At 34.0% G+C, this 122,974-nt stretch overlaps 2 protein-coding genes across 6 annotated transcripts; one reads left to right on the top strand and one right to left on the bottom strand.

The window, feature by feature from the left end:
* Positions 1-1,586: 1,586 nt before the first annotated feature.
* LOC148623302 (endoplasmic reticulum aminopeptidase 1-like) lies at positions 1,587-55,422 on the bottom strand. The gene is made up of 19 exons (XM_088565061.1): positions 55,262-55,422; positions 43,076-43,706; positions 39,428-39,701; positions 38,427-38,547; positions 33,355-33,509; positions 32,514-32,627; positions 29,525-29,659; positions 29,037-29,168; positions 27,506-27,663; positions 25,217-25,305; positions 22,465-22,592; positions 20,466-20,521; positions 16,553-16,700; positions 15,107-15,180; positions 12,970-13,074; positions 12,245-12,412; positions 11,512-11,652; positions 8,075-8,156; positions 1,587-6,507 (listed from the first exon to the last, which is right to left on the bottom strand). The coding sequence occupies exons 1-19, from the start codon at positions 55,296-55,298 to the stop codon at positions 6,367-6,369; spliced, it is 2,889 nt and encodes a 962-aa protein (XP_088421187.1). The 5' UTR covers positions 55,299-55,422; the 3' UTR covers positions 1,587-6,366.
* A 15,762-nt stretch (positions 55,423-71,184) lies between these two features.
* Positions 71,185-106,045, top strand: LOC148623301 (WD repeat-containing protein 20-like). 5 transcript variants are annotated; one of them, XR_015919410.1, is made up of 6 exons: positions 71,185-71,451; positions 80,613-80,795; positions 82,797-84,011; positions 85,627-85,803; positions 92,815-92,854; positions 102,793-106,045. XR_015919410.1 is itself a non-coding variant. In XM_088565058.1 (5 exons), exons 1-5 carry the CDS (start codon positions 71,203-71,205, stop codon positions 102,813-102,815), a joined length of 1,710 nt encoding a protein of 569 aa, XP_088421184.1. In that variant the 5' UTR covers positions 71,185-71,202; the 3' UTR covers positions 102,816-106,045. The 5 variants fall into 5 exon arrangements, 3 of the variants coding, with proteins under 3 accessions (XP_088421184.1, XP_088421186.1, XP_088421185.1); XR_015919411.1 differs by having other exon boundaries at positions 82,797-84,015; XM_088565058.1 differs by lacking the exon at positions 85,627-85,803.
* Positions 106,046-122,974: the final 16,929 nt, after the last annotated feature.

Genomic DNA, 122,974 nt, shown 5'->3' with positions numbered 1-122,974 from the left:
TATTGCTCTGTATTATAATTCAACAGATCATGAAGAATCATCAATATAGCCTTAGGCCAATTTTCTTGGACTGTACTGTAATCATAATTGAAGATTCAAGATTGAAGAAGTCTTGGACAATGCTACTGCCTTGTAATGTCAATTCTATGTACTTGTAAGCTGATCTGCCGTAGAATTTTCCCACAGTAATATTAAGCTAGTCTTGTTTTTGTCAGTGCATCTGCTCATTCAAACCTTATTGATGTTTTGAGAATCTTTAGTACAAGGGATATAGGTACATATTATGTAACTGCATTAAATAGTCTGAATCGCTCACCTGGAGAGTTTGAAATCATGTGGTCATATCATTTGATCATTAAATAAAAGGTTTAGATTTGGATCAAATTTTTTTTAAAATAGGGTACATATTTGGAATATGTCATAAAAATTCGGTGTGAGGTTTTGATTAAACTGCAATCAGTGGAATGATAAGGCCCCTCTATAAGGGCATGATTAAACTCCAATCAGTGGAATGATAAGGGCCCCTATATAAGGGCATGATTAAACTCCAATCAGTGGAATGATAAGGGCCCCTATATAAAGGGCATGATTAACTCCATGTTTTGCAAATGTGAGATCTCAAAAATATTAAGATCAAAATCTGACAGAAAAGGTTCACATTTTCAATACTTGATAAAGATTCTGTGAAAGTTTTTTTAAATTTCATTCATAAGTTCAGGAGTAAGGGATAAGAGATGGATACCCCATATTCTGGTATTCATTGATGACAAAGTCTGTGTTTTGATTTGTGATACTTTCAAAAAGATTAAGATCATAATCTAAAACTAGAAATACTGTGAGTAAAACTCACAAAGGATACCCACCGCCACCCACGCTTTTTTATGCACTTAAACTTCAACATTTTAATGTCATGGTGAAAAGCCATTTAAGGACAGAAGTGTGATAACTAAACAAGAGAAAATCCTCGCACTCTGCATTAATGTGTTATAAATGGATTATATTAAGGACGGACTGTCTTAGAAATGGCATTTCCTTTCGAAAAACACAGATGTAAGAATAAAGTAAAGGGTAATACACCATGTAAGAATAAGGCAGCAGATGATACACCATGGAAGAACCAGGTAGGTGATACACCATTGTAGAAACAGGTAGAGGGTGATACACCACGGTAGAATCAGGTAGAGGGTGATACTCCATGGAAGAACCAGGTAGAGGGTGATACACCATGGTAGAACCAGGCAAAGGTGATACACCAGTGTAGAATCAGATAGAGGGTGATACACCAAAACATTTTTTAAAATTGTTAATCATTGAAATAAGCAAGTTTCCAAAAGAAAAGATTTTGGTATTAAAAAATTCTGGAAGGGAACTTATACCTTCTTGAGGGCCTCCTTCTAACCCCTTAATTGGATTTCAAAGAAAGTTTGCACAAAGTAGTACACAACATGTAGAATTGCATGTTGTAATACTGTTCTGTAGGATTTGCTCAGTGACTATGTCAAGGTAAAGGGTATTTGAGCATGCTCGCAAAGGTTCTCTAATTCCATCTAGCTACTATAAAACAGGTATCAATGATTTAACAACAGTTTTCATTTATATTCTATATATTACATGATAACAAATATATAAAGCTCTGCTAACAATGGCACAACAAAACATATAAGATAGTCTGAGTATTACTGAATGTAAGAAGCATCATCAGTCTAGTATATTTTTCAATAAAAATGATACAATAATACTATCTTTTTATGTGTTTAAAGTCATATTGCTTGAAGAAAAAAGCTAGAAAAGTTTAAAAAGCAAAAAAAAAACTGTTTCCTTCCATGAAGACAAACAATGTTGTTAGAGTTAATATTTGTATGGAGGAACAAAAGATTGAAGTGAATAGAAAAAGTTGGTCTATTCACTACTTCCACAAAATTCATCAGATTTTCCATTTACATTTTATGAGGAATACCATGTATTTATTGTTATGCACCAGGCACTAGATCACAAGATGCTTAAAATAGAGAGATTCAAACTCCAAATAAACCAAACTTTCAATAGAGATTCATTTCAATGTATAATTCAATGATTCTTAAAATTGAGTTCATGCTGTTTTTACATCAAAATACAGGTATAAAATTCATCAATACATCATTAATCAAGTAAAACTAAACATAAATAGTGTAAAAAAACTACAACATAAATTCATTGATAATGGTATCATATTCTAAATAAACTTAAAATGATACAAAAGACTTTAATAAAATACATGTATTTGTAAAGTTAAAATGAATAACTAGCTACATTTTTACTGATGATGAAAAAAGTAAATTCAGAAAAACCTACTGAGCAACCAATATATCACAAAAAACTCAGGACAGATTTATTAAAATAACCCATAATTTAGGAATGTCTTCATGAGCATTTTATATACTAGAAGATAACATGAATATCTGTATATCACAGTAAATAATATGGCAAAACAATAAGCTTCTAATTCATCAATATTTCATGTAAGACTTTAGTATGTTACCTGTGCTGCTTCCCTTACCTGTAAACCAAAATTAGTTAATAGGTCAACATCCTGGGATTTTATGTTGAGTTAGAATTTTTTTCACACAAACGTGAAAATATTTTTTTTTCAGTAGCAGCCAGATTTAAATCAAAGTGCGATTAGCACTGGAAGTGTTTTTTTGGTTCTTTTTTAGATTCTTGTGAAAATTCTAACATGAATAAAATTACAAAGATTATATGATGTAAAATAAAACTGTAATCATACACTTGTGTTTCCCATATTATTTAGAACTGCTATTTTTCTAATGTGTAGGAAGGAATATCAATCTTTACTTCTGATTTCTGAAGTACGAACTGTAATTAATAGTACAACAGCATCCAACGTCACACTTGTTTACAAATTTTGTTCCATTTCACCTTTCCCCAAAATGTTTTAACCTGTTCAAAAGTTATTTTTTTTAAATTTACATTCAAAAAGTATTATAACTGAGTATTTATCCAACACTAATTATATATAAAAAAAAAAAACCAATGTCACCTTAAGAAAATAATTTCCATGATGAACATAAGTTTTCCCAAAACAAGACACTTTTTATCAATTTGAATTTTCCCGTGTATTTTACTTGGTTAAAATCACAACTTTTCATTTCCTGTTTATCAATCATAAAAACATCAATGATAGGATGAACATTTTGACTGATAAATGTGTTAAATGGAACATGCTTAACACATTTAATGTTTCTTGACTCATTACTGCAAGAACTAAATTCCCTAAATGAATTTTATAACTAAATATCCTTAAAGGGCAAAAAGTCGTCCCTCCAATCTTCATTTGATTTTGAAGACTAGATCTTGATTTTGTAGAAATAGTAGAATAATAACTGAGCTGAACAAATGGCAGAAACATATTTACTCAGTATTTCATGCCACATTTCATCTTATAATGTGTCATAAATGTACAGAATCACTAGCCTTAATCAGCTGATACAATGCCGCATATCTCTCTGAACAATAATCAAGTTTGTCTACATGTCATTCTTTATAAATGAGGATTGTGTATGATCACAATTATTTCATGGAGGAAAACTTTGAGCTTTAGTAATTTAATTCTGGCTGAAATATTTCACAAATATATATTTTCACAAGGCATTAGGTCAATTAAGAAAGGTTTTATAATACAATAAGGGTGTCATGCATATATCAATGCAGTAAACCTTATTCAGTTTACAAAATATGATGCAATACTGTCCATTCACACATTGTCCCACCTTCATTTTCATAAGTGGGCAGGTATGTAATAAGAATACAAACATACAAGAAAAGAAAAAATGAAGGAAGAAATTTCTGACTTAATGCAAACATAAATCTTAAAAAAACTAAGATCAATGTCCCTTTTGGTTTAAAAAAAACAAAACATGCTACCCGTTATAGTGCCCTGTTCCCCTTTACTTTCAAATCCTAGCTAGAACACTGTATTGGTTGTAAAAGAGATCTTGATTGGTATAAAAGGAATTATTGCCAGAAACCAATTTACTGGTAATAAAGAGATAATGAATGATGTAAAAGGAATTACATTTGGACTATATATTTGTGGAGAGTTCAGAAATAGTAGGGAAGTTCCAGGCATGGACACGTGACATAAAGTACTTTGATCCTGAGATATCAAAAACCTTAAAATTGTATTTGAAAATCTACATTGTTAATTGGGGAAATATTGAATCATATTTTTTTTCTGTCCATGGCTGAATAAAACGATTTGTTTTGCTCAAATTCGGAATAATTCTGTTTTTTTTCCGAAATAATCCCAAGCCCCGGCCCCTTCAGTATAAAAATGGTCTGTGACTCTTTATGTTGTCAAAAGCAGTAAAGTAAAAAAAAAATGTCAATTTAATCATGTTAAATAGTTACCAAACAAAATTTCAACTTAATCATGTTTACTGTTTTACTTAGATATATTCTTCCACTAGCTGAATTTTGTAGCTCTATTTGGGGCAATTATACAAAAGAAAATTTACAAGGTGTACTCAGACTACAATTGAGTTATTGTAGTGAGGTGTTACTGTAGCTTCATAGTGATCCTTGTATGACTGCTATGCAAGTTATATAATAAAAAAAACATCATTACACAATACTCCCTAAAGCACAAGTTATATAATAAAAAAAAACATCAATACACAATAAAGCATGTCTCACAACATGGAATTGTATTAACTTACATGACTTATAAATAAAACAGTCAGGAAAGTTATGTCATATAGGACATCAAAAAGTCAATACTAAATGCTGTAATCTGATTGGTTAAAATAATTTTGTTATATCTCAATGGATAAAAAATATTGATATGCCCATATTCAGTTAAATTCAGAGGTACTTCTCTCATGTTTAAAGATAAAAATATGTTTTAAAATTAATTTATAAGAATTGGCTATGATAAAAATTTTGTCTATTGAAAAATAACATAAATGTTCCATGTGCTTCTTGTTTATTATGCAAAGTGCAATAAACAAAATATGTACATGGAAAATTTATGTTATTTTTAAATAGACAAAATTTTTACCATTGCCAATTCTTAACAATTCATTCTATTTTTGAAAAGTTTTAACAGTATCCTGATTTATTTAAAAGAAAATATATCTGACCATTTTATCAACCTGCTATTAGATGATTGAAGCTTGACAAAATCACTACTTATTATTTCATCATAAATTTCAAACTAAATTGTATTTGATTTTAGTTTTTGTTGCGTGAAAAGTAGTATTTTAGTAAAACTTCATTACCATGGACAATTTCTCTTACAAACAAAAACATCTTATGGTAAATGAGCTTCCCAAGGGCAGAATGTTAAATGAACTCTGTTCACTAGTGGGAAGTGTGGACAATACAGTATATTATGGATGCAACAACTGGCTAGGACACAACAAAGGGTTTAAGGTGCTCATCAAAGACCTTTGCCTTTGGTCCCTATAAATCGAAAACCATAAGAACTGTAATCAGGTTAGAAAACAGGCAGGAATTTTCATGAGGGACTCAAATGGAAAAAAATATAAGAAATTGGACCTTTAATAACAAAGATGATTTTTTGGGGGCATGGCCCAATATCATACCCTATAACTCCAAATAGTTATATAGTCTTTTCTGTAAAAAAAACTTTTGACCGGTAAATCAGAATTTGAAAAAAAAAACAACAAAAAAAAAAAACAATGGAACCATCAACATCTGATTAACAATAAACTATTTATATCAATTATAATTACAATACCTAATTACCCCTTTTTGCACCTCATGTTCAAAAGTGGTGGCAGCAAATTACTTACAAAACTATCGAGCCCTCAGCTACAGCTTGGGGAACAATGCGTTATGATTTCAAGAATAGCCCTCAAATCTATGTCAAGTTATCGTAAATAAACGAAAGTGAACCAAGACCAATGCTGACACCATAGACCAGAGCATGGTATCGCAATATGTCCACAAATTTTTTGGCCGACATATAAATTGTAAAAACTGTTGTGAGATAGACAGAGTGACAAACATAATATAATAAACTTTCTGTATATTAAATGCTTAGTGAGTTCTAAAGTATATAGTATTCAAATCACAAACAATTACACAACCATTAGTAGAAAGGGTATAGTTCTTAATCAATTAGTTTCTTCCAAATACTCTACAGCAATAATGGAATAAAAAATTAACAATAAGAGAAACATTTCATGTTTAAATGTAAAATAGTGCATCACTAAAATTATGTTTTGCTTACAATATAATTTTTCCCATTTGTAAGTAATTGCAACCCATATTATCCCAGTACTATCCATAAAAAATAAGCCATAAGCAAAACACCTCTTTGGCCCCAAACAAACCCAAGATATGTTAAATATTATTTTGTAACCATGTTGTTACTTCTCCTTCATGTGACTTCAACCAGTTGATATTTGTCCTTATATTTTCCAGTGCTGTAGATACTGCTCTCTTTGCTGGGCCAGTATTGACCGACTTGAAAAATTTGTCCACCTGAAACAATAAAAACAGGTTCGAATTGTGGGAAAAGGACAGAAATCTTAATACAATATATGTGATATATCAGTAAAAGTTTTTTTCGGCAAACAGGAGGTAGATGCGAGTACATAAATGCATCCCACTAAACAATACCCCAATAGAAAGCATAGTACAACATATCAGCAATTGTTATTTAAATAGTAGGCAGGAAAAATGTGACAAAAATTTAGTATATTACCACTGTATTAGGAAAATTGAAGGGTTTGTCAAAGTAGATGTTCTATGAAGCTAAGTATAATACATTTAACAGACTGTTATTGTACACAAGTTGAGAATTTTGTTACGAAAAAAATGTGATAAGGAATGACAGAAAGAAAAAAAGACGGATACAGGTAAAAAATAGTACAACTCACTCTCCAATGGTGTTGAGGTATAAAAAATATAAATATTCATAACATATAAAGGTAAATTGGTAAATTATCACATCATATAGGTAAATGGTTAAATCATCATAAGATAACGGTTAATGGATAAATTATCATAAGATACAGGTCAATGGTTAAATCATCGTAAGATATAGGTTAATGGTTAAATTATCATAAGATATAGGTATAGGTTAGTGGTGAAATCATCATAAGATATAGGTAAATGGTGAAATCATCATAAGATATAGGTCAATGGTGAAATCATCATAAGATATAGGTATAGGTTAGTGGTGAAATCATCATAATATATAGGTAAATGGTGAAATCATCATGAGATATAGGTTAATGGTGAAATCATCATAAGATATAGGTCAATGGTGAAATCATCATTAGATATAGGTCAATGGTGAAATCATCATAAGATATAGGTTAATGGTGAAATCATCATAAGATATAGGTATAGGTTAGTGGTGAAATCATCATAATATATAGGTAAATGGTGAAATCATCATAAGATACAGGTCAATGGTGAAATCATCATAAGATATAGGTCAATGGTGAAATCATCATTAGATATAGGTCAATGGTGAAATCATCATTAGATACAGGTTAATGGTTAAATTAGCATAAGATATAGGTTAATGGTTAAATTATCGTAAGATATAAGTGATGATTAACTCATTATCAGATATAGGTTAATGGTTAAATCATCATTAGATATAGGTTAATGGTTAAATCATCATAAGATACAGGTTAATGGTTAAATCATCATAAGATACAGGTCAATGGTTAAATCATCATTAGATACAGGTCAATGGTTAAATCATCATTAGATATAGGTTAATTCTTAATTCAAGTACGCCAGAGAATCTTATTGTATAATCTAGTTAATGTATGAATTGCCATTGATTTGATATAACCTAAAAAATCTTTTCCCTTCCAGACTGTAGATTGGCAAGCCATCATATAAGGATATGACACCTTTCCAACGACTAAATTTGTTCAAATTTGACCTTAAGTGTTGTTAAGTAGGGGACACTGGTACTATGTAGGCATCAGTCAACAGCTGTTTAAATAACTGTATAGCTATCAATGAATCATAAGTGTAATGTAAAATAGTAATCAAGGGAAAGATGCCACTAAAATATATAACAAACCTCTTGGTAATCAAACTCAGTAGAGAAAGATGATGTTGTACTTTTTACAAATTCTGGTAATGTGAAAGACACATCTTTAAACCTGAAAAATATGATTATTGTGATAAATCTTTCTTGAATCATCTTCTTATCTGGTGCCTATTTGTCCGATTTTTTTCCCTGAGATTTAGGTGCAGTGTATCAAATTTCCCCCCGTTTACTCCAATCAGCTTACTTTCACGCAGTCCTAAACTTGAAATCATCTATCAAACTGTATCAAAATTTGTTTTTGAAATGTATCTTACAATCTATTTCCATTAAAGATTAATAAAAGCGCTTGGTTGAACAAATGAATATTTTGGGCATGTATGAGCACTCAATTCAAGGTTGTGATTTAACCTTTCACATAGAATATTAAAGAATTTGACAGATTTGAAGTGGCCCCTTTTTGGCATGTAATTCCTCCACAATTTTAAGTCACTACCTCACAAAATTAATCCCAGCCTGCCTTTTGTAATATGACACTTTGTACAATTTTGAGGTTGGGACATCAGGAAAATGCTTGTTATTGGCCCTTAATTCTTAAAAGGCTCATATCACAACCCCCAAAATCAATCCCAACTTTTCTTTATGGTGTGGCACCTTGTTGTGCTATAAAATAAAGATCTATATACTCAATTTATTGTCCAGACAAAAAATGTCCATGGGTGAAAATGCAGACTATAATGATGATATTATAATACCACAATAGGACTAAACAATATTTTTGCAGTGGCATGAAAAACATTAATCTTTTAAAAGTTCCTTACTATATTGCATAAAAAAATGCTTTGTGGGTGCAGCTTGATAAGGCAATTTTGAACCCTAAACAATTGGAGCAACAGAAGATACTGCACCCACACTTGACACTATCTCTTTATTTGGATTTTGATTAAATATTTGACACAGAATGAATGTGGTCGTATATCTTTTAACATGAATGTGGTCGTATATCTTTTAACATGAATGTGGTCGTATATCTTTTAACATGAATGTGGTCGTATATCTTTTAACATGAATGTGGTCGTATATCTTTTAACATGAATGTGGTCGTATATCTTTTAACATGAATGTGGTCGTATATCTTTTAACTGATACTCAGGTTACTGACTAGAAATCAACTATAAACTCAATGTGGGTTCTTGCAAAGACCTGTACCTCCAGGCTAATTAGAGTAAGGAAACACTCTCAGACCTATGTGGGTTCTGGGAAGGACCTTGAACCTCCAGACTAGTCAGAGTAGGGAAACACTCTCAGAACCATGTGGTACCTGGGAAGGACCTGTACCTCCAGGTTAGTGAGCACAAGGAAACACTCTCAGACCCATGTGGTACCTGGAAAGAACCTGTACCTCCAGACTAGTGAGTAGGGAAACACTAAGACCCATGTGGTACCTGGAAAGGAACCATACCTCCATGCTAGTTAGAGTAAGGAAACACTCTCAGATCCATGTGGCATCTGGGAAGAACCTGTACCTCCAGGCTAGCTAAAGTAGAGAAACACTCTTGGACCCATACCAGTTCTGGGAAGGATCTGTACCTCAGGCTAGTAAAAGTAGGGAAACACTCTCAGACCCATGTGGGTTCTGAGAAGGACCTGTACCTCCAGGCTTGTTAGAGTAGGGAAACACTCTCAGACCCATGTGGGTTCTGGTAGTGAAATGAAAGTCATAAGTCCAGCTGCTAGAAAGAAATAATCTCAATAACTTCTTCAGTCAGGTATCCAAAAGGCTAATAAAATGCTTTGAAGAATGCAGCTCAATACAACCACAGAGGTCAAACCCTGAACATTTGGGTAACATGGACACACTATAGATATTTGACACAGGATAAGAATTTCACCAAAATTGAAGCGTTAAAATTGAATGGTTAAATAAAAAATCTCCAAAATCAAACCAAACCTTTCTTAGGGGGTATGGTACTTGTGGAAATTCAAAGTGATTCAAAGTGATTCATTCCCTCTTACTCAATTATCCAGAAATATGGCCCCAAAAGAACTTGAGAAAAAGGATACTACAGACACTGTGAAGTCAGCCTCATATCTAGACCTACACTTAGAAATCGATGGTAAAGGAAAACTATTGACCAAACTTTACAACAAACGTGATGACTTTCATTCAGAATTGTCAACTTTCCTTTCATATGTGGCAACATCCCTTTGGCACCTGCGTATGGAGTGTTCAAATCACAACTCATATGTTATGCCAGAGCTTGCCGAAACTACACAGACTTTTTGTATCACGCTAGAACTCTAACAAATAGGCTTCTGGAACAGGGTTATGTTGCTACAAGATTGAAGTCATCACTACAGAAGTTTTATGGTCGTCATCATGAACTCGTGGATCGTTATGTTGTATCCATCTGCACCATGAAAACTGATTTATTCAATGGGTCATAGTTTTCTTTTCCTCGTTTGTCTACCCCGGACTTGACTTTTTATGAGCAACTCGGTGGGTGTTTCTAGAAAAGCAGAGGACGCTTACCCTACCAGTGCACCTGGTCCATGCTCCCAGTTTTTAGTGGAGTCTGAGTTGCTCATTTGCTTTTGTTACTTTGTATGTATGATTTTAGTTACTTTATGTTCTTTGTTGTGTATGTACGTTTTCCATGTCTGGTCTTTGTCCCTGGATTACATTCTTTTGATTACCGCTATAACCTTGGTTCCCTTGATTACTCTTACTTGGCATAAGTCACAACCCTTAAAATTGATCCCAGGCTTCCTTTGGTGATATGACACCTTGCAGTAAAATTTATATGAGATCCATTCATTTTTACTAAAGTTATTATCCATTACAAAAGAAAAATGCTCATTTCAGGCCCCTTTTCAGCCCCTTATTCCCAAAAAATTTCAAGTCTTAACCCAAAAACTCAATCCCAGCCTTCCTTGGTGGTAAGGCATCTTGTTATACAATGTCAAAGAGATTCATTCACCAATAGTCAAGTTATTGTCTGGACATCAGGAAAACACATGTTTCTGGTCACTCTTTTAGGTCCCTTATTTCTGAAATGTTCAAATTTTAACCCCAAAAATCAATATCAGTCTGACCATTGTATCATACAATATTAAGGAACAACATCATAAGCATTCTTAGCTTTCACTGGAGTTAAATAGTTAAATTCTATGAAATGCTTGTTTTTGGCCCCTTTTTGGTCCCTTATTCTAATACAGTTTGGGTCAAAACCCAAAAAATCAATACTGACCTTCCTTTTGTGATTTAGAACCTTGATATAGGTCTCACTAACCACTTCCTATGTTCTACTATATAGGGGGTGGCCATTTGTCCCAGAAGTGGTATGCGAGATCATCACACGAGTAACCATGGTAACATACATCGTTTTATATTATGGAAATTATCATGAGTTGTAAATTGATAAAATTACTGATATCTAATTTATAATTAAATTTCTACTTGCAATTACCATGATAAGAATTTGTTCCAGTTTTGTTGTAGAAATCTCCATGATAGAAGCTGGCCTGATGGATTCTTGGTGATGGTTCTCATTACTTTATACAGGTCTTGGTGCTTTATCAGATCTCCTGTCAATGTCATGTGTAACAACCTATAACAATATAATTCATGTGTACATCCAACTGCAGGTGACTTTTATATCAGCATAGAATCAAAATTGTGTTAAACATTTTAGAACACTGCTGCCATGTTAAATACTGGTATTCAAAATTCAAAAATATATCTTTCATCTTATTAGACAAAAAACTGTCACATGACATGTGTTCCTTTGTTGGAGAAACCACTAAATTGTAACGTTACATGGCAAGATTACAAAAACTGAGAGGAAATTCAGGAAATTCACTTGTAAACATTGTATATGATGCCTACCCTATTCATCAAAGTTTGTCACACAGTTCAGATGGAGATCTATGGATAGATAGATAAACAGGCAGGGTGATTCCTATATACTCCCAAACTTAGCAGGAGATATCAAAAGATTTTTAGTAACGAAGGCCTTAATTACATAAGTGTCTTTCCATTACCAATATCAAGGCTTAAGTATTTGTATACTTATCGTCATCATTCAGTTTTTGAGGTAAAACTGTAATATATTTTACTTTTAATCATAAAAATTTGGTTTATATTTTAAAGGGAAATTTAAATTGTATGTATAGTGGACCATATTAGCATAGTAAAGGTACCTATTAAGGAGCAAAGCATCCTTGGTTTCTCCCAGCATACTCAGGTATCTATCTTTACTAGATGGCGTTAATGAAAGATTGTATTGTTTCAACATGAACTCCCATTCCTTTAAACCACCATACTTTATTCCAGCAAGATACACAGATGACTTCAAGTTGGGACTTACACTACAGTAAATTATCATGAATTCATCATAAAAAAAATATTCAAGTCAGAACTGGAAAAAATATTGAAAACTATAAAATCAACAATTAAAGTAACACAATAAAATAGAAGTCAATCCATTGCCATGATTTTGCCATTGGTTATATATCAGAAAAGTTTATGTCCTGATGTGAATAAATTTTCTGTTGTCCCCATTTAATAGGTGAAAGTTGATTCATGAACAAAATAACAATAATAAGTTCAAGACTAAGAGGCTCAAGGAAGCTTGAATACCTGTAAACATCTTGACATAATTATTTGACTGTTCAAAGGTAACAATTCTATAAAGATTGATTAGTTGATTGTTGGGGTTTAATGCCAGAGCAATTCTATACAGGGGGACAAATCTAAAAGTTAAAAGAAAGATGCAAACTACATAAAAACCAACATATTTTTGTGTTTACGTTATCATATATTTAAAGGCAGCAATAACGACCTGATTTTATTTTTACTTTACATAATATGTTTAAACTATTCATTGATTTCTATTGATGAAATAGTTTATAACCAAAACACATACGTCTGATTTTTCAGCATCCAATCATCATAGAGTTGTCTCCCTTTCTTTGTAGCATCCTCATCTCCAATGACTATAGCTTCTGTTAAGATGTTGCTTCTGAGATACCTTTAAAAATAGAAACATCTTTTGAACCAGAGGCTCCAGGCAGCCTAGATTACTCCACTGTTTATATCCTACAACCCCTATATACAAGCTTTCATAAAAATTATTACTTTTAAGTCCTATCAAACTTTTTCAGGATTTTTGACTGTGACAGTGATGAATAAATTTTTTATCAAAGTCTTGCAACAAATATTATTTGTAAACATGTGGTACAATGAACTAATGAGCAGTATAGTAATGTCCCCTTTTTACAAGTGGGGGGAGGGGGGTTAATGTATTAACAACCCTACATTAAGTAGACAAACAAGATGATTGCAGTATAGACCTCTCTTACTAGTGGGGTATCATAAACCCCACTATAAATAGAATAACAAGATGTTTGCAGTATAGACCTCTCTTACTAGTGGGGTATCATAAACCCAACTATAAATAGAATAACAAGATGACTGCAGTTTAACCTTTTAACAACATGATTACAGTATAACCCCCCTTGCCCTCCTCATACAGTGGAGGATATAGTTAAACCTTACTGTTGACTGATGAACAAGATGATTACATTATAGCCCCCACACTAACAGGGTGATAACAGCCTAGTTTCCCTTCACAAATAGATTACAGTATATAATAGCCTCCCCCAACTTCCCTCAAAGTAGTTAAAGTATATTGTAAATGTACTTATTTTTTGAGGTTGCTAATTTTCATAGATTCTGTCACAGTGTTATATGTGTTAAACATAAATTAGTTGGGTAATATTTTTCAAACTTTTCTGTACACCATGAAAATAACACAATTTATACAATTACAGTAGCCCCATCTACATGGTGATTACAGTATAGCCCCTTCTTTCTTAACAAGAGGCTCCCAGGAGCCTGAATCACTCACCTGGTTGTATTTTGCCTTTCAAAGGCAATATTAAATTTAACAAGCAGTTGTCAAACAATTCTGACTTAAGAACTTTGGTAGGACTTATCATAAGGATCATTACAGAAATAGTTACAGCAGCCATGTTTTTTGACAGACCAAAAATCCCCATATCAGTTCTATGCAGGATACCCCAAAGAACATTCATACCAAGTTTGGTTCAAATTGGTCAAATTGTATCTGAGGAGAAGATTTTTGAAAAAAATAACATTAATATATAGCAAAAAACGGAAAATAAGAGGCTCCAGGAGGCTGCATCGCTCACCTGGTTGAATTTTGCCTTTCAAGGGCAATTAATTTAACAAGAAGTTGTCCAACAATTTGACTCAAAAAAACTTTTGTAGGACTTATCATAAGGACCATCTCACTAATTGAAAGTTTCTTTCTATCTATCATAGTTTTCAAGATATTGGCTGAAAACTGTAGAAAAACATCATTTTTCATCTTTCAAGAGCAATAAGTCTTACAAGGAGTCGTCATGCAACTTTCATCCCTGGAGAATTTTGTAGGTCTTATAATAAGGATCATTTCAGCAATTAAAAGAATTTGGCTAGACCTAACCATTTTGGAGATACATGCAAAAAACTACTGTCTGACCCCTATTTTCCATTTTCAGTAACAGCTGCCATGTTTTTCGACAAATCAAAAATCCCAACATCAGTTCTATGCAGGATACTCTAAGAAACATTCATATTAAGTTTGGTTCTAATTGGTTAAGTAGTGTCAGAGGAGAAGATTTTTGAAAGAAGTAACATAAAAAAGAGCAAAAAAAACGTTGAAAAAGGCAATAATTTCAACCTGGCTTAACAGATTAAAATGACAATTTGGCCATAGATAGATCTCATCATGCTGAACAGAGGAGAAGAGTTTTAAAAATTTTTTAACGAAGACAAGCGATGACAGACGCCAAGTGATGGTAAGCGTAAGATACATGGAAGGGTGTTCAAGGATGTTAAACACATCAGGTGGTGTCCTAGTATTTATTCCATGTAAATGTTGTGTATTTTGTTAAGCATTTTTAGTTGCTTAAGTCAGTCTTTTTATTTAATTTTGACAGAAAAGTTTGCTGTAATTTTATTTGTAATTCATCATAACAAAATACAACTGGACTCACTTTTGAAGAGGATCTCCTGTATCTTCCCAACCAAGTTTAGTGCTCACAGGCTTGATTAGGGACAGGATATATGTCTGAAAATAATAAATTATAAAATATTTTACAATTCTATACCACATATACATGTATTTAAGGACAAGCTAGTTAACATAATAGATCACCTGTAGGTGGATATCTATAAGCTCCTACCATTAGAAGAATGGCTGATATGTAATAACTTTGTCCTGATAGAATGATCATTCCTCCTCTTATTTTCATTTCAGAACTGCTTCTTATTTTTCCATTCATTCTGCATACATCATCATTAGTTATAGATTTGTTACATATATCTATGAATCCCTTCTCTTGTTTTACCTTAGACCTGCCTGAAGCCAAAATGTATTGTATACATCGAACTAGAGGTGCTGAAGATCCTGAACTACTGAGCCATCTGAGCCACACAAAAATTATATTGTTTGTAGGCAATAGTCCTATCAAGCTGCAAAACATTGTCATCTCAGTGGAGATGATCTTTGAAAATTGGCTTTGGTTAAATCAACAGTAACAGGAGTTTACTTTCTTACCAGCAGTTGTTTGAAGGATACACTATCATTAACAATGACTACAAATGACATCGCAAAGGCTTCTGACACAGAATGAATGTGGCCATAGAACAGAATATTTAACGCTTACTTCTTCAAATCTAAATACATATATTCAGAAGAACTTTGAGTTATGTGGGGTTTACAATTACTAACGGCCATACAGACACATAACCTCATAAGTTCAGACCAATAGCTTCAACATGTCAGAATCATACCCTCACATGTTCGGACCCATAGCTTGAGCAGGTCAAACACATACCGTCACATGTTCAGACCTTTAACTTCAACTGGTCAGACACAAATCCACATAAGTTCAGAATCTTCAGACCCATGGCTTTAGCAGTTCAGAATCATTCCCTCCTAGCTTCAGCAGGTCAGACACATACCCTCACATGTTCAGAGCCTTAACTTCAGGAGGTCAGACACATATCCTTATATGTTCAGACCCATAGCTTCAGCAGGTCAGACATGAATCCTCATAATTTCAGAGTCTTCAGACCTACGGCTTTAGCAGGTCAGACACATACCCTCACAAGTTCAGACCCATAACTCCAGCAAGTATGACACAAATCCTTTTAAGTTAAGACCTAGTACTTTAGCAGGTCAGACATATTCCTTCAAATGTTCAAACCCAAAACTTCAGTAGGTCAGACACAAACCTTCACATGTTCAGACCCATAGCTTCAGCAAGTTAGACTCAAATCTTCATAAGTTCAGACATAACTGTAGTAGGATAGACACAAAGCTTCAGTAAGCCTTACATATTATCTTTAGTCAGACATATACCTATGATTTGTATTAACATACAGCTAACCATAAATATAAATATTCCTACTTTGACATATACTGTTCATACACATACCCGGAGTAGTTGATAAGTGTCACTGTACTGTAGGCTTTTTTCAATGTAGCCCAATCCACCTAGAACTGCATACCAAGGGCAATAATCCATTTCTCTTTTCAGGTATTTGGATAAATCTAGAGCAATCGTATGTTGGACTAAGCCAGCTCTGTAAAGTAAAACAAAGTGCTATAAGTGGTATACAGCTTAATACAAATACAAATGCTGAACCCTAAAAATAGGGGGATCTTCATGGAAGTGTATGATAGCTTGAAAAATCTCTCAATAAAGATGATGATAAAATATTAAACATGTACAGCATAACAGGGTTCATACACCTTTTTTGCTCCAATTTTCCAGGACTTTTCAAGGATTTTTTTTAATATTCCATTCCCAAAACCATGAACAATTGCACATCTTTTTACAAGTTTTTCAATTATTGTAAGCATATTTATGTATGCAAAATGTTTTGAACACATTCAAAAATCTGGTATGTGTTACCATGACTTCAAACAGGAGCAAAATCTAAGCTTCTTAAGTTCCAGATTTACGTGGATTAGACTGCTTTGACCTATAAAAAACTTTGAACTAATTTTGTGAATATTTCAGCCCTTCAATATGTTTTGGCCAACGTAGCTGATGAGAACTTTAGGTTTGAGACATGTGTCCTACATGATGGAATTTTGTTAACCTCGATATCTTTAATGACTGTATGCTCGGAATGTCAATGTCTTTTGCACAGATTGTGCACCTGGCATTTCCTGCACCACCTCCCTTTTGAAGCCAACCCTTGTATTCTTCTTTTTCAACACACTTGGGTTGAAAATTACAGTTTCCTGGCATTTTGCTTTATAAGGTCATGTTTTGACATCGGCTAAATCTGGTTCCCTTCATGACATTCACAAATGGAAACCAGTCCCACAACACTTACAGGTTATTCCCCCTTGACTTACCTTCCTGAACGTGAGATAAAGAAGACTATAGATTGCTTATTTCAACACTTAAAACAATATGTCATTTGAATAAAATTCCATAACTTTTCAAGGACTTTTGGCAAAAATACAGGATTCAATGACTTTAATTTTCAAAATGAAATTATATGACTTCCAGATTCAACCCTACCAGTGCACCTAGTCCATGCTCCCAGTTTTTAGTGGAGTCCGAGTTGCTCATTTGCTTTTGTTACTTTGTATGTATGATTTTAGTTACTTTATGTTCTTTGTTGTGTATGTCTGTTTTCTATGTCTGGACTTTGTCCCTGGATTACATACTTTTGATTACCGCTATAACCTTGGTTCCTTTGATTACTCTTTCAAGTATTCAAGGACCCGTACGAACCCTGGTGTAAGTTTCTGACACAGACTTTAAAATAAAATGATCCACTATTTTATTACAGTTTCAGGGCTTAAAATAAGAAAACAGGATATTACAATTTCAAAGGGCTGTAACTCTCAAACAATTCATTCTATTCATGTCAATATCAAGCCTATCTTCAACAATGTTTGGTAAATGTAGACTGATGCTAGACCTTATGTTCCAATGTTAGCAGCAGCATCAATCTTGATATATAATATAAACTAAAATATCAATGATTTTCATTTTAGACAATAAAAAAAACAAACCAAAGTAAATACATAACCCTTTGTCATTAACAGACTGATTGTATCGGAAATGAGTTCACTGTTTGCAATCTTCCTTTTGTGTAAAGGAACCTTGTGTTGAAACTTCATACAGATCCATACACAATGAATGCACAGAAAGGAAATGTCTAAGGAATGAAGATAAAGACAACTGCATTATATTATTATAAACTTTCAGAAATTGTAAAAAATGTCATTATACACCTTTAGTCAGTTAAACCACACTTAAAATGATAAAATGTCAATTACTACAATTTTTAATTATAGTTCAATGGTTTCCCCCCATGTTAGTAAGTCTGCCTAGATTTTTTCAAATGATTTCTCCTTTATTTTACTGTCAAATTGGCTAAATGGACTTTAAAATGATATACTGTAAAGATATTATTGCTATTTTCACTGACAGAAAAGTGCAAAATATACCTAAGTACCCATAAAATTGACTTATATAAACAAGGAAAAAACAATGTAAAACAATATAATGCTGGTCTTTTTTTTTTTTATAAAACAGTGAAAACTGACACCCATGAATTTGTTCACTTGACAGAATACATGAAAATTGATATGTTTACAGTTATGCAAGCTGAAGGTGGTCATTAAGACAGGTTATTACTGTCTGTAAGTGGTCTCTAAAACAGACTTTGGTCGCAAAGACAGACTATTGCAGACTGTACGGGGTCATTAAGACAGACTATTGCTTACTGTACATTGTTAGTAAGACAGGCTATTGCTGACTGTAGGTGGTCACTAAGACAGGCTATTGCTGACTGTACTTGGTTAGTAAGACAGGCTATTGCAGACTGTAGGTGGTCAATAAGGCAGGCTATTGCTAACTGTAGGTGGTCACCAAGTCAGACTATTGCTGACTGTAGGTGGTCACTAACACAGACTACTGCTGACTGTACTTGGTTAGTAAGACAGGCTATTGTTGCTTGTAAGTGGTCACTATGACAGGCTATTGCAGACTGTATGCAATTAGAAAGGCAGGCTATTTCTGACCGTTGGTGGTCACTAAGACAAGCTATTGCTGACTTTAGGTGGTCACTAAGACAGGCTATTGCTGAATGTGGGTGGTCACTAAGACAGCTTAGTGCAAACTGTAGGTGGTCATAAAGAAAGGATATTGCAGACTAAGAGTTCACTAAGACAGGCTATTGCTAACTATAAGTGGTCACTAAGACAGCTTAGTGCAAACTGTAGGTGGTCACAAAGAAAGGATATTGCAGACTAAAAGTTCACTAAGACAGGCTATTGTAAACTGTAGGTGGTCACTAAGACAGGTTATTGCAAATGGTAGGTGGTCACTAAGAGAGGCTAATGCAGATTGTAAGTGTTTACTAAGACAGGCTATTGTTGACTGTAAGTGGTCACTAAGACAGGCTATTGCTGACTGCAGGTGGTCACTAAGAGAGGCTATTGCAGACTGTAAGTGGTCACTAAGACAGGCTATTGCTGAATGTAGGTGGTCACTAAGACAGGCTATTGCTGACTGTAGGTGGTCACTAAGACAGGCTATTGCAAACAGTAGGTGGAAACTAAAAGAGGCTATTCCAGAGTGAAGGTTGTCACTAAAACGGGTTATTGCAGACTGAAAGTGGTTAATCAGAGGGGCTTTTGAAGACTGTTGGTGGTCACTAAGAGGAGATATCACTTAACAAGGTGATCAATAAGACAGGTTAGTGCTAAAAGAAGTTACTGTATTTAGCAGACTGTGAGTACAGTGAAGGCATGCAGATTATCAGAATATTTAATTTCTATAAACAAGTTTTATTTGTGAAGAATCTTAAAATGTTATAGCTAAAAAGTTTTCAACAATTTTGTATTTTTCTTTTAGTTGTTTACTATACATAGTACCCTCAGTAACTCCTGGAGATACTGACCAGTTTGTAATTAGTGTTGTTTGGTGGTATTGAATAGTTTATAATAAGTGTTGTTTGGTGGTACTGAAGTTTGTAATTAGTGTTGTTTGGAGGTACTGAAGAGTTTATGATGAGTGCTGTTTGGTGGTAATGAAGTTTGTAATTAGTGTTGTTTGGAGGTACTGAAGAGTTTATGATGAGTGCTGTTTGGTGGTACTGAAGTTTGTAATTAGTGTTGTTTGGAGGTACTGAAGAGTTTATGATGAGTGCTGTTTGGTGGTACTGAAGTTTGTAATTAGTGTTGTTTCTTGGTACTGAAGAGTTTATGATGAGTGCTGTTTGGTGGTACTGACGAGTTCATAATTAATGTTATTTATGTCTACTGTGACACTGTATTTCCAATCATTGCCAAATATGAAAAGTTTAGAATGTACTTACCTTGCCAGGGCAAACACATCATCCAAAAGACCAGCCCGATCACCAGCACTAAAAACCTTGAATAATCCAAAATCAAACTTTAATCAATTTGAGAATACATGTATAAATTTGATATCAAACTATCTTATTATCAATTTATTTCTCATGTTTCAAGTACATGTATCTTCATATTGGCGCCCTCTGCGGGTCAGGATGTCAAAAGGATAGGCCTGCAGCAGCGCTAAGATTGTTGTAAAAGGCGTCTAAATAGTGCTCAGAATCTTGGACAGGGGCTAGGGTTGTCTGCCCACAGAGCAACTCAGTTATGTGCCCCAGGTGGTGGAATGGGGTAACCCTGGCATGTTACTTGCTTGGGTCGTCAGGCCATAATACGGAAAACCTGACCAGAAACCATAGTGCTGAATCATGTTGGGAAAATGCCATGTTCCTTGCACGTTAAAGAAGCCTTCTGTAATATTCTATCTGAGTAGGAACCATTGGAGGCTAAATTCCCCGACCCTACCCACTTCTCCCTATTTCCAGTAGCAATCAAAATTTGTCGACCCCATTATCCTTGTGTCCCATCCCATATCTCATTTCATGTTCATTTTATCATCCATTTCATGTTTATCGCCTGAATATAGCTGACATATTACTACATGGGTGTTAAACCACAATAATCAATCAATCAATCAATCATATTGGCTGTCATACAATATTAATTGAATCTAAGAATGGAGGTTATAAAAAAGTCATCTAAAATTATCGTGAAAACATAGAAACAATATGGAATTTCCACCTTTTAAAACTCCAAACTGCCCAAGAAGAACCATGACATGTTTTAATCTCCATAAATGCCATTTATTTCTCAGCATATGAATATCTTTAATATATGCATAACCACTAAGTAAGATCAACAACTAGAGTGTGGGTACAGGTATATTACCTCAACTCTGAGTAAGATCAACAACTAGAGTGTAGGTACAGATATATTACCTCAACTCTAAGTAAGATAAACAACTAGAGTGTAGGTACAGGTATATTACCTCAACTCTGAGTAAGATCAACAACTAGAGTGTGGGTACAGGTATATTACCTCAACTCTGAGTAAGATCAACAACTAGAGTGTAGGTACAGGTATATTACCTCAACTCTGAGTAAGATCAACAACTAGAGTGTGGGTACAGGTATATATACCTTAAGTATGTACTTATGTGAGCATACAAGTCTAAAAGGATGGCTAATTTCTACAATTAAAATTCATAATAAATATTTATCAAATTCATCTGTAATAGGAGGTACACATCTTTTGTATACCAACACAAACATTGTGCAATGTTTGAAAATATTGACTCAATACTTTTGGGTTACAGGTACATTTAGTAGACACTATCTACAGCTGACCGTGACAAAAAAATTGATATGTTCAACATGCTTTATAAAATATAGGACACTAAGAGGTAGATTTCCACTTGTTTTATGCCTGTTATTTTGCAAAACTTTTACTTTTTCAATCCAAATAATATATATGCTTTGCACAACAAAGCCAGAAGTTGTAATGATATAGAAGGCATTTTTGTATAAATATTAATTCAACACATGCAACTATGTTTTCTATAATAAAACGTCTTGTGAAATCAGCTATTTTCATAGAACTTGTCTGATTTTTTTCATTTTTACTTAATTTTCCATCTTCAGTTGAAGTGAAACACATTATGAACAGAAATAATTTTTTTTTCTCTCAATGAAAACATACATCTTACAAGTGAATAACAATATTTTCAAATTTATGAAAAACACTTTTCTTTTGGGGGCTGATTTTTAATATTTTCTAAGCATATCAAATTTCTCAATAATAGGATATGTACATCTTCAATATGACAACAAACACTACAAATATTAAATATCTTCAATACTTAGGTAATGCTAGTAAAAAAATTGATATTAATGGAAAAGAGAATGCTATTAACCAAAAATTATTCTTGATTTGGGATGGACAAACAGAGGTATACAAACGTACAGTGTGATTTGCTTCCAGCTGTTGTATGATTGATCTCCACATATTTTCCATGTAGTTTACACGATAGAATCCATACATCCCATAATTTCCTTTCAAATACTTCACCTCCTTTGAAACCCTTATCTCAGCTGAAAAAAAAAAATACAATGGTCATTTCAAGACAAAGAATGCTCTTCTTGATTAAATATGACTTGTAATGACTTGGTTCATGTTTACTATCTTCTGTACGTAAAGGTATTCCATGTCGTAATTTTATTGTGGGTTTGTTTGTTGTTAAGTTCATTTTTACCTTACACTAAAGAGTGGTTGTTAAGGCCATATAAAATAGTTAACCACCAGAGATTTCATGTCAGCAGATGTTGATCATCATTGTGTCTGTGTTGTTATATTACTGATTATGAATAATTGTCATCATTCTGTCACCATGGATTTATTACTTTATCAGAGCAACAGTGTGTATACATCAGATCTTATGCCAAGGTGACATCTGAAGGTATCAGTGTGTATACATCACACCTTATGCCGAGGTGATATCTGAAGGTATCAGTGTGTATACATCAGATCTTATGCTGAGGTAACATCTGAAGGTATCTGTGTGTATACATCAGACCAAATGCTGAGTGGTGACATCTGAAAGTAACAGTGTGTATACATCACACCTTATGCCGAGGTGACATCTGAAGGTATCAGTGTGTATACATCACACCTTATGCCGAGGTGATATCTGAAGGTATCAGTGTGTATACATCAGATCTTATGCTGAGGTAACATCTGAAGGTATCTGTGTGTATACATCAGACCAAATGCTGAGTGGTGACATCTGAAGGTATCAGTGTGTATACATCACACCTTATGCCGAGGTGACATCTGAAGGTATCAGTTTGTATACATCAGACCTTATGCCTACATCTGAAGGTATTTACTGTTTTGGATTTAGATTATAAGCAATTGTTTCATTCTTTTTTCATTGCTGTATAATGTATAAAAACACAAATTAGTTATAATTATTTTTAGCATCACAACTTCACTAAAGAGGCAATTTTTATTTTAAATTCACCATTTGATAGTGTAGGAAGAAAACTATAAATAAAATATTGAAACTCCATCTTTCTAAAGATATCAGTAATGTACATATGTAGTTGGAATTCAATGCATTTTAAATTTAATAGATAGAAATTTGCTAACAACTTCTAATAAAAACATAATAATTCAAAGGGTTCAATGCTTATTTTAATCCAGTTAGGTAATATCTGTAAATACAACACTTTGCTATTGCTCAGGATAAAATACTAACTAAAAAACTATGAGGAATGCTCCCTAAATTGATACCTCCAACTTCTCCATTTAATAACATGCAGCTTTTCACATCCAAATTGATTTGGATCAAAATTTTAAAAAGTGTGTACAATGGGAATATGTAATAAAGATTCTGAAAGTTTAATTAAATTCCATTCAATGGTATAGGAAGAGTAACAGATAAAAGCAATGATTAAGCCTATGGTTTTTGATGTGAGACCTAAAGAATTTTCAGATCAAAATCTAAAATAGTAGGTGCACATAAATAATACTAAGTAAAGATTCTGTGAAAGTTTCATTAAATTAAATTCAGCAGTGTAACAGGGGTCAAGGATAACAAATGGGTAATCCCGTGTTCCCATATTTATAAGTGACAAAGTCAATGTTTTGCTTTGTGAAACCCCCAAATTGACTTACATCAAAACAAGCATTCGGAGAGTATTACAAAACAATACATAGTCACCTACTGCCTGTTTATATTACTGACCAAAACAATACATAGTCCCCTACCGGCTGTTTATATTACTGACTAAAACAATACATAGTCCCCTACCGGCTGTTTATATTACTGATATTGCAAAACAATACATAGTCCCCTACCAGCTGTTTATATTACTGACCAAAATACTATCTTGCATCATCAAGTATAAATGACAAACTGAGGAAGTGACCTTGATTTTAAAACTTTGGACAAAATCAGCAAAGCTAAACGACATGTATACTTGATCTGTTACTGAAAAGGGTAGACTCACATGCCAAAAATCAGCTCAATACCTGCTAGCATTTAGAAAAAAAGTGTGAAAGACTTAAATTTCTATAATTTTTTCAAAGTTCAAGGGCCATAACTCAGACAAAATAATTGAAGCCGAATGAAATGTCAACTTGATCTATAACTCATCAAGGGAGCCTCACAAACAAGAAATAAAGTGTGGAAAACTTCAATTTTTTCCAGACTGAAAGATGGACTGACGCATGGATGGATGGATGGATGGAGGGATGCAGTGCAAATCTGAAGTCCCCTTGGCTAAAGCCGGTAGGGAACCAATAAAATAGAAGGTGCACAATGGTTATATGTAATAAAGGTTCTGTGAAAGATTTATCATTTAGTTGAGTTGGAGGAGCAATTGATAAGAGATGCTTGTCTCTCTGTATAACAGAAGGAAGAAAGGACAAACAGACACCCCTATCAGTATACACACCCACTTTGCAAGTGGCAGTAAAATAAATACAGTTCTTACTATTGACCGTCCCTATGCCTGGATACAAGTGACCAAGTATATGCCGAGATATATGTTTTTCTGACTTCCTGATTTTCATGAAAATTAGAGAATTCTCATTTTATTCAACATTTGTCAAACAGTTTCCAAGTAATTATATAAATAAAAGGTACAAAATATTACAGACAGACAACAATTGGTGGCAAATTCAGTTGAGCTAAAAAGCAGTTTCATCTTACCTGAGGAAATATTGAGCCAAACTAAACCATCTTGGGTTTCTCCATCTGTATAAACCAGTTTGTATCTAAATGGCACGTACCATTTATACCTGAACAGACAAAAATCATTAGTTAGCAAGTCCAGGCTCAGAAAATAACAAGAGGCTCCCAGGAGCCTGAATTGCTCACCAGGTTAAATTTTGTCTTTCAAGGGCAATTAATTAACAAGGAGTTATCATACAATTTTGGCTCAAGAAGACTTTGGTAGGACTTATAAGGATCATTTCAGCAACTGAAAGTTTTTTTCTATCTATTATAGTTTTCAAGATATTGGCTGAAAACTAAAAAAAAACAACTCATATTTCACCTTTTAAGGGTAATAACTCTTACAAGGAGTAGCCTGACAATTTTGATCTCTGAAGACTTTTGAAGGCCTTGTAATAAGGATCATTGCAGCAACTGAAAGAGTTTGGAGAGATATGTGAAAAACTACTGTCTGACCCCTATGTTCTATTCTTAGTAAAGGCAGCTATGTTTTTCGACGGATCAAAAATCCCACATCAGTTCTATGCACAACACCCCAAGGAACATTCAAAGTAAGTTTGGTTCCAATTGGTCATGTAGCGTCAGAGAAGAATACTTTTGAAAGAAATAACATTAAAAATAGCAAAAAAACATCCTAAAAAGGGCAATAATTACAACATGGCTTGAAAGATTAAAATGAAAAATACACCACATAGAATTTAGCTAAACGGTTTTGGAGATATATGCAAAAAACTTCTGTTGAACCCTTTTTTTCTAATTTTGAAAATGGCAGGCATGTTTTTCGACGAATCAAAAATCTCAATAATAGTTCTATGCAGGATACCACAAGGAATATCCATACCAAGTTTGGTTCCAATTGGTCAAGTAGTGTCAGAGGAGAAGAGTTTTGAAAAATGGTTAATGACGACAACGACGGACCACAACGATGAACGCCAAGTGATGGCAATAGCTCAGTTGGCCTTTCGCCAGACTAGCTAAAAACTTCTGAAAGTAAGGAGGGTATAGAATGATGATTACGAACTTCTTCATCAAACTAGAAGCCCTGTTTGTCACAGAAGCCCTCGCGTCATTTGTTAGTAGTGATTTTTTTTTAGTAAATCAAAGGTGTCTGTAAGACACTAATGATGCCTCCTCTCGCCAGATTTGCCAAATTAAGAACATGTTTATTTTTGTATGCAGACATGTTTGTAGATTCAGAAATCCTTCTGAAACTTGTGATACTCATGGTGTGTTGGTTCAGCTCAATCCTTCCAAGACTTGCAATGACACACTGTACCAATACCATAACTCGAAAAATTTGGGGATCAATTTGGGGATCAGAATTTCCTAAATATATGCATATCTACATATTGTATCCTGGCCATATAGTGTCATGACATTCTGTTCGGTAGTGTCAGACTAGTTGCGATGAGAAAAGGAGGGCTGATGGACGGACTGACGGGCACATAAAAAATGTTAATACTCCTAACAACAAATCCCTAACTGTGTTATCTGGGGTATATTTCTGACAAAAATTACAGTGTGTAGAAATATCCTGCAAAATATTTAGATGTAGTTCAAAAACTGTACAATGAGACAGCCAGACAAGCCATGATCATGTGTAATCTGAACGGACGGACCGGGGTAAATTAATATGCCCCCAACGGTTTGGTGCAGGAGCAAAAAAAAACTTAATACAATGAACACCTTAGAATCTAATTCAAATAGCAAAATTGGATTAAAAGTAACCACAATGTTTAATTTATGTGATTGGTATATCAAAATCAATGTCATTCCTATAATTTTCCTCCCAAATTTTTAAATACATACAATATGAAAATGCCATAATTTTAATAGGTTGAAAGGCAAATAAATAAATGCATTTGTGGTTCAAAACATATATATTTTTTTATACATTTCAGTACAAAAGTAGTATTTTAAATTTTTTTTTATGAAATTTACAAATTTGTCTAGGTTGAATGTTTCAATGTTTTTTATTTTAACTTTCTCTCCACATTGTAACTGAATATAAACCTGAAGCATTGTTTTTTCCTTTTATTGACAATCTTTTGTATCAAGTCAACATGAAAACTTTCTAACCCTTCCCTGAAATAAATACTTGGCTACCAATCATTGTTATAACTTTGTACACAATAATGTAAATTGTCAATATATAATATATTCATGTTGGTTCATGACCTCAAATGAGATGGACTTGTGTATATACAGTAAAACAAGAACTATGGTAAAATTTATAAGAAGGTGTAATGACAAACTATTTCCTACCTATAAGTGGAGGAATCTTCATTAGGAACTGAGCCATCTTCCAAAAATCGTTGTTGAGTTAGAATGAACTTGTTTCCTTTCTTTGTGACATTAATGACAGGGTATCCCATCTGACTAGTCCATGTGTTCATAACAGCATTCACATCTACTGTTGACTTCTATTAAATATAATACCAGTTTTTAGTATGTTAAAGTTAATTGTAATCTTCAAATAGAACAACAAGAAATATAATCAGATAATTACTACACAATAATTCATTCATATCAAATGTTAGAACATAATTTAGAATTTCATAGTTTCTCTATTTTTTGAAAGAAGTTACAAAATAATCAATTGTATAAAGCACAGAAAAATAATTTCCCAGCTTTTATCAATCTATCAAAACCAACAGTGTGCAAATCATGCTGAAACCATCCACGGTGAATGGGAATCAGTGGCCAACTAGATACTGGGCCAAATGATCTAGGGTGAATGGGAGTCAATGTAGCCGACTAGATACTGGACAAAACGACCCAAGGTGAATGGGAAACATCTTAGGTAGCCAACTAGATACTGGGCAAAATGATCCAGGATTAATCGGAATCAAGGTGCCAAACTAGATACTGGGGAAAATTATGTAGAATCATTCGGCAAGCCATGATTTTTTATCATTTTGTCTTGATTTCTTATTTAAAAGAATAGTACTTGATAAGATTGAGAAATGGAAATAATGTACAGACAATAGGTGTTGACATAAGCCATTTCTAAATAAAGGGTAAATAAAGTTTAAATAATAAAATTGAGATTTTTCTTTAAAAGTTCCTACAAGGAAAAACTGGACAGGAGCTAAAAGTGTGATCGTGTTCTTGACTTTTTGTTTTCTAGTGGAAATGTTGCTTGTGCATCTATCCACAAGTATTTGTTTTCAATACTTTTTCTATCCTTGTAAAAAATTGTCAAGGTTTTTCAGAGTGCATTAACATGACATCAAATGAATTACAAAGGGCAAAATAGGTGTTTAACCTGTTCCATACCATCTATATTCATTGCTAACCAATATTTTCATTATAACATAGGTAAACTATGCTGGTTTCATTAACAGAAATCATTGGTCTGTTTTGATGACCAAGCATGATCAATGTGCAAGAATAAACATTAAAATTCTTATGTCAAATCTGAATAAAATGCTTTGCAGGGCCCATCTTAATAAAACTGCAGAAGTGGAACTCTGAACAGTTGGGGCAAGTTTGGACACACCATTCAAGCCTGATACAACCCTGGATTTTGATTGTGATCAAATATTTGATGCAGTCCCCCTTTTTGGCCCCTTATTCCTCAATAAGCACAACCCAAAAAACCTCCTATGGAGATACAACACCTTTGGAACAATATTATATAGACCCATTCACTTTTACTCAAGACTCAAGAAATTATCTGTACATCAGACATTGCTGATGCTATAAGACTGTGTTGACTTCCATGATATATCCCTACATGGTTGCATCACATATTTTACTTATAGAATTAAGCACTATACCAGTAAATTTATACCTTAGATAATGCAGTCCACAAATCTTTTGTTACAGCATTTCCATATTTGTATGTGTTAAGGTAGTCGGTTATACCATCCATAAATTTGTCTTCTCCAAGGAAATCTCTAAGCATTCTTATAATGGATGCTCCCTAAAAAAACCTAGATCTAAGTTAAATGTGTTTGGTACTACATAGAGGGAAAGTACTTTGACATAGAACTGAAACCTGACATTGGATTAGCACCCCTTTGTAAGCAACTAACAATAACATAGATCATTATCATTTTGTAAATGCGATGCCATACCTTCAAAGTTTCTCTTAATTTGACTGTCAACTTAAGGAGGAACAGCAAAATATGTAGATAGTGTATACACATAGACAAGATAGTTCCCAAAACGTTCAGAAGTCAAGCTGCAAATAGACAATTCTATACACATTTTGTTTTTCTCATCAGTCAGTAACTTAAAGACTAAATCTAATAAGACTAATATTACAGAGTCAATTACCTTATCATAGGAAATCGTGTCAAATATTTCATTGACTTCATCAGGATTATGGACAGGGACTTGTATTGGGTGAGAAGTTTTCTGTCCATCACGCTTCAGAGCCCGCTGCAATGTCGCTCCAATAAACTGATCTTCCTTAATATAAAAATATTGTCATATGTTCTGTTAATTAACAATAAAAACTGTAAATTTAAGGCGCTGCAAACAATACACTTTTAAAACTTACTGATACCAAAAATATTTAGATTAACAAAACATATGTACCATGATATGCCTGTCCCAAAAATCAATTCAAGAACAAATAAGGCACAGACCATTTTCTTTTCAAGGGAGGGGGGATTTTATGTTGAGTTCACAAATGTGAAAATAATAAATTTTTTTTCAGCATGAGCCAGATTTAAGTGTGATTAGCACTGAAAGTTTTTGATTCTTGTGAAAATTGTAACATCAACAAACTTTTGAAGATTAACATGATGTAAAATAAAACTATTATCATATGTTTCCCATATCATTTAGAACTGTTTTTCCTTATATGTGTAAACTGAATGTCAATCTTTACTACTGATTTCTTCAGTACAAACTGTAATCAATAGTTCAAAAGTATGCAACTTCAGACACATTTACAAATTTTTTCGACTTCACCTTTTTCCCAAATTATTAACCAGTCCAAAAATTAATTTGCATTTACATTCAGAAACAATTTTAAAAGAGTATTTATCATACACTATAATAATACTCCTATAAAAAACCAGCCTAAGAAGATAGTTTCCTATAACATAAGGTTTTCAAAAACTTAACACTTTTATCAATTTGATTTTTTCTGACAAATATGCTTGGTCAAACTTTATGTTTATTAATGGCGTGACTGAATGTGAATGTGACTGGGTGTGAATGTGACTGGGTGTGTTAAATGGAACATGCTTAGCCCATTTAATGTTTCTTGACACATTACTGCAAGAACTTTATTCACTAAATGCAAATTTATTACTTAACATCTTTAAAAGCCAAAAAGTCCATGAAATATTCATGAAATAACCAAAATAACATGTACCAAGAAACAAAAGTAACTCCGGCACCAGTAGAGAAAACACCCAACAAGTTACTCTTAAAATGTCACATCCAGGTAAACTATAACATGGTAAACAAATAATTACTCATGGTGCAGATCAATACACCATTACGACCCATGGTTCAAAACAAACATGAAGATCCATTGGGTAAGATACAAGTTGTGATATGAAAACTTAAGGGATGTTGCTACAGACAAGAGGCTCTCACCTGGTTGAATAGTTTAAACAGTTGAATACATGCATAACCTAAAAATGGTCAATCCAACTTTGCACAGGTATTTGTCATGAGACTGAACATTTAAACATTACTCATCATTCTACTTATCTTAACTGAATAACATGCTAAAAGTGCAAAAAAATCATTCAAAATGCTATCAACAGATTTTTCTAAAATTTGCACTGATCATAGATCTATATTTTAGGCCAGGTGAGCCAATAAAAAGAAAGTTGACAATATGGAATGAGAAATCATCATGTTTGTCAAATAGTTGGGCCATGAATTTTTACCTTTCCATTGACCTCTAAGAGAAAGTCATGATATAAATCATGATAAGTTGTGACAAGTATGAACATAACATTCAAACTTGATAAGCACTTAATCTGGATTGTGAATAAATGTTTAAGAGGGAGTCCATGCAATAAACAGGTAGTGGGTGGCACATGACAAATTTTGTTTTTTTTTTTTAATTTCACCCATTTCATATCCCAAATGGATCCCTTCTCATAGTTGAAAGTTGGTTTTTGATTAACTTGATTAAAGAGAAATAAATTACATAGAAAGCATTGAAATTCATCGAAAAAGGGGGGATAACTCTTTCATTTGAGCACAATTTGGTTGCATAGTTATGGAATTTTAAAATCAATTTATGAGACATCCATGGTCAATTTGAAACAAACTTTACACTAGACATACACATGATATTTATATACATTGTAACAAAAAATTCAGTGGGATAAAATTTACTCTGTTCCACCTATATCATAGGATCTGCCTGATATTTACATGGACAGCATCTTAACAACATTCTGACCAGTATTAAAGTGATCAAAGAATTTTATAATATGCAGTGAGACGCTTATTTCTGACAACCTTTGTCCCTTAAAAGGTAAGGGCCATAATCCTTTAACATGTAGTAGTCAAATTCAAAGAGATACATACATTTTAATTAACCAGAAAGAATGTTTTTTATTTACCCCTTTTTGGTCCTTAATTGTTCCAGGATGATGCAGTAATTAACTCAAAAATAAAGCCTAGCCTAGCCTGACTATGGTGGCATGGAACGAATGATACAATTCCTTAAGATCCATATACTGAACTTATATAGTAAAATTTTATAAAATGCTTGGTTTATTTCTCTTAAAAATGCCTTTCTTAAACAGCATATGTTATAAACCCAAAATCAATCAAATCTTCCTTTCAGTGATAAAGAACCTTATGATGCAGCTTCATAGGAATCCATACATTTTTATCGGTACTTACACATTGTTTGGGAACAAGAACACTCTTTTCTGGTCTTTTTCAGCCCTTAATACTTAGTTCAGTTCACAATCCCTAAAATCAGTCTAAGTATGACCTTTGAGGTATAGAACATTGTCACAAAATATCATGGAGATCCATATGCTTATGGCTATGTTATATAGTCAAATTTTATTAAATGAAATGCTTGTTTTTGGCCCCTAAATTTCGAAACAGTTGAGCCATAACTCCCAAAGTCAATACCAATCTTCCATTTGTTATTACAAACCTCCAAATGACTTCGGATGATGAACACTTCAATGACATTAACTTCTAAGACAAAAACGACAGTGCCATACCATTATATGCCTTTTTTTTTGTGGTTGTATAAAAAAATAATGCCAATGGCATTTAAGGTTTCACTCTGTGATGGGAAGATATTATTAACTGACTTTAATCTTACCATGTTCAGAGAAGGGTCAATAGTATTAGTTCCTAGATATTCTACATATGAAGCAAATCCTTCATTTAGCCATGTATCATCCCACCACTTCATTGTCACTAGGTTTCCAAACCACTGAAATGTTAAAATAAAACAAGATATACTACTCAACTGTTTATCCAGTTTTCTTCAATTCATTTATTATAATTTACTTATTTCTAAAGAGACGCAACATGATAAAGATAGCTGTGTTTGGAGTTTATACATTGTAACAAATTAAAATCATCAATTATCTGATGAGCTGGTTCATGGGCAATGACAACAGCTGTAAATACCTGGTTAGCTAGTGCACTGACAATGGACAACAGATACAATTATATTGTGAGCTGGTTCATGGGCAATGACAACAGCTACAACAAGATGTTGCACACTATGTTGTGCTAAGAATAGCCCCACCAATCAATTTCAGTCAAAGCTGGAAAAGGGAGACAAAGTACAAGTCATTATGCAAAAGTAATACATTGTATGTCAAATATCTAAGCTTTCCCTGAAATAGAAACTGAGAAATCTGTAAAAAAAATTTCCAACATGCACAACCTAAAAACTTTCCATTACGATCAGTAAACAGGAAGTAGATGAGCATGGAACCTGAAAAGGGGAGACACAGTACAAGTAATCATGCAATTTTAAGCAAAATGCCAAATCCCTAACATTCCGTAAAATAGAAATGGAGAAATCTGGTTATGAAAAGTGTAACAGACAGAAGGAAGGACAAGGTGATTGCAATATTACAGGGCAGTAAAAAGAACCTTCAATTACTTGGTGAACTAGTTCATGCACAGTCAAAAGAACCTTTAATTACCTGATGAGCTAGTTCATGGGCAATGACAACAGCTACCCATTGCTTGTTTCTGTCAGATGATTCACCATCATGATATAAAACTGCTGATTCTCTGTATGTAACAAGTCCCCAGTTCTCCATAGCACCAGCAGAAAAGTCTGGGATAGCTATTAGATCTATAAAGAAGTAAAAATGGGATATTTTTACTTACAATTTCACAGTACAAGTAATCTAATTTTTTGTTGTTGTATTGAACATTTGTAGAGGCTCTTCTATATGTCATTCCTGCCAAGTTTTAGTATAAGTGGAGATACATACCAAAATATGTTTCCCCATGAGCTCGAGTGGCTAGTCAACCACTGTGCCATATGGGCAAAACAAGAAAAGGACTATTTGTATAGGGCAAGAGGTCAACAACCATATAAATTAAAAAAAAAAAACATAAGTTCCTATGTTTTCAGCAAAGTTTATCTTAAAAAATGTGACAATCTGATGCTTAGATAGCCATGGTTGACCATTTTGTTCTATCAAACTGAACCAGAAGTGGATCATTGGTAGAGGCTTTCCCATTCATCATTCCTGTCAAAATACTGTTAAGTCAAAATCACTCATGGGGCTTTACCATGAATTTTTACTTCAAAATTGAAATTATTCTCAGTTTTCAAACATTAAAGCGGTATTATAAGCCAGACAGATGGTACCGAGGAAGATATAAAAGCCAGAATAAGCGAAGCCCATCATGCCTTCACAAATGCTTAAGCCAGTATGGAATTCCAATATGTTTAGTGAGAACACCAGGGACTAATGTTAGATCAGATCTCTTCTCCGGATGTGAAATTAACAACAGGACTAAAACATTAAGCACAAGCATGGCAATGGATAGATCACACATGGAGAAAACCCATAAACAACAGAACTTCAGATGAGCATGGCAATGGATAGGTCACACTTGGAGAAAACCCTTAAACCAGAGAGGTATTAACTGGAATTCACAAGTATATAGAAAATGAGGGCAACCTTTGAACAGCTGAACAGCAAGAATGAAATAGAAAAACTGTGAGTATACTTACAAAGAGAATACCACCTACTTCAATGCAAAAACCTTTAGTTCAATATTACCCCTTTGGAATCCTCCAACAGTAATTATATTCTTTTCTGAACATCAAAAAAGTTTTAAAAATTATGCTTAACATTCCTTTAGAATTACATCAAAATACCTATAGCGGTTAAAGAGGAGAAGCTCATTTGTAGTTTTTACCCCGAGTTGAATGATCTCCCTTTAGAGTCCTCCAACTGTAATTAAACCCCACTGAAATTTGAAAAGATATGAGCTTCAAAGTTAACGAAATTGCTTATTTATCCCTGTTTGACCCTTAATTAATAAACAACATTAAAAGACTTCAGTGAGCATGCTCACAATACCCCAACAGCACACATTTGAACTGGTTTGAAAAACTTTAAAACTTACACCTGAAGAAAAAGTAGTCCCTTTTAATGATTTTTTTGCGAAATAAATCCCATTCATGATTTTATTGCTACTAACCATTCACCAAATGAGGCATTAAATGGATGCAATAATTGACCCCTTCCAAAAAGTGCACCCCCCTTGAAAAACAACCCCATCCAAGTTTGCTACTAACCATTTATCAAATTTTAAAGGAAACTGGTAAAAAATGAAGGCCCTATCCAAGCGACAAGAAGTTGTAAAAGCCAGAAGAACAGACAGACAGGCAGCTGGGTCCAAAACATTATACCACCACAAATTTGTTGCATTTGGTTTAATGAAGTTGTAGCTGATTTCATGAAACAGAAAGTTGATATCAGTAAACCACAAAAATATTACATAAGCCTCATCAATCTGTCAAGTGAAAGCAGAGATTTTTATGACAAAAAATGTCTATTTCATTCCATGTATCATGTATTTTGAAAAATGGCAAAATCGAACAAAACAGCAAGTAGATATCAGATATTCACAATAATCAGTAGTAACATATACCAAATCTATATAAAGCCACATACCAAATTTGAAAAAAATCGATTCATTGGCAGTGGATAATATATCATTGTAATGGGACAGACAGACAATCAAGGTGATTCCAATATACCACCCACTCCTTTAGTGTGTGTGTGTGTGGGGGGGGGGTCAATACATAAAGTTCATAACCCCCAAGATCAAGTTCTACCTTTTTCAAAGTATGGAACCTTTTGGTTCAGTTTCATAAGGATCTATGTATTTCACTTAGGTTACTGTCCTAAAACTAAAAAAATGTTTTTTAGCCCCTTTTTCACTTTATTCCTGAACAAAACAGGTCATTAGCTCCACAATCTTCCCCAGCCAGATTACTTAGGTATGGAATCTTGTGGTAAATTTCATACAGATTCATATACTTATATTCAAGTTGACAAGGGGACACCAAATGTGACAACAACAACAAGGACCACATTAACACTACCACGTCTTCGGACAACAACGATAATAATGACCACATTAACACTACCAAATGTCTTCAGACAACAACGATAACGACCACATTAACAATACCACGTCTTCGGACAGCAACGATAATGACCACATTAACACTATCACATGTCTTCGGACAACAACGATAATGACCACAAAAACACTACCACGTCTTCAGACAACAACGATAATAATGACCACATTAACACTACCAAATGTCTTCAGACAACGACAATGATAACGACCACATTAACACTACCACATGTCTTCAGACAACAACGATAATGACCACATTAACACTACCACATGTCTTCGGACAACAACGATAATGACCACATTAACACTACCAAATGTCTACAGACAACAACAATGATAATGACCACATTAACACTACCACATGTCTTCGGACAGCAACGATAATGACCACATTAACACTACCACATGTCTTCGGACAACAACGATAATGACCACAAAAACACTACCACGTCTTCGGACAACAACGATAATAATGACCACATTAACACTACCAAATGTCTTCAGACAACAACGATAATGACCACATTAACACTACCAAATGTCTACAGACAACAACAATGATAACGACCACATTAACACTACCACATGTCTTCAGACAGCAACGATAATGACCACAAAAACACTACCACGTCTTCGGACAACATGATAATAATGACCATAAAAACACTACCACGTCTTCGGACAACAACGATAATAATGACCACATTAACACTACCAAATGTCTTCAGACAACAACAATGATAATGACCACATTAACACTACCACATGTCTTCGGACAACAACGATAATGACCACAAAAAACACTACCACGTCTTCGGACAACAACGATAATAATGACCACATTAACACTACCAAATGTCTTCAGACAACAACAATGATAACGACCACATTAACACTACCACATGTCTTCGGACAGCAACGATAATGACCACATTAACACTACCACATGTCTTCGGACAGCAAAGTTAATGACCACAAAAACACTACCACGTCTTCGGACAACAACGATAATAATGACCACATTAACACTACCAAATGTCTTCAGACAACAACGATAATGACCACATTAACACTACCAAATGTGACAACAACAAGGACCACATTAACACTACCACATGTCTTCAGACAACAACGATAATGACCACATTAACACTACCAAATGTCTTCAGAAAACAACAATGATAAAGACCACATTAACATCAGACAACTTCAGTCAACAATAATGATAATGACTACATTAATATGTAAAACCATAACACTTGGTAGAAGAGCTGTGCTTTTCATAAAAATTAATAAAACACTTTTTTATACTGCCAATTTTCAGACAACAACGATAATGACCACATTAACACTACCACATGTCTTCTGACAGCAACGATAATGACCACATTAACACTATCACATGTCTTCGGACCGCAACGATAATGACCACAAAAACACTACCACGTCTTCGGACAACATGATAATAATGACCACAAAAACACTACGTCTTCGGACAACAACGATAATAATGACCACATTAACACTACCAAATGTCTTCAGACAACAACAATGATAATGACCACATTAACACTACCACATGTCTTCGGACAACAACGATAATGACCACAAAAACACTACCACGTCTTCGGACAACAACGATAATAATGACCACATTAACACTACCAAATGTCTTCAGACAACAACGATAACAACCACATTAACAATACCACGTCTTCGGACAGCAACGATAATGACCACATTAACACTATCACATGTCTTCGGACAACAACGATAATGACCACAAAAACACTACCACGTCTTCAGACAACAACGATAATAATGACCACATTAACACTACCAAATGTCTTCAGACAACGACAATGATAACGACCACATTAACACTACCACATGTCTTCGGACAGCAACGATAATGACCACATTAACACTACCACATGTCTTCGGACAACAACGATAATGACCACAAAAACACTACCACGTCTTCGGACAACAACGATAATAATGACCACATTAACACTACCAAATGTCTTCAGACAACAACGATAATGACCACATTAACACTACCAAATGTCTACAGACAACAACAATGATAACGACCACATTAACACTACCACATGTCTTCAGACAGCAACGATAATGACCACATTAACACTACCAAATGTCTTCGGACAACAACGATAATGACCACAAAAACACTACCACGTCTTCGGACAACAACGATAATAATGACCACATTAACACTACCAAATGTCTTCAGACAACAACAATAATGACCACATTAACACTACCACATGTCTTCGGACAACAACAATAATGACCACATTAACACTACCAAATGTGACAACAACAAGGACCACATTAACACTACCACATGTCTTCAGACAACAACGATAATGACCACATTAACACTACCAAATGTCTTCAGAAAACAACAATGATAAAGACCACATTAACATCAGACAACTTCAGTCAACAATAATGATAATGACTACATTAATATGTAAAACCATAACACTTGGTAGAAGAGCTGTGCTTTTCATAAAAATTAATAAAACACTTTTTTATACTGCCAATTTTTTATATTAATATAACTAACCTAATTTAGGAAGTGGATATTTGATTTTGTACATATCATTGTAGTAATCTAACACTGTAACAGCTGAACTGACAGCAAAATCTACTTGATCAATCTGGTCCTCAGGTGCATAAACTGTTACCTTAAATGAAAAATCTAACAATGCTTCATCAATACCTGACTAACACACATTCCAGATACTAAAGTTTTTAGTATTTAATACACATATAATTTATCTAAGTGTTATCTGTATCCTAATTATGCTTTGAATAAAGAGATTGAATGACACTTACACTTTCCATTATGATATAAGGAAATTCATGTTTGTTTTTTTTTTTCGGCAGACAGGAAGTCAATGTCATATGATTATGAGAAAGCATTCTATGATTCAGTATACCAATATTAAGCTTAGTAAAAAGTATCAACAAACTGTGATTTACAGAAGTTTGTTGTGACAAAAAATGACAGGTACAGGTAAAACAGTATACCCCTCTTCTACAGAGCAAGGGTACACAGGTAAAACAGTATACCCCACTCTTCTGCAGAGCGAGAGTATGCAGGTAAAACAGTATATCCCCCTCTTCTACAGAGTGAGGGTATAAACATTCAAGAGATCCTGTTACACCATGTGATGCAGTATTATTAAGTTCCTTCAGTTCATGTTATTAGTAAGCTATCTTCAGTTTTCAGTTATTATCAAACAACTGACATACATGAACGTTGTTTTTGGTTTTTTAACCAACCTTGTGAAAATTGTGGGTTTTTTTTTGTTAGTATTTTTTTGTGTGTTATAAGCAAATATGAAGTCTTGGGTTATCTTAATTTGGATCCAAAAAAGTAATGAGTGGAGTCATTCGTAAATGATAAACTGAATGTAAATAATTATGGTGCTGTTATACCAACTTACACTCTTAAAAGATTTTTGCCTACACATTTTATTTCAAATGTTAAGTGAAGTTTCTCATTTGATATTAATGGGCATGATACTGGAGTACTTTGATTTACATTAATTTAATACATACACTGACACCAGATTTGGTTTGATTGGTTTTGTACTTGTAGTCACACACGACAAATGCTACTAAATATGATGACATTTTGACACTTTCCACAAAGACATCCATAACACGTCCATCTTTGTAGTCTACTGTTTTCTCCTTTGGCATGTTAAATAGAGCAAGATAATGTGGATCTCTGACAATTGATAATTTAAACTTGGCTTTGAGACTAGGTTCATCAAAACAAGGGAAGGCTTGTCTTGCCCCTGTAGGCTGAAACTGTGTTGTTCCTATATACCTAGACAGCAAATAAAATATGGATTAAAGTGAAGTATTTTGACTTTGAGGATAGTCTATCTAAACCAGATTAACAAGGTGTTGATAAACAACAATAGGAGAAAATCAATGAGATGATTCCTCAAGAATTAGTTCAAAATCATTGAAATTCCTGAATGGGTTAAATATAAATTTAAGAATTCCCTAAAACATTGAAATATATTACACAAGGAAAAAAAGGTTGTTCAAAGGTTGTTCTAGACAGTTAATAGCTGCGGTTACATCAAATACAAAACTCTTCGTCATATATTAGAGAAATACAAAGGATGATTACATGTCATAAACTAGAGGTTTTTTTTCTATTGGTTAACAGTAATTATTATGAATCTAGAATCTTTGAATCATAGAGAGTCTAATTTCAGTCTGAAAGGAAATGAAAAAGATATCCTGCACACATGCAGAAATGACTAGACTTGGAAATTTAAAAAGCTGTAAGACTAGACTGGTCACCTTTTTGAAATGGCTAGAGTAGTAGAAATCGAAGTTCCAGGACCAGGACACCAAATCCTATGACAATTATAAAAGCCAAGATTTGAAGTGATATCATTGGCTTATTTTAAAAGTACCCCATTCTCTTTGGGAAAAATATTCGCCATTTTTAAAATGTTCAAATTGGGAAATTTGGAATAAGGGCACAAAACTTCAAATCTTTATCTAAAATCATAAATAGGGATAATGAGACAAGTCATAAACAATTGATTGGACAGCCTCATTACAGAGGCATGAGGGGAAACAGCCTTATTTCAGAGGCATGAGGTAAAACAGCCTTATTTCAGAGGTATGAGGGGAAAACAGCCTAATTTCAAAGGCATGAGAGGAAACAGCCTTATTTCAGAGGCATGAGGGAAAACAGCTTTATTTCAGAGGCATGAGTGGAAAACAGCCTTATTACAGAGGCATAACATTAAAAGCTAATGACATCACTGATTTAAGATCTTATATCCAATGTGTCCTACCAAATATGTCAATTGATCCCATCTTCCTGTCCAACTGCAAAATTCAAAAAAGATTTGTATAATATGGACTTAAATCTTTTGTGCCAAGTTTGAAAATATCTACATACATTCTTAACCTGAAGTTTATGATATTTTATAGATAATCAATGGCTTTAATTTTGGAATTTAAAGTCTTGTGATTGCACCCAATTCTTAACTTGAACAACCTGTATGCATTAGTCATAAAGGTGAGTAGCTTAAGTAAAAAATCCTTTTTCCTTAAGTTATTGTTTAGAAATATTGTTTACTGCTTCAAGGCCATACCTCTAGTAGAAAAAAGCCCCACTGTGCAGAGGTCTAACACTAAAAAGTGGGGGCAAGTACTGACACAACATTTAAGCTATAGTATAAATTTCTCATAAAATGAATGTGTTCATAGAATTAAAAAAAAAATGAAATAAGAAATTTACCTATTACAGCAAAAATTCAAAAATCTAAATGCACTGTTAAGATTCAGAAAATTAAAGAACCACAAGGAGTCATTCCTCGTTGAAATAAATAAAAAATATATCATTTTGAACCCTTTGGACCTTGGTGCAGACTTAAAAACATGGCCTTAATATTTAAAATTCAAAAGGCATGATTTGATTCAGCATATCAATGAACTACAAGGTTCAGATGGTCCATGTTTTGTGTACAACACCACCTGACCTCCCTGACCTCCTTTTTTTGTATACAGCATTATCTGACTTCCCCTGGCCTTTGTATGATAAATGACATTACCAGACCTCACTGGTCTCCTTTTTGTTTACAACATTTTCTGACTTCCCCTGGCCTTTGTACGATAAATGACATTACCTGACCTCACTGGTCTCCGTTTTGTTTACAACATTTTCTGACTTCCCCTGGCCTTTGTATGATAAATGACATTACCTGACATCACAGATCCCTGATTTATGTACTGCAGTATTACTGCATTGCCTGACCTCACTGGTCCTTGTTTTCTATACTACACTACCTGACCTCCATTGCCCGTTTTCTATACTACATTACCTGACCTCCATTGTCCCTGTTTTTATACTACATTACCTGACCTCTATTGTCCCTATTATCTATACTACATTACCTGACCTCCATTGTCCCTGTTTTTATACATTACCTGACCTCCATTATTCCTGTTTTTATACTACATTACCTGACCTCCATTATCCGTTATCTATACTACATTATCTGACCTCCCTGACCCTGTTTTCTATACTACACTAACTGACCTCTATTGTCCCTGTTTTCATACTACATTACCTGATCTCCATTGTCCATGTTTTTATCCTGCATTACCTGATCTCCATTATCCATTTTTTATACCACATTACCTGACATCCATTGTCCGTTTTCTATACTACCTTACCTGACCTCCTTTGTCCATGTTCGTTTTTTATACGACATTACCTGACATCCATTGTCCGTTTTCTATACTACATAACCTGACCTCCTTTGTCCATGTTTGTTTTTTATACGACATTACCTGACTCCCATTGTCCATGTTCGTTTTTTATACGACATTACCTGACATCCATTGTCCCTGTTTTCTATAGTAAATTATCTGACCTCCATTGTCCATGTTCATATTTGATACTATATTACCTGACCTCCATTGTCCATGTTCGTTTTTTATACTACATTACATGACCTCCCTGTCCCTGTCATCTTTACTATATCACCTGACCTCCATTGTCCATGTTTTTATACTACATTATCTGACCTCCATTGTCCCTGTTTTCTATACTACATTACCTGACCTCCATTGTCCATGTTCGTTTTTGATATTACATTTGTATATTACCTGACCTCCATTGTCAATGTTTGTTTCTTATACTACATTACCTGATCTCCCTGTCCTTGCTCGTTTTTTATACATTTGTACTACATTACCTGATCTTCATTGTCCCTGTTTTTGTACTACATTACCTGACCTCAATTGTCCATGTTTTACCCTACCGGTGCACCTGGTCCATGCTCTCACTTTTTAGTGGAGTCCAAGTTGCTCATTTGCTTTTGTTAATTTGTATGTATGATTTTAGTTACATTATGTTCTTTGTTGTGTATGTCTGTTTTCCATGTCTGGTCTTTGTCCCTGGATTACATTCTTTTGATTACCGCTATAACCTTGGTTCCCTTGATTACTCTTTTATACTACATTACCTGACCTCAATTGTCCCTGTTTTCTATATTACATTACCTAACCTCCCTGTCCCTGTTTTTTTTTTATACAAATGTACTACATTACCTGATCTCCCTGTCCCTGTGTTTTTTATACTACATTACCTGACCTCCCTGTCTCTGTTTGTTTTTTATACTACATTACCTGACCACCCTGTCCCTCTTTTCTATATTACATTACCTGATTTGCCCTGTTTTGGTTTTGTAAGAGCTTAGGTAGAACCCAGACAATCCTTTCACCAGTTTTGCATTATAGTCTATATTTATTGTAATTATTTCTTCAGGTTTCAGTTTTCTGCTGGTAGAAATAGCCAATTGTTCGTTCCTTAGGAATATCAGATATTTCTCTACATTGATGATGGGTTGTTTTTGTCCTACTGTCTCCACTTGTACTTTGGTAATTGTTAGATTTTTAGAATGCAACACCAGCAGAGAGGTTTGTGTGTTGATCTTGACTTTTATTTTCACAGTACCAGAAAAAGTCCTTTTTAGTAAGTCTGGATTAAGAAATATGTCATAACTGATTGGCTCTACAGTTTCTGGTAATCTAATGTGTTGCCATGGAAATATCTCTCCATTTGTAGCATATTTATCCTCAGTTGTTACATTAGGAATTTTAGTTGTTACAGGTGATTCAAGTTTTGTACAATGTGTTGTTCCTGACCGAGCAAATGATGCTATAAGGGTAACAACCAGAATAAAAAGACCACAAACAACTGCTATGACTGTTGCTCTTCCCTTTGAACATACTAACTGCTTACATCTCTGTTTTGTGGATGGCTCATAGACTGATTTTCTGTTTAAATTTTCACCTTAAAAACAAGAAAAATAGTACCTTTGTGAAATTATTTCATTCATGCAGCTCTTTTCTTTCATCATTCAAACTTTGTGACATTTCATATTAAATACATGTTTTGTGATTTTTTAGTTGCTAAAACATGAATTTGAGTCCATTTCATGCTGTTCCAACTTCAGTGGTAGCATATGAAATTCCCCTCTTAATGCAAGTAAATATGAAATAGAAGTTCAACCATTCTTCATTTACAGATATTTTACAATGTCTTATGCACAGAAATAGAATCATGTTTAAACAAATGAACTGTGTGTTAACATAAACACTAACAGTATTAGGAGTATGTGTCAATACAAGACAAGCAGGCCATTAACACAAAATAAATACTAAACTATATACTAATGCATATATAATACTGGAGGTACCAAAAAAATTAGCTACTGTGAGCAAGCTCACAAAAGAATATCCAAGCTCCAATCAATTCCATTCAATTTATACCCTTATATTGGATAATCATCCCTTGCAGTGACCTGTTATTGATTATCCTCAATGGCCCATTCTTGACCATTTATAAATGGTGCCTTACCTTCCTATTAAATATCATCAAAATCCATGGAGCAGTTCAGGAGGAATTTTGCTTCAGAAATTTAACCATGTTAGGTCTCACTAAGGGAGCAACCATTTGATTTAATGTGTGATTCTTAGTCTGTGCTGTAAGATCATTTGACTAATTTGAATATCCCAAACAGTGTCATTAGGTATTTCAGGTATGACATCAAGTTATGAGTTAGTTTTAATGATAAAAATCTTGTTGCTATGTTGTTTTTCATAATATCTTGCACTATGGACTTCTTAAAATATAGCTAGATTACCAATATAACTACACTGATTTTATAGCTAAATTATGACATGTTTTAGAGAAATGCATATTTTGATGAAAATTGCCTTCCCTGGTTATTTTTTCCATTTTTCCCATTTTTATTAGCCAATTTACCCAATTTCTCTGTTGAAAATAGGGTAACTTTGCAAGTCCCATAACTCCTGTCAAATTTTTGAACCAAAATGGCTGCACAATATGATCAACTTCAAATGGTGACTAACCATCCCACAAAGTTTGAACAAAATCAGCCCAGGCATTTCTGATGAGTTGAATCAGAAATGTGTGGCCAAACAGATGGACGGATGACACCAGTTTTTCTATGTTCCCTCCCACGAAGTGGCAATATAAGTTTGACATGATCATTTCATTATTCTATGTTTTCAAAGAAATGTTTTCAGCAGTTCATATGACTTCAAAATAGCTTCTCATTTGTTATATTTACTTCTTACTAGATCATAATTGATCCCTATTAGATCCAAACACCTTGCTGACAAAAAAAGGGCAACAGATTTATGCACAGTTCCCTGATTTGTATTTCTATATTCCATCCCTTGTAGCTTCAAGTGGCAATATAAGTTAAACATGATAATTTCATTATTTTGAGTTTTCAAAGAAATATTTTTCAGCAGTTCATATGACTCCAAAATAGCTTCTCAAGTTGAACTGAGACATTTGTTCTTCAAACTTGATCACAATCTATCCCTATATAATCCAATTGCCTTGCTGACCAAGAAAGGGCAACTGGTTTATGCACACTTTCCTGGAGTGCTCCTTGTTAGGAGGATTTGACGCTGAGTTACAGGACACACAGTTAAACTTCTACTTTGTGATTTCAACCGGAGAAGACGGTAAGTCTATGGATTGAGGTTTTAAGGGCTACATCCAGAATTTTAACTGGCCCAAAAGACAACAGGAGAAGACATGTTATCTGGTCCATTGGAAATTATCTAGCCCCAGACCACTTTTAGTGTCGAACCCTGATTACATCTATTCATATAGTATGTTGTGGTTACGGTGACACATCACAAAAAATGATGAAAAGTCAATATAATCTATCTCAATTCACATACTGTTGTTATTGACATATCGTGTCAAAAGTTGTTTTAAAAGAATTCTTATTTTCCAGTGAAGGGCCAGGTCCGGGTGTTAAAAGAATAGACCTGCAGCAGCGCTAAGCTTGTCATAAAAGGCAACTAAATAGTGCTCAGAACCCTAGCCGGGGGCTAGGGCGCTTTGCCCACAAAGCAACTGGGATGTGTGCCCCAGGTGGTGGAATGGGATACCCCTGGCGTGTTACATGCTGGGTTTGTCAGGCTATAAGGAAAACCTTAGTGGTGCACCATGTTGGGAAAGATGCCACGTTCCTCGCACGTTAAAGAACCCTACTGTGGTATTCTCCCGGAGTAAGAACCATGGGGCTCCGCCACAGGAGGCTAAATTGCCCGACCCTACCCACCTTTCCCTATTTCCAGTGGCAATCAAAATGTGTCGACCCCATTGTCCTTTTGTCCCATCCCTTTTTCATTCCATCATCATTTCATGTTCATTTTATCATCAATTTCATGTTCATCGTCTGAATATAGCTGAAATATTGCTGCTTGGACATTAAACCCCAACAAACAAACAAACAAACAAACCAGTGAAGGGCCCTCAAGGAGCATGAACATTTATAAACAATTATTATAATTTTACTATATACTGTGAAATTATACTGTTGTTCATAAGGTACCAATTTTCTGGATTTAGTGGGTAAGCCAAACCACAAATTTGGTTAGCAACAAAAAGGAGACTTCCTTTGATGTGTACACTGAAAACCACCTAACCACAAATTCAGGAATCTAGGAACTTGTGTTTCTTCCCTAATCCTTGAAAATTGGTATCCACGAAATTAAAGTACTTTCACTGTAGATGTTAAAAAACTAAAATTTCTTTCACAACCATGTGTTTTGTTGATGCAACAAATTGGCATTGGCCTAAAAATATTCACAATAAATTGGTAATTACCTTGACCAGATGAAAAAAAACTATCCTGACTATTAAATTGAGAAAATGTTTCATGACCTCTCAAGATGAAAATCTGTACTAGTTAACAAAATGCCTGATTAATGTGGATTTTTCGAAAGATAAATATTGTTATCTATATCAAAAGCTTGACAGTTACCAATTTTGGTAAGTAATACATGTACATGTATATAATTCTTAATTCTATTTGATATATCAAAAGGGTATCTACCAAGTAAAGCTGTGTGTAGATTTTTAAAAATTCAAAATCAATCAACAAATTTCAAGTAAACTCACTCAATGATAGTACTATTGCCAAATCCCTAGAGTAGACTTTGTAGCCACATTGAAGAAACTGCAGGTTTACAAAACCAATTTCATATTACTTTAAGCAAAATAAAAATGCTGTATCAAGCAAAACAAATATAAATCCATGAATTTCATGCTAACTCTATACTTTTGTTTACTGACTAGGAGGGCACAGTACATTACTCTAAAATCTACACTCATTTACCACATGTACATGGTATGTGAACAGTACATTACTCTAAGAGATTCTCCAGGTCTGATGTATAAACTCTGGACCAAAATTTCAAAATCTCAGAATTTTAAAGTATATTTGGGTATCACTGTACCATGGTTATTAAATGATTTCCTTTTTGGATTGGAGAGATACAATATGACATTTTTCAGCAATTTTCTTCTGATCTACTTTAATTTCAAGACATTAAAACTGATACCACCATATATCCAATAGATAAAATCCTGGGATAAAAGTCTCTACATAGAACACTGCTGTTGCTATTTGGCTGTTTATTATCCAGTTTTCTCATATTTCTTTGTTGAAAATTCGCTAAGAGTGTTTGTAAAAACCACTGGATTGGATTTTGATGGGTGATGTACCAAGTTAAAAGTAACAGATTGTAGAATGACAATATGTATTTTTTATTTATCTAAAATAAAAGGAATGTAAATTTGTTTTAAGTTCAAAAATAGGTCTTTCTAGACAAAAAAATCACTTCAATAAGGGTTCATAAAGAATGATTAGTCAATTAATGTTTGTGAAAAATACTGCATTTATTAAAATGAAATTAATATCAAATGAAAGAGAAAAATCTGCTGAATGGCGATAGGTATTTTTGGTAAGTGCACTTTGAATAACAATAAAATGGTGACTAAATGAATGTACCTATGTCTTAAGAAAGAAATATCAAAATTTTCTTAAAACTATAACTCAGCAAACTGTTCCTCATTGTGCTTTTCTGTTTGTTAAATGTATGAAAAAAAAGTGGGAATAGAAGGAATGAACCCATTTTAAAGAAGTTTCTTTAATCTTTTAATTGGTAGTAAAGTCAGGTTCTTTTGGGTACTGAAGATCAGCATGCGCCAAGCTGTGTAGTCGTCTACTAACAAGAACAGGTCTCCTTTGGTGCTCTGTGCCCATATAATATTTACATTGACATTATTCACAGTTTTGGGTAAAACTGGTAGGGTCTTCTTGCTTTTGTTGTACATGGCATTCTTACAAAATGGGAAAGTTGGAATATTCTCTACCAGTTGTTTTGCAGCGAACTTTCATTTTCCACATGACTTTGTCTACCATCAGATGCATTTGGTCCGACCCATGGTTGTAGTATGCTGAGACTGGTTGGTAAGTTGTTAATGGTGTTGATTGTTGCAGGACAGTTTGCAGTGGAACATTTCCTATAAGTTCTTTCACCCCGTCTGTTCTTTGCCTGGAACTGAAAACCATTGTGGACAAGGTTCTGGTTCCCAAGTCTGTAACAAATTTTACTTGTAGCAGAGCATTAGCCATTGTGACTGAATAATGATATCCTTTCAGATTGTACTAGAATTTATATCAAACAATTAGCTTGGGATTCAAATGGCTTGGTGATCTCAGCTGCGCAGATATTCATGTCAACTTACTAGTTAGCTTGGATAAAATCTTCTGATTTTTTTTCAACTTGGGGTAGGATATAAACAATTGATTAAACTTAGTTGCTGACAGCTCATTATCTTTACTAAGAGCAACAGTTGTCACTTATTATTCCTCAACTTACATTGCCCATAAATCACATTTTAATTTAATTTTGTTTATTTTTTGTTAAATATTAATATTACTGAATCAGAAAAAAAATGAAGTTTACATTTCAAATTGACAAAATATTTAGTTTATTTTTATAATTCAAATTAAATTATGTAATTTTTTAACAAAAAAATATATTAAGTAGCATTCCAGCTAAGGATCATGCAAATTGTGATTCATGGGTAAAAAGCCTACATATTTTTATTTTTGATATTTTGTTTGAAATGTCATAGTAAACAGAAATTAACATGTGGTTTTTCATATAACCTGTGCTCTTAGGAGATAAAAATTGTATAGAATGCACAGTAGATTTCAAAATTAAGGGAGATAACTCTGTAAATACAATAGAATCTACTGGATTTTCAATGTTGATTATCTCCTAAGAGCAGGCAGATTTGAATGAATAATTACACATTTCATAGTATAGACCCATAAAACGACTTAATTACAACAATAAAAATATGTAGCCTTTTTTTGGGTGTATCACATTTTTCAGATTTTGCATGATTCTTACAAAGACAGGTACTTAATAACATATCTATGTGAAAATAGCAGTAAACTTTGTCATATAATTATTATGAAATACAGGTAAATCTAAGGTGATATTTAATTAATCTTAAATGCTATAAAAAACTATTTAACTATAGAAACATTTATTCTTATATGGGAATAGGAGGAAATTAAAATAAATGTGTTTTCTATTCAGCAGAGTATTTAACAGAATGGCATTCACCACTAATGATAGCAGTTTCTGTGTTTTAATAAAATGTATGCCTTGTGTGACTTGTTACGTTTCCCTCATCAATGTCAGCATTGGTCTTCACCAACTGAAGTTAAAAATTCCTAGCTCCTTTTCCACATCAAACGATCCTAAATAATGTTAAACATGTATCCTGATGCCCATTCTCATCCACCATAAAATTCCCATAAAATTCCTCCGATGGTGCTCCTACATTGGCATGAAATATCGTACGGTATTGTAAAATGTGATAACTGTTCAAACAACAGTACTGGTGTGGTGGGAAACTGCATTAAAGATTGTTTCTTGCAACATTAGTCCTTCCCATGGCTGTTTCCTTACATTTCAGATGATGTTGACAGCATTACAGCAAAATGCAATCTGCCATGTTCAGCGAACTTGCTCCTTATTTATACCTTCAAAATTATTCATATTTGAAATATGGGTATGAGGTAAGAAACAGGGGTTTTGGCGAGCGATTTACCCTGTTTCACGTCGAGTAACCCATATTTCCGATATGCTAGGACACTGGTTTTGTATTGTGTTTATCCTGCAAACAAACAAAAAATATTGATTTTAATCTATTCTATGTAAAATCACCTTTTTACATGGTTTACAAAAAATACCCCTATTGCGTCTCTAATGATGCAGCGCAGAGTAATATCTTAGCGCCAGTATGGATATGCAAACCCTTGCGAGTCTGCCCAATTCACTTTAAAATAATACATTCAGGGTAAAATGCCTTCTGTATTTGTAACCTAAATATTTTTATCAATGTAAATGACTTCAAAAGTATTTTAAAAAATATTTACTTCGTGATTTAATGCCGAAAAATGATCCTTATACAACACTACAATTGTAGAGCTGAGGTATTTCTTTTTTTGCGTAACCAGCAACACACTTTTCTGAAGAAATTGTTGACAAATAGGCGCTGAATTGAGTTCATAAATTTATTATTTATTTTGAACTTTATATCATGAAAGAGTAATCAGGGAAACCAAGGCCATAGCAGTAATCAAAAGAATGCAATCCAGGGACAAAGACCAGACATGGAAAACACACACAACAAAGAACACGAAGCAACTAAAATCATACACACAAAGCAAAAAAAGCAAATGTGCAACTCGGACTCCACTAAAAACTGGGAGCATTGACCAGGTGCATCGTTTGGGTATGCATCCTCTGTTTTTTCTAGAGTTGCTTATAAAATGTCAAGTCCGGGTAGACGAAAGAGGAAAGGAAAACTATGACATGTTGAACAAATCAGTTTTCATGGCACAGATGGATACATTGAAATGATCCACGAGTTCATGATGATGACCATAAAACTTCTGTAGTGATGACTTCAATCTTGTAGCAACATAACCCTGTTCAAGAAGCCTATTTGTTAGAATTCTAGCACGATACAATCTGCATAATTTGGGCAAGCTCTGAGTTGTGATATGAACACTCCATACTCAGGTGCTGAAGGGATGTTGCCACAGATGAAAGGAAAGTTGACAATTCTGAATGAAAAGTCATCATGTTTGTTGTAAAGTTTGGTCAATAGTTTTTCTTTACTATTGATTTCTAAGTGTAGGTCAAGATATGAGGATGACTTCACAGTCTGTAGTATCCTTTATCTCAAGTTCTTAGGGTAGATGCAATGTATTAAATCCCCAAAATTAGGATGGTTTAAAGATAATTATGAGATTAAAGGATCTAGCTAAACGATACCGTATAGCGGGTTATTTTCACAGAGTTAAATTTTTCGCGATTTTGAAGGCCAAACGTCTGGAAGATATTTTGTGGGGTTTTTTTTTCACAGTCTCAAGAGGTGTGACAAAAAATTTTTGCGGGTGAAGTCCTATATATGTGTAATTTTCACCATTGTTTCAAAAATATTAGAGTCAAAACATGACAATTTTTCCCTTACAATAAAAGTTTTTATAGAACACCCTGAATGGATTGTTATGTTGAAACTAAAGTTGTAAGAAGTACAATATCTTTTTAATTAGAAGATAAAACATACATGCAAATAAAACACATAAAATATATCATTTAATCCAGTTAAAAGTTTGTTCATTTCGATCGTGACATTCAGCAAAGCAGAAGTTGGTCCTCAAGGTAATCGTCTAAGGCGACATTAATACCAGTTTCCCTAAACCCACTTCGGATATTTTCCAGACTGTTTGAGATGTGCTGAAACATCTGAACAAGCCATTTTGCGACAATTGTTTAAGTCTAGATAAAGATAAATCCACCGTATTGACAATCTCACACTGCGCTGCATTTTTGTCACGGTCTAATTGGTGATTAAAATTTACAAAAGTATAATGGATGAGGTTGAATGAACAAATGAGAACTATTTCTTCTCACTTCTTAAATTTACTCATTAATATCATTAATCTACCTACCGTTAATACCAGAAATTGAAAGGAAAGTTTCCCTGTAAAGTACCGAAGTATCGTATTAAGAAATTACTGTTACGTCGGCATAAAATTTCACGGGTTTTATTTTCGCGATTGTTGCTGATCCACGCAAAATAAGCGAAAATAACCCACTATACAGTATTCTTTCTTTTGGATCAGATCAGCTAAAAAGTCAGCCTCATAAGAGTGAAGAAAGAGTGAAAAATACATATCACAATAATATAAATGAAAAAGGTTACTGTTTTACACCTGGATAAAAATGTCAACAAGCCTTGTCAAACGCTTTTACTGTATCATAACGTCACAAAACGAGCCATTCATGCATGGAATTTGGTGATGGATGCATGTAAACATTAATATTCTGGATGTTCAAGGTGGCATCATAAAACATTGAGTTAACAAGCTGATTTGACTGGGTCTGAGAGATCTGAGATGAGCTGCAGGACTGAGAATGTGGTAAATGGTATGACATCTGACTGTGAGACAGACCAGCAGCTAGTGCCCGAGGCTGAAAGACCAGCACAGGGTTACAAAATAACACAAAAAATACTCAGACGCCATTTATTTACACATAACATAAAAAACAAGTCACGATTTCAATATTCAAAGTGTTTATTTCCAATGACAAGAAATATTACATGCAGAAAACGTACAAAATGTATGACTGATTTTCTCCGCAACATCAACACGGAGGATGCCATATTGTTTACAGTTTCAAAGCCAAAAAGTAGTTCCTACGTGGATGGAGCTTATTCTAAAATAACTGCCAGGGTTATCACTAGGATTTTTACATGGTGAGTCCAGGGACTCATCACTTTTTGGAAAGGTGAGTCCTAGATGAACTTGGTGGGTTCCACCTTTTTCCTGGTTTAAAACCAGTTCAAACACTACATTCATTATTTTAGTGCATACATAGTACTACAATCATGTATGTACAATCATACAAAACAATATCTCACTGCAACTATGCATTTCATCCATATTAAATTGTGTTCAGTAAACTCAGAATCCTTTTTTTTTATTTGAAAACGAACTTATTCTGTTTTTTGGCTCCATCACATAACTCAATACATAATGTGTACTTAGTTCCATGTAATTACATTTATAATACTAACATACCTGTCAACTTTTGAAAATTTGGGACAATGTGTGAACTGACATTTTTTGGACATATTTTGCAAATTGCATGGGTTTTACTGTAGTAATGTATAAATGAGACAATAACTATAGCATTATAGTGATCTTTTCAGTTTTACAAATGTGCATGCACTATAATAGTTGAAGTTTGTAAGCCCCCTTTTTTTGTGATGGATTCCTCTAAACCTAATTAAACTTCCTAACTTTTATCAAATTAAAAAAAATAATAAATGAGATAATTTTTATTTACATTCAAATTCATTTCTACAGTTTGAGACGAGCAACTATATCCTTCTTACCAATGATGTCAGGGAGATTAGTACTCAAGTTTTGAAACTGAAGAATACAGTACAGAATATTCATTTGTCAAAATAAGCCTAAACTGTATTATGTGACAGTGTAATGCTGTGCAGTCTCTTGAGAATAGACAAATGGTAACTTGGGCAACTCTTATTTTTCATTAAATGCATACTATGAGGTGTAGTATATGAGGAAATGTAACAAATATTCAAGGATGTTGATACTGAATTTCCAAAATCATCACTATTTTAGAGGAATAGAATTTCTTTTAATTATTGCAAACAAAATTTATGGGAAAAATAATGCACTTGAATTTAAAGGAAATGTGAAGACTGCAGGGGATGTATTAACAGTGATAATTTGAAAATTTGTTTTCACAGGTGGTTCTACAAATTTGAGACCTGCAAAAATGACAGTATTGTCAAATTAATTGTGTAGAAATTAATCTTTAGAAAATGATTGGATGTTCACAAAATAGTGGTATATCCAATCAGGATTCATTCCCTAATTGTCAAACCCAAGTCAGCTGATTGCTTGTCCTTGATTATTTACCTGTAATAAAATGTACCCTTTCAATTTTAGACGGCAATTAACACCTTTTGTCAGAATTATGACTCTTCTAATTAAAGAAATGAGATTGAAATTATTTGTCAAAATTTTATATCATCTACTTCGTAACGTAATTCTGTTTTGTAAAAAAATCTTATGATGTACATCATGTGTAATTAACTTTTGTAAACTTCCAGTTGTCTGGGTTGTCAAAAAACAGAGTTTTTCAACGATTTTTAAGATAGTTTTAATGATTTTTAAATAAATTACTGATGTTAGGATGCAGCTGATATTGTAAAGACGCGTCCCATGGATTAACAATGTTTCAACTTGGCGTGTCCAGCAAGTTTTTCTTGCGTGCAGGACGTGTGTACGCGCCTTATCGAGAACCCTGAACAATATCGATTTACAATATTGGACATGCAATATTGGCAGAAAATGTGTCCTTTGCAGGATAATAACGATTACATGTTTACATGATTACATCATCACCAAATTAAGATCGTAATTATCACATATAGTACCAAGGAGACCTCATACATATTACAGTATTTTCAGTGTGATGAGAACACACCCTTCCTCATTTTTTTTCGACAGAACTTTGTCATTATCAACATGTCCATTTTATTACTTATATAACTAAAATCCTGAACAATTTCTCTTTCCCCCAGTAAGCGCAAGTCAAATGTAAATCTTATAGGCATTAATTTTATCCAGTATAAAAACCGGGGAGGTACAGTTATTTTTATACGTTATGTAGACTTTGTTAGGAGTGACCAGTCCTTGTAATATAAAGTCCCTGATAGGACTGAGATGTCTTAGTACATGTACATGTAGGTACATGCATATTTAAATGTATCAGTTAAAAATATCTCAAGTGCGCAATTACATGTATGTCATTATGTCAGTACATATATTTATAAATATCACATTTAAGCAAACAAATACTATGTGAAATGGGTAAAGTGATAATTGGGAAAATGCCCCATATTAACCCTTAAATAAGGATGAGATTGAGTACAATCATCTTTTATTCAAAATGCTTCAATGTTAAAGTATGTCACAACCATATGGGTGCAATATGCAAGTTCCATATCACAATGACTTTACAGAATCAAGAATTTAACCATATCTTCTGTAAGTTTCTTTAACAATATTTAATCTTTAATGAAGTCAAAATCGTTTATTCCATTTTCCCTTAGTCCCAAGAAAAATAAACCATTACTTAATATAGAACAGGTAATATGATCATTTTTGGGAGGCTAATTTTAAGTTTGCTTGGTGGCCTTCCTGCATGGCATAAACGTTAGAATAAAAATGCTTCGCTCGTCATCATCATATCTGAACTACACTATTAGGAAAAAAAGATATCTGGAAACTTAACAATAATAGCCCATCTCCATGTAAATAAATGAAATAAATAATTAGCATTTCCAAGTCAGTATCTACAAAGCGAAAATAAACCTACCCGGTAAGAAGGAAACGTCTTCGATATCATCTGCCATTCAGAACTCTTTTTCCTTTCTTTCTTTTTTTTTTCTAAACGACGAAAACTCTCTTCCTATGGAATTGTGTACAAGCTGAACAATCAATTAGTTCCGGAAAGAAATCCGGGAAAGCTTCTTGGAAAATTCCGAATGATTTCCCGCGATTTATAAAGAAACGATATCGCTAATTACCGTACAAGTACATATAAGCCGTAGGTGTAAGCAGAGACCTATATTAAATTTAATTACAGGTCTATGGTGTATGTCAGTAAGTTTTTTCCATATGAGGGCAATTGAATTAGGACAAGCATAATTTCCGTTAAGGATCTCATAAAACGAGAAAATACAATATATAAAAACTAATATTATTAGTTTTTATACGTTGTATTTGTTTGTATTATTTACCTAATTATATGAGGTGGTAAAATCATTCCATAGTTTTGACGGCAGTAAACTAAACGTATTTCTTAGTTCAAACATATTTTATTTGCTCAAAACAAAAGAAAATCATACTTCTTTATTGCTTTCCTATATACAATATATAAATATACACAAATATTTTCTGTTAGTGAGTTGAAGTGGTTTATATATTTTTTAACTTTTAGTTATTAAATCATTTCTACAGTTAATGTAGGCGGGACAGTGTATGAAGAAATGGGTTTCATCTTCAATTTGATTTAATTGGTATGATTTGCAAATGCGTTCATTATAACTTGAATGTTTTTGTATCGTCCTCTCTCTATTGAAACAGAGTGCATACATTAATAACTAAATGAGTGGAACTAAAAGTCCACTCAGTGGACAGAAACACAGTTTGAAGAAGGGTGGTGTGTTTATGAAGATCTTTAACACAGAAAAACACACAAAAAAAAATATCAACTTCATCTACAAGAGTAATCAAGGGAACCAAGGTTATAGGGGTAATCAAAAGAATGTAATCCAGGGACAAAGACCAGACCTGGAAAACAGACATACACAACAAAGTAATAAAGTAACTAAAATCATAAAATCATACATACAAAGTAACTAAAGCAAATGAGCAACTCGGACTCCACTAAAAACTGGGAGCATGGACCAGGTGCACCGGTAGGGTAAGCGTCCTCTGCTTTTCTAGAAACACCCACCGATTTGCTCATAAAAAGTAAAGTCCGGGGTAGACAAACGAGGAAAGCAAAACTATGACCCGTTGAATAAATCAGTTTTCATTGTGCAGATGGATATATAACCCTTTAAATTGACGGGTTACGCAGTCTGTATGCATATCGTCTATAATTGACGGTTTACGGCATGAGATGCAATAATTGCAAAGTCCCAGTACACTATATACAACTTTATTTACATCTGGTGAAAATACATGTGTACAGGTCGGAAGTCAGGGACAGACTCCCGATTGAACTAGACAAAAAACCTATTCTATATTTTTCACAGAGGATCATAAAACACTTAAAACATTCCGAATTTTTGAGGTATTACATCATTTAGCGATACTTACTATATTGACAAATTTGCTTGGGCGGTTTCTCAGCTCGATGACCAACATAAAGATTAACAGGGGATTAAAGAACCATTAGGCGACCAAAGTCAACTACAAATAAATAAAATGTCAATCAATTAATATAGATACTATAGATACGGAGAAAATCTTAAAACGATAAAATAAATAATGTCCAGCACTTAAAGTTCATTAAAATTCTGTTTCCACTAAAAACGTCCAAGGGGTCCGGCTGTCCGTTTTCTCTTGGTTATATTCTCCCCTGCTTCCCCAAAGTGAGCGACCTCGCTCACATAAATATTTATCTAAATTTCACATTATATGAATTTGACATACATTGAATTAAACTGTTAATATTGTTACTCTGGAATTGGTGTTACGCAGATACGGTATCGCTATTAACGAAAGGTTTAATGATCAAGCACGGAACATTACTATTAAGCGGAATACACCTGTGTTGTCGTCTTATTCACATGGACGAGTGAATCTTCAGTGGTACAAACTGAACATTATAGATGGGTCGTGTCGGCTGAATTTCAATGGGACAAAAATATCGTAACGTCTGTGTGGTGAGGGTTTTCTCGTCGTGATCCTCCGGTTCCTCGGCGGCTGAAGTGTGATAATTACTTGTACAACACTGAACACATGACAATGCACAAATTATTGAATTAAAGGACCAAAAATGAGCTATTTAAATAATATAAACTTGATGCATATATATTGTCACCGTTTCACCACTGCAGTTTAAGGAACAATGCTATGTCCCGGGAGGTTACTATTTTCAGGTGACCTACAATACACATTGGCTCCAATTGAACTAACTATATTGACTGAGTAATACGAGCGATCTTTACATGGATATTAAAGGGATGGATTATCTTTTCTACGGAACTGGAATTTGTAAATTTTTTATGCTTTAGAACTGTCAATGGTTACATATGCGCAGCACTGACAATGGTGCACTACAAAATATTACTGACTGTAGTACAGGGTCGTCACGCCTATACATACAGAAGAAATAAAATACAAGATAGGTGACGAGTCTATCTTACACTCTTTGTTCACAAAAATGCGATGATTTTTTTTGACATAAATAAAACCATTGATAATTCCGTGGTGTGCGAAAAAAAAATTACACTGCATAAATATTAGCCTACTAGTAAATGAAAATGGCTCTATTAATAAAGTAAAATAATATCAACAACAACAAAAAAATGTGTGATTCTGGTTCAAACTTGTGTCTGAGACACTAGGTCCGACGTTACAACCGAATACAAAAATGAATACAAAAATAACCTAGCTCACATTCTGAAATTATGCAAAATATTCTCTTTGTGTATCATGAGTTATAACTGTAAAAAAATGTGTGAAACTATGTGTAAAACTAATGAATAAAATGTTATGCAAGATGATCTTTTATAAAATTTACTAGTGTCGCTTGCGTCGCCTGCGTTTTTGTGCATGAAACTGTTGTCTGATGTGGATTGGAATATTTCGAGTAGGCTCCCATGAGTTTTCATCTTCACTATAACCTTTCCACTGAAATATTCCCGTGTACTGCCCCTTTTCCTACTCTTGAGAATTTGTTTCTACTTCAAATGTTTCATTGTTTTCATTGGAAGTATTGTTTGTTTGTGTGTTTGCATGAGGATTAATGTGCGTGTTCCTAACATCCCTGTTTGTTTTGGTTTTATGTCCCCCTTGAGTATTGCGCTTTTTGTTATGTTGCTCGATTGCGTCGTTGACTCTGTCAAGAATTTCAGGCATTTCGACTGGTACTTGGTCAGGGTCGAGATCTTCATCTTCATTTACATCATCTGGCGATTTGGTCGGTCCGTCTTTCGGATCATGATACTTTTTCAAACGATTTACATGGACTGGTGCTCTTAGAAGTTTATCGTCAGTAGATCGCCGTAGTCGGTAGGTATACTCCTGAATTAGTTCGATAATGTGGTATGGACCTATCCATTTTTTTGAAGTTTTGGTGACAGGACGATTGGAGTTCTTGTACAATACAGCCAAACTTGGTCGTTGAGATGAAATGACGGTTCACCGTCGAATCCCGGGTGTGCGGCTATAATTGCATCGTGATACGACAGCAGAACGTCGTTTCTAAGAGCTTTTGGGATTACAAGTTGCTTAACGACTCTGTCTGACATGTGGCCTTTCCCTCTCGGATAATAGTGATGAAACAAGATACCGTTGGAAATAACATAGTGGTTAGATTCCCGTATAATTAAATCGGCTAACTTTGTATCCTCTGGAAGGGTATTCTGTTCAATGTAGTCACACATTTGTCTCAGTTCGGAGTCTTCACGTTGTGCCCTTTTAACTTTGTCTCTTGTGATAGCTGTTGTCTCAAATATGTGAGCTACTGGGTCGAGGTCACGATACCTCACTTCTGCTTCAGTTATGGCTTGTAGTGCCGAAACTTGAGTATTGAACGATAATTGTTCCTCGTTGACGGTCCCTGTATGACTATTACTTTGGGTACCAGACGGGTGTTCAGTAAGGTTGTCCACTATGACCTCAATACTAGGTCGGCACTTGTGTTTGTTTTCTGGGTGCTCTATTCTAGAAAGGAAGTCAGCGCAGACATTATCCTTGCCTGGTTTGTAGTGAACCTCAAAGTTGGAAGACTGTAGATACATTGCCCATCTTGCGAGTCTACCAGTACTTTTTTATCTTGTGTAAATATTGAAGGGCTATGTGGTCAGTGTATACGTAGAATTTGCGGTTGGCTAGGTAAACATGGAACTGTTTGATTGCAGTTGCTAGCGCGAGGCATTCACGATCTTTGACATCCCATAATTGTTCTGCTTTTCTTAGCATTCTTCCGCCATACGATATGACTCTGGGTTTCTTAGTTTCTGCACAGTATTGCTGTAGAATAAAGCCTATAGCTGTGGCGCTTGCGTCAGTGTGGAGTACAAACTCCTTGTCAAAGTCTGGCAGTACTAGTATTGGTGGCGACATTAGCCTATCTTTCAAGGTATCCACTGCATGTTGACAATCATCTGTCCATTCGAATTTTTTGTTTTTTCCGAAGCAATTTGTTTAGTGGCGTGGCTATCTTCGCGAAATTTGGTATAAATCGTTCTTTAAGGTTCTTAGGTCGGTTAAATGACCGGATCGAGGATGTTTTCTCGGGGTCAACTGTAACACCGTCTTTTGATATAATGTGTCCCAGATACCTAACTTCGTGACATGGGAACTGACATTTGCTTGGTTTCAACTTTATGTTTGCGTCTATTAGTCTAAGTGTTGCACATGTTCATCAAAGTTCTTGCTGAATATCAGTATGTCGTCTACGTAGCATAGTACGCTTTGCCAGTTCAGATCTCGAATGACTTCGTTCATTACCATATTGAATGTGGAAGGTACCTACTACCAAAGTTGGAACTACATTCGTAAAACCAAGGGGTATTAATTGTGTTATCGTACCATCAGATGGCTGATTTTCAAAATACCTTATTTCGCACGAATTTTTGGAACTAAAATTGTGAGAGAATGAATCGAAAAGGATCTTATTATTTTTACCCCTTTTCCACCTTCATGCATGCTTTCATCCTGTGGTAGTGTCTAAGTACCTGATATTTTATAAAACATAGTAATTGGCTGTTAGTTTTGGAAAGGCATCCCTGAGTTGTACTAAAACTCAGTAATATTTTTTTCAATATGTTACCATGGCTACTGGATTTTATAACAATAATCACTAAATTACTTATGAATGACTTGAACCTCCACACACCAAGGATTTCAAAAATATGCACTTTTTTTATGACAAAACACCAGAAATTTATGTGCGGACTGCCTCAAAACAGCTTTAATTCAACAAAATGAGACCAAATTTTCAGAAATGACCTAACTGTATTGTACTACCTAAATAACACTTCACGATCCGATGTTCTTAGGATTCCGCTTTAATATGAGTATTCTTGCCGTCCGAGTATCATTGGCGTCAAGGCAGTTTTTTCCGCTCTATTTAACCTACACTTCCTTTTGTTCCTCGGTAACATGACTTCTGGTGGCGTTCGTTGTATTTCCCATATAGCTCCTCCGCTTTCTTGATGAACTATCCTCTCAGGTTCTGACATGGTATATCAATATGATTCATCTAGTGGAACTTTTGTAACTTTCTTGATTTCTTACGGGGCGTTGTTTCTTATACAAGGATGCACGATATTCTGCTCTGGTTTCTACTAGTATTTGATATTCTGATGTACGTTTTACGTTCTTAATACAGTTACACGATCTTTGTTCCGAAATCCTCTCTATACAGTTCCATTTATAAGAGTCACGCCTGTTTTTTGGTCGACTTTTTTCTTTCCTCCAGCTGGTCTACCACGAGGTCTTTTTGGGGCCTCACTTTTTTTGTCAGTTCATTCTTTGGTTTGCATTGTACCCTTTCTGTCGTCTATTTCACGTGAATGGCATCACGACTGGTGATCTCTTCTAAATGAGTCCCTCGACAGGGAACTATCTTGTAAATCTTTATTGCTCCGTGTGCGTCAATCTCCTTTGCGAGTCGGCCAAGAAGTGACCACATATCCATTTTCTTCTCTATTTGTACTTTTCCTCACCCAAGAACACATCCTGAATTTCCCATGGGAAAGTTGTCGGGAGCGCCCTGTTTCATGTCGGTCAATGAATATCCGTGGGGTTTGGCGGTGGCATACTCGTACGATTTCATAAAGTAATTTGTCTTTTTGGGAAACATTTGTTGGGCCATGGTCATGGTCTGTGATACGTCTCTAGGATTTAAAAAAAAACAGGTAATGAGCATTCAGACTGATGGTTCTGTGATACATGTTTTTGTTGAACAGATCCTGAACCAGCAACATGACACTTATATTTTTATGGTGAGAAAATTTCGTGAAGAGATGCGAGATAGATTCAGTGACAGAATTCATCATACCCAACATGTTACCATAAACTTAACCTTTGCCATTGACATGGGCCTATATTTAACGGTTGTGTCTAACAACTTTCTTGACACAAGACCTTATCTGAAACTCTAACCCTAACCTTAACCATAGACCTTAGTACTATACATGACACTAGTCGTAACCCTATACTTAACCATACACTTATTATGCCTTACCCTAACCTAACCCTAACCTTTACCGCTAACCCTAGCCCCTAACCCTAACCTGAACTTAACCATAACCCTGAACAAACATCAACATCTGATCCCAATCCCCATAACAAACTCTATGTGTTACTTTCATAAAGTCTAAGACCTGACATAGACCTAACTCTAGACTTAATCATAACCCCTGACAACCATAAACCTAGACAACCATAACCATAGACAACCATAAACCTAGACTTAACCATAATCCTAGACAACCATAAACCTAGACAACCATAACCATAGACAACCATAAACCTAGACTTAATCATAACCCTAGACAACCATAAACCTAGACAACCATAACCGTAGACAACCATAAACCTAGACTTAATCATAACCCTAGACAACCATAATCCTAGACAAACAGCAACATCTGACCCCAACCTTAAACATAATCATAGTCCTAAATCTACACATAACCATATCCCTTACCCCAATTCTAACCATAACTCTAACGCCGACTCTAACCCTAACTCTAACCCTAGCCCTAACCCTAATCTTTGTTCTGGTAGTTTTTTTTCTATTGTGTTAACACTAACTATAATCCCAAGTCTCTAATGTTCTGTAAGTCTGATCCGTATTGATCTGATTAATTTTCTATTATTCTTACCATAGCCCTAACCATGTCTCTTACCCCAGTTCTAACCCTAACCCTAACCCCTCACGCTAGCTCTAACCCTAATCCCGACTCTAACTCTAACCCTAACCCCCTCACGCTAATTCTAACCCTAACCCTAACTCTATCCTTCTATGACTATTTCTATTTACTATTTATTGGTTTTTGATACATCTAGTATATTGCGTTATTTATCTTACTTCTCATAAATATTTGATAAATAAAAAGTATTGTTTACGCATCGATAAAATATCGAAGAAATAAAGTCACACAAGAAAGAGTTAGGAGATGAAGTATTATCGTCAACCAATCCTAGTTTCGGAGATTTGATACATGCATCTACCCCAAAGAACATGAGGTAAATGATACTACAGACATCGTGAAGTCAGCCTCATATCTTGACCTACTCTTACAGGTCGATGGTAAAGGAAATTATTTACTTGGAAGTCATGTGACTTTTGAGTCTTAAAACCATTTGGTTACAAAAGGTAGAATTTCCGGTTGATAACCGCCTTAAAAGTACTTCCAAGGCGCGAAAGAGATCTGGCGAATGAATATTAAAATGTATCAAAATCATTATTTCATTTAAATATATTGCCCGTTTTTACTGTATACGATTGAAATTATATTTTATATGATTGGTTGTCATAGAAAAATTCACATGCATACATAGAAGTTTGAACTATATTTTATTATTGCCTTTGATATCCATATATAAAGATTCCAAGTGATTGGCTACGTTTAAAACTAAAAATTGATTGTCAAGCTTACACACTGAGAAACAAAATAAAAAACGAAATGAAACGAAACTAAAAAAAGAGAGAAATTTTGAATCATCCGTTTTGTGTGGTTGTGTATACAGTTCTAGTTGTGGTGAAAGCGCTGATCCCGTTGTAAATAATAATTGTTTTTTTTTGGAAATACAGAAAGAGCAAATTACCATCAGATGGCAAAGTTTTAAAAATACCTATAAATATCTCATGACTTCCGAGTTTCAACGCCATCGCCGTTTTGATTAACTATAAAAAAAAATTTTTTCATACTGGCAATGAAAGCTAAATACACGTATATTGATAACCCTACTATGATGTTCTGCATCTTTTCTAAATTATGACTTTCACAGAGTAAGTATCACAAACCCGCTATGCAGATGTGGTACTAATATTGAAAATGTAGACCACCATCTCTTTCATTGTCCTTTTGTTTATATGAAATTCAAAGACAAACTTTTTAAAAAAAATTCAAGCTGGGTTTGTCATACTTACCGCTTTTTACCCAATTACTATCTGGAAATCCAGGATTAACATATGAGGAAAATGTGTATTTTTCGACAGGTTTTTTTTTCAGTTTATGAAAAGTCACAAATATTTCTTGTATGATTATTTCAACGCTGTATACTTCTATTCCCCATACTCAGTTAAAATTCCGATTTAAAAACATAATACATCGTTGTTTTACCAAAAAAAGATGGTACACCTAGATACAAATATATAGTTCTTGGTAGAGATTCCTTATACTTTGTAAGAACTAATTCCCAAGCATCTTCAAATATACAGAGGAAGGTGTTTACAAAATGCTGGAATTTTTAATCGACAACATATTTGTCCAGTATGGTGAACGTGTTTTTCAACAAACGGTCGGAATTCCAATGGGAACAAATTGTGCTCCTTTACTTGCTGACCTATTCTTTCACTCTTGTGAGGCTGACTTTATAGCTGATCTGATCAGAAAGATCGTTTGGCAAGATCCTTTAATCTCAATTTCCGCTATATAGATGACGTATTATCTTTAAACAATCCTCAATTTTGGGGATTTGATACATCGCATCTACCCCCAAAGAACTTGAGAAAAAGGATACTACAGACACTATGAAGTCAGCCTCATGTCTTGACCTACACTTAGCAATCAATGGTAAAGGAGAGCTGTTGACCAAACTTTACGAAAACACGTGATGACTTTTCATTCAGAATTGTTAACTTTCCTTTCATCTGTAGCAACATCCCTTTAGCACCTGCGTATGGAGTGTTCACATCACAACTCATACGTTATGCCAGAGCTTGCCGAAACTACTGGAACAGGGTTACGTTCCTACAAGACTGAAGTCATCACTACAGAATTTTTATGGTCGTCATCATGAACTCGTAGATCGTTATGGTGTATCCATCTGCACCATGAAAACTGATTTATTCAACGGGTCATAGTTTTCCTTCCCTCGTTTGTCTACCCCGGACTTTACTTTTTATGAGCGATTTGGCGGGTGTTTCTAGAAAAGCAGTGGATGCTTACCCTATCGGTGCACCTGGTTCATGCTCCCAGTTTTTAGTGGAGTCCGAGTTGCTCATTTGCTTTAGTTACTTTGTATGTATGATTTTAGTTCCTTTATGTTCTTTGTTGTGTATGTCTGTTTTCCATGTCTGGTCTTTGTCCCTGGATTACATTCTTTTGATTACCGCTATAACATTGGTTCCCTTGATTACTCTTTAAATCATTTAAAAGCATGTTTATTCTTCTTTAGCAATCCTTTCAATTTTTTGAATGTCATTAAATAAAACAAAAGTTATAGCGCCGCGAAGCGTTGTGAGCTCTACGGTTATGGCATGTACTTTCTAAATTTCCCTTAAGGTTCCCCAATATAACGAAAAAAAAGTCATATCCCGGAAGTAACAAAAAGTGACCGTCCTTACGGAGAAAATTCACCATTTCCATCAATCAAACAAATAAAAAAATATAGGTTAAGATTACGTTCCAGTAAAAATAAATTCATCTTTTCTGATAGTTTTCAAGTCTTTTTCTATTTTTTTTACTGATCTAAAGAAGTGAATGTTTATAAAAACTTTGGGTAACACGTGGGTGTGTACGTACGTGTATCTCCGCTGTTCCACTGTTGCTTTTGTCAAGAAACTAACCCGCCTTGGAAAAAATACAACTTGGATTGTATTATCAAAATCGAAGCATAGCTTTTCTAAGATAGGAAAGGCAATCATTTTCATGTTTGGAATATTTGCACCTGTCATCTGCATTTTGTTTACGTCACATGATATGTGTAAAATATTCCCACCATCCGTGGAGAACTGTAATATTTCCAGTATCTGTACAGATTGATCTGGCTGGCCATAACTGAAATGGATATTGCTAGAGATGCCCTTAAGGGATAACAAATGTACAGTTTTGCGAAGTGCTATAAAGTTATTGCGGATTTTGAGAGCGGAAAGGGGGTATGGGACTGGAAAGTGAGAAATAGTCAATTAATATTATTGATAAATTTAACCATAGACCAGGAGTTTTATACAATTTTATTTGATACTATTAATATCCTTGCTATAGAGGAAAAACGGAATTGAAAGTAGTCAGCACGGAACACCATAGCATAGTGGGGTAAATAATCAAGGACTTCAAGATAATGTAACACTCAGGTCAACTCCTATGTTTTGGCTATAAGAGATAACACATCTCAGGTAGTTGATTCTATATTCACGTTGCAATGACATCCGATCAGTACAATTCAATCCGAAGACCCTAAAATATAAATACAATTTATCAATACAAGAAGGATAACTCTAGTGTGCAATCATATACTCAATGCACAGAGAAATATCTTTTTTTTTTCTAAAAAGATCAGCCAATAATCAACATAAATGATAATCAATATGAACTTGTAGATCATAAACATAGCATAGGCGTAGCGAAAAGATATATATGATCGGATGGACAGTTATTCCCTACATGATTTAATCCAAAATTTAGTTATATACAATGAACAATTAAACTTATAAAGCAAACATACTAGTCGAGACAATGCTAAGCAAAATTATTAAAAGAAAATAGCAAATAAGCTTATCATATAATCCGCATTTGATTAAATCAGCTGTTAAGCAAATTATAGATGAAAAATATAGAATCTTTTTTAAAAATATATACAGATGGCTCCATGGATCCTGCTTCTGGTAAAACATCAAATGCATTCTTTATCCCTGGTAAAAGAGTATCATTATCTACTCAGTTGACTGCAATATCGCTTGCGTTAAAATGGATAATTGATCAAAATTATGAAGACAAAAATATTGTCATCATCACGAATTCTTTTAATTCTCTATAATCTATAAAAAATAATAAATCTAGCAGACCAGGCTTGTTAAATTCTATTCAACTATACGCAAAATTTCTAAAACAGAAAAATATAAGTGTAATTATAGAATGGCTTCCGGCACATGTCGGTATTCCGGGTTTCAGAGAACATTAAGCACGTCCTTATGGATTGTTTAGAACACCATCAAGCACTTTTGGAACTTAAAGAAAATATTCACAAATTGGGTCTCCACACTTTTTCGGAACAAAACCTTCGTAACCCACCAAAACAAGTCCAGCAAAAGTCTGGTCAGCATTAGCACAATGAGCATATAACTCACAAAACTTAACGAGTATAAAACTCACAAAGTTCAAGATCAAAACAGATTCAGAAGCTGAATCGCGTACGCTGTGGGTGATTGTACCTTTATCAAAGCCTCACATAAGCAACTGATGAGGAGCCTGAATGAAAAAAACAAAGATTGTCTTTTTATCAAAGTTACAATTTACTGTGGAGAACAATTTAAAAAAATATTTTAAAAAGTCCAAATATAGTAGTACGGCGTATTGATGTATAGCAAGTAGTGCTGTACCAGCCTTTGATCCAAGACCTAAAAATGAATTATTTTTTCTCGTTAATTCCATCTGGTGAAGTTGTTTGCAATTTCATCATCCAAAAGCTTTCCCGAGATACTCTTTTACATTTTGATCAGTTTTCATTATGTTCTATGATCGTCACAACAATGTTGTGGAGATCCTCCTGGGTGTGTCCGGCAGATCTAAGATGGCGACTCAGAGGGAGGTCTGGTTTGCATTTGTAGTCACTGCGATGACCATTCATACGCCTGTTGAAAGGTTGTTCTGTTTCGCCAACGTACTGCATACCACACCGGCACTGGAGAGGGTATATGGTATTTTCGTTTTTGCAAGTTACGTCGCAAAAAATGGCAAATTCCTTTCCAGTGCAGTAGCTTTTAAAAGTTTTGGTGTGCGGCATCTGGGTACAGGTCTTACATCTCTTATCTCCACATGGTCGACACTGGCCCGTTGTATTTTGTTTAGACTGAGATGAAATCTCTGCTCTTACTAGGGCATCTCTTAGGCTTCTAGGTGTACGGAATGCCAGGACCGGGGCCCCCGGAAAGAGCTTGGAGAGCTTGGGATGTTTTTGAATGTCTTTCCAATTTGAATGCAGTAACTGCGAGAGTCTCCCAAAGGCTGGATGGTACGTAAATACAAAAGGGACTCTTTTGTTCTTTTTCTTAGGTTTGTACTCTGCAGAGAAGCTTGGGAATCACGAGATATTTTGGACCCCCTAACCGACTGTCTAGTTAATTTACTCACTTTAGTTTTGAAGGGTAACAACTTCACTTTCAACGACGAACACTACCTTCAAATCAATGGTACAGCTATGGGAACGAAAATGGCTCCATCGTATGCTAACATCTTCATGGGTAAATTAGAAAATCAAATAATCTCAACATCTTTATCGAAACCCCTCTCTTAGTTTCGATTCATCGATGATGTTGACATGAAATGGACTGAGTCGAAACAAAATTTAGACAATTTTATCACACATGCCAATAATGTTCATCCATCAATCAAATTCACCCATGAAATTTCTGACACTAAAATCACGTTTTTGGATACTACTACGTTTGTAAAAGACGGGGAAATGTCCATGGATCTTCACAGCAAACCAACTGATAGTCACCAATACTTATCTCCCAATAGTTGTCATCCAAAACATTGTTCTAAAAGCATCCCATACAGTCAGGCACTTCGAATTCGGCGTATTTGTTCTTCTGACGATACCACCAACAAACGTCTACCATCCAGCCTTTGGGAGACTCTCGCAGTTACTGCATTCAAATTGGAAAGACATTCAAAAACATCCCAAGCTCTCCAAGCTCTTTCCGGGGGCCCCGGTCCTGGCATTCCGTACACCTAGAAGCCTAAGAGATGCCCTAGTAAGAGCAGAGATTTCATCTCAGTCTAAACAAAATACAACGGGCCAGTGTCGACCATGTGGAGATAAGAGATGTAAGACCTGTACCCAGATGCCGCACACCAAAACTTTTAAAAGCTACTGCACTGGAAAGGAATTTGCCATTTTTTGCGACGTAACTTGCAAAACCGAAAATACCATATACCCTCTCCAGTGCCGGTGTGGTATGCAGTACGTTGGCGAAACAGAACAACCTTTCAACAGGCGTATGAATGGTCATCGCAGTGACTACAAATGCAAACCAGACCTCCCTCTGAGTCGCCATCTTAGATCTGCCGGACACACCCAGGAGGATCTCCACAACATTGTTGTGACGATCATAGAACATAATGAAAACTGATCAAAATGTAAAAGAGTATCTCGGGAAAGCTTTTGGATGATGAAATTGCAAACAACTTCACCAGATGGAATTAACGAGAAAAAATAATTCATTTTTAGGTCTTGGATCTAAGGCTGGTACAGCACTACTTGCTATACATCAATACGCCGTACTACTATATTTGGACTTTTTAAAATATTTTTTTAAATTGTTCTCCACAGTAAATTGTAACTTTGATAAAAAGACAATCTTTGTTTTTTTCATTCAGGCTCCTCATCAGTTGCTTATGTGAGGCTTTGATAAAGGTACAATCACCCACAGCGTACGCGATTTAGCTTCTGAATCTGTTTTAATCTTGAACTTTGTGAGTTTTATGCTCATATAGTTTTATGAGTTTTATGCTGAGGAAGGATATCTGTTATCCGAAATATTGAATTTAAATTTTACCATCTTCTGGTAATGTTAAACATATTTAGACGTTTATTTTATTTATTGTTATGTTTCGCATCGTTTTTAACGATCCATCACCCCGTAAGAGTGATTGTTGACTATTATTTAGACGATTGATTATTCTTTTAATTTCAAGTTGGATAATCCATATATATCAAGTGTAGTTGCACAGATTTCAGCCCAGCAGTTTCAGGTGGTCGTGTGACCCACTTATAAATATGTAGGGCCAATATCTAACGTAATAGTACTATAACCAACATATTCATACAGTACCATTTATCTTAAATAATGTCATCTTTCATTTTTGAATAAAAAACAAAATAACATATAATTGAATTAAAATAAAATTAATCACTTGATATAGGGTTCCACAATGCAATATATTTATACACATAATCTCTCATTTTATTTATTCATTTTTTACTATTATTATTTTTTCTTTTTACTTTTCTTAATCATGTACACATATGCTTATGAAACATATCTACCGCGCCTATAGCTCCAGCCGTGTGTTCAACATGGTATAATGTCGCGTTCGTTGTTAAAAAAACTCCGGTTTATATCTAGTCATAAAGCTAAACTCCCAAATAATAAAAAAAAAATGAAATATTTATTTTCCTTATTTTACTACTTTGGCTTATAAATACATTTTTTTATTTGCTTCTTTGGCTAAACTTTTGGCTATTCTTAAGTCCACGTGTAAATTTTGGATTTACATTTACACTTGTTAAATTCTATAAGTTTATCAATCTAACCAATGATAATCAATCCAGTTTTCAAACTTATAAAAAAATTGGTCAACCCATTCACCAGAAGCATGAGCTTGAACGTCTTGTGTGGCGTTAGTAAAACTGCGTACTAACGTCATGTGCTACCACGGTAAAATCCGGGAACTACGCCCGGCTAGACAAGGCAGTCTAAATTTAATACACTTTTTGGTTCGGCATAAACTTTTCGGCATTCTAAACATACACCTTTGGTAACTAAAACTATAACATTATCAATTATTAAATTTGCACTTCACCTTTGGATATTCACCAAACCACACCCATTTGACTCTAAAACGCATACACTATTTGGCAAACTAAATCACACAGGTCCATCCAACTTGGTATTTTCCTCCTTTACAAGGTCCATTTTCAAATTTCATTTTTACTATTTACTAGTTAATATCTAACATTTCAGCTATTCATAATTTATATTACCTTTTCCTATTTTTTTATTTCTATTTTTTTGTGGAAAATACAATTTAAATAAATAGCAAAATTATTTAAAGCCCACCAATTGGGCCGTCCGTGTGAGGTCCGACAGGGAAGTCAAGGACATTAAAAAAAAACCCTTAGTTAGTTAAGTTTATCATGCTGTAGACGCACAATAACAACATATAAACACCTACCATGTGTTTTGACACAAAAGTCTGTACAATACAGTTAGATGTAAAACAACATCAAAATAGCATCGTCATATGGAATGGTATACAGGTACATTCAACTTCATCATATACAATGATAAATCACATATCTTACTGACCTGTAACAAATGATACGGTCATAACTATGATGTAAATATTTAAAATCATTTAATAACTCCATGACCATATTCAAATATAAAAAAAATATATCATGTACTCTATGAAAATAACTCTTTCGACTACATTCGGTCGCTAAATTAAGATAATTCGTGAACAAGAACTATTAGACAGCCTAGTATAAAAGAAGTGTCTCGTTAAAAAATCGTAAACAAACCCACGTGTATTTGTTTACGTATTTTCGGAAGCCACTATGCGCATGCTTAAAATTTTTATCCGGGCACCTGTCGGAAACTAAAACTTCAATATGGCGTCCCAAAGTGAGGGCGTTGGAAAGGATGACATTAAAACTCACTTTGTAACCAGAGAAGGGACTTACAAATTAATGCCATTGTCTGAATATTCAAAACCGACAAGAGTTCCCTATAACGGTCAAACAAATACACCTTCAAGAGTGTCCTTCATTAACGTAAACGACGGTTCGTCGTCGCCAGATAGGATATGTTTCAATGTTGGCAGGGAACTATATTTCTATGTTTACAAAGGCGTGAAAAAGGTATAACCGCTTGAAGTACTCGACTTTTGCCATTAGTAATATACAACGCATTTCACCTACCTTTCCAGTTTATATCAAAGTCAAATACTGACATGAGCCCATCTCTTAATTCTGTAATAGGTCTACATTACTACCATTATACATGTACTTCTTACTATTTTAGGGCTTCAGAGATTGCTTTCTACTTCTATAGCTCAAAGGACACTCAGGGAGATTTAGTTCTCGAACACTCAAGTCTGAGTTTTAAATCTGTTAGTGAAACACTGTGTCGGTTGGTTTTTTTTTCTGGGTGAAATATGAGTTTTACACCCACCCACCTGGGTCGGCTCGGACATCATATATTCAATCTGTTGATTGTGTATAAGAATCACTGGCCAGGGTCTGAAATTCCCCCACCACGGTTAATCTCACTGTATTCATGATTTTAAAATCACTGCAGGGTTCTCAATGACCAGAGGTCTGGGTCCCAGACCCTCAAAATTCATTGTGGACCCTTGAAAATCACAACAGGGGAGTCCAGAGGACTTGTAAAAATTTTCAATCCAATTGCTGAAATCTACACTAGTAATACAATTACTCAACATGCAGTCAATTATCAAATCTAAGCCATTGGCACAATAGTGGTTGAGACAGCACTTTGTATCAACTCAGCATGCCCACTGGTTTTTGCAAATGGGGGTACATGTACCTCCTGACCTTTGAATTTTGGGGTACAGAGGTTTTATTGAGGGTACAAATGATCATGAAATCAATGTCATGTGAAAAGGACAATATAGAATAGAAGACTATAATAATTGTGTATGTTGTGTCATTTTGTATTTCTTTTTGGCATATGTTCACAGTTGAATAGAATAACATACACATTTTAATATTTTATTTTGTTCAACTTCAAATTATTTTGTTTACTTCATACAAGTACGTCGTAAACTTTTAATTTAAAGCATGCTGTATATTGAAAGTAGCCAATCAATTCGCCCAATAAATTCAGACATATTTTACTTTCACTTTAGATGTAAACAAAAATATTTTCAGATAGCAATGTATTTTGACTATGAAAAACAGCTCTGAAGACCTGAAATTCAAACACTGGAAACCCATTAAAATAAAAATAGGGCATTATTGTACGTGCATGAACATTTTGACTTCTGTATTTGTACATGCATGATTTTTATTGTATGTTAAATACGTACTGCAGCACGTGAATGGGCTGCAACTATTAACAAATATAATGTGAAAAGATCATAAGAAAAATTGTAAAATAAGTATTTAATGTTGATTAATTCTTCATAACTGTCTCATACTGAGTTACAATTAATTGAAGTCTATTTGAGGACCAAACACACTTCGGAAACATTTTATGCAATGCTTTCATTTTAAAAATTTACAAGTTTGTGTAAGGTTTGTCAAGGGATTGTTATTACTTTGGTTGGCAACAATTGAAGTTCAAAGTTGCTTAACAAAACCAATTATTTAAATAAAAATATAAATTGGTGGTATTTGAAGCATACTTTAAATTAGAAATGTCTCGGAGTAAACATGAAATGACCGGCCGAAGAAGACTTAATAAAGTTGCTGTCTCGTCCTCATTTGGACAACTTACATCAAGCAGTGATTTAGCTAGCGCTCGTCATTTTCGCCATTTACAAAAGGATTTCGTAAATGATGAAAATATTTTAGATTGTTTTTGTCACTTAAAAACTTAAAAAGTGTATAAAAAAATATATTCAAAAAGTATTTCAGATAAATTTTCGTCACCTTATATATAAATATAAAACTGTCAAACTAAAGTTACATAAATTCACCTGGCCTTACGCTCTGACAAGTTTTTGACCCCATGATTGGTAATGGACCCTGGTAATTACTTGGTCAACCAGGTTGTTAACCTGGCATCCCTGATATGCGCATCATTAATAATCCTTTAAAATAACAATAATTTATCAATCTTTTGATCATTAGGAACACAAAAGATAATCCCAGGGTTCTCACTCGTCTTCAGACCCTCATTTTAGACCACCGAAAAAAGCTCGAGTTTACTTGAGACATCTCTGATTTTAAGTACTTCAAAATATAACTTATAAATATCCTTATATTAAGAAATAGTTGTGTTAAACGATTTCTATCTTTAATGGATGCCAACCGATATTTCTCCCATATAAAAACAAACCTTTCACGAACCTCGCACATATATAGCTTTCTATTTTTAGAAATTTAAATGCACATATATACAATGTCTCCAATGTGTGACTGGTCATCTAATGGTTTTCAATTAATTTTAACGCAGTAACGGACTGTTAGGAAGCATTAATGAACAATAAATATTTATTTTACGATTCTTTTCTTCTTGAAACGAAATCTCAATGATTATGAACTTCTTCAATTCGACTCATGATCCGGGGTCAAAGGTTACGAAAAAATTACCACCCAGCAGTAAGACATCACAGGACAACCGCTTACAGAGTTCAAAATTCTACAATTGACTATGTCAATGTGGCCAAGTTCCTTTCTATCTGTCTAGTTTCTGCTTTATCTTCTGGTGATTGTGGGAGGAGATTTAGTAGGTACAATCTTGGGAACAGGCTCAAGGTTTCATTGGTCAATTCTTTTCTAAAGATGTCTCCATCCTTCTGATTTGAGGAGTTATAGGTTGAAAAGGGCTTTTGAGGTGTGGTGTTAGGCAAAAGACAGGAGGACTTTCTCTTATTAGTTGAGAGTCAGGTCATACCATAATAGTAGCTTTTGTCAAATAGTAGCTATTTTTAGACTAAATGCATCAAAGCTGTCATGAAATAATTTATTTTTCTAATAGTAACTATTTTATTTTATTATGTAGCTCACATATTTTCTGATTGAAAATAACAGTTACATGTATTTTGTTGTAACATTTATTGTATTTATTGTTATGTCTGTATCTAAATTTAAGATAAATATTTTAAGTTTATGTCTTTTGTTTATGATACTATTGACTATTTAGAAACTTTTGCTGTCCATATGTCGATCATGCTTTTCGCAAAAGTGACTAAAGCCCTGAAAATCGTAGCTACAACCCTGCTTCAAGATATGGCTTTAGTAAATTACTGACATTGTGTACATATTATCTAGGAGGCTTGGAACCTATATTTAGTTCCTTTTATTAGCTCACCTGGCCAAATGCCATGTGAGCTATTGCCATCACTTGGCATGCAGGGGTCGCACTGGGCTTCACCAATGTCGCAATTTGCGATTTTTTATTTTATCTGGCGACAAAAATAACCAGTTGGCGATTTTCTTGGCGCCTAGGTTTTGTATATTAGAATTGACAGGAAGTTTATCAGCAACGGATATTCTCTCTAATTAAACAATTGTGTTGACACCTGGTCATAGTTAATTGACCATTACCATTTTACGACTGAAGGCAATTAAAGGTAATTAGACCAGGCGACCGGCAATATCCTCATAGGAGGTGTCATTGTACATGCATCAAGAGTGAATCTAGGTACATCCATGTATGTCATGAATTGAGAAGTTATTTTGATGAATTCACCTAGATGATTCATCAGTAGACTTAATACTATCATATTTTGGCACCCTTTGGCTCTAATTTCTGAAAGTTGGCGACAAAAAATGGCAGCTGGCAATTTTTCTGGTGACAGAATTTTGGAAGCCAGAGCAGCCCCTGGGCGTCCGTTGTCGTTAACAATTATACTAAACTCTTCTCCTCTGAAACTATGTGACTGATAAGAACAAAATTTGGTATAAATGTTCCTTGGGGTATCCTGCATAGAACTGATGTGGGGATTTTTGATTCGTCGAAAAACATGTCTGCCATTTCTAAAAATTGAACATAGGGGTCAAACAGTAGTTTTTCACATATATCTCCAAAACCGTTAGGGTAAGCTATATTCTGACAGACTAAAAGTGTTCAGCATGATGAGATTTATCTCTGGTTAAATTTTGGTTTTAATCCGTTGAGCCATGTTGGAGTTATTGCCCTTTTAAACGATATTTGCTATTTTTAATGTTATTTTTCAAAAATCTTCTCCTCTGACGCTACTAGACCAATTGAGACCAAACTTGTTATGAATGTTCCTTGGGGTATCCTGCATAGAAAGGGTGTGGGGATTTGATTCGTTGAAAAACATGGCTGCCATTACTAAAAATAGAACATAGGGGTCAGACAGCAGATTTTTGCATATATCTAAAAAATCATTAGGTTTAGCTAAATTCTGATAGAGGTAAAAGTATTTAACATGATGAGATACATTTCTTGTCAAATTTTGGTTTTAATCCGTTAAGCCATGTTGGAGTTGTTGCCCTTTTTCAATGATTTTTGCTATTTGTAATGTTAGTTCTTTCAAAAATCTTCTCCTCTGATACTACTTAACCAATTAAAACCAAACTTGGTATGAATGTTCCTTGGGGTATCCTGCATAGAACTGATGTGGGGATTTTTTATATGTCAAAAACATGGTAGCTGTTACTAAAAATAGAAAGTAGCAGTCAGACAGCAGTTTTTCGCATATATCTCCAAAACCATTAGGTTTAGCCAAATTCTTTCAATAGCTGAAATGATCCTTATTATTAGGACTACAAAAGTCTTCAGGGATAAAAGTTGTCAGATGACTCCTTTTAAGAGTTATTGCCCTTGAAAGGGGCAAAAGGACTTTTTTTAACAGTTTTCAGTCAATATCTTGAAAACTATGACAAATTAAAAGAAACTTTCAATTGTTGAAATGATCCTTATGATAAGCCCTACCAAAGACATCTTGAGTCAATATTATTGGACAACTTGTTAAATTTATTGCCTTTGAAAGGCAAAATTCAACCAGGTGGGCGATTCAGGCTCCTGGGACCCTCTTGTTTCTGGAGAAGGCCATTCAACTATTAAAACTATCAGAGACAGAAAGTGTCAAGAGACTGTTTTTACAAGTCTGTCACTCGAAACAAAGTTGTTGGTACAAAATCAACTGAAATGCTACAAATTAACGGAGGACATACACCTGAGAAACAGAAAAAGAATATGCATGGTATCTAGGGGTTGCTCTGGCTTCCAAAATCCTGTTGCCAGAAAAATCCCCAGCTGCCAATTTTTGTTGCCAATTTTCAGAAATAAGGGCCAAAATGAGTGCCCAAAAAAAATAACTTCTTATTTATATGACAGTATTAAGTCCACTGATGAGTTATACTTGTCAATTTATCAAAATAACCCCTTCATTCATTCATGTACTGAAGATTCAATCTTAATGCATGTAACTTTTCATATGCAAAATAATAAAGTACTACAGAAACAGGTGTGTTATTTCGATCAAGGACTCTATCTTACTATGCCTATATAGTACCTGATTTTAAAACATGTTCACCTTTGTTCTTTGTGGTCTAATTAAATTTATCCTAAAATATAATTTGATTTTTTATTTATAAATTTTTAACAAACGATTTTTTTTTTAATTGATAAATTTCTAGCAAAATGCCATGGACCATTAATTGTGTCCCTTTTTACCTCTTGTTGTCTTATACTCTGCTTGATATGTGAATATTATGACTTGCTGCCTTCAATATTTCCTGAATTAGATTTTTGGAAATCCCCATTCTATTTTTTTACTGATTTTCCCACCAAAAAAGCCTCATGGCAAAAGTGGAAACAAATATCATCCATTTTACTTTAAACAATTAATTATAATAATAAAAATAAACATTATTTTTAGAGGATAACACAAGTTAGTTTACAAGAACTAATCTTCCATGAGGCCCTCATGGAACTCAAATGGATTAAGAAATTATTTACTCTTAAGTCATGACAAAATAGTACAAGAAAAACAAACAATACAAAAATTTGTACCTTTCGAAGTGTTTTAGACACTTCCTGATGGGATAATCATTTTTAATTGGAATTAATTTATTCTGTTATAAGGTGAATCTGTTTCTGAATGTATCGATCATATGGTTTAACAGGGCTGTGAAGCTTGTATGTAGCCACGTACACATGGCCATGATTGTGTTTACCTTTGATCAGATGGTGAGAGTTTTGATTGGCTCAATGATATATTTTCGTCTCCTATGAGGATGTTGTGAGTCACGGTCACCTAGTCTAATTACCTTTGATTGGTTTCCGGTGTAAATTGGTTATGGTCAGTGACCAAGTGTCAACACAATTGTTTAATTGGAGACAATATCCGTTGCTGACAAACTTCCTGTCAATTTTAATATACATAACCTAGGTGCCAAGAAAATCGCCCACTGCAACATTGGCGAAGCCAAGCACGATCCCTGTTTATCTACATTGAATTCCCTGTTACGCCATTTTGAATTTTACTACAATTACAATATATAAATGGTTGGTGTTGGCTAGGTGGAATCTGGGTGTTAAAATACGGACTATGTCAGTGTAACTCATAGTTTCACTCAGGTAGGCTTTACTAAGACTAGTGTGTAAGACAACAATTCCACTCTGAGTGTAGTGTATATTTTTATTGAATTTCCATGTAACTTTAGAACAAGTGTTGCTTTAAAAGGTCGAATAATAAATTCTCATTGTTTTAGAAATAGCTGTTGCCAGTAATAGAGCATTTGATTTAGACAGGTCTATCAGTGTCGGAACTTGTGAAAACCAATCTATTACAATGGGAGATATCTGGTTGCAAATGATACACTGGTGCAACCAGGTATCTCCCTTTTACAAAAAACTTGAACTCCTTTGCACCAATAATTGTTGCATTGGTTTGCCCCAATTATTTACTAATGACGAGATATTGTATTTGCCCCGTCTGATTTCAATAGTCATGAACTGACACAAGGTTATCATTGACACAGGCAGATCCAGTGTTTGAATGGACCAAGGTAAATATGTGTACCTGCTTACAACTTTTGGAAAATGACAAATCCCACCATTGAGGAAATAAAAAATTAGATTGTTATACATTTGGTTTACCAAAATGCTGGGCAGATGTCTGATGGGTGAGTTTTGAATGTGCTATTTTTCTGTTCATTTTCAAAATTCAAATGTGGTTTTGCCAAACTCAGGCTGTGAAAAAAACAGATCTTGCCCCAATGTTCCATTTGCAGGAACTGCTTAAATTTTGCCGTCTCAAGCTTAAAGGTTCAACTGCACTGTGTCTTTGATTTTGGGCTTAAATTCAAAGAAGAATTATAAGTTCTAGCTGGTAAAAAATTAGTTCATGTATATTGTACTTCTTGAAAGTCACGATCAGTTCAAATGGGCTCAATTCATAACAATATAACTGAGGTAAAAAATTATTGAAAAAAAATTTCTGGCCTATTTTGGCCTTAATTTTTTTATGGTTACATACACTGCACCTGCCAACTTTCACAATTAAAGCATGTATTTCACAATTTTGACCTCTTGGTCCCACTACCACGAATTGACACAAATCCAGAGTTTGTAAATCTAGAAAATCCTATATTCAAATCTCAAAAATGTTTTTTCAATAACATTTCTTTGATTAGAAGAGTCATAAATCTGACATAAGGTGTGATCAGGGTTATTGGATGATTTATGGATCCTGATTGGATCTATCACCATTTTATGGACAGCCAATTATTTGTTAAAGGTTAATTTCTACTGCACAATTAATTTGACAAACACTGTTAAATTAACAGATCCAAATTTTGTAGTATCACGTGTGTAATCAATTATAAGACCACATACTTGGTTATTTAAAGTCAGTTACATTTATCTCTTTTTATATTTTCAATATTTTTAACAGTACTGTATATTTTGCAGTAGATGTGTTTGCAGTAGTTATAGAAAATACTATTCCTATGAATTGTAAATTCGTTACGATTTTGCTAATTTGGTATCGGCTATCTTCAGCATTTCCTTAAACATTGCACCTCATGGTGTGCAGACTTGCCCTGTTTCTGCTTGTCATTATTTGTTATGTATGAACTAAGTACGTTTTTTAGTGAGATGAGCCTTCCTAGAACAAACTACATTAATTTTAAGTCTAACCTAAGTTGGGAAAGTGTTCATAATGTAGTAATAAAACAGTAGTGATATATTAACATGCTTATATATTACTATTGACTTTAGAGAGTATTTAAACTTCAGAATTCCAATTAGGATTGGAGGAAACCACAACACAAAGGGGCTCACTAAATTCTAAGTACTGTATTACGTGCATATAAATTGTAATAAAACACTTGGTCAGCTGAAAAAAGGACCTTTAATGTGGGAGGGATGTTAATACTAGAGGGGTGTCATCCATACATTAATACAGTAAAACCCATAATTTTTCTAAATACATGTGTATGTCTCGAAATTGTCCATTCCATCAAACCTCCATGTGGATTTGGCAGGTACATATATGTGGTTATGGTACACCCCAAAATCAATCTCAGTCTACTCCTCCCTTAGTGTGTGGTGAAGGCGGGGGTGTAGAGTTTTTCATTATTGCTTTTTCAATGTATGGTTTTGTTCTTTTTTGCTTGAACCTCCTTAATAATAGATGACTGATGAGTTTTAATTTAAAGGTCAACAATAGAGTCAGAAACCATACACGACATGTATATCTGTTTCCTGCTACCCTACCTACCCTGTTTTTTTTTTTTTTGCCTACTAACATTTTATGGTCATTTTGGCTCATGCACTGTTAAAAGTCTACATTGTTTTCCCCATTAGTTATGATAACTCAACATAAAATGTTTTTGAGAAATAAAATAATTTCCCTGCCTACATGTACTTACCCTATTTTTTTCTTGCCGATAGCACAAAACAAGACTTGTTTTTTGGCCTTATTTAATGATAAAGTTACTAGTTGTGTCCAGCTAAGGTACATGTAATGACATGGTTGTGCAGATTACATTGTATATGGTTTTCCAGATGAGTCTTGATACACGAGTCTTCTTTATTTTGAGTAATTCCTGAACAAGTAAACTGCTCAACTAACAATAGTCATTTATGAAACAGGTTCCCCAGATGTAAACATTGATGATCAGGAAAAATGATCAAGTTGAGCATGTTTTCTTTGTAACTTTTCAAAGTTTTGTCTTGTTTTCATTTAAATGCTGCTGAGGTTTTTGTACATGTACATGTACATCTTAAAGTTCTATTTGATATTAAGTGACTCTGTGGGTGAGTACTGTAGTTACAATTTATCTGTAATAAAAAGTAAGGTGTGAAAAGGTATTGTTCCACATCTCAAATATACACTCTCTGTTTTTTTCAGGCTGCAGATCTGACAAAACCAATAGATAAAAGAGTATATAAAGGAACATTCCCAACATGTCATGATTTTAATAATATGGTAGTATCCAGCGAAAGTGTTCGGTTATTAGTTGGGTTTACTGCTGGACAAATTCAGCTCATAGATCCAATAAAAAAAGAATTAGGGAAACTTTACAATGAAGAGGTATGCTATCTAATCAGATAAAGTTAAATTCATCAAATGTACATGTATTAAATAACTGATTCTGGTAACTCTGTAAGTATTGGGAAAATCCAAAAATGTTTTTGTCATTACTCAATTTACTGCAGTACACCTAAGCCATAACATTTTCACACAACAATTTTTACAATAGTTCTTTTAAATTAATTATTATTTAATACAATGTACATGTCCCTATTTACAATAGTTGTGGTATTCTTTTAATTATTATTTAATACAATGTACATGTCCCTATTTACAATAGTTGTGATATTCTTTTAAAGTAATTATTATTTAATACAATGTACATGTCCCTATTTACAATAGTTGTGGTATTCTTTTAAAGTAATTATTATTTAATACAATGTACATGTCCCTATTTCTTATGTTTAATACAATGTACATGTCCCTATTTACAATAGTTGTGGTATTCTGTAATTATTATTTAATACAATGTACATGTCCCTATTTCTTATGTTTAATGGTGTCTTGTATTTATCAAAAGGATGAAAGTGACCATAGTTTCACAAATTTAATTTCTGTTTGTTATTTTACATCCAGTTTTCCTGACATTTTTGTATTTATACCCCTTACTTAAAGTTGGAGCTATTTAGTGATTATGATCTCCATCCTTCTTCTTGATTCACATCTTTCTTGTAACAGTTTTCTCTACCGCTACTTGATATTTTGACCCAAGCTTATATACTGTATATGTACATGTAGGTATATTTTATCACAGATACTTGATATTTTGACCCAAGCTTATATACTGTATATGTACATGTAGATACTTTGTATTACAGATATTCGATATTTTTACACAAGCTTATATACATTATGTAGGTATGGCATTTGGTGTAGATTTGATTTCAGATGTGAGTGACTTCCAGTTTGACAGGCTTCATTTATGTTTTGACTTTATATTTCCCTGACAGTATTCTCTACAACTATTTATCACAGCTGTATGCTAGCTTTAATTTGATATGGCATATGGTGGAATTGGATTTCTGACTTTAGCAACATTAACTTCTTGTTTGGAGGGCCTTATTTACATTTTGACCATATGATTTCATGACTAAATTTTTGTAACTGTTTTATCTGCAAGTACTATGTACAGCTACTTCTGCAACTTCAAAGATTGTATTTATGAATCTTTTGCCCTAGCTAAACTTAGCAAGAACTAAAAGTTTACATTCGTAAATCTACATGTAAGTATCTCAGGTTATTTTCTGAACTTAACTTATAATACATACAGAATTCCACAAGCAAATATTAACAAGGGGAAATTATTTCTGCTAACAAAACTGAATTACTTGTATTTAGCAAGTACTTCCTCCTAAATTCAATCACAGAACACTTGATAATTATACTCATTGGGAGATGGTTAGAGTGGTCTATCTGTCCATTTGTCCGTTCGACTGTCTACACCATATTTGTTACAGTTTTCTCTGCATTTATAATCCACATGCACTTGACGTATTAACCAAAAAATTATATTCATGTAACTATGCCATACTGTGAAATTCTGAATCAACATCAGCTTCCATTTGAATAACTTAGTTTATTATATGGTTACTGGGTGGGTATCCTTTAGTAAGCTTTGCTCACATTTCTGGTTAAAATTTTAGTTTTTTTTTGTCTTACCTAGGATGTAAACTTGTGAAGACTGTTTATGGTCTTTGTTTCTTGTTTTCACATTCAGGCCATGCACTTTGGCTCACATGTACAGTGAATTTGAATTCTCCCATTAATGAAACTTCAATATATTTTTACTAATATTCTATAAGGTTTCATATCAAAAGTAAAGTATTGATTAATTATCCTTGAAGCAAGATGGTAATGGTAGGCATCTATCTATAAGGTGTCTAGTGGATGCAACTCCTCTGTAATGGCTTGATAGAAGCTTTAAATATTGGTATGATACATGTATATTGATATGAAGTGTAGATGTGGCTAGCTTTTGAATTGAATACTTTTTTATTGTAGAGACTTATTGATAAAACTAAAGTGACATGCATAAAGTGGATACCTGGGTGTACAAATCAATTTATTGTGTCTCATTCAAGTGGGCAAATGTATGTATATAATGAAGATCTTCCATGTGGTCCAACACCACCTCACTATCAACCATTCAAACAAGGAGATGGATTCTCAGTGTTCACATGTAAAACAAAAACTACCAGAAATCCTCTGTATAGATGGGTAGTAGGACATGGACCTATCAATCAATTTACATTTTCTCCTTGTTCTCAATATTTAGCTATTGTTGGACAAGACGGCTTTTTACGTGTTTTTAACTATAATTCTATGGAATTAGTTGGATCCATGAAAAGCTATTTTGGTGGTTTATTGTGTGTGTGCTGGTCACCGGACAGTAAGTACATTGTAGTTGGGGGTGAAGATGATCTAGTTACAGTTTGGTCATTCTTAGAAAAAAGAGTTATATGCAGAGGACAGGGTCATAGGTCATGGATAGGGGTTGTGGCCTTTGACCCTTATACATCTGTGTTCAGTGAAGAAGAATATGATTCTGGAGAAGGTAACACAGGAAAACATGAAGGTGTAAATGGTGGTTTACAATCGAACAGGAATTCTTTAGAATGTCAATCATCTTCATCCTCATCATCATCGAATATCACAACATATCGATTTGGCTCAGTTGGACAAGATACAATGTTATGTTTGTGGGATTTAACTGAAGACATTATCAAACAACCATATGGACGTTCACGGACAAGTATATTAATTACACCAAATACTTCACACACATTACCTAGAAGTAACAGTTTACCCCAGTCCCAAAAGTCTAATTCTGTTGCAAGTGACCTTAGTGCTGAAGGCAATACACATCATGTAGCAAATCATTCATCAAGTGTAGGAACAAAATTTGCAACATTGACTCTTGCAGAAAGAAAGGAAAGTCAAGAAAAGAAAGAACACAAGAGAAATTTTAGTCTAGCTAGTAGAAATGTAGAAAAGAATAGTATATTAAGAACAAATCATGTTAAACCTGTAGATGATTCTATAAAACTTCTAGGCACTGTGGCATGTCCTCGATTAGAGGAAGCTCCTATCTTAGAACCTTTAGTGTGCAAGAGAATAGCCTCGGAGAGGTTAACAGAACTAATATTTCGTGAAGAATGCATAGTTACAGCATGTCAAGAAGGTTTGGTTTATACATGGGCTCGACCAGGATATGCGGTAGGTAGGACACTTCATGTATAGCTATCACTGAAAATACAATGTTTTGAAACAGTTACTCTTTTAAACTCCTTATGTTCTTTTTTGTTTTGCATACATGTACCATAAACCACAAAACAAAAAATAAGATAAGGACATTAAGAGTTCTGGTTCCACAACTACAAATGTACATGTACATAAAAAGTACCCATTTTTAGCTCACCTGGCCAAAGGCCATGTGAGTTATTACCCTCACTTGAGGTCTGTCATCGTTAACAATTTTATAGAACTCTTCTGACACTACTTGACCAAATAGAATCAAACTTGGTATGAATTTTTCTGTGGGTATCCTGCATAGAGTTGTGTGGGAATTTTTGATGCAGCAAAAAACATGGCTGCCATTACTAAAAATAGAACATGGGTCAGGCAACAGTTTTTCGCACATACATTGTGTATATCCAAAACCGTTAGGGTTAGCCAAATTCAGACATGGGTAAAAGTGTTCAGTATGATAAGATCTATCTGAAGTCAAATTTTCATTTTAATATGTTAAGCCATGTTGTAGTTATCACCCTTTTTTGATTTTTTTTAAATGTGTTTTTTTTTCTCAAAAATCGACTCCCTGGACAATACTGGACCAATTTGAACCAAATTTGGGATGAATGTTCCTTAGGGTATTCTGCATAGAAATGATGTGGGCATTTTTGATCTGTCTGAAAACATGGCAGCCATTTCTAAAAATAGAATATACACGTAGGTGTCGTACAGAAATTTTTTGGATACATCTCCAAAACCATTAGGTTAAGCCAAATTCTGACTGGGTAAAAGTGTTCAGTATGATTAGATCTATCTGTAGTGTAATTTTTGATACAGTCTGTTAAGCCATGTTGGAGTTCTTGCCCTTTTTCACGTTTTATCCCTATTTTAAATGTTATTTCTTTCAAAAATGTCCTCTGAAACTATCAGACCAATTACAATGTAGAACAAACTAAGTATAACTATTCATTAGGGTGTTTGCATAGATCTGATGTGGGGATTTTTGATATGTTGAAAAACATGACCACTGTAAGTTTTTCTCATACTGCTCCAAAATTGTTAGTTTTTTGCCAAAAGTCTTTCAATTGCCAGTATGACCCTTATTATAAGGCCTACAAAAGTATGCATTGGATCAAAATGTCTGACAACTTCTTGTCAGAGTCATTGCCCTTAAAAGGTGAAAAATGATGTTTTTAGCATTTTTCAGCCAATATTTTGGAAATTAATAGATAGAAAGAAACTTTCAAATGAAGAAATGATTCATATGATACAATGTTAGTCCTACCAAAGTCTTACTGAGTCAAAATTGTTGGACATCTCCTTGTTAGTGTTATTGCGCTTGAAAGGCAAAAGTGCTTCAGGCTCCAGGGAGTCTCTTGTTCAAATCATACATGTAATTGATACACTAAAATAAATATTGCTAAAAGCCTGAAAGTTCTGTTCAATCAATGACTTACAGGATTTATGATTCCTATTTCAGGAAGGAGGAACTTAAACTAGATCAGGCCATTCAAAATTTTTTAAAATTTTGTTTCATTTTCTACAAATGCAGAATTGAATGCAAAACTACAGCAGTGTTTATTCTAGAAACTTTTTACAGGAGGGTCATCTTGGCCCAAGTGACTTTGCTGAGGGGGCCACTACTGGAAAATGAGGTCAATAAGAGATACCATCTATCTGCAGTATACATGTGTAGTACATGTTATAACCAACATTTACAGTAGATCAGAAATGGTGTCTACAAAAACAGATTTGACTATCTGACATAGAAGTGGTGGTAATAACTACATGTAGATAAAAAAAAAACGAAATTTGAAAAACAAGTTGATGTTCTGATATTAAAACACTGCAATTAAGTAATTTTTGTTATTTGCACAGAGATCCACAAGACAATTGTCTTCCTGCAGCAACTTTTTACAACTTGCCAGTTGAAAGCCATCGAAGTTTGAATTTGTACATGGCTGTAACAGGCACTTGTATCTATCAATGGCCAGTGACTATCAAATATGAATTTATACATGGCTGTTACAGGCACTTGTATCTATCAATGACCAATGACTATCAAGTATGACTTTGTACATGGCTGTTGCAGACACTTGTGTCTATCAATAATCAGTGACTGTCAAGTATGAATTTGTATTTGATAGTCACTGGCCATTGATTAAAACAAGTAACAGTTATGACTGTGCCACTGACGGCACTTGGTGACATGTACAATTGAGGAATTTCCAACACTATTGAGGTTTCAGCTGTGCTCTCAGTACTTTCTTCGGGATTCTTTTCATTTTTCGTAGTATCCACTTGTTTCTCCCTCACACTTCCTTAATAGTGTACATGTATGAAAATAATTTCCTTCTTAGCTCATATTGTCAGTCATCATTGTTGTCTCTTGTCTTTGTCTTCATTGTTAACAATTTTTCAAAACTCTACTCCTCTGAAACTTCTTGACCAATTAGATCCAAATTTGGTGTTAATGTTCCATAGGGAACTACATAGAACTGATATAGCAGTTTTTTCCTTCGATTAAGGTGGATGCTGTTTCTGAAAAATAGAGTATAGTAATCTGAAAAACCTTTAAACATGGGGTAAAAGTATACAGCATGACAAGATTTACATTTGTATTTGCAGTCAAATTTTCATGTAAATCTGTTAAGATATGTAGAAGTTATTGTTCTATTTTTTACATGTACCTTTTCCGCTATTTTAAATGTTATTTCTTTTTAAAATCTTTTCCTCTGAAACTACATGTACTTGACCACTTAGAATCAAACTTGGTATGTATGTTCCTTTGGGTACTTTGCATTGAAATTGATGCAGTCTTCAAAATTAGCCAGTAGTCCGAAGGCAGAGGCATTTTAAATCATTGCCTGAATTGAGTGCCAGCCAAAGGCAGGCCTGACAAATTTTTTTTGGGCCAGTGAAAATTCTGAGTCACTGGCCCCCAAAAAAATGTAATTTGTAGGGATGAAAGTTGGAAAAATGAACTAAGAAATAATCATTCAAATTACAAAGATAATTCAAGCAAAGGCAAATTGCATTAATATAGGGAACAAATAAGAACTTGAACCAATTTATTATTCTCACTAAATATATCCTAGAAGAAGGAAAATTTGTATTTTAAGATTTTGTTCATTCTTCTATGAGCCCTTCCCTGCACATAGCCCTATACACCCCAACTTCAGAGTTTTTAGGGTTTGTTTTTATCTCCACCTCCTTGTCTTTTTAAAAAGTTCCAGCCCTCTTTCAGACATGTCTCCGCCTTTATTGATATTAATCTTTGATTCCATTTGTTAACGTTGTTGCTATTCCTCAAATGTATATCTATTAACCAATCACAAAGGCTGTTACATATCTACGCTTTGTTGGGCATCAATGTTGGTCAAATAGTATTGTGCATGGTCCGAGTCACGCAGAGACGAATTAATCACTTACCTATGTTATCTACCTTCTTCAACAGAAGTGGTAAAAAAATAAAAACAAGAAATGACGATGATTTTTTAAATTTTTTCTAGCACGAAGGAGCGGTTGCCCAAACAATTTGGGGCCAGCAACTTCAGTGTCTTTTGGGAACTTTTAGTCACCCTAATACAAAACTGGTTGCATTTGGCGAGTGGGCCACCAGCCATTTCAGGCACTGTAAATAGCAGTCAGTTAGTAAAACGGTAGGCCTCAAGGACCTGTCGGGCCTGTGGAAATAAATACAATGTACCACTCTTTTCAAAAATCATATTATTTTTGTATTTATTATTGTCAAACTCTGTGTCTGTGAAATCAATTGAAAAGTCATTAAGTGTCGGATTTCAATATTCTGTTACGTAATATTCAATAACATTAACTGATCCCAAAGAAAAAGTCCCACCTAAATTATGCACTTCCAATTACAGGGAACCAGATGTAGTGTCCAAGTCATTTATGCATTTATTCCTACGATGTATGTCGTCTCTAAACGCGAAACCAAAGTGAAAATATTAACAGATTGTCAATGACAAAACAATATGAACTTCTTGAGTTATGTCGAGGGTGCCAAACTGGAGAAAAGACAAAAAAATGACCCCAACAGTGGAAGAGAAAAAAGAACTATAAAAAAAGAGGTTGAACTTTAAAGGGAAAGAAAATTTCAGAAGCAGTGGTTGGTTAATCAGTGGTGGTTAAAGTATGACGAGTCTAACAACCAAATGTTTTGTTTATGTTCGGGCCTGTAAGTTGAAAAGTTAAGTGTGAAGACTGCTATGTGGAGATTTTTGATCCGTCAGAAAACATGGCCACCATTTCTAAAAATAGAACTTAGGTGTTGTACAGAAGTTTTCAAATAAACATAAGTTAAGCCTAATTCTGACAACAGTCTTTGCTGTCTAAATTTCAGACAAGCCCCTACCCTTAATCTGAAAAAAAAAAATTATATAGGATACACTGACTTTGAAGCAAATATTCTGCAAGTCTGTCACTGCTTTTACCAGCATTGGCTGGTGGGCTAATCTCAATTTCAAAGACTGACACAGGGTTTAAGTGTTCAGCATGATGAGATCTATCAGTGGTCAAATTTTCATGTAAATCTGTTATGCCATGTTGGAGTTAGTGCCCTTTTTCAGCATTTGATTCCTATTTTAAACGTTTATATCTTTCAAAAATCATCTCCTCTGACCAAAACAATAAGAATCAAATTTGATATGAATATTCCTTGGGTATTCTGCATAGATCTGATGTGGGGATATTTGAGGCCAAACATAAAAATATTTTTGTTTGATGTTTGCCTACTCAATGGTTTGAAGCTTGGGTTTTTGTAGGTAGGGAAAAAATTATTTTATCAAAATTTTTTGAGAGGAAAAAATGCAGTGTTAAATGTATAAGGGATGTGACATACATGTACATGTATGTGAGGTAATAAGTTAGTCTCGGTATCTTTGATGATTAATTGTTCTTTTATTTTCCTTATTTCTTTGTTGTTATACAAATAGTGTGTATTAATTATATCATTGATATGCTAATTTGTAATGGTAATGTTTCATACATGTATCTTAAATCATAATGCATGTACATCTTTCCGTTTTCCGTATCTTTTGTCTATGTTTGGTATATGGACATGAGAATTTAAAATTGATATCTGATGATCTAATAGAATAGAACAAACTGTTTATTTAAAATCAAACAAACCAACAATATCAGACTAGTAACGTTTACTAGTGAATGTTGACAGTGTTGTTGCGGCAATTTTAGTTTTCTGTTTCCATCAGGATATTCCATATTTCTAAAGGTTGGTACATGTTCAGTTGCCCTTTTCTGTACATTTTCTATATTTTTGATGTCTGCTTGTTTATATGGTGACCAAACTGCTGATGTATATTCCAGATTTGGACAAACCAGTGCCAGGAATAGGTACTTGAAGATTTGTTCATCGAGAAATGTGTATGTTCTCCTGATAAGACCCATAATATTGTTGATTTTCTGTTGTATATATTTGGCAAAGTTTATGTGATCGACTATCACTCCAATGTCTTTTTTGCCCTCTGATAAATCCAGAAGAACTTTCTTTCCTTCATCATCATAAAGGGAGTTTTTGTCAAGATCTTCCCTCTTTGTATTTGCAACGCTCACTACCTTACATTTTTTAGGTGGAATTTGAGTTGCCAAGTATCTGACTATTTTTGTTACTGTTAAGTGTTTTCCTGGGCATCTCTCAAAACTTCAAAAATCAAATGTTTTAAAAGTTCGTGATCAAAATCGTTAACCCTGTAATTGCCTCAAACTCCGGTTTAAAATTTACTGAGGAAATTTATACCGTTAGCTATTTGTCCAAGACAGACACTTTTCTCAATTCAAGGGTCAAATCATTGGGATGTATTCAAACACATCTTTCTGTACAAAAGTGTATATTTATAACAAACAGCACAAATTTTGTAGTGTTCCTGTATTGTATTTTTACTGAAGAACAGAATGTAAGGACTTAGCCTTGTTGGGCTGAGCATCCATTAAAATCACATTGATTAAGTACAATGTAAGTAGAGACACACTTTAAAAAAAGATCAATTTCCAAGCGTTTTCGCCATGCAGATCAAGAAACGGCTAAAAGAGTGTCGATGTCCGGATGTGGGCCCACAAAAAAAGAAATTATCGTCAGAGATCTGGCAATAAAATAAGTTTGGTCAGGCCTTTCAAATCTGATGGGTCGGTGAATGGCAAACAAACATAATTTTTATTTAGTCCTGATTCATCAAAAAACATGGCCATTGTTATTAAAAACAAAACCAAGGGGTCAGTCACAAGTTTTTTTGCATTTATCTCTAAAACCATTAGGTTTAGCCAAATTCTTTCAATTACCAAAATGATCCTTATTATAAGGCCTACAAAAGTCTTCGTGGATCAAAGTTGTCAGAGGACTCCTTGTTAGAGTTATTGTCCTTGAAAGGTAAAAAATTACGTTTTTAGCAGTATTCAGCCAATATCTTGTAAACTATAATAGATAGAAAGAAATTTCAATTAACAAAATGATTCTAATGATTAATTCTACCAAAGTTTTCTGTGAGCCAAAATTATCGGACAACTCTTTGATAAGAAGTATTGCACTTGAAAGGCCAAATATTACCCAGGTGAGTGATTCAGGCTTCTTGGAGCCTATTTTTTTATAGGCCTGTCTTTTTAACATGTGTGAAAAAAAGATATTTATAGCATACCACTGCTCATAGTTCCATATGCCATAGATAATTTTTAAAAGTGGTAAAGAATTTGTCTTGAAGGAAGGATGTTGGCTTTTATTTTTTCCCATCACAACACAGTGCTTCTTTGTATGTATCTCTCTGTTATTTTTTGCCCTCAAGCTTTTAATGAACTTTTATAAAGTTTTTTTGTGATTACTACGACAAGTTCAATGTCTCGGACAAGTTTGAAAATCAGCACCGATCAATCATTAGAGTCCCACCACACTGTTAAAAAGATGCAAGTTATCAAATGGGGAGTGGGGATTTGAATTTAGTGAGCTTTGCTCATAGGTTTTTTAGTATTTTTTTCCAGTTATTGACTTTTCATATTTTCAGGAGATTTTATTTCATGATATGCTGTAACTCGAGAACCCCTTGTATAATAATCTTTAAAGTTTAAGCTTTACACTTATATTTGTTATGATGGCCCAACATTTGTATACATTTGTTGGAGTATTCAAGGATCCTAGATTCTAGTGGAAATCAAAAGAATGTAATCCAGGGACAAAAGCCAGACATGGAAAACAGACAGACAAACACAAAAGAACATAAAATAACCAAAATAATACATAAATTAACAAACGTAAATGAGTAACTCAGACTCCAATAAAAATTTGGAGCATGTACCAGGTGCACTGATAGGGTTAGTGTCCATTGCTTTTCTAGAAACACCTGCAGAGTTGCTCATAAAAGGTCAAGAATAGTGATAGGAGGAGGATTATGATTTACTTGTCATCCAATATTTTGGAAATGCCATGTTGATTACATCATACTATTCATTGTTTTTGGTTAAAATCCTATTTTTCTTTTTGGAGTAAAGGGACTTCTCATACTCTTATAGGTACATATTGCACTGTATTTTGTTATTTAAAGAGGAATAGAAGACATAAGGCACATGTTTCAAAAATTATTCACAAGATATATACATGCATGTAAATACACAAATACAAAATATTAAATTTTAAAGATAATATCTGACATAAATGATTATAAGTTTGAGTGCTTTGCTTCTGTTTTTGGCCATGTGTGCTATGCTACACTTGGCGTCCATTGTCGTCATATCGTTAACAATTTTTCAAAACTCTTTGCCTCTGACACTACTTGACCAATTGGAACCAAACTTGGTATGAATGTTCATTGGGGTATCCTGCGTAGAACAGTGTGGGGATTTTTTATCCGTTGAAAAACATGGCAGATGTTACTAAAAATAGAACATAGGGGTCAGACAGTAGTTTTTCACATAGATCTCCAAAACCGTCAGGTTTAGCAAAATTCTGACAGGGTAGAAGTGTCCAGCATGATGAGGTCTGTATGGTGAAATTTTCATTATAGTCTGTTAAGCCATGTTGGAGTTACTGTCTTTTTTCAACATTTTTTTTTGCTATTTTTAATATTATTTCATATAAAAATCTTCTCCTCTGACATTACTTGACCAATTGAAACCAAAATTGGTATGAATGTTCCTGCATAACTGATTTGGAGATTTTTGATCCATTGAAAAACATGGCTGCTGTTACTAAAAATAGAACATAGGGGTCAGACAGAAGTTTTTTGCATGTATCTCCGAACAAACATAAATTTAATTTAGGCCTGATACATCAAAAAACATGGCCACTGTTAAAAAAAATAAAACCAAGGGATCAGTCACAAGTTTTTAGCATTCATCTTCATTAACCAAACTATTTCAATTGCTGGAATGATCCTTATTATATGGTCTTCAAAAGTCTTCAGGGAACAAAGTTGTCAGGCGACTCTTTGTAGGAGGTATTGCCCTTGAAAAATGAAAAATGATGTTTTGTTTTTTTTTTTTTCAGTTTTCAGCCAATATCTTGAAAACTAAATTAGATAGAAAGAAACTTTCAATTGTTTCTAGTTAAATTTGTTTCTTTTGAAAGACAAACTTTAACCAGATGAGCGATTCAGGCTCCTGGGAGCCTCTTGTATCTTTGAAGTTTGGCTTGTAACTTCTAAATACATGAAGAATGGCATTTACCTTTGAAAAATCAGACACATAAATAGTAATTTTATTTCCTCATTAGTAATATTAGCTTATGAATTATGTATCAATTTGTATTATAATGTCTGCTTATTTTTAGGGTACGATGCAGCACAATGTAGTTAGTCCACAAGTTGGAGGTACTTATGTTTAGTCTGTAGTCAAACACCACCTCACAATAGAAAATAAAGACATTTGACATTCACATCTTGTCAAAATGCTTGCATAGGTTCAGATGTGCTACATATCTGTATATTGCCATCACTGAAGTGTCTTAATGTTAAGTTAAAGGTGTCACCTAGAGCTAAAATGAAACATATGATGTTCTGAAAGCTGTCTTACTGTAAGTCATAAACAGACTCATCAATTTCCCAGATTCATGTATTTTGAATACCAATATGATCATGAAAGTGAATGAGTTACAATCTTAGGCTATAATAAAAAAATTACTAGGTAGGCCATGTGAGGTATTGCTATCATTTGACAAAAATCTTCTCTGAAACCACTTGACCTGTAAAAAGTAAACTAGTTATAGAACATGTACATGTTCCTTGGCATACTCGGATGTCAAAAGAATAGGCTTGCAGCAGCGCTAAGCTTGTCGTAAAAGGCGACAAAATAGTGCTCAGAAACCTAGCTGGGGGCTAGGCGCTCTGCCCACAGAGCAACTGGGATGTGTGCCCCGGCTGGTGGAATGGGGTACCCCTGGCGTGTTACTTGCTGGGGTTGTCAGGCTATAATACGGAAAACCTGACCGCAAACAATAGTTGTGCACTGTGTTGGGAAAGGTGCCTCATTTCTTGCATGTTAAAGAACCCTGCTGTGGTATTCGATAGGAGTAGGAACCATTGCGCTCTGCCACAGGAGGCTAAATTGCTCGACCCTACCAATCCCTCCCTTCTATCTTGTGGCAATCAAAATTTGTTGACCCTATTAGCCTTGTGTCCCATCCTATTTTTCATTTTATCATCATTTCATTTTCATTTTATCATCCCATTTCACATTCATCGCCTGAATATAGCTGAAATATTGCTGCTTGGGCATTAAACCCCAATAATAAATCAATCAATCAATCCTCGGCATATTCTGCATAGAACTGATGTGGGGATTTTTGACCTGTCGAAAACATGATCTTCAGAACTGTTTGGTTAAGCAAAATTCTGACGTGGATCAAATTGTTCAGTATAATGAGATCTGTCTGGTCAAATTTTTGTGTAAATTTGTTAAGCCGTGTTGGAATAATTGCCCTCTTGACGTTCTTTTGCTCTTTTTAATGTTTTTTTTTCTTTCAAAAATCTTCCCCTCTCTCCTCTGACGTTACTTGACCAATTGGAATCAAACTTGGTTTGAATGATCCTTAGGGCATTCTGCATAGAACTGATGTTTGTGATCTGTCAAAAATGTTGCCACTGCAACTAAAACTTGAACTAAGGGTGTCAGTCAGAAGAGTTTTCTCTTTAAACTCCACATCAGTAAGGTTTTGCCAAATTTTTTTCAGTTGCCGAAATGGTCCTTATTATAAGACCTACTAAAGACTGCAGAGGATTTAAGTTGTTGGATGACTCCTTGTTAGAGTTATTACTCATGAAAGGTGAAAAATGACATATTTTTACATTTTTCAGCCAATATCTTAAAAACTCTGATAGATAGAAACTTTCAGTTGCTGAAATGATCCGTTTGATAAGGCATACAAAAGTCTGCAGTAATCGAAGTTGTTCCACGACTCCTTGTTAGAGTTATTGCTTTTGAAAGGCAAAAAAATTAACCAGGTAAGGGATTCAAGCTCCTAGGATCTCTTGTTTATTTTCAAATTGCATTTTGAAAAATATTCCAAGCCTCTAATTTCAGGAATATATTTGATGTCTTTTCCAGACCTAATTTTTGGGTTTTTGATTTATCAAAATGCCTTATGTCGCTGGTTCATAGCTGGAACTTCCCTACTATTTCAGAACACTACACAAAAATGTAGTACAAACATAATTCCTTTTATTTCATTCAATACATTACCTGTAAATATGTTTCTGGCAATTATTCAGCTCAATTATATTCTATTATTTCTGCATATAAAATTAAGATCTAGTCTTCAAATGAGCTGAAGATTTTAGGGACTACTTTTTGGATGTTTAGTAATAAATTAGCATTTAGGGAATGAAGTCCTTGCAATAATTTGACAAGAAGCATTAAAGGAGAAGACCATGTTCTTGTGCAAGTCATAAATATCGAAACTAATCTGATAAATATTCATGAAAATTAAATTGAAACAAAATAATTTCCTTTTCTTAATTAAGTATATAATTATGAAATATGAATTTCCCGCACCTATGGGCGCCACCAGGATCGGTAGGACTGTGACATCACGAGGTCGGTTTGTATAGTGAAAGTAAATAGGTAATTGATTACGATGTCTGAAGAAATTGCAAATTTGGGACTTTTCCCCTATAATTTCAACCCAAAATAAATAAAAGAGATTGAGGCACATGTAAGCAAACATCAGACATCATTGACGAACAACAGGATTTGCAGCCAGGGTATTTGTAAGGAATATCTTAGTGCTACTTTCGAAGAATGTTCGTGTTGCTGGTAAACAAACTTTCCGAACATTTCTCTTTTTTCATTATTGACATATTATTTGCGGTACTTGTATCAGTATCAAACTGACTTAGTGACGTCACCAGTCAATCAGAAGCTATCAGTAAAAATCAATAAAATCTGGCTATGATCTTCCTTCAGATAGGAGAGTTCTGCAAGATGGCTACCCACTTATATTTCAAGGATTTCGAACTTTGCATAGCCTTGAGCATTTTATAAAAGCGGATTTTGCATTAAAGGTTATTTATTTTTAGATGATTTATCATAAGAGCCTAACTTAATGCAAAGGTGGTCTTTCCCTTTAAATGTGCTTATCATGTTCCATTCAATACAATTATCAGTCAAAATCTTCATCAGTACTTTATGATTGATAAACAGGAAGTGAAAAGCAGTGATTCTAACAAAGTGAAATTGGCAGGAAAATTCAAATTGATAAAAAGTGTCTAGTTTAGAAAAACTTAACAAGTTGATCAAGGAAATTAGTGCCTTTTTGAGTATATTTACAGTGTATGATAATACACTGTTGAAATACTTTTGAATGTGATTGCACATTTACTTTTGGACAGGTTTAAAAAAAATTGTGAAAAGGTGAGATAGAACAAAATTTGTAAATGTGTGTGAACTTTGATACTGTTTAACTATCGATTACAGTTTTTTGGTAATTGATTTGATATTCAGTCTATACATATTAGAATAAAAACAGTTCTAAATAATATGGGAAATGCACATGTATGATAATAGTTTTATTTAACGTCATGTAATCTTTTAAATTTTGTCTCTGCTTTAGTTTTCACAAGAATCAAAAATCCCTAGTGCTAACAGCACTTTGATTAATAACTTCTGGTTTGAAAATGATAATTTTCCACTGCTTTCAGCTCACCAGATCAAAGGCCATGCCTTCTCTTCTGACACTACTTAACCAATAAGAACCAAACTTGGTATAAATGTTCTTCGCAGAATCATGTTAAAACTGATGTGGGATTTTTGATCTATTGAAAAACATGGCTGCTGTTACTCAAAATAGAACATAGGGGTCAGCCAGAAGTTTTTCTCATATATCTCCAAAACCCTTTAACTGTAAGGTGTAGCAAAATTCTGATGGGGTAATAGTGTTCAGCATGATGAGATCTATATCTGGTCAAATTTTCATTTTAATCTGTTAAGCCATGTTGCAGTTCTTGCCCTTTTTCAATGTTTTTTTAGCTCACCTAGCCAAAAGCCAAGTGAGCTTATGCCACTGTCTGTCGTTGTCATCGTGGACAAATTTTCAAAAATTCTTCTCTGGAACTACTAGACCGACAGTATGTAAACTTGGCATTATTGTTCTTAAGAGTATTGTACACAAAATGAGTGTTTTATGGGATTCATGATCTGTGAAAAAAACAGTCCCTGTTTCTGAAAAAAGAACATAGCAGTCAGAATGAAGGTTTTTTGTAAATATCTCAAAAACCCTTGTCTTTAGAAAAATTCTGGCTGAATAATATTGTTCAGCATCAGCAAGATGCACATATGCCGTAAATTTTTTTAAACGATTCAATAACTGATGTAGGAGTTACAGCCCCTGAAACAGTTTTTTTTTGGTCATGTTTCGTATGTGTAACTTAGGAAATCGTCTTCTCTTATACTATTGTACAGAATTCAATGAAAGTTTGCATATCCCACACAAAATGACCAATGGGATTTTTTATCAGTGAAAAAACATTGGCGCTGTTACTAAAAATAGAACATAGAACATAGGTCTCACTAACCACTTCCGGGTCAAATGGCCACCCCCTTATGTAGTACCAAAAACACACTGAACCTATACATATGCATTGTAAGTGCATTATTTGTGTGTGTTATGATTGAAAGTAGTCAAAATAAAGCTGAGAATGTGTACTTTAAAATCATATATGTAATTAACTACAAAAGTGTATGAATATTGTTTACATGTGCGAGTAATTTGCCTCCATGCTGTCAGTTAGCAGAACAGGTAAAAATGTGGATTTTCAGTATTATTTATTCAAGTAAATTTTGTGAAGAATTTCTACTATCATCGTACCATTAGCATAATGATTTTGGAAGCCTTATTTTCCAAGCTTCGCAACGGTTTGCAGCTTTAAGATGTCATTTGTCCTGGGAATTCACAGTGAGACTTTGAAAATTACTTTTTTAACATGTAAAGTAATGGAAACGTTAGAAGTGGTTAGTGAGACCTTAGGGTTCTGAAGGCTGTTTTTCCAAATAATTCAAAATTAGTTGCCTTTAGCAAAATTCTGGCGAGGGTATTATTGTTCATCATAAGACTTATTTTTGCTGAAATTTTCAAATGATTTGACAACTGATGTTGTAGTTAAAGTTCATGAAACAGCTTTTTTTGCATTTTTAGCTCACCTGGCCAAAGGCCATGTGAGGTATTGCCATCACTTGGTGTCCGTCGTTGTTAACAGTTTTTCAAAACTCTTCTCCTCTGACACTACTTGACCAGTTGGAACCAAACTTGGTATGAATGTTCCTTGGGGTCTCTTTCATAGAACTGATCTGTGGATTTTTGATCCATCGAAAAACATGGATGACGTTACTAAAAAAAGAACATAGGGATCAGACAGTAGTTTTTCCCATACGTATCTTGAAAACTGTGATAAATAGAAACTTTCAATTGCTGAAATGATCCTAATTATTGATAAGTCCTACTAAAGTCTTCTTGAGGCAGAATTGTTGGACAATACCTTGTTAAATTTATTGAGCAATTCACGCTCCTTGGAGCGTTTTGTTCTCATATATCTCCAAAACCTTGAGATTTAGCCAAATTCTGACATGGGGTAAAATTGTTCAGCATGATGAGATCTACTTGATGTCAAATTTTTGTTTTAATCCATTAAGCCTTGACCTTTTTGAGGTTTTTTTGCTATTTTTAATGTTATTTCTTTCAAAAATCTTCTCTTCTGACACTATTTGACCAATTGGAACCAAAGTTGGTATAAGTGTTTCTTGGGTATGCTGCATAGAACTCATGTGGGGATTTTTTGTTGAAAAACATGGATGCTGTTACTAAAAATAGAACATGAGGGTAAGACAGAAGTCGTTCACATATATCTCTAAAACCTTTAGGTTTAGCCAAATACTGTCATGGGTAAAAGTGTTCAGCATGATGAGATCAATCTGTGGTGAAATTTCGTTTAATCTGTTAATGTCTCACTTACCTCTTCTAACGTTTCCAATACTTTACATTTTAAACAAGTAATTTTCGATGTTTCACTGTGAATTCCCAGGACAAATGACACCTTAAAGTTGCATACCATTACATAGCTTCAAAAATAAGGCTTTCAAAATCTTACTCTAATGGTACGATATCTGTAGAAATTCTTCACAAAATTTACTTGAACAAGAAATACTGAAAATCCACATTTTTACCTTTTCTGCTAACTGACAGCATGGAGGCAAATTACTCACACATGTAGACAATATTCATACACTTTTGTAGCAATTTACATATATGATTTTAAATTACACATTCTCAGCTTTATTTTGACTACTTTTAATCAGAATACACACAAATAATGCACTTACAATGCATAGGTCTAGGGTCAGTGTGTTTTTGGTACTACATAGGGGGTGGCCATTTGACCCAAAAGTGGTTAGTGAGACCTGAGCCATGTTAGATTTATTGACCTTTATGGGCGTTTTTTTTTTTTTTTTTTTGTTGCTATTTTTAAAAATCTTTTCTGACACTACTTGACCAATTTGAACCAAACATGGTATGAATGTTCCTTGGGGTATCCTGCATAGAACTGATGTGGGGATTTTTTATCTGTCCATTAAGGTTTGGCCAAATTGTTTCAATTGCTGAAATGATTCTCATTATAAGGCCTAGAAAAGTCTCCAAGAGATCATAGTTGTCAGACAACTTGTAAGAGTTATTGCCCTTGAAAGGTGAAAAAAGAAGTGTTTTCAGGCAATATTTTGGAACTTTCAGTTGCTGAAATGATAGTTATGATAAGTACAACCAAAATCTTCTTGAGTCAAAATTGTTGGACAACTCCTTGTTAAATTTATTTCACTTGAAAGGCAAAATTTTACCAGGTGAGGAATTCAGGCTCCTGGGAGCCTCTTGTTCTTATTTACAATTTCAAAAATCTTCTCAAAAAACCATTCTACAGAATGAAAGTTTGCATGATTGTTTCTAGGGTACCCTATTTAAAATAACTGTTGGGATTTTGGATCCATGAAAAAAAACATGGCCTTTACCGAAAATAGAACATAGGGGGTCAGAAGGCAGTTTTTTGCAAATAACTCAAAAACCGTATCTTAAGCAAAATTCTGGCAGTGGGAAACATTGTTAAGCATCATAAGGCTGACCAATGCTAAAATTTCAAAACCATTCATAGACTGATGTAGGAGTTGAGGCCCATGAAACATTCTATTTTTTAACCGTAGGTGAAAGAAACATGTTCCAGAAGTTCATCTCTGTTTGACGACTACAATAATACAATTCACATGACAATGTTTTGTTTGTTTGTTGGGGTTTAACATCCGAGCAGCAATATTTCAGCTATATTCAGACGATGAACATGAAATTTATGATAAAATGAACATGAAATGAAAAAGGGATGGTACACAAGGACAATGGGGTCGACAAATTTTGATTGCCACTGGAAATAGTGAGAGGTGGGTAGGGTCGGGCAATTTAGCCTCCTGTGGCGGAGCCCTATGGTTCCTACTCCGAGAGAATACCACAGTAGGGTTCTTTAACGTGCAAGGAACGTGGCATCTTTATCAACACGGTGCACCACAATGGTTTGCGGTCAGGTTTTCCGTATTATAGCCTGACAACCCCAGCATGTAACACGCCAGGGGTACCCCATTCCACCACCTGGGGCACACATCCCAGTTGCTCTGTGGGCAGAGCGCCCTAGCCCCCGGCTAGGGTTCTGAGCACTATTTAGTCGCCTTTTACGACAAGCTTAGCGCTGCTGCAGGCCTGTTCTTTTAACACCCGGACCTGCACGGGGAGACAGTTTTTTTTTTAAATTAATTCAAAAACTGTTGCCTTTAAAGTAAAATTCTAGTTCAGGTCATTAAAATGCTTTTAAAAGCATTTCTTGGATTGGACAATTCAGTTGGTTTTATCTTAGGCTGTCCCATTCCTCAAGTTTTTTACCTGTCAAAAACAATGTCCACCATTACTCAAAATAGAACAAAGGGGTCACGCAGAAATTTTTCGCATATGTATCCAAAACTGTTATGTTTAGCATGATCAGATCTATATTTTGTCAAATTTTCATTTTAATCTGTTATGCCATATTGGAGTTATTTTCCTATTTCAATGTTTTTTGCTCATTTTAATGTTTATTTGTTCAAAAATCGTCTCCTCTGACATTACTTGACCAATTTGAACCAAATTTCGTTTGAACTTTCCTTGGGGTATTCTGCATAGAACTGTTATGGGAATTTTTTTCTGTAGAAAAGCATGGCAGCTGTTATTAAAAATAGAACATAAGTGTCAGACAGAAGTTTTTTTGCTTATATCTCCAGAACCATTAGGTTTAGCTATATTCTTAATGGTGAAAGTGTCCAGCATGATGAAATCTTTCTGTGGTCAAATTTTTGTTTTAGTCTATTGAAGTTTTTGTCCTTTTTCATCATTTTTTGCTCTTTTTAATGTCATTTCTTTCGGGTTTTTCTGCATAGAACTGATATGGTGATTTTTGATCCATTGAAATAAACATGGCCGTGGTTACTGAAAGAAGGGGTCAGATGTTTTTTCTCTTACTTCTCCAAAACTGCCAGGTTAAGCCATATTCTTTCAAGTTTAAATGGTCTTTATTATAAAGCCTACAATAATCTGTAAGGGATCAAATTTGTCAGTTTACTCCTTGTTAGAGTTAATGCCATTGAAAGACAAAAAAAACTATATCTTGAAAACTATAATAGATAGGAAGAAACTTTCAGTTGATGAAATGATCCTTATAATAAGTCTTACCAAAGTCTTTACTGAGTCAGAATTGTCATACAACGCCTTGTAAGAGTTATTGCTTTGAGAGGCAAAATTGACCCAGGTGAGCGATTCTAGCTCCGGGGAGCTTCTTTTTCTTGTTGAAATGGTTCCAATTTGATGAAACTATATAGATGAAGCAGTAGATAATATGCATGTATACTTTGATAGAGCTGTTATAAATACATTTTTGCTAGTAAAAGCACACATAGATGGTGATAACAATTACACTAGTTTTTCAGCGCGCAAGACAGTTAAAAAAGTACTGAACGAAAAGTAAAAAATAAAATTCATCCCCTTTACCAAATTTTCAGAGAGTTGGATAAGAATTTAATATAAATGAATGGATTGAATTTAAATTTGGTGTTTGTTTCCATATAGATGAGGCATATGTTGTAGGTCATCAATATGATTTTCTTATTTCCTTGCCATTTTTCACTATATGAAGTGATAAGAGAATTTTTGTCACAAAAATTTCAGCTCTCAATGAGTGGATTGAATTTAGGTTTGGTGTTTGACTCCATATAGATGAGGCATATGATGTAAGCAATTTTTGTCGCTCTCTGTTATCAACTTTCTGTTTTGTGGGACTCTGCCATTTTTTCACTATATGACAAATAATTCTAATAGAGAATAGTTGCAAAAATTTCGTCGCAAACATCTCCGTTTCCAACGGATGGATCAGTTTCAATTTGGTGTGTGGCTTCATGTAGATAAGCCATCTATTTGTTAGTGATTTTTGTTGCTCTCCAAAATCAATTTCTTGTAAGAGTGGGGGTATGCATAGCATGACAACGCGTTCAACTTCAAGTTTGAGAACTAAAATTGCTGTTCAACACATCAGGTTTTAAAAGAGAGTGGTTTCCAGTATTTTAATTGGAGTATTTAGTTTTAGTTAGATGAATTATATTACTGTTGAAGCTTCAGTTTATTTAGATAATTTTTTATAGAGTTAAGACATAGGTGCATCTATCTTCAATACTCTGAGCATCTTGTTATTATAAGGACAATATTAGAGAATCTCATCATCATAAACAGATGTAAGGTGAGCCATTTAGGCACTTGATATGTAATATTTGATGAGTAAGGAAATGTAAATTATACATAAAAAAATATATAAGGCACTTACTGGAATGCAAACTTCTTCAAAATGTAGTACTTTCCAATTTAATGGCTAGTGTATTAGTATTAGACGTATCATTCTTGGAAACGACACTGATGCTAAAGCACTAAAAGTTAAACTTGAATCTACAGAACAAAACATACCAATATTTATATATTTAATACATAGGACCAAACATAAACCATAGATATTACAAACACAGAGCTAAAAAAACCTTTTACAATGATATTACATAGATACATTCAGTATTTATGCTGTTGGTGCGTGACTTGTAAGACTGATAAAGGATGTGAAAAACACCATTATCATCACGCCTGCATATAGTTAAAGCACAGTACATTTAGATGTGTATAGCATTGCAATTTAATTATGATTTCTTTTTTTCATTACAGAAGTTTACCAGTTGCAGTTTTAAACGCAATTTTAACCTGTGACTAAATCTGACCCTGTTAAAAAGTGCAATGTTTCTTAACCAACCAATGGAAAAAGTGCTATATTCAGGGGGAGACAATCTTTCTGACTGTGATACTTGGGTTATGTCCCTTCTTCATGTGATTTACCTGTGATCTTGTGCTACCTTGTTACAGCTGATAATGTGCGAATGATTTGTATGAAATAAATGAAGTGTATGTGGAGTGTCTATGGATGGGAAAACAATATTTTAAAAACTGTTTTTGTCAAGATTTTAAAGAGATGCATTATAGTATTTATTATCTTTATGTGTACCTTAACATCTATTCTGTACTGCTTGTCTATCTTTTCTTTTCACATTAAATATACTTTTTAACTTATACTCAAGAAACCTGAAATCACATCTAATAAAATATATACTTGTACTGATCTGTATGAAATTCATTCACAGATAAATCCCTTAAAAACTTTTTTTCAATGAGTAAATAAGGGATGATATTTCAAATAATCTGAGTATATATTGTTTTGGGAGGGCTTTTGACACTTGTTAAGATACTTTATTAAAAAATTTATTGTGTTGACTTAAGTTTTTTTTGTAGAATACAGTGGCAAATCCAGAAATCATTTCTTTTGGATGATAAAATCACTTTATGGAAGCTTCAGAACTTGTTCTGCATGATCTGATTAATGGAACTATTTGAAACTTAAAGCTCCTTAATGAGCCAAAATGTTGAAAACCTTGTAAATTTTTGCACAAAAGTACATGTAAATATGTGCATGTATTACTCTATATAGAAAATGAGGATGGTACAACAGCGTTTTTAGCTTTGGATTTAAATTACACAAATTTGGTACATGTATCATTAATTCATGCTGTTTTTCCATAAGATTTTGGCTGGTTCTATGAATTTTTATACTACATGTGTACCACAGAAAATTTAATGTATAATGTTATGGTGTCATAGTTGTCAGTAAAGGAAAGAGTTGGTATTATTGTTTGGATTAATGTCCTCAATTTCCCCTCCCCCCACAAAAAACAAAACAAAATACAAAAACAAAAACAAAAACAACCCAAAGATTTTACTGTTTTGGGACAATGGCTTGAGTATAAGTTGATGGTTTTCTATGAAATTGTACAATATCCCAAACCCAAAAGGGAAGGTTAGGATCTATTTCAGAGATTATCCTCCTATGGACCATCTAATGAATTCTGGACAATATCAAAGGGGTTAATTCAAAACAGGCAATGGCATTGTTCAGGCAATGATTGGTAAGAAATATTTTAAGTATTCCCTCATCTTGACAAAATTCATTATTTTGTTATTGCAATTTATAGTTTGAGCACTGGACAAAATAATGAATAAACTAACAGAATTACCCATATCCAATGCTGGATAGGGCTGTTTAGGTGGGAAGGTTATAATGAGTTTGCTAAAGAGCATCCTATAATTAATTCTAAATGATGTAATATATTTACTGTATATTATCCTGTTGTTCCAAGTCCCTATGCACCATTGATATACTTATCTTTTTTGAAAAAGGAGTTGGAACTGAGATCTTTTCTCACCATTACCAAGCACAAGGGTTGATTAGCTATGATTTCTTGTAATTTTAAATATAGAGGTAATCTTGTAAAACAAGCTCAATGTCATGGTCAATGGGGGCATAAATTTGTGATTTCTGTATGTTTGTACAATAACTTGACTTTAAATGAATGAATTGACTTAAAACTGTATCAAGTGTCATACCACAAAAAGAAGGCTGGAACTGATTACGGAAGTGTATTGTTCAGGAATAATGGACCTCTTGGATTCTGGTCAAATTCTTATAGTGTGTCCATACTTAAGTCCCAGTGATATGGGGTTCAACCTCTGCAGTTGTATCTTGCTGTGCCTTGCAATGCATTTTATTTTATTTATTGTTAAGTTATTCTTTGTCAAAGAAGATGTACTCACAATCCAAAAGTCCTACTGTAATCAGTGAACAATATCGAAATGGTCAATTGAATGAAATTGAATTGATCTGTATGCAAGTTTAATACAAGGTTTCTTATCACAAAAGGAAGGTTTGGATAGATTTTTTAAATTAAAACCCTAAGTTTAGGAATTGGGATCCAAAAGTAGCTGTTTTTATGAAAATTTACTTACAGATTACTGAAGTGTTGACCAATTTTAATAGGGTTGAATATCCCACTTACATATTACTCTGGAAATAATCTGGCAAAGAAACTATTATGTATTTGTTGTTAATTTTCCAAGTTGTAAAGCTGAGAAGTAAAACTGGAATGACATGATTTGTCTACATGCACAGTTATATTTGTTGAGGAAGTATTGTCCATTTAAATTACGATTTTATGATTTTTAATTTTTTTATTATTAGTTGTTAGGTCTATTGTCACATTCATTTTGTGTCAGAAACCTATGCTGTGTTAATTATGATCAGAATCCAAATTCAGTGGTGTGTGAAGATTATCCATCCCACAAGCCCCAACTATCTAGGATTCAACGTTTATGGTCAAGCTATACTGTCGAGAACTTTTTGTTGTAAATGATATTATTTTCTAAATGAGCATAATTGTATAAATCATTTACTTCAAAATCTATGAGAAAAACCCAGAAAAGGCTTGTAAGTATACACTTTACTCAATAACTTGTTAATATGTTTGTTTTTGTTATGTTTAGAATATACATCATGTATTTTTGATGGTGCAGATAAAAGAATATGGCTGTTCTTGCTAGAAATAAAAATTGGGACAGAACAGCAGTTTGTTGCAGTTAGCAAACAAACTATGGAAATTATAAAAAAAAAAAAATCTTGACATGGGTTCTAATTGTTCAGGATTGCAAAATCTATGGAATTCAGTCAGTGTCAGAAAATTATACTTTGTCAAATATTTGATCACAATCCATATTTGTCCTGTTCAGAATTCAACAGTCCTATCAACCTGTCTACTTGGTGCAATTCATTATATCATTAATAAAATGTACAAAAACATCTTGAATAATTATATTGTTGTGGAAACAGCAGTCATAAGATAATTGAAAAAATAACAATGTTCTAGTTAACATGTTTTCTGTGGGGCACTAATGTCACAAAGCCTTTTATTTATCATTATAATTTGGTCATTTATTGTGTAGACATTATTAAGATGCAGTATGTGTATGATTGAGCTCTAACACTGTTTGTATTTTAAAAGGTCTGTATTAGTTTATATTATAAGACTTTAAAACCTTACTTTTTTGTTTATGATTGCCATAGCAACATAAGATGAACTTGTAGATGATGACTGGTCATGAACAAAACAAGGGTCCATGTGAGCTTTTTTCAATACATTTACAATGTTTGATGAAAACAAAACTTGGCATTGCTGTTTTATGGGGCTAATTTAAACTACAAGTATCCACTTTTAGTTCTTGTTGGGGTAAAAGGAAACCTACTCTAGCCCAATTTTAACAGACAGCATGCAGCCTTTAAATATTTCAATAGTGCAAGCCTCCAGCTGCTATCTGGACAAAATGGCCCATGCATGTGAACTTTTGACAAATATTGTTTTTGTTATCATTTAGCCCCTGAAACAATTGTCTAAACCCCACCAATTTCTTTTTCATGAACGACCAAGGGTGTGTTGTATAAACTTTGTATTAATATACCCCATGCATAGTTGTGTAGGGTTTAATGTTCTTGTCATTGCTATTTGTACGTCAGTGCTCCTTTTTAGCTCGCCTGGCCGAAGGCCATATGAGCTATTGCCATCACTTGTCCGTCGTCGTCGTAAACAATTTTTCAAAACTCTTCTCATCTAACACTTGACCAATTGGAACCAAATTGTACGAATGCTCCTAGGGGTATCCTTCATAGAACTGATGTGGGGATTTTTGATCCATCGAAAAATATGTTAATGTTATTTCTTTAAATCTTCTCCTCTGACACTACTGAACCAATTGAAACGAAATTTGGTATGAATGTTCCTAGGGTATCCAGCATGGAACTGATGTGGGAAATTTTGATCTGTCGAAAAACATGGCCACCGTTACTAAAATAGAACATAGGAGTAAGACAGTAGTTTTCGCATATATCTCTTAAAATGTTAGATTTAGCCAGATTCTTTCAATAGTTGAAATGATTCTAATTATTAGGACAAAAAAAAAGCTTTATGGATAAAAGTTGTCAGACGACACCTTGTAAGAGTTATTGCCCTTGAAAGGGGAAAACGACGTTTTTTTTTTTTTTTTTCAGCCAATATCTTGAAAACTATGATAGAAAGAAACTTTCAATTGCTAAAATGATCCTTATGATAAGTCCTAACATAGTCCTTTTGAGTCAAAATTGCTGGACAATTTCTTGTTAAATTTATTGCCCCTGAAAGGCAAAATTCAACAAGGTGAGCGATTGAGGCTCTTGTTTTTTTATTTTTTTATTTTGCTATTATTCGTGTTATTACCATAAAAAATATTCTCTTGACACTTCCGGACCAATTAGAACTAAATTTGGTATGAATGGTCCTTGGGGTATCCAGCATAGATCTGACATGGGGATTTTTGATTTGTGGAAAAACATTGCTGCCGTTACTAAAAATAGAAAAAAGGCGTCAGATAGTAGATTTTCGCATGTTATATCCCCAAAACCGTTAGGTTTAGCAAAACTCTTTCAGTTGCTGAAATGATTCTTATTATGAAGCTCAGAAAAGTCTACCGGGGACAAAATATGTCGGACGACTCCATGTAAGAGCTATTTCCCAGTTTTTAGTGGAGTCCGAGTTGCTCATTTGTTTTTGTTACTTTGTATGTACGATTTTAGTTACTTTATGTTCTTTGTTGTGTATGTCTGTTTTCCATGTCTGGTCTTTGTCCCTGGATTACATTCTTTTGATTACCGCTATAATCTTGGTTCCCTTGGTTACGCTTTAATTGGCGTCCGTCGTTGTCGTCGTCGTTAACATTTTTTCAAAACTCTTCTCCTCTGACACTACTTGACTAATTGGACCCAAACTTGGTATGAATGTTCCTTAGGGTATCCTGCATAAGACTGGTGTGGGGATTTTAAATCTGTCAAAAAACATGGCCGCTGTTACTAAAAATAGAACATAGGGGTCAGACACTAGTTTTTCGCATATATCTCAAAACCTGTTAGGTTTAGCCAAACTAACAAAATGACCGTTTGGATTGTTGATTCATGAAAAAACATGGCCGCCGTTATTAAAAATAGAACATAGGGTTCAGATGGAATTTTTGTTTGCAAATAACTCAAAAACGGTTGCCTTTAGAATTTCTGGCTGGCTATTATTGTTCAGCATCATGAGACGGACCTATGCCAAAATTTTCAAAACCATTCATTGACTAATGTAGAAGTTATGACCCCTGAAACAGTTTTTTTTTTGTTTGTTTTTTTTTTTTCACATGTACAACTTTGAAAATTTTCTCTAAAACCATGTAAGATCATTGAATGAAAATAAGCATAATATTTCTTTAGTGTATTGTGCTCAAAATGACTGTTGTGATTTTTAATTCGTGAATAGATATGGCTGCCTATACTAAAAATGGAACTTAGAGGTTATAAGACAGGGTTTTTTTTTAAATTAAAAAATTGTTGGCTTTAGCAAAATTCTGGTTCAGATCATGAAAAGCATTTCCTGCATTTGACAATTTAGTTTCCTTTTACTTAGCCTGTCTCATTCCTCAAGTTTTTCAAATAAGCAAATGGTTAACCTGGTGAGCGATTCAGGCTCTCTTGAGCCTCCAGTTTACTTGATTGCCCTTGAAAGGTAAAAATTAACCAGGTGAGAAAGTCAGGCTCCTCGGAGACTCTTGTTTTGCTATTTTTATGTAATTACTTACAAAATCTTCTCCTCTAAAACTACTCGACCAATTGGAACCTAACTTGAATGTTCCTTGGGGTATCCTGCATAGAATTTCTCTGTGGCCTTGTTACTAAGAAAAGAACATAGGTGTCAGACAGTAGTTTTTCGCATTTATCTCAAAACCCGTTAGGTTTAGCCAAACTCTTTCAATTGCTGAAATTATCCTTATTATAAGGCCTTCAAATGTCTTCAAGGATGGAAGTTGTCAGGTGACTCCTAATAGTTATTGCCCTTGAAAGATGAATAATGACTTTTTTTTTCACAATTTTCAGCCAATATCTTAAAAACAATAACAGATCGAAAGAAACTCTCAATTGCTGAAATGATCCTTATGATAAGTCCTACCAAAATCTTTTTGAGTCAAAATTGTCGGACAACACCTTGTTAAATTTATTACCCTTGAAATGCAAACTGTGTTCTGATCTTATTCTTAACATATTTTTGGTACGGATATTGCCTCACGACATCGGAAGAAAACCCAAAAAAAATGGAACTTAGCTTAGACGATGTCATAGTAATTTTCATAATTTAATGCAATTTTCCCGGGAATGGTGTCAGTCTGAAATCTGATATTATTGCTCTTTGTAATAATCATTCTGTTTGGCTATTTGGAAGAAAAAAGAGCGGATATGGTGAAATGTACCAAATGCACCATCGTATAACCTAAATACAAATTCAAACTTCAAACACACCTCTCGGTAAGCTCTGGTAAACAAAGTAATATAATCTACGGTAACTGAACGATGATAATTCTTCCAAATCAAACTAAAAAGTATTATAACGAGATACATTAATGATCAACGTCTCCTGACTGCGGACAAGTGAATGACATCTGCGGTTGGGTCAAGCTAGTTTTATAAGGCCTTAATCATCCCCTTTTAATGTAAGGTCAAAATGGGACTGAAACAACGATCAAACACACCATACTTCGATGTAAACCATATAGACAAATGATATATCCACTGAAAGAACGCTGGCAGTTACTGAATTCTAGATCAGAATATTATAAAGAATGACAGTACCATCAAAACTACCAGTACCAATTGGTTAATTACAGTGGGCTTGTAGTAAGTAACGTCAAGTACTAGATAGGTAAGATTATACTAAAAAATGACTTGAGTTTTACGTAGGAAAGCAGTGAGGGTCGAATATCTCTATTAGTGAAAACAGGGTTCCAAAAATAGGTAATAGTTTCCGAAGTTAGGTTTATTTATGGCCAAGGTATCATCAAGGTATTCAAAAGTATGAATGAATTCATGCAACAGATCCTGTTTCGAAGGATCTTCAAAGAGTTTACCCTAACTGAGGACTAAGATTCATAGCAGTAGAGAAACAAGTTGGCTGTAAGTGGAGCACAACTAATCCCAACTGGAATACCATCAACCTGGCTGGATAGAGTACTACTAAATTGACATGTATTGTCAATTAAAATAACTCAAAGCATTGATTATATCCAAGTATGTCCAAATTGATGTATTTATACGGTTTTCAATCAATAAAAAATGAATTGTAGTTATTTTTAGAAATAAACTGAGAACCAGATACCTACATTTAGATGTATCCAGGATTATATGTGATAATAGAGCTGAATTAAGGAATTCAACGGACATGGCTGGTGTTCCCTTCGTCAGACCTTATTGTTGAAATCATATTCCAAGACTTGGCGGCGTTTATGTTGATGTACGTGGCTTTGGACTTATATGATACAGACAAACCTGCCATAGTCACTTTCAAACAATATCATGGTCACATTAGACAGGACATCTTTATATTCATGTTGTTTTTACATAGAATACGCTTCATAGAATTATTTCCTTCATAGTCTTTTAAAACAAGTTATTGCTGAATACAAGTTTGACTGTACATTAGTGTCTATGCGACAATTTGTAGAACTTGACCTATAGCTTATCGACTGAGAAAAACATGTAGATGTAGATAGATGACAGGCATGTATCTAAGGATTGATCACGGTTGCTAAAGTTATGAATGTTTTGACAAATAGTTTCGACATTGAGTTCACTAAATTGAATTTCGAACAAAAACATTTGAAACTGAAAAAAAAAGCCTTTGAACTAGTATTTTGTAATTCAATTATGTAGGATATCGGAGAGTTTTGTGACTTCCATCTATGTGTTCCATGTAAACCGATAACAAACCTGCATATTACTCAAAATGGCAAATTGTTACGTGTAACTACGCCACGTGATTTTTTTTTTTTTGTGGTACTAGTATTTTTAAGATAAATTGAATGGGAATATAAAGAGTTTTATTAACCTTAAATACGATTATCATGGTCTCATGTATCCATACATCATGGGATAGTTTCACTTTTACCCGGCGCACAAACGCAGATCGAGCTTGCCAATGACATATATATACATATTTATACGTCTCATGTATCCATACATCATGGGATAGTTTCACTTTTACCCGGCGCACAAACGCAGATCGAGCTTGCCAATGACATATATATACATATTTATACGTCTCATGTATCCATACATCATGGGATAGTTTCACTTTTACCCGGCGCACAAACGCAGATCGAGCTTGCCAATGACATATATATACATATTTATACGTCTCATGTATCCATACATCATGGGATAGTTTCACTTTTACCCGGCGCACAAACGCAGATCGAGCTTGCCAATGACATATATATACATATTTATACTTATAAGAAATGAAAATTTTATAAAATTACATGTTCGGCGCGTGAAAATGGATCCTACGAATTACAGTGTATCAACGAGCTAAATCAAGAACCCATCCGATAAAAAAAAAAAAAAAACATTCGAATTTGATTTTTTTCTAAAGATACACAGTTATAAAAGAACTTCGGGCAAATCAAGATTTCACGTCGTTTTTAAAATGATACAGATGATCTCTGATCAAACTATCGGAATTAAATGATTAAGTTTATGATTTTGTGAATTCGTGGCATTTTAATCATCCGGTTCCAAAATGATCCTAAAGTAGTCCTGTGCCAAAAATGACTTTATCATAAAGAATGCGTTGCCATTTTTGATTTAGAGATGTTTTCTTAAGAATCACTAGATTTTTAAATGGAAATAGGTAAGAACACCAAACAAATAGGTTACGAGTAAGGAATATTACACAAAATATATTTAAAGATGTAAATGTGTAGAATAAAATTGATATGAACTCCGAAGAGATCGACGGACCTTGCGTTGTGCATACTTAATTGGAGAACTTGAAGAAAAATTATGCCTACATTGGGTATGTAAAAAGACCACAATGTTCCGTGAAATATTTATCATAATTTATTGATGATATGTACTGTCATCAGATCCATCTTCGAAATATTTTTATTTTCCATTTTACATTTAAATTTTTTTCTAATATTTAGTTAAAACAAGCTTCTGTATATGCAGAATTTTAGATATATTCATACTCTAGTAGCTTTGAAATGGGCCCAAGCAATAAATATTTGAACTTTTTCAATTATGTCAAAAATTTCCATCCCTACTCCAGAAAAAAAACACCCCCACATCAACTAAAATGTTAGTTTTTAGCATAAAAGCAACGTGAAAAAGACATGTTGTGTACTATAAACATTTTGTTTTAATAAACATTGTATTCAAAATATTTGCTAATTTCAGGAGCGCATTTCTCAGTTATAATTAAAAAAAAACTTTTTATAAAAGGGAAATTTTCGGAATTTCAGTTCTTCCATTTCAACTGTAATTTTGTTTAAATACCGTAGTTCAAACACGATTATCAATCACATTTTCATATAGCATCTTAGCATTCTATTGAGCTAAAATAATTATGTCTATTTATATTTATTCAAGGCCATTTAGGCGAATGAAATGTACCCCATTTCCCACTTAAATCAGACTAAATATGAAAGAAAATGATTGGTCATAGCATAAACAAACTGTACATAATTCAAATGTATCCCTTGTGCATTTATGATGAAGATATCTATAAAAAAAATCCATAGCAGGCGCTAAAATCTCCATTGTTCCTGTTACAATAAAATAACCTTATGACGTCCAAATATGAAGTCGAATGTCAAATAGCAAATTTAACGAAAGTTTGGGTCCCAGTGAACAGTTCCAGACCCTAGGTATCGGATATCGGTTTGCTGTCGAATGTTTCCCTAACTATGTACTACAACCCCTATATAGTCCGACCGTGAAACACTTCCGGTTAGGGGGACCTTATGATGTCCAAACAATGGTCTCACTAACTACTTCCGGGCCAAATGGCCATCCAAACACACTGAACCTAGACCTATGCATTGTAAGTGCATTATTTGTGTCTATTCTGATTAAAAGTAATCAAAATAAAGCTGAGAATGTGTACTTTAAACCCATATATGTAATTTACAACAGAAGTGTATGAATATTGTTTACATGTGTGAGTAATTTGCCTACATGCTGCCAGTTAGCAGAAAAGGTAAAAATGTGGATTTTCAGTATTATTTATTCAAGTCAATTTTGTGAAGAATTTCTACAATCATCGTACCATTAGCATAATAATTTTGAAAGCCCTATTTTCCAAGCTAAGCTTCACAATGGTATACAACATTAAAATGTCATTTGTCATGGAAATTCACAGTAAAACTTTGAAAATTACTTTTTTAACATGTAAAGTAATGGAAACATTAGAAGTGGTTAGTGGGACCAATATAAGGTCGAGTATCAAATAGCAAATTTTACGAAAGTTTTAAGCCCGGTTTTTTTACCTTTTCTTTTCTTCCCATTTTTGAAATGTTCATTTGAGTAACAAAACAATTTTTAATTGTTTCTTTGAATGATATTTTATAATTTTTCAACAATATTACTTAAATTAATGTTTTATATCTATCTTAACTCCATTGTGTGGATAATCATTCAGGGGTTACATTCGAAGGAATAAACAACCTAAAATACATCCTTACCACTTCGTACCTGGATTCATTTAATCAGCATTACTTCAATATTTCGTGCCGCGTTTAGGGTATTTCTTACTAAACGGCGATAGCAGAAAAACTATTGCGTCAACCAAAAATCTTATATTTTTGTAAATTAATGAGGAAAATAAGTTTTTTTTTCAACGAAAAAACCCACGTAGATAGACTTATCTGTTTCAAATAAAATGTACTTGTTGATATGAAAGAGAAAAAAGGAGCAGTTAAGATAATATCTTTAAATTGGAAGCCCTTTAAAAATTGTAATTTATTTGCGGGCGGGCAGTCGGACAGATGGACGGACGGATAAAGGAACATGTCCACATTATACTCGTATATACCGTGCCTTGAAACGGGGATAATACTGGGCAAGTTTGTATTGTTTATTAATGTGTCTAACAAATGTCAAACAAATATCGAATAAGTAACCAATTTCACACTGCTCGGAATGTGAGCCTGGCTTTCAATTCGGCACTCACGTCTCTTTTTGTATATAAATAGGAAGCATATTCGTTTGGTACTATAATTAGCTTTTCTATAAGCTTGTGTAAATATTGTTCGGTAATACCCTAATGCACAAGACATACGTGTCGCTTTAACCAACTTCAAGCACCGTAAATACATAATTCGAGAAACGAATCTTTTTTCCCTTGATCTTCCTATTCCATTAACATCCAAAATCTTGTTCATGGGTCAAATGCTCTAACTTTAGACCAAAACATACAGCTTTTACAAATGCGCAAAAGTATAAAAGATTTGTGAACATCTAATACAATCATTGTACCTATAATGCATATCATTCATCTGTTTTTTTTTTTTTTGTTTTTTGTTTTGTTTTGTTTTGTTTTGTTTTTTATATATCATTTTCTATATAAAAGCATATTTTAAAAAAAAAACTTGTGAGCGTCCCAAAGTACTACGTTAGTTCGATACATCTTTGTTTTTAGCAGACGGATTTTGTGTAATCTCTGCTTGTTTCCGAATCCTTGCAATTATTGTATTGATTGTATAACGTGGCTGTAACTAAGGGCTTAAGTTAGAGGAGGCAGGGGTTTGGTGGCGACGATTGAGGCCCCTAGAAGGTGGGTTGAATTTTTTTTTCATGTAATGGGATAAAATTGGACCTTTTCCAGAAGTTTGGGAACGTAAATTCTTGAATTGATGTAAATATATTAAAAAAAAGAAATGTATTTGTTTTTGTTTGTATCTTTGACATTATTCCACATTTTCTTGCTCTATTCTAAATTTCTGCACTATTGGTCATAGTTTCCTTTACAAAATGCATGCAATAGATTTTAAAAATAATGAAGATGTACATACGATACGTTTATTGGTCTATTCTGCTCCGAATGCGAGGTGGATTTTCCTACTGCCACTAATATGGTGACGAAGTGCGATTCATTTTTCCGCTCATCTCCAACCCCGAGGTAATGCCTAGATGTCCTCCGGAACACCAAAATAAACTTGACACTGGCACTTGGTTTGCATCTAAAAATAATTCTTTTGAGTATATATTTGATTTTATCCACCTTTTCGTCAAGCATTCCAAAGACTTTAAAGTCTCTAATACACTTCACACCGAGTAATTAATGTACCTAATATTCTTGCACGACATCGGTTGGAATTTATTGACTGTCCAGTACGACTCGGGAGTCAGCTCAGGTATGCACCATGTCTTCAAACGTCTTAGAGCAGAAAAAGATCACTCACTAGAACATGAACCAGCTGGTAGTGTGAAAAGGAGTTTCAGTAGACGATGGATGTTCGGATACAATTCCGGGTCGGCAAAAGATATTGCGTCTGTGAACATTTCAACAGACTGTGGCAAACTTGACCTGTTGCCACCCCCCCCCCCCCCCACCCCAAATCTGTCTACTTCTTGAGGAAAGTCAATTCGGTTGTTAAATCATTCATGCACAAGTATTGGGTTTTCATAACAACTTCAGCGGTCAAGTTTTTTTTACCAACGACGGTACCAGATAATTGCCATAGAAGACGGATTTCAGTTTCTCCGGGAATCGATCTTTCAAATGAGTAATTATGTAATGCGATTTTTTTTTTAATGTTGCCGAAATTCTACGGGAGGAGGTTGCCTCCATTGCCTCAATGGTAGTTACTGTCCTGTATAATTATTGTAATTGAATTATTTACTGATTAAAATATATTTAAACTAAATACATAAAACGCATTGCTTGACTTTAAAAATATCCTAAAGCAGATGCAATAAGACAAACTGCAACTAAATGTAGTCTAAATCTAACGCCATAATGCGTTTTCATCCCTCAAGGGAATGTTCCAGCTATTCCACCATTTTGACCTATAAACTATTCCTGGCCGCGTGGTTGATAGGAGTTGGGAGAATTTCACCGAAAAAAAAGTTTCTGCTTTAAAAAAAAAAAATCTTTTTGCAGTATAAAAACATAAATATCGAAGCAATCGAATCTCGGCATTTATGTTGCGGTCATTTTGGGGCGATAAATGATGCCTATCTATCCTTGAATAAAGTCGTACATTAAAAGTTTTCCGAAAAAAAAATTATTTATTTGCATATTTATAATTTACTTATTATTTAACTTTTTTAACCACAGCCGAACATGTAGAAACCATCCTGGGTTATGAGCATTGAATTTCATTCTACTTATTCAACGTATGTGCTAACCATATAAGGAATATATATTTTTTAATAATTTAAAAATGTTTATTTTTTTATGCTATTCATGTTTCACTGGTAAAATTGTCTTGTATTAATGTACATACATGTTTGTCAATCTCCGAGGAATTAAAGTATGATGATGTACGTGCCTCGCCTCCTTCATATCAGAGTACTTTACTTACGCTACCCTCATCTTTCTCAGGAAATGACCGTAAATTTACAAACACTGAAGTTAGAAAAAAACGTGACCAACGGGTTAGACACAGTGATAACACCAGAACTACACAGCCGGTCAATAAACGCATTGGCTTTCTTGCGGGGTCCAAGGAAAGGCGGGCCAGGTGTACCTCTTTCCTTTTTTTGCACGAAATGGCTTTTTACAAATTCTACCCCCGAAAATGTTCTTGACTTGCCCCTTTGTGTGTGTTATAACTGATTTGACGACTAACACAGTGAGACCTGTAGCCATAGACAGAGCCAGTGAGTGTATACTGTGGTTACCAGTGATTTGGTTTTAGTTGGCAAAAAAAGATATATCGTTTATTAACGTCTCACCATCGATACATTAAATATACTAACATTATAATAGAAACTAGATATTGCCCCATAACGGGACCAATGTTGACATAAGATTCATAATGGACACAATTTTTATGGTAGATAGACTAAGCACAATCTGTTGCCATTTCTATAACATCCAAACCACAATCAATACTATTTTTGTTGTTGCTGTTAACTACACAATGACAGAATATGACTGCAAATTTACTTTAAACAAAAATTCCTGACAATATGCAATATGGTAATTTAACACCCCATTAAGTTTCACAACAATTCTGCAAGTTGTTGAGGAGGAGTTGTGGACAACACATGAAATAAAGTTTTGCTGAAAAATGCCTTAAGTCCAACTAGCGTCACTTCTACAATTTTTGCTCAAACATAAAGTCCTGACAATATGCACACCCCAATAAGGTAACAGTTTGGACAGACAGACGGACGGACAGACAGGGGTACAAATATACATTAATGCCATGCTTAGCAGAATTGTGACAGACGATTAAAAACTAGAATAGAACTCTTAAAAATATTTCATTAAAAATAAAGAAAAGGCAGTATTTGAAATTAAAAACCTTAAAATTATAATCGGGAATTTAACAAACTTTAAAAGTCTCTATTAACCCTTTTGTGGTAAGTTGATGAGCATGCTGAGCTCAGTATAGACTTTGGGTAGAACAAAAGAATTTTCCTCGCGGAAATGAATATTGAGCATGCTCTACGCATGCTTATCGACTATCGACTATCGACTATCCCAACGTGAGCACAAAAGGGTCTGTTAAACAACAAGTTGATATGGAATGGATTCTGATAAAAAAAAGGCAGGCAAGTTTAAAAAATAGAAAAAAAATAATTGAATCAATAAAATGACTGGTATAAAAATCGTTTTTGCCTACCTAAAATCAAGTTTTGGCAGAGGTTTGAATCAATGTTACATGGTACGCTAGGACATTTGACAGGTTTTTTTCCAATTTTGTCGGGCTAAAAAATGGATATGCCCCAGTAATGGTGTTTGAAGGTTCGAATCTCATATCGTCATGCAATGGACATTCAAGCAGTATGCGTTCTTCGGTTTCGATAATATAGTCGCATTGGGCGTCGACTTTTTCATTTTTAAAGATAAATGAAAAATCATTTTGGTTCTCTAAACTGGAAATCAAACTGTTTTTATCCATTGAATATTCAGATAGGAATTCAATGATGAGCTTCATAAAAAATTTTTAATAACAATGTTACAGGAAAATAGAAGTTAAACGTCAATACAAAATTATTTGTTCAGGTAACTGAATTAAAAATTCAGACAAGACATGAATTAATTTATGTAATGAAACCTTTTGAAAAGCCAAAATTTGATTAAATTACTTCGCACAGTGGATCATATATTCATCCTAAAACTATAACAGATCATTATAAACAAAATAACAAAAAAAGTTTTCACAGCCTTTTTAAATTTAAAATAGGCATTTGATACTATTTGTAGAATAGGTCTATTTTATAAACTTTTAAAAAATATTCCCAAAAGGACCTTCAATAAATTTATACGGACTCCATATGTAGAATAAAAATTTTCGAATGGTTTATAAGCCTTTTTATAAGACCACAAAAATATACTGTTGATCCGATTTTTGTGATTCAGGTGTAAATCTGTTCCTTTTAAATTTCGTTTTGAAATTTTTGTACAGATGTTCTTTCGCTGTTTTGGATCAACAATCCGTGTACGGCAAAAAAACAGCCGTCGTTACTGAAAATAGACCATGGTGGTCTAATTGCAGAATTTGCAAATCTGGCAGGGTTTAAATCGTTCAGTTTGATAAATTGGACCTCTGCCGAAATTTTCAGGAAAATTCATTGACGAATGAATGAGTTATGGGTCTAAAAATGGATTTCCCCCGAATTTTACATTTCCAACTTTGAAAATCTTCTCCTCTGAGACTACTTGTAGGATTGATTGTAAACTAACATGGCATTAATGTTTGTTAAGATATCATTAACAATCTGTGGAGATTTTTGTTTTTTTTTCGGAAAAAAAATGGTCACCATTACTAAAAATTGAGGATTTGACATCATAACTCGAAAACCAATGGGTTCACGGGGTCAAATTTATCAGCATGGTGGGACGGACCTATATGCTGAAATTTTCATGAAGATTTGTTGACATATGTCGGGATTATCACCCTTGAAGAGCCTAGTAATGACCATGAGAGATTTATTTTATAATTTGAAAACCGACTGGAAAACTAAGATGCTCTCTATTGATTGAATGACTCTAATGACAAAAGTACACTGGGGTCAAAAGTGTGTGATTCAGACTCTTTAGAGTTTCTAGTATATTTTTTGCCCGATTTTGAAAATGTTTCATTGAATTTTATTTCTTTTGCTATATTGTGTCCAAACAAGCTGTTGTTTCCATAATGAACTGTCAGTCCCTATTCTTTAGTGTGTCAAAAACTTATATTGTGTCCACACTTTGCCTAACTGTTCAGGATACGACCACTGCGGTCGTATCATGATACGCTCCGCGAAGCTCTTTATCTATTTGTGTTTCGATTTCGATTTTTTTATTTGATTCCTTTTGGAAATCCCTGCCAGCGTTTTTCAATCACATTTTCAGATATCTCTTACAGTTTGATTGGTTAAATAAAGAAAATGTAGACCCAATTGTCATTGGGGACACGTCTATATGCTGATGATATTGTATTTTGTCCCAAAGTAAAGAGGGACTTAAAAAAGCCTTATGCACGAATTTTGTTCAATGTGGAAAAAATATGGTGTTTGAGTCTAAAAGCAAAACTTTCACAAATTAATTTCCATATAATGATTTATTCCTGGAGACAGCAACAAATTATGATCATTAAGATATGATTTTGAAATATGACGGCAACTTTAATTTGGCCATAAAAGGCAGGAATCAAATAGACAATAGGTCTAAACGATGGATGCTGTGCTGGAATTAAATAGAATTCCACTTTTAAAGTATTATATTATACTCCATTTTTAATTTTCTGAGTCATATAATTGATTCTGACAATACTTTACTAAAAGATGTATAATATTTGGATTCAAAAGAAACTGATCCTTGGTTAAAGAAAGTAAGCAAAATACTAAATGACCTTGGTTTGATATGATGGATATTATTTATTCTATTAAATCTTATATAAGCCAAATTAAGCAAAGCATTTTTTATCAATATTTACACACTGAAAATGCAAATTCGGATGGCCGGGTGAGGGGGGAGGCGGGGTCTTAACCAGTGAAGGAATAGGAAGGGGACTTAATGGTTGGGGCCTAAAACGACCCAACAGGAACCCCTTTTAATGTTTTAATTAATGTTATTTAATAGTATAGCATTCTATAAACAGGTAAGTATAAGTCATGTACACATGTACTGAATCAATTTATATCGATTACTTGAATTTTTACGCCTCAAATAATCGTCAAATTGCAAAAATATGGGATAAAAACGGGGATAAAAGGAAAGTACAGGAATCGAATTCAAACGTATCTCTATTGTTGTAAATGGTTAATATTGAACTCTTTGATTTATTTGATTAATAAACACACTAAGTACGACCTTTTATAAACACATAACAAAACGATGCATCGTAGGATGCCGTGCACTAGTTTGTGAATATTCAGGTTTGATGATGGTTTACATGGAACACCTAGATAAATTAATACAAAACATCCAATATACTGCATGATTGAACTACTAACTACTGGTTGGCCTTTCCCACTTTCTAAATTTAAAAACGTATATTAACATAAACGCCCAAGTCTTAGAATACAGTTTCAACAATTGTGTCTGGTGCAGGAAACACTCGCCATGCACTTCTAAGGCCCTGAAGCACCTACCGCTCTATCATTATAACACATGGCCAAATAGAATTATTATTACAAAAAGCAATATCACCAGACCACAGACTAATACCATTCCTGAGAAATGCATCATCGAAATTTCTATACCATTGTCTATAAGCAAAGTCACCTCTGGGCTTCCGATGTCATGAAGCGGTAACCGTAATAAAAATACACGATACAGTGAGTGATAGATCATTGTGGTTTCGGGGGTTATGCTACCTTTTTGTTAAAAGTTAAGCAAAAAAATGAGCGACAAATATTAGCCTGGAACAGGGAGTGTAGTCCTTGCCTGCCCCCTGGAACCTCTTCCTTTTTATAAGTTTTTTTTATCGGAACCAATGCCCCCTTCTTGTAAATAAGCATGCAATTTCTGAAAGACAACCCCTTCAATTGACACTCAGCATTGCTCTTTTTCATTTTATGCCCGATGACTATTTATAATCTCGCAGGGTTTTTATTTCTGATCATCAAATGGTTTATTATGCGTCCAAAAGTACTGTTTTTGTAGGCGATATATTGAATATAATATAATATAATAAACGATTGGTTTATTCTGGTAAATGCATAGAAATAAACAGGTACTGGTGTTATTAGGGGTCAACTATTTTTTATTTGTATCGTTGTTAATACAAACCAAATTAATCATCATATTTAGTTCGCAGTAAAAGTTGTTTATTGGGTTTGTTTATTGGCGTAAATAGTATAGAATTAAATATGACAAACTACAAATACCTATGAAGTGGACCTACACTAGAGTAACTATCTGCATTTGAATCTCAATGGGATATGCCAGTGGGACTATTTTCCTGCGGTAGTATAAGATAATTTCAGATACTAACATGATTTTCAAATTTAAAGGCTCTGGCGACTGCTATATCAATTCTGATCTTCGATCCAAATTGATAAGAAGGGGGAGGGTATTATGACTAGAGTTATCTTTCCTTGTATATGTGGTTTAATTGATCATTTATCAACTTTAATTGTTTTTTAATTATTTTTGTGAAATATTTGTTTGTGATTTAATTATCTTTGTATAATGTTCAATTGATTGTGTAATTAAATTTGAATACTTAAGTAGATGTCTCACGGATTAGACAGATGTTTAAAACTTCCCATTTTACTGGTTATTTGAATGGCCCATGTGTTGATTTTTAACAGCTTTTTATTGTACTTCGTGAATGAATTACAGTTATAAGGAGATTATTACATGTTATGCAATGTTAAAATTAATTATTTTTTAGCACTGTTTTAATCATTTTTTTGGGGTAATTATGTTTGTTATTTTTTTGTGTATAGTTCTGTTTGAATAATTAATGTTTCTATTTGGGCTTTTCACTATCCAATGTCTAAAGCTTTGATGAATAGAATGTTACAGACAATTGTAACTCTAACCCCTTTTCATGTTGTCATCGTGTACAGGCACACATTTAGAGTATGGATACGCGGATACCGGGGTAACAAAATCGAGGCGGTACGGACACAGGAAAATCGACTTTTAGGTCTTGGTTTAAAACAAATGAGATGGTTATTTGAACAAGCGATTATTTCAAGGAACTCTATGATTATCAAGCGTATGTTACATTTGTATCTGGTGGTGAAAGCGTTTCATAATAGGTCATACATATCAATAGTTCAGGGTGGGGTCAATGCAAACATAAAAATATGTTTAATTCTCATTCATTTCCCAGTGATTTGTTTCGATGATAATTTATTTAACTTTTATTGAGACCACTTGAACGATCTAAAACATTCATTCTTTCATACCTCCATTTCCTCAAATACATGAGATATATATATAGAATTTTAAAGCCGCCACTAGATGCAAAAATCAAAATATTGCCTGTGGCGACTAGGGGTACAATTCTTAGTGCAGATAGGGGAGAAGAAATATACCTTAAATATGGCCTTTTATAAGAAATTCAATACTAAATCGGCGTGTCTGATCAGTTAGTGGGGCGTGCATACAATTTAGAGGGGTCTCTTATTCACTAGAAATATTTTGTCATGTATTACTAGTACCTGTTTCCATGAACTGTTTGAACTTAATTTTCATGGTTGGTTCTATATCCTTGCTTTTGTATATCAGCAAGCACCCGTACAGTGTCCTAGCTTGAGGGCTTATTTCATGTCTTAATTTTGTTTCTCAGTTTACATTTTTTGTCATTGGTCGTTGTTGATAGTTATTGCAACATTTCAAAATAACGTTGAAAAATCAAATCCAGCGGAATTGAATGAATCATTATACATGCTAGTAACTTTTGAAATTCACAGTAAAACTGTACCGAGTACTGCTTAATGTAAGCATTGAGTACCAAATAC

Source organism: Perna viridis, chromosome 2, assembly GCF_037379345.1.
Source record: "Perna viridis isolate PV_CMFRI_1.1 ecotype Kerala chromosome 2, ASM3737934v1, whole genome shotgun sequence".
NCBI classification, from domain to species: Eukaryota; Metazoa; Mollusca; class Bivalvia; order Mytilida; family Mytilidae; genus Perna; species Perna viridis.
The sequence above is the reverse complement of the archived record's forward strand: the minus strand, read 5'-3'. Positions and strand labels throughout refer to the sequence as shown.

Excerpts from the sequence above, each read along its gene's own strand:
- LOC148623302 (XM_088565061.1), bottom strand. The coding sequence starts at position 55,298 with ATGGCAGATGATATCGAAGACGTTTCCTTCTTACCGG. Across the intron at positions 13,075-15,106 it reads ACAGGAGATCCTCTTCAAAA|GTATCTCAGAAGCAACATCT; the intron begins GTGAGTCCAGTT and ends CTATTTTTAAAG. Across the intron at positions 11,653-12,244 it reads GATGCTTTGCTCCTTAATAG|GTTGTTACACATGACATTGA; the intron begins GTACCTTTACTA and ends ATATTGTTATAG.
- LOC148623301 (XM_088565058.1), top strand. The coding sequence starts at position 71,203 with ATGGCGTCCCAAAGTGAGGGCGTTGGAAAGGATGACATTAAAACTCAC. Across the intron at positions 71,452-80,612 it reads TTTACAAAGGCGTGAAAAAG|GCTGCAGATCTGACAAAACC; the intron begins GTATAACCGCTT and ends TGTTTTTTTCAG. Across the intron at positions 92,855-102,792 it reads AGTTAGTCCACAAGTTGGAG|AAGTTTACCAGTTGCAGTTT; the intron begins GTACTTATGTTT and ends TTTTCATTACAG.